At 45.7% G+C, this 106,620-nt stretch overlaps 1 pseudogene; it reads right to left on the bottom strand.

Moving 5' to 3' along the window:
• Nucleotides 1–1,018: 1,018 nt before the first annotated feature.
• On the bottom strand, nt 1,019–72,261 carry LOC125367155 (annotated as a pseudogene).
• Nucleotides 72,262–106,620: the final 34,359 nt, after the last annotated feature.

Below are 106,620 nucleotides of genomic sequence, written 5' to 3'. Positions count from 1 at the left end.
GATTCAAATTGACTCCCAATTATCTCAAGCTATTGAAAGACCCAAGTTTTCCATGGATTGTTTGTCCCCTTGGGCCCTCTACAAGAGGCTGCTTGTTGAGCTAATGTCAGAAGAGAACAGAAATCATCCCCCAACATGCAAGAGAACTGCCAGGCAGGGGCTTTTTCTGAAATGCTTGTTGCAAGATCTTGCTAATTACTGGCAATTTCTTTGAATCAATGCAAAACCCAGGCGCTAATAGATATCGTGTTTTATTTTAACCTCTCCATTGTAATCTGAGAAGATGGAGTAAAGAATAAACAAAGAACAAAAAATGTTTGATACTAAAATAAGAAATCAGGGCTGGGGATATGGCCTAGTGGCAAGAGTGCTTGTCTCGTATACATGAGGCCCTGGGTTCGATTCCCCAGCATCAAATATACAGAAAATGGCCAGAAGTGGCGCTGTGGTTCAAGTGGCAGAGTGCTAGCCTTGAGCAAGAAGAAGCCAGGGACAGTGCTCAGGCCCTGAGTCCAAGCCCCAGGACTGGCCAAAAATAAAAAAAAAAAATAAAAAATAAAATAAAATAAATAAAATAAGAAATCAGCCTCTTCTTGGCACAGTTCTCATGCAAAATATTGCACCCAGTGTCAACTAATGCTAGAAGCTTCAAACTGTATAAATTTAAATGTATTTGCATATTATAAAAATAAAGATAAACATATACATATTTTACACTAGTGATGGAACAGCAATGAACGTCAGTCGATTGATCCATCTTTCACACTGAACAGAACTGAAACCCGAGTGCTCAAAATACTGCCACCTGTACTGTCACTATGGCTTAAATGTGCACAGAAAACAAAATCCCTGAGAAGCCATTAGACTTTTTTTTCTTTTCTTTAAGTAGCGCTCTGCTTGGAGGATTCCGGTTCTGAGGTTCAGGTTGTGTGTGTGCTCCGTGTTCCTGTCATCCTTCCCCACCCTCTGCACCTTTGCAGTGACCTTCCCCCTTTCCCCCCGCCCCCCCGCCAGCACCTGGAACGCAGCTTCACCCCGGCCACGGAATGCGCCTGGGAGAGAGGGCTCACAGGTGCACTAGAGGGTCCCCATGAGTTGCACGCTCCCTCCTCTCCATGGAAATTCCACAGCCACGAAAAGTCACTGGTGTCTGTGCTTTTCACCAATGTTCTTCCTGCATGGGGGTAAGACAGGGCAGAGAGGACCATCAGTAAAGGAGAACGGCGCTCTCAAGATTAAGAAAAGAAAGTCATACCGTAAGTTGTGTTTCTGCACAGCATGTCTACTTCTTGAATAAACATGTCGATATAAGGCCAATGATGCCTCCATCCCCCCAAAAAAAACCCGTTCTAGTAGTATACTAGTCAACCATTACTACTTATGAGGCTAATCTCAGATCAACCCTAAAGTGGAAACGATGCTAATTGGCTTTAACTAGTTATTCTATTGTAATTTTATAGCCTGACAAGATTTCTAAATAACAAGCCCAAGCTCTAAACACAGATGTGCTTCCTTCCCATCAACCCATGTGGACACACACTACATAAGCCAGTAGGAACAGAAATAGATGCTAGAAAGTAAGCACAGACATTGGGACAAAAGTGTTCCTAGCCAGGCTGTCAACCCAGGTCTTGAGTTTGGTGTTACACAGAGAAGCCCTTATCTGCATTCTCAGCTAATCAAAGTGACAGACAACAGAAACACAGTAGAGGGGAAAAATGTTTCTATAGCAACCCAAGTGTATTTTAACATCTAATAAAACCTCTGACACAATGGAATAACAGGAAGGGGGGGTTAAGTCTTCCTGCCCCTGCCCTGTCTCTCAGTGCCGCCTGATTTCAAGGACACTGAGAATCCAGCATCCACCTAAGATGCGTCCAGCCCATCCAGGAATACCTGGGGCTCCTGCAAGTTAGGTAATAACAACATCACCACAAGGCTCTTTCCCAGCGATTCTATGACAGCAATTGCACATTCCATGTAGCAAACACTTTATTAATTTTTCAATGGCTACCAGAGCTTCCAGGTCCCAGAGGGAAGGTATTGCCTTCCTTCTGGCAAGGCCTGGTGGTTAGCTAGGCAAGCCTGCTCTGAAATAGGCTTCACGAGTGAGAGAGAAGTTGGCTTTTTATGGTCCTGGCAAACTTCACATTTCTGAGGCACTCGGACATATAGAAACTCTTCTTTTAAATGTTCTAAGACCAGGATTTGAATTCGGCACCTGCCACTGTAACTCACTGGCTACCACTCTACCAATGGAGCCACACCTCCAACCCCATCCTATGAGTATAGGGACTCGGTGGGAGAAAAGGGTAAGCCCGTTAGTAACTGTAAGGAGGATGCCAGGCACATCTTAAGCAGCCCTGCGCTGGGGGTGAGCATGGTGATAAACTTCTCATGGAATCTGAGGACCCTTCAGAGGCAAAGACCGTTATGCCACGTGGACTGCTCCCCCGAGAAATGAAAGACTCTCTGTTCTGGAACCGAGAGCCCAGCAGACCCACCAGAAACAGCCCACCCCTCACTGCTTCCAGAATGTTCCACATTCATAATGTCTCATGTTTGGATTCCTGAAGAATCAAGAGCCATCAAGTCTCCAGCCTTTTCAATTTCAGCCAACTCATTCTCATCCTTCAGGCCCCGCCGCAATGCTGCTGCCTACATCCTTTCCTGACTTTTCTGGGAGACTCTTTTCTGTCACTGCTCACAAAACTGTTTATACACTGATGAGCAGAGGTGGCAGGTATCGCTCTAATTCTTTATGCACCTCCATCACAGGAATGATCTCATATTTCCTCAGCTACTTGGTCAAGACATATCATGTATGTCATTGTCGGTAGATCTCTGTTGAGTAGCGGCCTCTGACAGGCACTGACTAGGCCCTGAGACTTCAGAAATGACCAAGTCAGACACTCCCTCAGGAATCTAAAAGAACAGGAACCAAAGGAACAGTCAGACAAACTTGGGTCAGGTTGCAATTAAAATGAATTAATTAATAATGATGCCTGCCACTTTGAGAGTGAAGTCTTGTGCAAAGTAGCATCTACAGAAAGACCAAAGACAACACCTCTCCTCCTCTGTACTAGTAGGGTATATGCAGTGTTAATCAACCTGGGTGTTTCCTGATGTTATATGCTGTGTAATATTAACAGCAAATTATGTGGGTGCTGGTGGCACACACTTGCTAATGCTATTTATTTGGGAGGCTGAAGTATGAGAATTGCAGTTAGAAGCCAATCTGGGCAGGAAAGTCAGTGAGACTGTTTATCTCCAGTTAAGCAGCAAAAAGCCAGAAGTGGAACTGTAACTCAAGTGGTAGGGCGCTACTCTTGAGAGAAAAGGCCAGGCAAGAGTTGAAGGCTCTGAGTTGAAGCTCCAGTACCAACACCACACACACACACACACACACACACACACACACACACACACACATCACATACATTTCTAAATGACCCCCCCCCAAAAAAAAAGGATCTAAGGTTATGGATCTTTTATATAGTACATTGAACAAGAGGATCAAGTAGTTTGCAACTGTGATTGGATTCTAGACAAAGAAAAGACCAGTTATCCTATGATGCCCTGTTGCCCTGTTGCTAGGAATCTCTTCACTCCCAACTCCCCCTCCCCCTTCCCCCTAAATTCTTCAGGCCCTCGGGATCCTTGTCTGTTCAAAAAACTATCTGTGTTCCCCCAGAGACTTACCCTTAAAAACTGGTGCTCCTAAAGTCACAGAGTGAGTACAGTAAAAATGTTGGCATTAGGGAAAGATGCACTATCATTTCCACTTAATTTTCCAAGAGAGGATGAAGATACCTAAGCAGAGAGGGGAGAATTCCAGGATCAATGTTGCTGGTGGGAGTTCAGGAGGATAGAGACAACTTCTCCCAGCCTGTGGAAGCCACCACACGAGCCTGTCACTCCCAGCACAGGACAGAGCAAACCGATGCAAACCAACAGGCTTTACCATGAGGCAACCTGGAACTCTAGCTTTATCCTCTCAGATACTAGCCCATCCACACCAGGCTTCAAAACAGTGCAGCCAGCGGGAAAGCACTCCAGTATGATAAAAATCAAGTTCCTCTTCTTCCTATTGCTTTGTGAAATCACTCTCCAAGCCCATACTGACTAAACAGAGCATCTATAGACTAACATTGCCTGATTATTCGGTGTGATAAGGGCTACTATCTGAATCCTACTTTTTATACAGAGGTTGTTTCTGTTATTCTTAAATACCTTTCTGTCATCACAAAGTCATGAGTAAAGGTATTTTGAAAAGTCATCAGTGAATTTTTTAAAGTACTTACAAATAGCAACTTACTTGACTTTAGTGGGGTTCCTGCTTGAATGAGAACTCCACTACATGGAGGCAATAATCCAAGTTTCTGGTGTGTTTTTTTTTTAAGGAGTTTTGAAATGCAGCATCTCAGCTTTGCTCACTATTGTTCTCATTAAAACCTTTTTGGCAAAGGAGAAGGCTTAGCTCAACAATTTTCAAACCAGTCCACTGTTGTTAATTCTGTAAACACATGACCTGATCAAACCAGAATGACCTCCCCCTTTATTCCCCCCTCATCAATTCCCTCCCCCTCACTGCTTGCATGAGAGAGCATGCTGACATTCCACCAAAAGACAGAGGTCTGCTCCTAGAATCAAGAACGACACATTCTCCTGCCTACTCTAGCAGTGACTGGGCATGGCGCTGCTGCGATTCGAGCTTCGCAGAAGGCTGAGACACCAGGATCACAGCTTGAAGCTAGCCCGGGCAGGAAAGACCGGAAGGCTCTTAGTTCCAATTAACTGCCCCAAAGTTAGAAGTGGAGCTGTGGCCCAAGTGGTAGAGTTCCAGCCTTGTGCTAAAAAGCTAAGGGACAGTGCCTAGGCCTCCAGTATTGGCAGAAGAAAGGGAGGGAAGGAGGGAGGGAAGGAGGGAGGGAGGGAGGGAAGGAGGGAGGGAGGGAGGACAAGAAGGAAACTACATGGCAGAGCATAGGTTGAAGTTCAATATCTCACAAGGTTAAATTATTTCATTGGCTGATATGTTCAATATTTTTTGTCTTTTATAAGAAAGTCATAAATTGTATTGGGTTTTCAGCCAGTATATTACGGACTATATACTTCAGAATTTCTTTAGAATGAAAGAGAAACATTTTGCACTGAACCTAAACATGAACACAGAGACCTGCATTCAATCCCTGGTACCACCATCATGCACACACATACACACACACACACACACACACACACACACACACACACACACGATATCTCCAACTGGCAAAGCTAGTGTTTATGCAAAGAAACTCCTACAGCCTCGGGGCTAGAAGCAGAAAGCATCTCCATTCAAACAGCCACTGGATGGTCAGAATTTGGCAGCTCAGAATGCAAAGATTATTCTTTTGCTTTTTCCACCGTGTTCAGCCCCATCCCTACCTCACTCTCTGCAACCCTGAACTCTGCATCCTCAGATTCAACGTACTGCAGATGGGGACATTTTTCGCTGTACCGAGCCTGTGCAGAGTTGATTCCCTAAGAGCATGGTATGACAAGTCTTTACATAACTACCGGTTACACATCACACAGCGTTCTACTGGGTACGATGCCCTTTGAGTGTGTGCTGCACAGGTTCTATGCAGATACCATGCACTGTCTACAAACATCCGGAGCACCGGCTGATTCTGTACTCCTGGAAACAGTCTCCAAGTGGAACCAGTCCCCAAGGACAACTGTGTCATTCGGCGGCTTCCAAAGCCCCACGCCCAGGTCCAGCATGCTGGGGATGGCTAGGGCATGGAGGCCCCATGTAGTCCTTAAGCCAGAGGCTCCTGTCTTCCTCCAGTCGGCTTCCTCTCGCTTCCATCCCTCCACCGTCCTGGGAGGGGGGTTGCTCATGGGGAGGGGCGTATCGACTCACTGCCTTTATACTGGGGATAACATATTTTTTATGAAGCTGCTTCACAGGAGGTCACTGGCCACCAACCCTGTGGATGACACACAAAATCCTCACTGAATACACGAAAGCAGGACGGCAGTTGGAAGCCAGCCTGCTGGGAAGGCTTCTGAGGCTCTTAATCCACAACATGCTCAGTCTAGAGGTTGGTTCAAGTGGCAGAGCATCCGCAGTAAGCAAGCAAGCCAAGTGAGAGCAAGAGAAGCTAAACTTAAACCCTGGTGCCAGCGCACATGCATGCACGCATGCGCGCGCACACACACACACACACACACACACACACACACACACACACACATAAAGGAATAAGGTATGTACAAATCTTAAAAACAAAATTTTTGGCATTCCTAAGGAAGGACCAAAATAAAAATAAATCATTGGTGGATTCATTTCTTTTGACAGCGAGGTTTAAGCTTGGGGCCTCACACTTGCTGTAGGTTATTTTTCAGATCAGGTCTTCCTTCCGCCTTCTACCCGTGCCTCCCACAGAGCTGGGATCGGCTTGGGGGTGCCCTCATAAACTACATTGCAGCATTCTGTACATGGGGTCAGGGCAGGCAATTACATGCCAACTCTGATCCGACCCACACAGAAGGAAACTGGCAACGAAGGGCATGTAGCACCTTGGAAACGACCGTGAGTTCTCTGGTGTCTGGGACTGCTCGGAGGATATGCCTGTAGTCTAGAGTAACGGCAGCCATGTCATCCTTGAACACCGAGTGCTAGGCTCATACCAGGAGAAGGGAGTGAGGGCTAACGGCAAAGCAACGTGTGAAGGCTCTGCACCCGACGCTGGCCACAAGACGGCCCAGAAGGCGGAGGGAGGCCTGCCTTGCAAGGAGCCCGCTTTCCCAGGGATGGAGATGGAGGATCACAAAGCTGAGTGCACGCATATTCGCATCAGTTGGGCGGCTTCTTCGTTCGGTTTTTGGTGGCACAAGGGTTTGAACTTTGGGCCTTGTGCTTGTTAAGCAAGGGTTCTACCATAGGGGTCATGCCTCTATCCCTGAGAGGGTTTTACATCTTTTGTTGTTGTTGTTGTTTGCCTGGGATGGCCTGGAATCATGACTTTTCTTTAGATGCCTTCTGTGTAGTAGATTACAGGGGTGAGCTGCCACTCCCAGATTGCTGGTAGAATCTTGCTAACTTTTTCCTTTCCTTTTTTTCTTTTTTGTTTGGTGTGGGATGGCCCTGAATGCCAATTTTCTTATCTCTACCTCTTAAGTAGTGTGTGTGTGTGTGTGTGTGTGTGTGTGTGTGTGTGTGTTTCTGTGTTGGACCTTGAAGTCAGGGTTCCATCTCTTGAGCTATGCCTCCAGCCCAGTTTTCTATTGGTTGCTTGGAGATGAAGTCTCTAGACTTTTGAGCTGGAGCTGACTTTCAGCCATATTCCTTCCGATCTCAGCGATGAGAGGTGTGAGCTACCAGCACCTGGCTGACTTCTGTGCTTTGTAAAGATTCGTGGCTAATCGCTTCCTCTGGAAACTCACACACATGCAACCCCCACATCGATGACTGGTCATTAAACTCACACGCATGGGATCCCTACATAGATGACTGGTCATTAAAAAACTGTCTTGTCCATCCACCTACACTATGTGGATGACAGGGAGGTAGAAGATCATGGTAGTGAGCTGCTTAAGTTAACTTGGCTTTAGCAGCAAAACAGGGCAGCAACCTCAGTCTCCCAATGCCTAGGGCCTTGTAGGACCCCATGGCTAGGCTCAGGGCAAGCCACGGGAATTAATGACCTTCTCTTTTGACAGCTACACATCAGCCTCCTAAGTCTCCCTTGCTATGCTGTCTGTCATGGTTCTTTACATCTTCCACTGGGCCTGGCTTCGCTTCTGCATCTTCAATTTTAGTTTATGCTCAGGGCTCAAGTCAACGCTCAAGGAAAATAGGGTATAAACTAGACTACATAATCCTCGGTTTCAAATGAAAGCATATTTTCATATAAGTGGTCACAAGAGATAATTTTCTCCTTGCTTCTATACTAAAAAAAAAAAAGTCTTGCTAGAAATGTGAAATTTTCCTACTTCAAGAATATTCCTTAATTCAATGTTAAAAATTCTACTGCAAAGCTGTCATCCATTTTTACGAGACATTGTTACACTAAAAAAAAAAAAAAAAAAACCAATTTCAATTTCTAGGTGAAAAGTAGTTCAGGTCCCAAAGGTGTTCCTTCCCTCCCTCAGGTAGAAGGTAAGCCTGGGCCTCTTATTACCTAGAATGTCAGAGCTGGTGGTTCATTTAGGTTCAATACATTTTCAAAGGAGAGGTAGATAGTGCTCTTTTCAGGTGGTATAAATGGGGATTCTCTGTTCAGAACAGCAAGAGGCCCATGGGAAACCCTGGTAATGCAGGCCTGGAACCCTGTGGCTTCCTACAGAGCGGATTGGATCACTCTCACCTCATCCCACTCTCAAACGGCCTATGTCTCTAACACAACAGACAGATGGGTATCACTGCCAGCCATATTGGTAACTCTTTCCCTCGGATCCGTGCCCTGCTGGCTCTGTAATATCCCCTCACCTTCAGGAAGAGGGGAGGCCAATATGCGCCCATCCAAAGGAATCCCAAAGGCGGTTGCACTTCTGGGTTTTGAGATCCTGAGGACAGGCATCTGCTGACCAAGCATATTTTCCTATGTAATATCTAATATTTACAGGGCACTTTAAGATATCAATGATGAATGACCTCGGGCCCATGCAGGATGAAAGAGCATTGTAAATGCAACATTAATCAGCATTCCCCGGGGCTGCTCCCGGATAGTTTCCAGCCAAGATGGATGGCGGCCACTCAAGCGAACGAGCTGCTCCATTCACAGCAGAGGAGGTATCACAGCCCCCTCGGCCTCCCGCAGCTGGAGACCCCACGCAGGAAGTGGAGCTGCATCCTCGGGGACAGGAAGCCATGCGCAGCCGGCCACAGGGAGCCCTGGAATGTGGCCCAATGGTCACTTTTCCAAGATGAGAAGAGAAGCCACAACTCCCAAATGTGAACTTGCCAGTCCTCTAAACAGCTTATGGATTAAAAAAAAAAAAAACTAAATGGTTAACAAAGAAGAAAAGTTAAAGCTGGCTGAATGAGCATGGCTGCTTGGCTGGATAAGTCATATTGCTGATACTAAAATAGCAGAACTGGATCCAAACATAGTTGTGGTTGCTACTTCTTAATATCCAAGATACACCGGAATTTCAGTACAGGCGGAAAAGTGGCATCCTGGAAAGCCAGCTGCTGGTGGGTCACGTCTGTTATGCCAGGTACTCAGGAGGCTGTGATCTGAAAAGCACAGTTCAAAGCCAGCCCAAGTAGAGAAAAGTCTGTAAGACTCTTATCTTCAAGTAGCCACCCAAATGTCGGAAGTAGAAGTGTGGCTCAAGTGGCAGAACCCCAGCCTTGAGCAGAAAAGCCAAGTCAAAATGCAAGGCCCTGAGTACAGGCCCGTACACACAAAAAAGTTGCCTCTTGAGTTCCTGATATTACAAAAGTATTCTAGTAAGAAATGAAAACAGGGTGCTTTCTAGGATGCTCTAGAATGCGAGTATTCTGTTCGAGCAAGTGGACAAGTGTGTGTTCTCTACAGTTCCTCTGTCTATCTGAGGAGGAGGCGGAAGCAAGCTACGCAGTCCTTGATTTCTGGGACTGGCCAGAGCGTCAGAGCCCCACAGCAAAAGCCAATCTATAGTGGGTTTCTGCAGTCATTTCCTAGTAAACGGACTTTACTGCTCTATGAAAAGAGGCCCACGCCATTCAGCTATACTAGGGTTAACTCGTGTAGCACAATGGTGGGGTTCTAGAAGAGCCCGGCAGCCTTCAACAAAGCTGCGTGAATGAACCGGAGGAAAAATGCTCTGTCTTCAATGCATATACCTGCAAACATATGAAAAAGCAACCGGCTTTGCATTTGAAACAAGGAACCTAAAGCTGTTAGAAAAGTGGTCTAAAAGTAAAGTACACACACACACACACACACACACACACACACACACACACACACACACACACACAGAAACAGCAGCTCCTACGTTGCTGCCTAAGCCAAAGTCACCCAGCAGAGCTGGGCCTGTCCCGGGGGCCTCCCCATGGTTTAGGTTGGATGCAGTGGAAGGTGGCCTCGTCAGGGCCAGGGGACAAAAGCCAGGGCGGCCTTGTGGACTCACTTGGAACAGGGGCTGATCACAGTCGGTGTGGGTGGGTAGACCAGGGCCACATCCACTCTCTCACTGCCATTCTTGGGGCAGATGATTTTGGCCACTCCTTCCAGCCTGGGCTGACTCAGCAGCTCCTCTGCAGGAGGAAAGAGGAAGGTCGTTAGGAGAGCTCACCAGAGGGGAGACTGCTCCCTCTAGAGATCCAGTATCCCGCCTGGGGAAGGGAGGGAAAAGCTGGGACTGGGCGGGCTTCAGCCTAAGATCTCATCCATTGCCAGGGTCAGGAAGGAGACTGGTACGGCGTGAAGGCCTGATCCCGAGACAAAGCAACTATGACAACCCTGCTCACCTTCCTTGGAGCTGAGATCTTTATCCCTAGAGCCCAGCCAGTGAGGCAGAACTCCCAAAGCAGGAGGTGTTCAGAATTGGGATTTCAGCAGATAGGTTTTGGGCAGTTTCTCCATAAAGCCCTATACAAATGATCAGGACAACGAGCAGAGTAAATCAACACTGCAAACCGCTCCCGAGGAGCCCAGCCTCCACTTAGCAAGACAACTCCTGGACCAGGGCTGTGTGCCGACCTAAAGACACCCACAAAGACACGACCTTAATGACTAATCACAGAATGGACTGCCACAGTACTAGAGGAAATCAGATACCTGGCCTGCCCAGAATGTCATCTCCCCAGTGCTCATTAATTCCCTAAGCACAGTGATGGCTTCCAGCCCTCTCACTCCCCATTGGGGGTACACTTCTCAGGGAGCCCTGCTCTCCCCGTGTTGTTAGAGCCAGAACAGGGCCCCCTGTACTCAGACAGACTCAATCAATGAGATCTGGCTGAGAACATCACCAGCTTCTGCCTGGATTGCCTCAGTGAAGCTGAAAAGGTTGCTCAGCGGCAAAGTGCTTGCCTAGCAAGTGCAATGTCCTGGGTTCGACCTTCAGTTTTTGTTTTTTTAAAATAAAAAGCTTAAAACATCAAAACCAAGGACATACAGGGTTTTCCTGTGGGGGAAAGACCCTACCTAAATTCAACCTGCAGCTTGAGGGCAGCCGTCCCTTCCACGCTCACAGAATCTGCAAGGCACATACCAGGGATTGATGCCAGTCCCAGAACTTACACGCCAGAGCAGCTTTGAGCAAGCTCGAAGTGGCAGAACACTGCAGGGTGCCGGGGAACTCAGAGCTCGTTATCTCTATAACCAGAGTGTCCAGGGAGGACAGGACTATAGCAGGACAAGAAGTGGGGAGCCCATCCATCAGGGGGGCTGCTACCCTGCATACCAACCTCCAGCACAGCCCTTAGCGGAGGGGGGTTTCTTTGTACTAGAATGCGTCTTACCCGGAGAGATACTCTACAACCTTTTTAAAGAAAATTAACTTAAGTCCTGGCATATTTATAATTCGAAGCCAGGTGCCAGTGGCTCATGTCTGTAATCCTAGCTACTCAGAAGGCTGAGATCTGAGGATCGTGGTTCAAAGCCAGCATGTGCAGGGAAGTCCATGAGATTCTTATCTCCAATGAACCACCAGAAGACTGGACGTGGCCCTGTGGCTCAAGTGGTAGAGTGCTAGCCTTGAGCTGAAGAGCTCAGGGACAGTGCCTAGACCCCATCCCCACCCCCAAAAGGAACATTAATTCACACACAGGCTGGCTTTTAACTGTGGTCCTCTGGATGTCAGCATCCTGAGTATGTAGGATTATAGGTGTAGGCCTCTGGTGCCTCATTAAGCACTATGTATCTTTACACCAAGTTCTCTCCCTACCACACATTTATCACAGCACTACCATGGCAACAAGAGGGGCTGAGACACCCTGGTCTTGGCCTGCACAGGCTGAGCTCCTTGTGTGATGCTTTCATTTCCTACATTAGGTCCTCAGGAGACCCCCAAGGCCTGAACACAGTCCAGGCATCTCTGGTCTGCCCTGAACACTCGCTGTGGATGGAAACCGCAGACAGACCTTGGTTCTATCAGCTTTGGGCTGCCTGGGCACCCAGGGAAACAACCACAGATAACAAGCCCTGTCTCTGGCATTTGTTGCTGGCACTAGCCAGAGACAGCTGGCTTGTTTGCTGAAGACGCTGAAGCTCTTACTGGGAGAGAACTGGAAGACTGTCAAAGCTTGGTTACTCACCTCTATTAAATCAACAGCTTTATAGCCCCCTGGCACAGCTAGAGCAGCCGTTTGGGCCGGGCTCTACCCCTAGAAGTGTCCAGTCATGGCGCTGGGCTTAGGGGTGGGTTTTACACCTAGAGTTCAGGTGTTGGTGGCTGTGTCCTTCCTTGTTTGGATGCAGGAGTGAGGGGTGAGGTGCGGGAAGGGGCAGGAAGAAAAATGGGAAGTCCTTAGGTCAACCGCAGAAACATGTCAGAAGAGGCTCTGGGACGCCTCGCTCTCTCCAGCTTCCAGTTTCTCAGCTTTCTCTCTTCCCACAAATGCTCCCATCAGAGCCAGCAGGACTTTAGACTTCAGTAAAAGGGAGGAGCCCTGGCATCCTGGTCTTTGGACTTTCATTTGCCAAATCTGTGACCTAAAGAAACCTCCTTTCTCTATAAAGTTAGCCTGAATTGGGTATTTTGTGACAGAAAAGTGATTACACATGGAAGCAATACACAAAAAGTAGAAGACACGGGGAACTTTGATAAATAAGGCAAATGTACTTGATGTTAATGAATACTAAACAGTAAACAGAACAGTTCACCATCTCATGTACAACCATGTCCTCCCACAACTTACTGTATGATAGCGGTATTTTTAGGATTCAACAAACACCCATGGTTCACAGAGTAACTTGATCAAAGCGGCTTTCCACCGGCAGTCCTAGCTACTTAGGAGGCTGAGATCTGAGCACTGCAGTTTGAAGACAGCTCAGGCAGAAGAGTCCACGAGGCCCTGGTCACTGTCCCTGAGCTTCTATGCTCAAGGCTAGCACTCTACCACAAAAGCCACAGCTCCCCTTCCAACTTTTTTGGTGCTTAATTGGAAGTGAGGGTCTCATGACATTTCCAGCGTTTGGCTGGCTTCGAACTATAAATCCTCCTATCTCCTGTGAGCCACTGGTACCCGACCAGAGCCATTTGTAAAGTATTTGGTTGGCACCTACGCCATGTCAGCTGTCATTGTGTGTGTGTGTGTGCATGCGCGTGCACGTGTATATGCCAGTCCTGGTGCTTATGAAACTCAGGGTTGAGTGCTGCCACTCAGTGCTTTTGCTTGAGCCAGGCATTTCCCCCTTTGACCTACACGTCTACTTCCAGCTTTTTGCTGGCTAATTCGGATAAGAGTCTCATGGCCAAAAGAGAAATGTATTCATTACCTCACCTGTGAAATTGTAAGCCCTCTGTATAACATCATAATAACAATAAAATAATATTTAAAAAAGAAAAGCCCATGAGACTCTTACCACCAATGAACTCCCCCAAAAAAAGCCAGAAGTAGAGCTGTGGTTTACGTGATAGAGCACTAGTCTTTTTTTTTTTTTTTTTTTTTTGGCCAGTCCTGGGGCTTGGACTCAGGGCCTGAGCACTGTACCTGGCTTCTTTTTGCTCAAGGCTAACACTCTGCCACTTGAGCCACAGTGCCACTTCTAGCCTTTTCTATATATGTGTTGCTGAGGAATCAAACCCAGGGCTTCATGCATGCTGGGCAAGCACTCTACCGCTAAGCCATATTCCCAGCCCCTAGAGCATGAGTCCTGAGTGAAAAAGCTCAAGGACAGTCCAGGTCCTGCATTCAAGCCCCAGAACAAGCAGTGGGTGGGGGGAGGAGGGGTAAGGAAGCAACTTTTTTCATTGTAAACCTGTCACCTGTCTTAACACGAATGTGAGGCATGGTTTAGAAGATGTGCATGATGTTATCCAGTAAACTAATTCAGTTAGTCATCCTGAAGTTTTTTGTTTTTTGTTTTTTTTTGTTTTTTTTTTCAAATTTTTATCAAACTGATGTACAGAGAGGTTACAGTTTCATACGTTAGGCATTAGATACATTTCTTGTACTGTTTGTTACCTTGTTCCTCATGCCCCCTCTCTCCTCCCCTTTCCCTCGCCCCCCCCGAGGTGTTCAGTTCACTTACACCAAACAGTTTTGCAAGTATTGCTTTTGTAGTTATTTCTCCTTTTTTACCCTGTGTCTCTCAAATTTGGTATTCCCTTTGAATTTCCTACTTCCAATACCAGTAAACACGGTTTCCAATATACTCAGATAAGATTACAGAGATAGTGTAGGTACAACCATAGGAAGGTGATACAAGAACATCATCAATAATAGAAACTACACATACACATAGGACGTTGAAAGTAGTTACAACTGTGATATAACAATTGTTTCCATAACATGGAGTTCATTTCACTTAGCATCATCTTATGTGTTCCTAAGGGTATAGCTATTGGGCCTTGTGATGCTCTGCTAAGTCATCCTGAAGTTTAACACTGACTTGATCTTCCAAAAAGAAGAAGTAATCGTATGTTCTTCATTAAGAAGCAAGACAGCCAACGGAGAGTTCAGTATGACTGGCCTGGGAATGAGGCTGCAATCCAGGCAGGAGCGCAGGCCTGGACCAGAGCATCTCAGTGTGTGCGGGGAGATGCATGCACAGAGTGCTCAGAGTCATGTCTGGTGGGCACTTCCACTCTTTAGCACTTGCTAAAAGGAAGTGGACTTTTCTTCAGGACAAAAACTACCCAGTGATTGCTCATAGAGGCACTATTTATAATATGGTAGAACTTGGTAACTCCCTAAAATGCCCTGCCCACAAGGAAGTGGCTGAAAACTACAATGCACGAACTAGATGCAATATGCTGTAATCTTTATCATGTAAGGGGAGACAGAGAAACGAAGGGACCAAGGGCGAACAAATGCAGAAATGGTCGTCACCGGATACTTTGTTGGAAATCAACTAGACAGCTTGTGGGTGGTGACAGGAGGGGAAAACTGGGAAAGAGGGAGGAAAGAGATGACCTTGTCCAAAGAGAAATGGACCCTTTACTTGACGCATGTAACTAACCATTCTGCACATCACTTTTGTAATACAGTAACAACAACAACAACAACAACAACAACAACAATACCCTCTGTGAGGTTCCCTGGGCACCTGCTGATACACTCACTAAGTGATACACAGACTGGACCACCCTCAGCTTCAACAGTGACCTTCCTGCTGGACAACGGATGAAGGAGCTGGTGTAGCTACGGTGCTCTCTTTCCAGTGCTCAACCGCCTATGTTTCTAGTGTCCTAAGGTTCAAAGGGTGGTTCCTAAGAACCAAAGAGCCTCAGACAGTTCTTCTAGAAGTGACTCCAATAAGACAGGGCCACTTCATCACTGGACATAGCCCATGCAGTATACATTCCAAAGGCCACTGCATACTGTGAGCCTCTTTTAGAATTATGGTTTCATAATTTCATGAAAGCACATGGTTTCATCTCATATTCTTGTAATTCTCCAAAACATAGGATTTTACTGAGTTCTATGCAAATTAACCTATGAAGAAATTGTCATTTCTAGTCGTTTGTTGAATTTTCAAGTCTACTTTCTCTGTCTCTCTCTCTCTCTGTGTCTTCCCTTTCATGTCTTTTCTGTGCTCTTTGTTCTCTCTCTGTCTTCCCTTTCCTGTCTTCTCCCTGTGCTCTGTGTTCTCTCTCTCTCTCTCTCCTTCCCTTCTCTCTCTTCCCTCCCTCTCTCCCCCCCCTCAAGCACTGGGGATGAGTTGACAGTCTCACCAGTCTTACCTGAGCTGGTGCTGTGGTGATAGCTCGGTCTACAGTGCAGTCAGCAGGCAGCACTGGGTAAAACTCTGTTCCTCCTCGGTTTCTCCCCACGCCCCTCACGATGATGGCAGTGGTGGCAGTTACAGGCAGGAGGGAAAACCGAGCCCCCAGCTGAGATTCCTGTGACCGTGACTCACACGACGGTCCACCCTGCACACTCCCCAGATTCTCGAGATGAGTTCAGCCCCAGAAGCCATGGGGGCCTGGACACGGAGGGCCAGGGCCGCCATGCCCAACCCAGCTCCAGTGCCACCCGGGCTCTGTCTTGACTGTGGCACACATGCTCAGCTGCACACACTGTCCAGACCATGCTGTTCGCTTAGGACCACGCGAACTTCCTTTTTGTGTGGGGGACTGAGAGAGGGGATGACTAAACACCTGATGCACTACAGAAAGAACAGCACCTGGTTACCGGTGCCTGTCGGTAATCACCCAGGGCTCTTCTGGAAGGCCCGAGTGGGAGCTCGGAAAGGGTCCATCGATCCGCAGAGGCTTTGACGTCAAGCAGGCTGCTTTGGGAGGGCGGAGGCAGAAGGAACCCAAGACTGGTGGGCACACGCCATGTAGAGAACATGGAGAATGACCCGCGACTCAGAATGGGGATGTGCAGATAAATGATTTACATATATAAATTAAACATAAAACACACAACTATACAACTAAATAATAACAAAATAAAATATACAGTATGCTAAGGCAAGTGCTGTCCTACTGAGCCCCCTCGAGGGCTCTTGGTTTGGAGTCATGTTCCCACGCTGTCCTTGAATCCAGCCCCCTTACCCAGCGCACCTGACTTGTTGCTAGTTAACTGGAGATAAGCATCTCTTGGATTTGTCTGCCCCCCAGTCTTCTTATCCCAATCCTCAGATCTCAACCTCCTGAGCAGCTAAGATTATAAGTGTGCACCATCTGCGCCTTGGTACAAAATTTCTTTTCCCATCTCACCCGAGTGTAGCTCCTTTCCTCACATTACAGGCTTCTGCTTCCCGTTCATGAACCTTTCTGTGTCTGCTCTTTCCTTCACGCACAGCCAAGCCTTGGTAGTGGAGACCTTCTCACCCTTGGCCACGTGTGGGAGTCGTTGTGACATTCCCTTCTGCCAAAGCTGGCTCCCAGTGCTGCAGCAGGGTGAGGAAAGCTCCTGCTCCCCTCTCCTGCCTTCTCTCTCCCTCTTCTCCATCCTCTTCCCCTCCTCCTCCTCCCCTCCCTTCCATTTCACCTCTTCTAGAAGCTCATCTTCTAGCAAGCTTCACATCCCAGCAGCCCCAAAGTCCCTGTGGGTGAGAGGCAAGTAGGATCTTCAGGAACATTCCACTTTGAAGCATTCATCTCTAACATAAACATTCCTGAGGGCCAGAGTCAACATCTGGTGACAGCAGGCGGAGCCATTTCTTCCCATTCAGGAGAACCAATCCCCGGGGAGGATGCGGGAGCTGAGTCACCTACGAGGGAAGGGTTGGGCTTCGGGTTCAAAAAGAGCGAACAATAGCACAAAGATTGTTTTATATCAAAGTTCTTTAAATTTGCCGTTCTCAGCATCTTCCTCAGTCCCAGATTAATCGAGACAATGCACAAATTGAAAGCATGGAGACTCTACAAAACCAAGCGGTGTCTCTCACTCTCTCCTTCTCTTTTCGGCAGTTATTTACTGATTCATTGATGGATGAATCAGGACTGAGTTCCATACCAAGGTTTGAACTCGGGGCCTCTTAAGCTACATCCCTAGTCCTTTTGCTTTGAGGTTTTTTTAGAAAGGGTCTCACAGTTTTGCCCATAGGACTTCGAACCACGTGACTCCTACTTCACTCTTGAGTAGCTGGAAATACAGGAATGTGTCACTGTGTCCAGCCATTGCTGAGGCCTCTGTATGAGACTTCTCTGGATGGCCCAAGAGAGCCACTCCATGCTCCAGAAAGACAGAACCCCAGGACATCACTTAAGCTTAAAGGAAGAGCTTTTGAAAAGAAAATATTCATACTGGGGGTAAATGTAAATAAACACACTCCGGAGAGGAAGTGGCAATAGAAAGCCCAGAAGATTTCAACGAATTCACCCAAGTCACTGAACAGTAAACACTGCAAAACTGAAGCTTCAGAGGATACAATTTCACAGGCAGTGGACAGGTATGGCTTCTAGAACAAAATTCTCTTTGTAACAGCAGCGCACAGTGACCTTCTCGTCGGCATTATCATTGTCTACAGCAATGCACTAACACATGGGAACGGGCCCGAGGACTTCCACGATGCTGTCCTCCTCGCTGACCTGCAACAGAAGTGATGCAGTCTGACCCATGTTCCCGTGCACGGAGATGGAGAAGCAGCGCAACCTGCTCTGCCCTCCCCCCCCCCCGCCACTCACCGCTCCCATGAGCCTCCCCACAGATGCATGCTCCAGACACTTGGCTCCATTTTCATGGCTAAGGGTTTATATAAATACAAATCCACCCAAGAAAGGAAAAGTATTTCCCTTTTTCCTGCTCTGGATAAGGTTCCAGCCCACTTGGCTGAGGATTAGACAAGGCTTCCAGATCAAAGTAGCCTGCTGGGCTGCAGAGGGGAAAAGCACAGCCCAAACCCCACTTGGCCGTCCTCGCTCAACAGCACATCAGGCTCATAAACCCTGCTCTTGTGCACTGAAGTGCTTTCCAGAGGGGACTCTTTTGTTTGGATAGCCTGTCACCTACTTCTTACTGGGAACTGGTCCCAGCTCTGAGACCTTTACAGACGGTATAGAAGCGTTCAGACTAAAACATCTCCCTCTGATGTGGGTTTGCAATGGAAAACTTGGAGGACGTTTTATGATCTGAAACCTGGAACTCTTATTGATGTCAGCCTGGTTTTGCAGTACGGGGAGGACGTGGGAGGGTTGGGTCAGATCCTCGGGGGTGAGCAGAATCCATCTCTTAACAAGGGACAAGAGGACGGGGATTTCTGCAAGCTCACTTTTCCCCAGGAAGGGAGAAAAGAGAGGGGAAGCTGGGGCTGGGGTGGCACAGGGAGTTCCCTGAGGAGGTCTGGGAGGTGGAAACACAAGTCTTGGGACCTGCTGCATGGAGCCTGGAGGCCTAGAGGATGTGACACAGCTATTCAGCTTCCTCACTTTGCACAGGAACAGTAGCTCCTGCCTTATACACGCATTCATGCACATGGAAGCTCCAGCCAGACTTGAGACTGTTATAACACAGCCCCCACCAGGACCACAAAGGCACCAAATCCCAGAGCAACTGCAGTCCAGCAAAGTTGTTCCCTGGAATAGCAGCGATTCTTTCTGTGTGTGTGCTTTACAGAGAGCCTTGGGTCGACCTCACACACACTGTGTCACCGTGCTGGCCTTGAATGTGCGCCTGTCCAGCTGCAGCCTCCCAAGGGCTAGCTAGCATCATGGCATGCACCACCACACTGGGGTCAAGGTAAATTCGGGTCTTTCATTGCCAAACGAAACTCCTATGGACACACAAAACACACAGTCATGGAAGCACTCAAGCCAGGAAGGAAGTGCAGGGTGGCCAGGGGGAGCTGGCTTTATTAAGAAGAGGGGGGAAGGTGCATGGAGAAGTCCCTGGGGGGTTGGGCAGCTCCGTCTGATGAGGCTTTTTAGGGGTTCTGAGTAGAAGCCGGGGCTGGGTCTGCACTAGGTAGGGCAGGCAAGGAAGCTTCTCAGTGCTTCTCTCCCAAGGACACTGATCCTATCTGAGGTGGTGGAGCTCTCCTCGTGACTTCGTCATTTCTCAATGGACCACGTCACCACATTGCCCCAGGAGGTATGAGACAATAACACACAAACTGGGGAGGAAACCAACATTCGGACTGCAGCAACACCGTTCCCAAGAAAACAGAACGCTTCGCAGAGGGCAAGAATGACAGGTGCCACTCATCTTCCCCCACATTAGGGAAGTAGGGAGCCTCAGAGACTATTACCGACCTCATCTGTGTGGAAAAGCAGAAATGCCATATGAGTTTATAGCTAGCTTTACCCCACCATCTCTTTCTTAGCTTCTATTTATGGTCATTTCACTTGAGCCCCATTGTGATATTTCTTTTTTTTTTTTTTTTTTTTGGCCAGTCCTGGGCCTTGGACTCAGGGCCTGAGCACTGTCCCTGGCTTCTTCCCGCTCAAGGCTAGCACTCCGCCACTTGAGCCACAGCGCCGCTTCTGGCCGTTTTCTGTATATGTGGTGCTGGGGAATCGAACCTAGGGCCTCGTGTATCCGAGGCAGGCACTCTTGCCACTAGGCTATATCCCCAGCCCCCATTGTGATATTTCTAAGAGGAAGAAACACAAACAGTTGGGTGACAAAAATGCCAGTTGAAGATACACTCAATCACCACTAAACAACGTTCAAATACTTAATAATCAGTAGAAGGTGATGCAATCTACAAATGGATGTAAAGACTGAAAGAGGAGCTGGTTATAACTGAAGTATAAACTTGAAGGAAGTGGCAAACTCCTTAGAATAGCCCCAATGACTGCTTTCAACACAAACAGGGAAAGCTGGCACGTGCAGTCAGGTACAAGAAGGTAAACACATTCACCTCTAAGCAACCAGAAGGACAAATCTGGCTTTTTTCTCCTCTCGGGACTGGGGCAATGATGCCTGCCTGTTAAGAGGTGGAGAGTTTTGTAACTTCAATGTGACCCCTACCTGTTAGTTCATTCAACATGGAACTCCAGAACCTAAGGCTGATGGCGACTGGAGTAGAGGACTCTGCCTCCTTCCACTGTCCAAGCACAAAGTGCTTTAGTGACACAGCTACCAAATTAACTCAAAAGGGCATCATCCATCTGCTCCATTTGGGCAGGAAATCCCACCTTTTATTTTTGAGAACACAAATAGATAAATGAATATCTAACATAAAAGTCTCTATCCTCTATGTGGAAAATTTCTCTGGCTTTTTTGAAGAAAAAAAACCATGTTATTTCTAGAACGGAGAAATTATAGCAAATTCCATACACATGCTTTAAGCAGAGCGCATTTTCATCAGAGATGATGAGTCTAATCAAGTGATTTGAAATAAAAAGTGCAGATGAAACAAGTCACCAGCCACACACACTTGCTTTGTCACAACCAGAAAGTGACTACTCCTTTTGGCAGTGCTCAGGAACAGTTCCTCCTTAGTAGAAGAGCTCATCATGTAGTGGCCTGAGTTCCAATCCTATCTCGGCAATCTTCAGTGGTGACCCCAGGTCCCTGAGAGCTGCTCCTGTCACGCACATGGGCGTTCCGGCTTCTGTGGGCCTCCTTGCGGTGGCCCTAGCTCTTTCCTGTTCATTCTCATCTACATACTCTGTTGGGACCAAGAGTTGAGGCCAAAGGCTTTGAACGGACAGCTTCTGTCCAGGAAGCTACTGGGCTTATGGGTCTAGCAATTGGCAGCATACCCCACCCAGCTGCTCCAGGGCTGTTGCATTTCCTTCGGAGGTGCTAGAGTAAAGAGAATTGCTGGAACATGGCTCCCGGTGGTTACAGGCAACCCCTAGATGCCAGCAGCACATGGTGTTGAAATCACACACGTATCCAAATGAAGGGGGGGCGAACTGACCAGATACCCAATTCATTGCTCAAGGCATATTCAGATTTTTCAAAATGCAAAGCCTACAGCATTTTCGAGTTTCCTACACTATTTTAAAAGTACCGGTATTCTGACAAAGTCGAAGGCTGGGCTTTGTCACTTCCTGGCTGTGTGACCTTGGGGCTGTTAACTAGCCCTTCTAAGCCTCATTATTCTCATTTAGGAACTGTGATCCCAAGGCCAAATATATACCTTGTCAGTTGCTAGGGAAATTTCAACTGACTGAATCCTATGCCTCGCATATAGCAACAGCAGCTCATTAAATGTTTATATCTTTCCTTAGGCTCTTGTGAATCTGAAATGAAAGTCTGAACAAAACTAACTTCTGGAAAAACAGCTACTGTAAGAGGAGAGATTGCAAAGTAGGTTCCCAACTTCTTTTTCCAAAATCCACCCCACTGATCTTGCAGCCATGGCTCCAAAACAGCACTTGATTTATGAAGAAGGTTTGCTCTTCTTATATGTGTTTCTGAAGGAAGGAGAAAGCTGACCATCCAACATTAGGATATTTATTCTCTAGGCACCTGCCGGGCCAGCCGGCAGGGGGACAAGAATCCTGACTGAGGGGCGGCAGGGATACGGAAAAGGAAAAATAAGGCAAGAGAAAAAAGACAAGAGACAAAGATGGGGTATGGGAGGTCTGCAGCCATAAGGTTGAACCTCAAGACTGCAGCAACAGTTTATTCTTAACTTCCAGCTTATATGCAGTTTTGGAACCAGGGAATAGCATAGGGTTGTTAAAATTCCAGAACATAAAGAGTCTTTGAAGTTTGCAACATTTGATTACAGTAAACACAGGACAAGATTGATTAACATAGGAATCTACTCCAGCGGACATAGCAAGGTGGGGACATAGCAAAGCAATTCCGGACAGTGGCTGAGGACTTTGCCTTTAGCATATCCTGGCGGTAACAGCACAGCCAGATGTGAAAATGAACCTAGGTACAAGTTTGGCTCGAGACATCTTGGCGACATCGGCACAGCCAGAGGTCAGGATGAGCTTAGCTGCTAGCTCGGCTCCCGACAGTTCCCCCGTCTTTTTATTAAAAGAAGCGAACCCGCCTGTCTTAGGTGGGGTGACTACCTCAGCCTGCCTTACCCGTCTTAGGGAACAACTTCAGAGCAGTGCTGAAGGCCCTGTCTTAGGTCGGTCTAGGCTGGCACTGCCTCATACCCGTCTCTGGCTGCGGCTCCTCTCGGGGGAAATTCGTTTACTTGGAGCTTGACCTTATGGAGCTGGCTGGCTAAACTCATGAAAGAGTTTTGCAATATGCGTACAATGCAAGGAAGACATAGGCAAGCCATCAGCAAAAGTATCCCTGGGCCGAGCAATGTCATTAGTGGCCCCTTAACGTTAGATAAGGAAGGGACATACTGTTGAAGTTGTTCAAACAGTTCTTTTGCTGTTTCTGCCACTTAAAGTCCAAAGGTGGAGCTTGTTCTAGTCCGGCTAATGGTCTATGGAGTTGAAAGAGATCTAAGGACAAGTTATTATGGTGCCAAATACCATTTAGATGTGCTACAACTTGTTCCCAAGGATAGCTCGACCCATTATACTTATGGAGGGTCACACAAATAAAGTCAAACCCAGCATGACAGTGTACCCATTGCAAAGTTTGTAAGGCACGAATTTGTTCTCCCAGAGACAACAAAGATTCATACAAGGCTTCTAATTTTTGTTCTACCTTATCATCAATCCTGCCTTGAAAGTGCAGGGCTTGCGTGGTATTATGAGCAAGCTGATTAACATGGTGAGCTGTCTGCACATTTTGTGTTAAAGCCACAGTAGCCGCTGCAGCAGAGGCAGCTAAGGAAATAAAGGCTAAAATTCCTGCTATTAATAGCCCTACAAATCGTCTAGGGCGCATAAGTTCTTTTAAATGTTTTAACACTTGAATACCTGTTTCTTCATACCAAGCTTCAGATAAGTTTACAGGAAGCATAACAAATGGTGGTTGCTTAATAATAATTACAGAATCAGTAAGACCACTATACAAGCAATTTGTAAAAGAACAGTTAGTGCAGGTAACATTGAAATACATGGCTCCTATAGAAATATTAAAAGGTCCATACATAATAGCATAAGGGGGTGTTACACAACTCATAATATTTTTTTAAAAAAGTAGAAGTGGGACAGAAGATATTATTCAGAGCAGCCACTAACATCCAGACATGGCGTTGAGGGCGTCCATTCATCCACCACAGACCTGGGTTGAACTTATTGGTGATATTAGCTCCAGACCAGTCCATCAGCTGAGAATTAGTTCCTGAAATATTGGTTATAAAAGGGTGATCATGCCTACACTTTACGGGGTACAGTTCTCCCGTGGATTCTACAATTTGAGAGGAGTTGATGCAGCGAGGTATCACGAAGGATGGGGTAGAATTGGCATGTACAGGAAACCCAGTAGGCAATGAAGTCATTTGTATACTATATACTTGACTTTTATCAGGAATCCAAATTCTATATTTTATGGATTGCATTACAGTACAGCCTGGAATATAACTGTTGGAGTCAGTTGTAAAGCATAAAGGGGTTCCAATGCCAGAAGCTGCAAAATCTCCCATCTTAATGTGCTGGACAAAAGGGTCTGGAGCTGTACCGTACGCTGATCTGTTGACATGGACAAACACCTCAGCTCCCTCCCAGGTCGCGGGGTGCACAATCGGTGGATCTGGCACGTAAGCCCAGTGGGTCAGCGCTTGTACCATTCTGATGAGTTTCCACAATGCGAACACAACGCTCAGGTAGCCAGCGGGCATGATTTTCATCCTGTGAAGAAACACAGACATGTCCTCGACCCCATGTCAGTACCGGATCGGGCCTGTGCCAAGCACTTGTTAAAGGATCTTTCCACTTAACTTGGGCAAAAGCTCTTTGCTCTCTCTTTTCCCAGAACCGCTGTGCTGCGGAGTGGCCATTGCAATCCAAATTTAAAAAATTTAGTATGAATAAAGTATGAGAAAGTATATTAACAGGAGAGAAGGGGTATAGTTTCCCCCCCCTTTTAATTTAGAAATTAGGTGTTTTAACAAACCGTTGGCCCGTTCGACAATTCCTTGACCATGAGGGTTAATGCCATTGGAGGGCACAGGCAGGAAGGTAGCACAGTTGGGACAAGTTTTTACAATTTGACGAGCTGCCTCATAAGTAATATGAAATTGCTGACGTAAGGCACGACTGTTTTGATGGTGGGCAGCATGTGATTGCTTTGCCAAGTCAATTTGAGAAAGAAAAATTTGGGTAGCCTCATTTGTAATAGCATTGTCCTCACTTAATGGTAAGAAGAGGCAAAGTGAAGTAATTTGTTGGAGGGACAATGATGTGAAATTGTGCCCACAAAATTGGCCCAAGCAATGGCTCAGGAATCACAATGAGTATAAAGCCATTTTTGCTGTTGTAAAGTATAGGGGATATAAATAACCTGTGGATCTCATGCAAGATACTTACAAGATTCCACACGGCACATATGGACTAAGGTGGCTACCAATTCATAATAAGGAATTAATACTTTTGAAGGAGTAGCAGGCAAGGAAAGCCACAAAAGGAGTCCCTTCTGCCAGAGGACCACTGTTGAACAATGAGGTGTAGTTAAAATATAAGCTTCCCAAGGGGCTGAGTAATCTATATAATTTACATGTTGGGAAGAAATGGCAGAATTTACTATGCTCAAGGCTTTTGCTGCTTCAGTTGTCATTTCTCTGGGAGATGTAGGGTCAGGGTCCCCCTTCAACAGACCAAACAGAAGGAAAATTTTGGCGAGTAGAAGAGAGAGCCCATGCTACAAAGCTTTGATGCAAGGTGGGGCTGTTCGCCATGCCTTGAGGCAACACTAGCCAATGGCACCTTTTCATGGGTTTTTTAAAATTAGTAGAGGGGACAATAAATGCAAGGCGTTTGCAATCTTGAGGAGCAAGAGGTATGGTATAAAAACAATCTTTTAAGTCAATTATAATTTTGTATGTATTTTGAGGAATTGCCATAGGAGAGGGCAAGCCCGGTTATAATGCCCCCATAAGTTCCATGGTGGCATTCACTCGCTGGAGATCCTGTAGGAGTCTCCATTTGCCAGATTTCTTTTTAACAACAAAAATAGGCGAATTCCATGGGGAAGTAGTAGGAGCAATGTGGCCCAAGTCCAGCTGTTGGGCAACAACAATCTTTTTAATTGATAGGGGCCACTGATCCACCCACACCGGAGTGTCTGATAACCATGTGATAGGATCAGCATGAGGGACAGGACGAGCAGCAACCCCCATTAAAAATATCCCAGCCCTTGTCTAGGAGGTCGGGGCTGAGGTTGAATAGGTTCTCTAATTCCTTGCTGATGACTCCCCAATCCTCCTGAAGGCAGTAGCCCTTGACTTAGGAGTTGACGAGTGACTGCGTCACTAGGGCTAAACAAATAAACTCCCATCTTTTCCATAATATCTCTGCCCCACAAATTTATGGGCAAATGATCTGGAAAGTCCCAAAATGCCCCTCACCATCTCTCCAGTTAAGGATGGCACTGCTTTGTTGGGTGTCTGTGGCATGGCCAATCCCCTACAAGGATGTAAGAGACGCAGTAAGAGGCCAGTTGGAAGGCCAATGTCTCTTGGCTATCACAGACACATCTGCTCCTGTATCTAGCAGACCTCGGAAGGGCTTTTCTTGTATATAAATTGTAAGCTCGGGCCTTTCCCAGTTTATGTTTTGAACCCAAAATATGTCTGAGGACCCAAAACTCCTTTCTCACCTTTTAATAGATCAAATAAGGGTTTTAATTCAGCTGTGGACAATTTAAGATAAGGGTGAAGCCAATTAATATCTCCCAGAAATTTTTGAAAATCATGCAAAATATGCAAATGAGAAGTCTTAACCTGTAATTTCTGACTAGTAAAATAATAAGGACCCAAAATATGACCAAGAGGGATTTTTATTTTTCTCTGCCTGGGCTGGCTTTGAACTATCCAAAGAGTCTTAGCCATAAAAGCCCTTTTTATTTCCAATTAAACCAATAGGAGAACAAAAGGAGTAGAGTTTACCTGTAAGTTGCTAAAAATTGACCACCAAGTAGTTGCCAGAGTTTTGCTGTAACACTTAAAGAACGGCAGACTGAATGGGGTCCAAGTGTCATTAAATCTAGTCATATTATTTAACCTTACCTTACTGGCACGTGAAAGAGAAAACAAATGAATAACAATAAAAGTCTCAGCTTCAGTGGATCTGAAGTGGCTGTGTCTTCCATCCCAAATTAGCAGGCCAGCAGGAGAGATGGTTTGCATCTGGATAATTCTTTAGTAGAGTTCCCTGGATAGGCTGTCACATTTCCTGCTTGTTGCCTGTAAATTTCTACACAGACTGGTTAAGGGCATTCTTAAACAGATTTTAGAAGGCTTGGGCCTTTAACCATCTTTCTAGTCACAAAATCCACACAGATTGAAGGCTAACCAAGTCTGCTCTCTGTAGCAGTTTCTGAATCACAAACAACTCCCAGTTTGGGAGCCGACTGTGGAGGCAGCTTTTTGTAGCCATAGACTGCCACGGTCCACTCAGCTAGCACACATGTCAACCTGTATCCTATAAAGCAAAATGTTAATTTGGGGTCCGGAAAATTTAGGTTAATAGTCACACCTGTGCAGTTATTTCAAAATGACTCTGGTCCCTTGATCTTAAAGAGTTTATGAGAGCACAGCGAAAAAAGAGAAAAAAAAATATGGAGAAGCAAAATCTTAATCTATACCAAAGAATTGTCAGGATTAGATGTACACTTGACTCTTAGCATAGATAGACATAAAGAATACACACTGGTTGTACATTATTATACTTATATTACGTGCTGAATATTAGAACCTTTTGGAGTTTTTCTTAGACACATTTGTTTGCTCCCAAACATGATCAGTTTGGGTTTAAAACCTGTTTTTTTATTTTTATTTTAAGTTTTACCAACAGACAGACATAGACATACATACATACAGACAGACAATGTGCACACGTTTTGGGGCGCGCTTAGAATTGTTCTTTAATTGGCCATGTAAGTTTTTCTGGAATTCCAGTGGCAAATGATATTATTTTGCCTATATTTTAGAACCACGTGGTTAGATAGTAAACAAAAAAATCTTTTCAGCAAACCAAAATTTTCAGATCATCTGAGAAGCCAAATTTTGAGAAACCAGTTTAGCTCACAAAGGGAGTATATGGGAGACAGGATATGAACACAGACAGTGAGCTCACAGTAAGACACCTTCATCTTGCAGCATTTGAATTGTAAGGCACCTTTGAAATGCAAGGCCACAGGACTCCAAGTCCCAGCCTCCAGGAATTTGGCATGCTTGTTACCTGGGGGATGGGCAGGCTTTCACTCCATCCAATCCTATTGTCTACCATGTGCTCAATTCTAGAGAAACTTATGATTTAGCCAAACAAGCAGAATTTAACTGAGTCTCCAAAACTTAAACATCAATAACAAGAATAGAAAACCTTTCTTTGAGTCTTTTAAAGCAGATGTTAAACAAATATCAATACCCATCCTATGTCACAGGCAGGCAGGCAGAGTTAAGAGGGAGACAGAAAAAGAGACAGAGAGAACTTCATCTGCCTGAGCGCTCATAGAAGTTAGGTAAGTCCTGCAAAATATTCCAAATATATATGATTGGGCTCAAACTTGAGCAGCTTTCCTGAAACAATTTAGACTTGAGGAGCAACCAGCTGAGCTGAACTAGAGATCAGTTGTCTCCAAACACCCACAATTGCTGATCTCCTTGACCTAGCCCAGTGGATTTATGGAAAATGTAAGCTCCAGTCTAATGGTCACTCACCCTGGTTGGGGTTTTAAATCTGTCCTGGTGGATGGAAATAGAGCGCTGGGTCAGGAGAAGTTACCTCGGTGGTGGTAGCATTTCTCTAGCCTCAGGTTCCTCCCCCCTGCTAGCAGCCTGCACCTAGGAGAGCTGTAAGTCTGCCAGGACTCCCTTTAAAGGAGTTTGTTGTTCTGGATGAAGCTGTGACAATAGAGCTATAACTGATTTTAACATAGTCTCAACATAGGTCAATCTATCTTTAATAGGCTTATTGAATAATTTCTCCTCAGAGTCTGAGCCATCTGAGTCTTCCTTAATGTCTAGCTCAGTGGGTTCAGGTCTTGTTAATTTTCTCAGCTCTTCCCAGGCAGCAGCATACGCTCCCAGAGCTGGGCAACACTCATCAGGTCCCTGTTCAGTTTCTCCAATCGACTGATCGAATTTAATCTATTCATGGCTAAGATCTAAGCAATCTCGGACCAGATACCAAAGAATAATAGCATCCACTGAGGTTTTCTCAGGGCCAGTTGCATCATAATGTTCCCTTTTTTATTTATTTATTTTTATTTTTATTTATTTTTATTTTTTATTTTTTTTTTCAATTTTCTAGCAAGTTTCTAAGTTATTGGTTCCTTCCTCCAGGAACTGGGGGCATGCTTTCTCAATAAAATAAAAGAAATGTTCTAAGTTACTTTGGCCAACTTTCACTGCCCGGGCATTAAGCATGCCTTTGGGGGCCTGCATGTATAGCATGCGGCTATTACCTTGTCCCATAATTTATTACTCCCGACAATACACTCTCCTCCCGCTCTCCTTCCCAAGCATTCGGACGTCCTTACCTGAGCGGGGGTCACCTGCCGTCGATCCCAGGTCTTCAAGTCCCTGTTCCAGGCGCCAAACCTGCCGGGCCAGCCGGCAGGGGGACAAGAATCCTGACTGAGGGGCGGCAGGGATACGGAAAAGGAAAAATAAGGCAAGAGAAAAAAGACAAGAGACAAAGATGGGGTACGGGAGGTCTGCAGCCATAAGGTTGAACCTCAAGACTGCAGCAACAGTTTATTCTTAACTTCCAGCTTATATGCAGTTTTGGAACCAGGGAATAGCATAGGGTTGTTAAAATTCCAGAACATAAAGAGTCTTTGAAGTTTGCAACATTTGATTACAGTAAACACAGGACAAGATTGATTAACATAGGAATCTACTCCAGCGGACATAGCAAGGTGGGGACATAGCAAAGCAATTCCGGACAGTGGCTGAGGACTTTGCCTTTAGCATATCCTGGCGGTAACAGCACAGCCAGAGGTGAAAATGAACCTAGGTGCAAGTTTGGCTCGAGACATCTTGGCGACATCGGCACAGCCAGAGGTCAGGATGAGCTTAGCTGCTAGCTCGGCTCCCGACATAGGCACACATACATGGGTTGCAGATATTGTCTGCAGCAGTCATTGTAGTCTTGGGTCTAAAGCAAAAAACTAAAAGCTTAGGTGCTCAACAGTGGAGTGGATAAATAAACCCGGCTCATAAAGGAGTACTGGGCAGCCACTCATAAGGAACAGCTCTCTGTATACCACTAAGTCCGACATATTCTTTTAACTTTCAAGTAGGACACAAAAGAGTATAGATGTTACCATTTTGAAGTGGGGGTCCTGTATGTGTTTGTATGTGTAAACATGTTTGCCAAGAACCTAGAAAATTCCAGAGGAAAAATCAATGGCCATGGACAGAGGCTCTGCCCTTTCCCAACTGAGTCTTTTGTACTTGGTGCAGTTTGGACCATTCACACAGATGACCTAGGACCAACAAAATTTCCTGGGTGCCGGTAGCTCACACCTATAATCCCCACTGAGCCGTGGACGGAGGGCCTCCCACCCAGGCCTCCTGCAGTGGGTGTGCGCTACGACGCTACCACTCGGCTGAAGCAGAGTCGTGACTTTCCACCTGTGCTGGCCTCGAACCATCATCTTCCCAATCTGTACCTCCCGAATAGCTAGGATGATAGACTTAAGCCACCTTGCTCAGACGATGGTAATTCTTCACTCCCCTTAGTTCTATGTCTTCCTCTCCCTTCTTTTCCGATCACCCTGCTTACAGAAACAATCGTACATAGATGGACTCTGGTCACACATTCATTGTTCGAATGGAGTCCCCTGTTCCCTAGATGCTCAAGGCTTCCTCTCTGAGGATAGCTCCTGTGTGGAGGACACCACGGGGCCATGGGCAAGACCACACCATGCCTGGGGCACAGGGCTAATATTTCCCTCATGGAATTGGCTGATCTCCTGAGAGGAGGCTCTGGGGGCGCTGAACAAGCCTGAACCTCCCAGCAGAGTAGGCCAACATAGAAGGGAGAGCAGACGAAAGCTGCCAAGCTAGGGAAGGCCTCCCTTCTCTTGAAGCCAACTGAGATGAGAGGCCAGGCCAGGCAGCCAGGGAAGGGGGCTGGACCACAATGCGGGCACATGGGTGCGCACTACTATTGACAAAAAAAGTAATGAAAAGGGAAATAACCCAAATGATCGTTATCAAATGAATATACCTTGGAATATCTTAACATAGAGTACCCCAAAATAAAAAAGGAACAAAGTACTAATACACGTAACAACATGAAATAAGCCGGTTGGCTTTTTTGTTGTTGTTGTTTTCTTTTTTTCGTTTGTTTTGTTTTGTTTCATTTTGTTTCTGACCCAAGTCTTGAACTCTGGGCCTTCGTGCTATCCCTGAGTTTTTGTGCTCAAGGCTAGCACTCTACCACTTCAGCCACAGCTCCATTTCCAGCTTGTTGGTGGCTAATTAGATATAAGTCTTACAGAAGTTCTTGTCTGGGCTGGCTTCAAACTCTGATCCTCAGGTCTCAGCCTCTTAATTACAGGCATGAACCATCAGTGCTTGGCTTCTTTATCAGATTTAATTAACTTAAATAATATGTTTTCCAAGTTAATTGGTATAAAAGTCTGAAACAGTTCCATTAAAAAAAACACACACAACAATTTAGGAGCTGCTGGGTACCTGCGTCTCATGCCTGTAATCCTAGCTACTCAGGAGGCTGAGATCTGAGAATCGCAGTTCAAAGCCAGCCCAGGCAGGAAAGTCCATCAGATTCTGATCTCCTACTAACCACCAGAAAACCAGAAGCAGTGCTGTGGCTCAAAGTGGTAGAGCCCTAGCCTTTAGCTTAAGAGCTCAGGGACAGTGCCGAGGCCCAGAGTTCAAGCCCCATGACCGACAAACAACAACAACAACAACAACTTGGGGGCTAGGGTGTGTATTTAGTATGTGGAAAGCCCTAGGCTTAACCTCTAGAATTAAAAAAAAAGAAAAGAAGACCTTTTAAAAATAGCTACTTTTACAATGAGTAACCAATACCAGGAAGAAGACAACTGATCTACCTATGAAGTGGGGGGAGGAGGGGAGAGAAAATCCAAAACTATTGTTCAAAAATGCTTCTTAGTAAAATCGGCATCTCTCTCTCTCTCTCTCTCTCTCATTCTGGTTGCTCAGGCCCCAAAGCTGTATGGTTCTTTAGGGTTTTTTCCCTCTCCTAATGCAGAACAAACCCACGCAGGATGCTGAGGCAGAGGACAACCCACTCTAGCCGGGGCTACCTACAAGACTCGTGTCAAACAACGACAAAACGTGGAAAACCTCAGCCCCCAAACTACAACGGCTTCCCAACGCTCACCGAAGCCCTTCAGTGCATCTGTCACTCTGCAGTGCTCTCCTGGAGTGAGGCAAACACAAAGATTCCCAATGACTGACAGCGGGAGTCTAAAGTAATAGTCATCATATTTAATATACACATTAGACATAAATGATAAAAACAGAGCACACCAATGTCTCTCCCTTTCTGTGGTCATGGCTCTCCGTTCTAGAAGGTCAGGAAAGGCAGGGCACCACCACAGGATAATGGGGCTGCTGGGGAAATACAGGGGGTGGGGGTTGCTTCCCTTCCTGCTGGCCAGGCGGGTTCTGACCCGACTGTCCCTTGTGTCCTTTGAGCTTACCCAGGAGATGCCCCACCCACACCAAAGGGTTTGAATCTCAGCATGTGCCCCTCAGCATCTCATCTTGAATCATTTCTCCTGCATTCACTGTAACAGCGGTCCTCCTGGTCTTCAGATTTACATCAGAATTCAAATCACTGTGGAACTTATTTTACTAGTCAGTGAACCATGAACCTCACATCATAGGCAACGCAGAGCTGAAAGAACAGCATTCGGCGGGAATTAACCTTGAAAGTTCACAGATCACTAGCTCCATTCCTTCCCTCGTCCAGACAGGTAGACTCCTGTGTGACTGTGTACAAGAATGTGGAGCTATCCTAAAGACATTTGCATTTCACCAGCCTCTCTCATTCATGCACTGAACACAGTACCCCTGCTACTCAGCCCAAGGGAGACCCCAAGCAGCTCCCCAGGGGCTAAGAACGCATTCGGGGTTCCTGGCCCCCAGAAGAGCCCTTTCTGTGGCTGCTTCACAGTGCCTCTATCTAAATAAACTATTTTTTCTCTAAGTTGCAGAACAAAAGCAGAGATAAGCCGGACTTTCTAGCAAGGGCAAAAGTTATCTCCTTGCCCTTTTGTTCGAAGGGAACCAGATCCTGGGAGAGAGTTTGTGGCTCAAAACCCTCAATGCTTGTTGTGAGCCGGGGAAAATTCCATTTTGAGAAAATGTACTTTCCTTTATATACTCAAAAGCAGAACGCATCGGGGCTCCATAGATGTTTCTAGACATGTTCAAGACAGGAGAAAACTTCCAGGAAAGCAAAAAAAATTACTTAAGTCTCTCAGAGTTTGACATTTTTACCTTGAGTAAAATGCCATACTTTTTCTAAAGAAGGTATTTTTATATCTTGACTAGGTTTGAAGCTACCAAAGCACAAAATCAGAGTGTAGACCTCCAACTCTGGTGGCAGCTACTGGCTATTAGTTTAGATAGCATTTATGAACTATGACCACTCCCAGTGACAATCTTTGGAAAATGTTCCCAGTTACTTAAAGTTCCCTTTCATCAAACTGCACATAGGTCTACAGGCAGGAGTGTGACAAGTTATGTTAATTCTTTTCTGATTTTTATAAAAAGCTTAAGCAGTAATAACTTGCACTCATTTCATCCTGAAGACCCTTTCTACATGAAAGGGTGATATCGTTTGTTGAAATGTTGATCCCCAGCTGACGTTGCTATTGAGGGGACAGAACCTTCAGGCAATGACGCCTTACTGGAGGAAGGGAATGATGGTAAAGCCTCACTGAAGAAAGCAGGCAACAGGGGCGTGATCTTGAAGGAACTACTGGGACACTGACTCCCTCCTCTCATTGTCTCCGCTTCTGGTCACCATGAGGTGACCATGAGATTCTGCCCCCAAAGCAACAGGCCAACTGGCCATGGACTGAACCCCTTAAAACCGTGAGCCCAAAATAAGCCTTTCTTCTTTTTTAAGTTGTTTTTCTCAGACATTTGTCACAGTGACACAAAACTAGAACAAATAGGCAGACTATAGTGCTAACAGCTTCCTAAAAATGAATTCCTACATTAGACCAAGTTTTAAAAAAAATTGGAAGAAGTTTGACAGATCGTTTAATACGGTTTTTCACTTTAAAGACTGGGAGATGGGAACAGAAATTTTTTTTTTTTTTGGCCAGTCCTGGGCCTTGGACTCAGGTCCTGAGCACTGTCCCTGGCTTCTTCCCGCTCAAGGCTAGCACTCTGCCACTTGAGCCACAGCGCCGCTTCTGGCAGTTTTCTGTATATGTGGTGCTGGGGAATCGAACCTAGGGCCTCGTGTATCCGAGGCAGGCACTCTTGCCACTAGGCTATATCCTCAGCCCATGGGAACAGAAATTTTAAAACTCCAAATCCACAGAGGTTATTAGCCCGAATAGATTCAGAACACACAGACTTCCCAAGCCAGGATCAGCGCCATCAACCTGCCTAGCCCTCAGTACTCAGGGCATCTCCACGGCGCTCTTCTTCCCCGTTTCCAACTGGCCACGGGCCAGGAGCTCCACGCTTAGCCTGCTTAGTCTATGAACTGTTCCACCCTCTCATGGATACCATGACTTCTTCTACCTAAGAGTATATACGCACTTTCCTTAGGGCATGAGAATAAACTCCAGGGCTACCTGAATTATGGGAAGCCAGAAATACCAAGTTTGCCAAGCACCAGTGCCTCATGTCTAAGATCTTAGCCACTCAGGAGGCTGAGTTCCAAAGGATCAACGGGCAGCCAGCTGGGCAGAAAAATCTATGAGACTCCATCTCCAAATGAGTAAACAGAAAGCTGGGCTGGGGATGTCGTTTAAAAGGTAGAGCTCCAGCAGTGAGCAAAACAGCTCAGCAAGCACTAGGAGCCTTGAGCCATGTGTGTGTGTGTGTGTGTGTGTGTGTGTGCGCGCATGCGCACACATGAGCACGTGCATGCACACACAGACACAGACAGAGATTCCACAAAGTTGGCCCCTCTTTATTACATTGTGATTGTTTTTTAGAATATTCAAGTATACCAAGAGAATATGAAATTCTCATTTGTGCTAGGGCTTAGTTTATGATTTTAATTAGACACTAAACAGTTTAGTGTCTTATGAACAGAAAGTAGATTTTGTGGTCCAATCCCAAATACTGATATTTAACATCCCTCTGGCACTGGCCATGTGTGGAGCTGTCGTTTAAGTGAGTAAATGAGCAGGACACAGAGCCACACACAGACACATAGCAACAGATAATAATCATCCAGGGGTACACGCCCCAAAGTGAAGTGTGGAAACAAGCAAACAGCCTCCTCTAATTATCTATTCCCACATGAGCACAATTTGTCTGGCACTTTAACCAAATTCATCAGATCAAGATGAATTTGCATGTGCTAAGGATAGAGAGATTATGGCTCTGAGCAACATAAACCAAAACTCTTTTCTCAGATGGTTTACTTTTTCCTCTTTCTTGCCTTCTTGGTCCTTCTATTCACTAATACTTCAACCACAGAACACAGAGGGGCTTGAACTCAGGACCAGGGTGTTGATCTTAGCTTTTCCACTCAGAGCTGGTATTCTACCACTTTAACCACGATTCTATGTTGGGCCTTTTTGCTGGTTAACTGGCGTTAAGAGTCTCTCTAAGTTTTCTTCCAAGGCTGACTTCAAATCAGAATCCTTAGATCTGAGCCCAACTAGGATTACAGGCATGAGCCACCAGCACACGGCTAGAGAACAAACTTTTAAAATAAACCCAAATACAGGAAATGAATTCAACTGCAACACTTACAGCAATATTAAGCTAAAGTAATCAAGCAAACAACGACCAAAAAAAAGATCCAAGGCTTCCAAAAACATGAAATGTGAGGCTTCAAGGGCGACCAACAAATATTTTCTCTGGACAAAGCTAAAGCGTATGTGTGAAACTCCAGGTCACTAAACAGATTCCTGAGAAGGGCTGAGGGCTCTCTTAGCAGCAGGGACACCTCGCCGGGTTTGGGAAAGGCAGGCGTGGCACGCCAGAGTCTACAGTCTACTGGGAAAGGTGGCCTCAACCAAGTCTCAGCATCCTAGGTCCTCCCGCTCTGGGGAGTCAGTGCTTCAGGAGCATCTGGTACGGTGCAAACAGCCAGGACTGACCACACAGGAAGGAGCCTCCGTCCCCAGAGTCAGCTGCTCCGAGCAGCCCCCTAACCAATCAACAGCAGTCTTTTCCTGAGTACATAATGGGTCCTTTGGCCACCATAGCCCTCATTAAGGCTGAAATTCCAACTTCCAACGGCCATCTGCCACTGATGCTTTTCATGACCAGGCACGGATTAGGTTCCAAAGTCCAGAGAACCAGCCTTCTATTTTTGTTTTCCATAATAGGGAACAGGCTGCAAAGCGCTGATGTGGCTCACATCAGAGATAAGTCTGAAATGCGTTTCTTCGGTTAGGCTCTCCTTGTTCTGAGCCCTCCTGAGTCGAATTTACAGGCTGGGTGCAGTGTCTAGTCCTCCAAATAATGAGAGTCACAACTGTTTATATTTGCACAACCTATTTTTATGCTCAGATACATTTCGGAGTCTACTTTTGTGGGTATTCAGTTGGCCTGAAAGAAAGAAAGAAAGAAAGGAGGAAGAGAGAGAGAGAGAGAGAGAGAGAGAGAGAGAGAGAGAGAGAGAGAGAGAGAGAGAGAGAGAGAGAGAGAGAGAGACAGGAGCCCTGACTCGTCTTAGCTGCAGCCCCTGCCTGGCTCCGCTGTCCTTATTCTCAAGTTCCTGCCTCCCGCCACCTGTACCACTTTCCGCTGTCTAACATGGAGGCCAGCACTGCCTATCGAGGCTCCCCTGACTTCCCTTCACCCCACGTTCTGCGAGCAGGCCCTCGGGCGGTGGCCCTCTAGCTCCACAGGTGACAAGCTCCTGCCCCGCTGGCCATGCCCCTCCCTCTCAGGAAGAAAGGGTAAAAAACTACAGCACAGTGCAGAGAACCTCAGCGATAAGTGGAGAAGAACCAGAGCAAACCCCAGCTGTAGAGTTCTAGACAACAGGTCTACTCAGTCATATATATGATTGCCCAAGATGCCAGACGCCAGACGCCAGCTCGTTATTCACAACAAACACCTTGCATTAGAAGTGCCTGGCATGCAGAAAGCAAGCAACCCGAGCAAACCCATTAACCGGGCTCCTAGCTGCACATACTCTTACAAAGATAGTCTAGTTGTGGGAGGTGACTTAGTCCCACTCCTGCTCTGTTGGTGAAAGACAATGACAACTCCTTTACAATTCCCCCCTGCCCTGCATTGCACAAAAGGAACTAAGTCTATAGACACCTTCAGTGATTGGTCTTAGCTGTAGACTCATACATAATTATACCTATTTTGTATTTAAAAGCATAGTTTTAAGTAATAGACACAGTAGAATCTGGTACAGCAAATGTTTAAAAAATGATGACCAATTATGTCTGAATATTTTGTGAGACACATTAATACTAAAAAAAATTTGTTATCTGAAATTCAAATTTAACAACCTATGCATGCAAGGGATGTACCTAAAATGAACACCCTACTGCTAACCTGAAGTTCAGGTTTAACTGTGCATTCTATATTTGCTCTGGCAAATTCAAACACTGTATTAGGAGCTGGGAAAACAAAGATGAATTAATGCTATACCTGACACTCAAGAGTTCAAGGGTGACAGAACCAAGCCTGCCCACAAATAATGGATGTTATTCTTGGACAGGTTACGATGCAGGTTTAGAAATGCTTATAATGTGTGTTTTGTTTTTGGTTGGTTTGTACCTCTTGGTAGTTAGTTTGTGTTGAGGGAGGAGGAAATGCAATCCTTATGTCAGTGCACATTAACATCCACAGCCTTCACAACAAAAATAAACATGGTATAAATATATATGTATGTATAGACGTATATGTACACACACACACATATATATATATATATATATTCCATAGATCCTTTAATCCCAATTCATAAACTTGCTAAGTGTTTCGAAAGTTCTTCACTGACTGAACATCACTCACCATCAGCCACCAAGAATAAAATTCACAGGGTAAGAAGCATCCCTGAGCTACAGGTTTCAAAAAATTCCATGTAATCCCCTGAGAACTGTCATAAAAACAGACATCAGATGGATTGCCCACAGCAGGTAGACATGGAGTCATTTGAGCACGAAAACCAAAGCTTACTAACTTAATGTATAAGTTTGAAGGTTGGGCCACTGAGAACTATGTATGGATAAGAATTAGGCCTTCTGCTAGTATTTGTATTAGAATAGAGTCATAGAATACTCACTACCAAATATATTCAAAAAGATAGGTGAAGGAACCAGGTGCTGGTGGCTTAGACCCACAATACTAGCCACTCAGAAGGCGGAGATCTGAGGATCATGGTTCAAAACCAGCCCAAACAGGAGAGCATGTGAGACTCTTATCTTCAATTAACAACTGAAAACATTAGAAATGAAGCATTGCTCAATGGGTAGAGCGCTACTCTTGGGGAAAAAAATGATCAGGGACAGTGCCTAGACCTTGAGTTCAGACCCCCAAACTGCCCTTACCCCCCCCTAAAAAACGAAGGGGGCTGGACATGGTACTTCAGGCCTGTCTAGAGGTAGGAAGATTACAGGCATCTAGCAAGCACAAGGCCCTGAGTTCTAATTCCTGGTACTATCAAAAGGGGAAAAATAGATGAAAAGCAAGCCAGCTTGCTTATAATGAAAAATATTTCTCCTCACTTTGCTGATTTTGTAGCAGGTGCCTAAAAGCTGCTTCTGCTCAGCAGTCCTTAGTTGGGCCCACGAATTAAACTGAATGCAGTTGAGATGTGGGCATCCTAGCTTACACCTTGCACGTCTGGCTTTTCTCCCTCCGCCGTTCTCCCTGACAACCACAGTGAACTACTTTGGAATCTAGGAAAAACTGTACCACATGTCAGCATCAGTGTAACAGGGCCTCACCTGCTCAATCCTGAGACCTGCTTGATCAGCTGTGACTGCAGCTGCAGTAGGACCGCACGGTGCCTGGGACTCCTGTATAATGCCTATCCTTCCCCTGCCCCTAATCAATTGTCCGTTCAGGAAAGTGGATAAAGATGGATTGTAATGCAACATTTCCTCTTCCTACCACTGCTGTGCACGTAATAAATAGGCTGGCTTTCTCTGCCTTCACCAGCCTCTCATGTTGGGGGGCAAGTGGACAGACCTGAACTATAGAAGCCAGGAGACCTAGGATCTTTGCTCATAGATACAGCCAGAAGGCTCCCTGACTCAGAATCAGAATTAAGAAGCTCATCAATACCATTTCTGTCCAGGCAAGAGCTCTCCACAAGCTCCTTGCATGCAGAGCTTGGAAAGGAAGGTCCGGAGTCCATATATACAAATGTCTCCAGCTCTTGCCCCAGCAGCCACACCAGCCGGACAAGCCACAGGAGAAGACTGGCCAAGTGAGGTCAAGCCAAGGGAGCGCTTCAACCAAGTTCCTTCTCCCTTAGTCCCTTGTCATGGTGCCAAGACCGGTGTGACAGGACCAGCCTGGCACAGAAACACTCCCTTTTAGCCTGGAAGGTAACCTAAGCCTCCTCCTGAAGAGCTACTTCACCCACCTGCCCTCCCTGGAGTTTGAGGTCAAGTTTTCCTCAAACAAAGGAGATGAAAGGAAGGTAAGAAGTAGTGCAATTACCTGCTGCAATTCTTCGAGAGCAAAGGAAACAGGCAGGACAATCCCCACATGTGTCAGGTCACGAAAGGCTGTGGGATCCATGGGTAGAAACACAGACTCTGTCTTATAGCAAAGACAATAGTTAGAACTCTCTCTCTCTCTCTCTCTCTGTTTTTCTTGTCAGTCATAGGGCTTGAACTCAGGGCCTGGGCACTCTCCCTGAACTCTTTTGCCCAAAGCTAGTGCTCTACCACTCTGAGCCGCAGCTCCGCTTCTGGTTTTTGAGTGGATAATTGGGGATAACATTCTCACGGGGACTTTTCTGCCTGGGCTAGCGTTCAGTCATCATCCTCAGATCTCAGCCTCCTGAGTAGACAGGGTGGCAGGCGTGAGCCACTGACACCGGCCAATAGAAGGAACTCTGTAAATTATGTCATTATGTTATTTTACTTCCAAGACCTCACATTTGAATATTAAGATACTAACACTTTAAAAAAATTAACCTAGAACCTGGTCCCACTGGCTCACACCTGTCATCTCAACTACTCAGGTGGCTGAGACATAGAAGATCAAGGTTTGAAACCAGCTTCAGCAGGCAAGCCCACAAGACTCCCTCTCCAATTAATCGGCAAAAACGAGGTTAGAAGTATGGCTTCCACAGTAGAGTACCAGAAGAGCGAGGAAGGAAAGCTAGAGTGAGACCTTTGGTTCAACAACAACAAAAGCCTTGGTCTTGTGTTCCTAGCCTATTTCCAGCAGAGACGGCATCACTGTGACACTTAGCAGAGCCCCCCTCCCCCCTGTGATATCTGAATAAATGAACAAGTTAATGCATGGTGTCTGCCCAAGTTTCAACCCCATGAGCCAGACTCCTTATCACCAGCTCTCCTGGTTTATGATTGCATTCTGGAAGCTTAGCATCCACGGGGTTGTTTATGCACTGCCCTGACAGGCAACACCCCTCTCTAGGAGATAAAGAGTCTACTTGAGTTCTCATCTTTCAAGCCCTAACATCCTATTTCCCCTGCAACACTTTTTTTTTTTTTTGGTGTTGAGGAAGGTTTTTTGTTTTTGTTTTTACTTTATTGTCAAAGTGAAGTTATGTAAGGCAGTGAGTACATTTCTTGTTCAACTTGTTATTTCCTCCCTCATTTCCCCCCTTCCCCATCTCCCTCTCCCCACTATGAATTGTACAGTTGGTTTACACCATATAGTTTTGTGAATATTGCTTTTGGAATGCTTTGCCTTTTTATCCTTTGTCTTTCGATTTTGGTATTCCCTTTCCCTTCCCTAGTTCTAATACACATATATACAGTATCCAGGGTTCTAAGATCAGATACAGTGATAGCTGGGGTAAAACCACAGGAAGGATGAGAGAAAAAAAAGGGTACTATTTCACATGGCATATTGAAAATAATTACAACAATGATAGAGCACTTGTTTCCATAACGTGGAATTCATTTCGCTTAGCATCATCTTATGTGTTCATATGGGCATAACTACTGGGCTATTGCGATCTTCTGCTATGACTAGGCTAAACCTGTGCTAATTATTCCCTATGAGGGAGACCATAGAGTCCACGTTTCCTTGGGTCTGGCTCACTTCACTTAGTATGATTTTTTCCCAAGTCCTTCCATTTCCTTACGAATGAGACAATGCCATTCTTTCTGATAGAGGCATGGAATTCCATTGTGTATATGTACCACATTTTCTTGATCCACTCATCTACTGAGGGCCCACATCACTTTTATATGAGAAAAGTTTAAAATTTTTATACACACCAGCCTGTTATAATTTTGTTTTGGAGGCAGTACAAAAGCCAACATCTTGCAAAGCACTGACAAAATCTAAAAAGAATCTGTAAATGTCAAACACAAATTCAGCTCATGAAACAAAGGGGAGAACTATATTAGTTCAAGGCAAAAGTTTAAATAGAAATTCATAAAAGATCAACAAATAAATTCCACATGTGGCTCTATTGTTTAACTACTAAAAGAGTTCATCCCACTTTCATTGGCTAAGCAACACAGAACAAATTTGCTTTGAATTTAATAATGCTTTCAGATCTAAGACTCCAAAAAGAGATATCTTCCAGACCAAGTTTTTCCTGCTTTGGAACAGTCTGTGAATTTTCTGGGCTTGGGAACTTCTATTTTCCTCTAAGTGAAATGCTTTTGGTTTAGGGGGTTGCTGTTTTTATTTTTCCCTTAATAATTTTAAGTGCTCTCTGCTTTGATTTGGATTGGCACTGGGATCCAGGATGTCACACCGACTAGACAAATGGTCTATATCTGAGCTACAACTCCAGGCCTGGAACTATTTTGGTTTGTTTTGTGGCACAAGGGATCAAACCCAGGGTTTTGCATATGCCAAGAAGGTACCTACCACTGAGTTACATTCTAAGCCTAACATCTGTTAATCCTATTAAATTAAACCTATTTTTCAACTAAGGAGTGGTGTCTCAAAAGATTAAATAATTTGCCATAGGTGAAAGGTTAGGATCTGAAACCATGTTTCACTGCTTCACAACCTCTATTTCTCCTGCCCTGTCTCACAAGACTCTTCAAACTCCCCAAGTAGTCAACCCAGGTACAGCTGCTCTGGCTCAGGGCTGCAAACCCTCCATGAAGTTCAAGGTCTTGTCTGAAGGACCTTCGGGAAAGCCTGGGATTCCACAGAGAGAAGACAAAGCATGGAAGCCCATCCACTCATGTGACATCATTTCTTGAGGACACTTTCTGTGGCAGTGGTCCAAGGACAACAGCTCTGTGACATTGTGAGGGTAGGCCACTTCCTACTGAAGCAATAATCACTAGATCTGCCTTCTCAGTCCCCCTCACTTACTTATTGGAAGCGCAGGAAAAAATGAGTCACGGATAGGAAGTGTAAGGCATGCACTTAGCCCTGTTCCACGCTGCTGGCTGCATCTCCACTGGAGATCTAAGAAAACATGGTGTCAAGCTGAGTCACCAAGACACGCTGTTGGACAGAATTCTCGGGAGGGTATCCTTTAGGTTTTCCCTTTCCCAGCGTTCTTCACTAGAGCTCAGTGCGGCCTGTGTCACGTAGGACGAAATCACACCAGCCATCTGTGAGGACCATGTTCAAGGCACCCAACCAATAAGAAAAAGCAACATCAGCAAGAGGTCACGGGGCAAGGTGCTCGTAAACTACCCAGATTCTTAGGAAATGGTTGGAAGCAAAGCTTGCTGGCAGTATGCTCTCTCCTTTCTGTTTTCTTCAGGCTCATATGCATACATGTTTCTGTATAAGTATGTATGCAAGTCCGCAAGTATGAAGACCCAAACACCGATCTTTTTTAATAACTACAACAAACACATCTGGTGGGCGCCGGTGACTTGTGCCTGCAATCTTCGCTACTCAGGAAGCGAAGCTCGGAGGATCTTGATTGAAGCCTTCCCAGGAACGGAAGCCTATGGACTCCAATTAATTCCAATTAATACTTCCAATTAACTAGCAAAAAGGCTGGAAGTTGAGTGGTGGCTAAAGGATTAGAGCCCCAGTCCTGAGTGAAAAAAGCAAGTGAGAGCGGGAGGCTGAGTTCAAGTCCCAGTACCCACACAAAAAACAAAGCAAACAAACAAATACTAAGACGTGTACTCTAAACTATCTTATTAACAATCACGACCCCTAAAATGGACCTGCTTTTCAATTTCATCCCCCCGAATGGCTTCGGGCTGGGGGCAACAGCAAATTTGTCTTCACGAAAATCCACTGTGAGCTGGGCCCCAGTGGCTCACCCCTGTAAATCCTAGCTCTTCAGGAGGCTGAGATCTCAGGGTTGTGGTTCAAAGCCAGCCCCAGGAAGGAAAGTCTCTGAGACTCTCATCTCCAATTAACTACTAGAAAACCAGAAGTGCTGCTGTGGTTCAAAGTAGTAGAGTGCTATCCTTGAGCAAAAAAGTTCAGAGACAGTGGCCAGGCCCCGAGTTTAAGCCTCACCACTGACAAAATATAATAAAAAAAAATCCATTGTAATTCCAAAGAAAGTGCTCTGAAAGTGGTGGAGGTTTGTATTCCATTTCTTCAGCTAAATTAAAGCAAAATGAAAAGTATAATTCCAAACAATTCAGGCTTTGTGCCTTATAAAACCCTTGAAATCTAGTAATCATCACAGTCCTTTGATAACATCCCTGTCAAGTCATGTTCCAATGAATTAAAAAGCAAACGAAAACGCAAGTTCCTCTTGTAGTTAGGTCATATGACTTTGCAGCTTTTGTGGGTCTGAAATGTTTGGATATCTGCAAATACATGTGGTTTGGCCTAACAGGACTGGTCACATAAGCTGTTAGGAGGAAGATTTAAACCAAGCCAACATGAAAGATGTAATGAAGCGATTATAACCAAAATTTCTTCTACAAAATAATTTTAGTGAGAGATAATTCACACAGAATAATATTCAGTCATTTTAAGTATAGAACTTGACTTCTTTTTTTTTTTTAATGGAAGTAGTAGGGTTTAAACTCGGGACCTTGCACTTGCCAGGCAGGTAACGCTACAACTTGAGGCCCATCCCCAGCCATGTTTGCTTTTGTTATCTCATCTTGTTGTTGTTTTTTTGCCTATGTCTACCTGGACAGTGATCCTATTTACACCTTCTGTGTAGCTGGGATGAAGAGCATGAACCACCCTCACTTGGCTTTGTATCACTTGAAGTAGGACCTGGCAAATATTTTGCTGAGGCTGGATTCAAAAGTGACCCTTCAGGTCTCCAACTACCCAGCTGGCTGCACTGTCACAGGTGGGAGCCGCCATGCCAGCTCTTCTGTCCATTTTTAACTGTGCTGTCTTGAGTTGGATGGCTGTTTTTCATCAGGTATGTGGCGCACAAATATTTCCTCCCGAACTACAGATCGCCTCTTCATTTTTTCAACATATCTTTTGAAGCCCAAAGTTTTTAATTTGGATTAGGTACAATTTCTTACACAGTTTCTATGCTACAAAATTTTTTTTTGCTTTGTAAGGGATGAGAGATACATAGATAGCACAGAGAACTTGCCGTGAAACTATTCTATGTGATATTCCAATGGCAGATACATGTCACTGTACATTATCCAATCCCACAGATGCAGAACACCAAGAGTGGGTCCCAGGCTAAACCACAGGCTAGTGACGGTCATTGGTTTAGGTGAATCAGTGGTCACAAGTACCATTTTGGTGAGGGGTGGTAACAGTGGGGGGACTAGGAAGGGGTCATGACAGCTTCTACTCAACTTTGCTGTGAACCCCAAACAATTCGGAACACTAAAGTCTACTAAAGATAAAAAAAATAATAAGCGTTTTCCTACTCAAAGGTCAAAAACAGTTTATCCTGTGCTTCCTTAGTAAGGTGTTTTAGTTGGGGATCTTACATTTAGATCTACAGTCACTTGAAGTCGAGGCATACGATCTGAAATAGGGGACAACGGCCACTTTTGAGGGCACAATTAGCTGCCATTGCCACATTGGTTGAAAATATTATCCTTTCCTCATAAAACTGCATTTGTATGTGCTGTCAAGTATCAGTAAAAGACTATATGTGTGGGTTTTTGTCTAACTTTGGCCAATAAAGATGCACACACATATGAGCACACACCTGGTTCTCACACTTCAAAGTAATAGAATCAGCTAGTGAGAGTCCTCAACTTAGAACCCCTATTTTTAAATAATTTAATGACAATAGACTGATTCTCCTGGAACAATACCATCTTAGAGAGTGCATGCAAGGTAAGCCCTTCCAATGATGCCCTTGTTTTCAGCCTTTTTCTTTCCTTTTTATATGAACACAAGCTCTTTCCACACATGCCAGTGGGACTTCAAAGGCCTTCATCTATTTTTTGCTTAGATCAGACATACAGAATTCCTACAGAATTGGCTTAAAAATACTGTTATCACAAATTTTTTTTTCTCATTTTTCCAACCCTGACCCACTACATGATTGGTCTCCAGCCTGAAGACTCTTGCAGACCACAGACATCTTCAAAAGTTTTCTAATTCCCATGTTGTCTTTTGATGGCTCTATCACTGGCCTACTTCAGAGAATCGCTACCCTGGCACACTGGTCCTTAAGCCAGACTATGGACTGTTTCACTCAGAGTCCTAGTCTTACCCTAGCCAGTCAAAACCATAGAAGAACTGAACAAACAAAAGTACTTTCCACCCAACTCCTAGAAAACTGCTAATGGGGCAGGGAAGTTCTCCAAGCAAAGAGATGGCCCTGTCCCTTCACTTTTGTTTCCTCCTCCTCCTTCTCCTCCTCTTCACCCCACCCCCAATCACACATCAGTACATTCAATGTCTTCAAATATAAGCTTAGAGAGTAAGCCTGTTCTTAATTCTTTTTAGCCAAATTCATAAAGCTTCTTCTGTTGATTCTAATGTTTCAGGTAAGTCAAAGTATAAGAGAGCATAAAAGTATCTGTCTTCTGAAATACTTAAACATGTTTTCAGGATTACAATGGGCATAAAACTACCTATTCTACTCCCGTTACCAACTGCCTACAAGATAGTTTTGATTTTTATTATGTAACAATTATATCCCAGGATTGAAGACCCTAGATTTCAGAGTCACATGACAGTCACATTACTCTAAGATCACTTTTTGGGGGGGATGAAACAGACAGAGATGAGATGGCAGCCTATCATTATATAACCAGTGCTAAAATGTTCTTATTCAAGATTGCGTTCTTTTTGGTTTTATATGTGAATAATATATTAGCTATTAAAAAGGTTACCCACTTTCTAAACATATCAATTAGGAATCCATTAATAAGGAAAAAAAAGGTTTCATCTTCAAGATGAGAGACTGAGAAACTTTCCCCATAAAGTCCCAGTTCTACTGTTTAACAAATAAAAGCTAGACACTTTGGTATGGTCATTTTAAACGGGCAGAAGAGCGCAAGTGCACACGGTAGAGAAGAAGAAGGCCAGAGGACACACTCTCACCAGGGACACTGGAAGGGAAGCCCAGCCACCGGCACTGCCAGGAAAGGAAAGCCCTGGACAGCCACGCTGAAAACGCAGATGATCAGGGACATCAACGTCTTCCTTGAAAACTGCTCTTGGTTTTGGAGAGCGATTGTGGGATTTTTGCCTTTATTGTCAAAGTGAAGTACAGAGGGGTTACAGTTTCATATGTAAGGCCGTGATTGTTAAGAACCATTTTAATCACTCAACTCTCAAATCCCCTACTATTCAAGGTGAACTGCCATTCACACCTCTGAAATTTCTAACAATGATTAACACAGAGTTACCACTGTTAAGCCATTCAACCATTTAATCCAACTATTTTTAATTAAGATTTATAAAGGTGATGTACAGAGGGGTTGCAGGAATGATTTGATGTGTCTATTTTTAGCACACAGTTAAGCTACACATAATATATTTAAAATACTTCCCATATTATTACTATAATATACTAGTATAATCCAGTAGGAGAAACAAATTGGGTCTTCGGATGGAAGAAAACAAGATATTAAAGTTCATGGACTGAGTAGTCCACATCTAGGTTAGCAAAGAATGCAATTAAACAAAACTATAGTTGTACTAAATCACAATAGTTATTAGTCATTAGAGACCCATGCAATATTTTTCCATCTAAACTTCCCAGTATATTTTAGAGCACACGTTCAACGTACAATCTCACACTCTTGAAAGCATACTTTTAACTGTTCCTAAGATAGCAACAATAAACATTCCTAGGTAACCTAAAAACGAGACACGCATGTACTTCTTTATAGATTTCAGAAAGCAAAACATTTTAGTAATCAATGTTTACACTTTTATTAACTGCCAGATTTCAAAACTAATGTAAAGTAGTGCTATGTGAGAAAGTTAATCTTAACTCATTAGTATGGTTCACTCTAACTTACTAATGACTGCACACTTTTAATACCAGGCTAAAAATCCAAGGATGTAATAATGATTTCTCTAGAAGAAAGAAGCATCCTTTGTTTAAGCCTATCTTTTATTCCCAACATGCCTCCCAAACACACACACTGTATCAACGGGGCCCTGGTTTCTTGGAACTCCTTCCCTTGGAAGGGTTCTTTGTCCTCTGAACTTGGCCCCTGCCCTAGGTTGACTTCTGACGGCGTGTTGGAGCTGGGGGCAGCCTGCTCTTGCCCCTCGACCCACATCCTTGAGGATGGGCTCTGAGGACAGACATGCTCATATCCTATGGCCTGCACCTAGCAAAATGGTGTCCATATCTTCTTGTTCAGTAACTATAGGACTAAGTAAATGAATGCCCTGACAACTATCACCTACCTGTGTGTAAACTCTACACACTACTGATTCTTACTGTTATTATAAGGGTGATGTACAGAGAGGTTACAGTTACGTAAGTCGGACAATAAGTGCATTGCTTTTTGGACCATGTCACCCCTCCCTTACTCTCTCTGTTTTTCCTTCCTGTTCCTTCCCTATGTGCTACACTTAATTTCCACTATTGTGTGAGCATTATGTTTTACTTTTTCATTAAGAACTAATTTAAGTTGTATTTAAGATTTTATTCTTAATCTCACATATGAGCTAAAAAATTATAGTTATTCCCTGAGAAGGATAGCTCCACTATTTTTTAACTGAGTGTAGCTAGACGAGGTAGCACATACCTGTAGTCCTAGCACTCCAGAGGTGAAAGGATTCAGCCTGGGAGACCTTGTCTAAAAACACAAAACTAAAACAGGAAGTGGCACTGTGGCTCAACATGGCAAAGCACTAGCCTTAAGCTGAAGAACTCAGGGACAGTGCCCAGGCCAGAGTTCAAGCCCCACGACCAACCAGCAACACGAACTAAACAAATAAGGCTGGAAGTGTGGCTGAGTGGTACAGCACTTACCTAGCAAACGCTAGGCCAAGTTCAATCTCCAACACTACCCAGAAAGAAAGAAGTACCACAAACTGGGAATTGATTCCTTTGGGTCACTCAGACAAACACATTAAAAAGCAGTCCTTGGTATCTCTGCTCCCAGTAATTTTATGGAAGTTCAGGTACCAACATGGTACAGGTAGAATCCTTTCTAATCAATTCTGGAGATGTCTGGCAGGACACCATGTGAGAATTAAAGTCCTAGTAGCGTTCACTGCAGAAGGAAGTTACAGATGACTAAAGGAACAGATGAATCAAAGGAGCAGAGTTACAACCGCCTTCTATTTACAGCCTTCCTGGGTGTGTGATTTCAACAGTACCTGTGACATCTCTCTCAGATGACTCCGTAAGGGGAGAAAGGAAAGGAGCGTGGGGCGGGGGAGGAGATCAAGTGTGTCAATGTTGCATTTTACACTACTCACCCAGCTCCTTTAATCTAGGGAAATCATACTGGAAAAGGGATGATGGGCGTGCTCCTAGCCATTTGTTCTATTGTACTGTGACTAGGTCAGTAAAGACCTAGCCTGATTCACTGTCTTGAAGAACGTGGAGAGAAGAGGAGGCTGCTGCTTCAGTCCTCCTGCCTGGAACAACTCCCCTGAATGCACTCACTCTGACCCCCCTCTTTTACAAGCCCTACTGGGGAATGGCTGAAGCTAGAACAAAAGGTAATTGGCTCTGAACAGCCATAGAGAACTCCAGGGCTGCCTGCGTCCATAATTCATGACACGAGGCTGCCAGCAGCAGCGCACTCCTCTCACTATCATGACAAAGTGGAGAAAGGGCACCCCTAAAATCTGTGAGTCTCTTCCTTCCAAGCCAGCCTTTCTACCGTAGCCAATGGGGAGCCTTTCTCCTCCACCAATGCCACTGTTTACCCACAGAAGGCTACAAAGCTCCTGGAATTCTCCTGGTATCCATTTGAGGGCGGGGGACACTAAATAACCTCAATAAACCACGGCAGCAGGCGACAGAGATTAGTCCTGTTGAGATACATCTTACCCAATCACTTCTGGTGTTTTAAAATGTATGCCCATTACCTCTCTCCCTAGTGGTTAAAATTTCTCCTGAACAAGACACTCCAACCAGAGGCCCCATTTCTGCATGCTGGACAGGGAAGCAGAAGACCATGAAAGGTCCCAACGCTGCCAATATCATGGAGCCGGGGAGAGACAGGGTCTCTACCTCATTAGTGTCTGGTACTGTTTCCTCGGTCTCCAAGGACCTCACCAGGGCCTTTATCACTTATTAAAATGACCTCAAGTAGCCCCTCAACTCCATTCCAATCCATCTTTCACATTGCTGCCCTAAGATAGCCAATAAAATAGCGCCCACCCCCATTTAACTCTGATATTTCCTTCTCATCCTTGACAAAAAAAATAAAGCATCAGGTTCTACCTTAGCTTATGTAGAGCTGTCAAGAATTCTCATTGGTTAAGAGAAAAGCATTTAGTATTTAGACAGGCTAGATCCTTATCACACACGAGATGCACTGGTTTCTGAAGAGCTGGGCTCCCAGTCATTTAGGCCATCCCCATGCCCTGCCAAGCACCCATTCCAGGGGCCCTGGTGCCTTCCGGAACGTCCCCAAGCTTTCCTCTGGACTGCTCCCTTCCGTCCACCCCCTCCCACCCCCCCTCGACCTGGCTCCAGCTGGACGGCCTCCTCAGCCTGGTCCACCAAGCCCAACGCCCCCTGCTTCCTTGTACCTGTTACGCTATGTTTAATTCAAATCACCACCCACTTCTGACAGGAGTCAGCTCTGATTTTTCTGAGGAGCAGGATGAGGTGGCAGCGGAAGACCATCAGTTCCTGAGGACAGTCTGGGCTCTGACTCACGGGCATGCCCACATTAACTGGCTCTCGGCCTCAGTGTTCCTCATCTATGAACTGGGATTGTGATCATTTGAACTGCCATCTATTGAGCACTTACTACTTGGGAAAGACAATGCTGGTGTCTTGATGTTCTTTATTTGATTTGATCCTTATCACCTTTAAGGAGAGAGAAACAGAAGGGGCAGGATGCTTAGGGACGGCTAGGATTATGTATCTGCATTTACAGATGAAGAAACTGAGGCTAGGGAAGATGACTGGCTGTCCACGCATGCTCCCTAACCCACAGCCTTTGACCTCACCCAAAGACAAAGGGCTTAGGCTGTCAGTCTCTGGTGCAGGTTTTCCACAGAGCAAGAAGAGTAAATGACAGGGCTGGGGATATAGCCTAGTGGCAAGAGTGCCTGCCTCGGATACACGAGGCCCTAGGTTCGATTCCCCAGCACCACATATACAGAAAACGGCCAGAAGCGGCGCTGTGGCTCAAGTGGCAGAGTGCTAGCCTTGAGCGGGAAGAAGCCAGGGACAGTGCTCAGGCCCTGAGTCCAAGGCCCAGGACTGGCCAAAAAAAAAAAAAAGAAGAGTAAATGACAATTCTCATCTCTGGCTGCAGCTAGCCGGATACATGCTTCCACCTTTAAAGAAATGAGCTACATGAGAGGAGGGAGGGAGTAGGAAGCGGAAGGGGAAACTTTAAATCATCTCTCATCGGAGGAACACACACCTGGACTGAAAGCATTATAAAACGATCTGAAAACTGCTCACTTCTGTAGTCCGCAGAGGCCAGGGAGCATGTGCAGGTACATGGACTTGAACAAAGACACTGAGATGCCACCGGAGCCTCAAAAGCAAACATCCATCTACAGCCAAAGAATGGAGACTCTTTCCTCACAAACAACAATGGACCCCATTCTAATTCCCGATTCTGCCTCCTCATTTCCAGTGGGTTATGAGCTCGGCAGAGATCCCCCTGGGGATAAACATGTCTTGAATCACAAATGGCACCATCTATCCGAGGGTTTATGGACCATGGAAGAAAAGGGGGGCAGCCCGGCCTGAGTGCGCCCCCCCCATTGCTCCTTGCAGGCTGAACACCTGGAGACCAGTAACCTGGCTTTTTGTGGCTGAGCGAGAAGATTCTCAGCAGCCCTGGTGCGCATCAAGCCGCAACTGGCTGCCCTGCTGTGTGCATGAGCGATGAAGTGGTTCAAAAAGCAGGTCCTGGGGAGACTGACGGTAAGCCGCCTGGCTGCTGTAACGCCAGGCCCCGCGGCCCCAGACCACATAACTGCAATATCCTACCAGAGAAGCCAACGGACTTGAGCTGCCCCTACACCAAGGAAGGAAACGGAAACAATGTCAGAACCAGGGAGAAGCAGAGAGCACGCACGTTGTGTCTTTCTGCAGAGAAGGAAGATGCGTGCATCACTGCACAGGCTTTGTAACAGCAATACATTCAAAGGAACACCTTCTCTGGCCAGGAGAGGCAGCAAGACATCTCAGGAGGAGGAAGGAGAACAAGCAGGCAGAGCTGCTACTGAAAAGCCACCTGGGGCCAGCTTTGGGGAAGGGAACAGGTCGTGCTACAGGGCTCTGCATCTCATCACCGTCGTTGTCGTTGCTGTTGCTGTTGTTGCTGATGCTGTTGTTTCTGGGCATAAAAAGCCAGGGTCTCGAGATGCATGAGCTGTTTTTGGCATCACAATGTTCTTTTGGAAAATTCACATATCTATTCTTAGTGTTTCCCATGCAACTCACGAGCCAACAACCCTCCTGAGTCAAAGGCACCACGGCACAACGTGAGTTAGGAGAATCCCCGTGAATACAGTTTTAAATTCCATGCTCAGGGATCTGCCCTTCTGCCACACAGTCCTGACTGACCTGCAGCGACACTAGACACACGTTGAAAATGAACTACACAACTTGGGGGGGGTGGTGATCAGGGGGGAAAAACTAGGAAAAAACAAAGGAAGAGGCGGCACTGTTAAAAAAACGTACTCATGACATGAGCTATATGACTGTAAGCCCTCTGTACGTCAGTCACCTTCACAATAATAATTAACAAACAATAATAAAATATGCACAAATACACATTCCTGTTACCACTCTCTATCTAGAAAAATAAGAGTAATGGATTGGTTTCAGCTCAAGAAGAATCACAAAGGGCCCTGTTCAGCATCTGGAATGGGCGGCTTGTGCCACGAACCACCCTTCAAGTGCCACCTCGTGGGTGGCATGGGGACTTAATGGCATACTTTGCTTACAACTCAACAATTCACTTTGGAGAGGACGAGCTAATTAAGAGAGAGCTTTTATGAAGAAATTACAGTCATCACAGAATTTCAACAAAAACAAAAAAACAACAACAACTGGAATGTCCAGATAGTTAAATCAAGCTAATATAAGGTTAAACAAAGATAAAAAATCACCGAGAAGTACTATTAGGCAAGCATTTATACTTATTGTGTAGGCACCCATGCCCTTAAACTATATTTAAAATAGCCTAGATTTTTCTTTAAAAAATCAATATTTAAATTATCAATACAATGAGTATATATTTTAAAAACTGAAGCTGAGGGATGAGGGACTTGAAAGAAATAGAGCAAAACATGTTTAATGGTTACATTACAACTAGCTATGATTAATTTTTCCCTATACCCCTCAAACATTTATATGTTTTGCTAAAGGGGGGTGTGCAGAAGGTGTTCACACTGTACCTTATCTATGCTATGAAAAAAAGGAGAGTTTTCCCACAAGTATATCAAATTTCCTGGTGCAAGTTCCAGATTTGGGGGCCTGCTGAAGAAATGGTCATAAAAGAGCAGCTAAGCTGAGTAGCTTTGTCTGTGTCGAGCATCACTGTAAAAGTATTTTGCCTGTACCAACCCCATTTCCAAACCCACACCACAGGAAACATTAGGACACCCCAACACCCACAGACAAGTGTCCACTGCTGGAATTTCCAACAGCCCACCTCCTGGCCCCACATGATGAATAGCCACATGACAATGCTTCACACTTCAAAATGCAGGGCCAGGCCAAGCCAACCAGGAGGCTGAGCCATGAGGATCGCAGTTCAAAGCCAACAGGGGTGGGAACACCCATGAGACTCTTATCTCTGGATAAAGCAAAAGCCAGAAGGGAAGCTGTGGCTCAAGTGGTAAATACTAGCTTTAAGCAAAAAAAAACGAAGTGACAGCACCAGGCCCTGAGTTCAAGCCCCAATACCGGATGCCTGCACCAGAGTGTGTGCACATGCACATGCAAACAAAAACCCCTTTTAAGTCAGAATACACAAAGAACAGACAGTATCCAATGTTAATTTACAGTCATCCTGTACTTCTTAACATTTCAGTTTAAATGCAATTGAGTGTATTTCAGAAGCTGAGGCAAGGAAAGACAAACTTTAATGCTCAAACGATGAAAGATCCCAGAAACCAGCACCTTAGAGTAGTAAGTTGTGTCCAAACAAATAAAATTCAGAAAATAAAGTGTACAAGTAGTATAACATGAGTAAAAATTGGATTTTCAGTTAGTCTTCCAACATCATGAAAGAAAGATGAAAGGTAGCAGAATAAACCACCCGCAGGAAAATGCTAATTGTGTTAGATCCAAATCCACCTGGTAAGACCTAGGGCAAGAAAAACCCCATGCAGGTCCTAAAGCTTACGGAGCCATCTGGCTGATACAATAACCATCATTTGTCAGGCACCAGTGCTTCATGCCTGTAATCCCAGCTACTCAGGAGGCCGAGATCTGAAGATCACAGCTCAAAGCCAGCCCAGGCAGAAAAGTTCATGAGACTTAGCTCCAATGAACCACCAGAAATCGGACGTGGCTCCATGACTCAAAGTGATACAGTGCAAAGGGTTCCAGGACAGCACCCAGGCTGAGCTCAAGCCCCATGATCGACAGGAAAAAAAAAAAGAAAATAGAATAACCATTGTTCCACTTTACTCCCAGTGCCCATACATGGAGGACGTGGCCACTGGCACACTTAAGTGCAAAGCTACAGAGCAGCTGTCCCTCCTGCCTGCCCACCATCACTTGATTTTGATCCTGGAAACACCTTCTTCTAGCTCCATCTCTTCCAAGTGCTCTGCAGAGCCTTGCCCACCAGCAAAGCCCCTATGGAGTCAGTGCCCCCAAGACTCCAGTTTAGGACAAGCAGGGGCACAGCCAAAGTACAGCAGTCCATGAACGATGTAAATAGAGAGTCTCTCCTTATTTGGGGAACATCCATCCCGAGGCCCACTCAGTGTCCCCCATTCTAAGGCTGGCTCCTGTGCGTGGTCACCTGGAAATGTCCTCTGGCATTCAGCTTCGGGAAGGCCTTTCCCATTCTCTCCAAGCCCTCTGGCCACACACGCCTCACCTGGGGCCCCAGCCAGCCCTGATCTCCACAGAGCTCTACCGCCCTGTGGGCCTCACCTCCAACAGTGCAACGGGGAAGGGAACAAGACTGAAGAGTGTTGGCATGTCACAAAGCTGCGTCCAATCTAACTTGAGATGGGGCCACTTGGAAGTGGCCAGGAAAAAGAAAAAGCCAAGAAAAAAATCCCAGCGTGATCTCACTTATCTTCCAAAGCTCAGCTTCACCTGAAAATGAAAACGAAGGTAGCCACACCTATTTCACACCTATTCATTCCACGGAGTTGCTGCAGGGACCCAGTGCGCTCACCCACATAAAGCACTTCACACTCTCCTGGCCAGGGTGAAAACCAAACACTATCAAGCAGCCTCATGGTTTCCACAACCTACAGAAACCCTTAGAAAGACTGGCAGGGTGGCAACTGCAACCAACAACTTCTATGGAATGAAAACTAAGAATCTGATTGAAGCAATAGTAAAGTTGGCAAGTCCACCAACAGCACCAAGAGATACGTTTTCCTGATTTACATTTTCCTTTTCTATTACCTTTTTTAAAATGCCCTCTTTTCCTAAAGAAGAGAGGGAGAAGAAGAGGGAGGAAGGAAGGAGGAAGGAAAGAAAGAGAAAGGGAGGGAGAGAGAAAAAGAAGGAAAGATGAGGCCAAGTATCTTGGTACACACTTGTAATCCCAGTTACACAGAAGGTAGAGGTAGGAGAATTGGGGTCCCAGGTCTATCTGGGCTAAAGTATGAGACTTCATCTAAAAAGCAAACCAACAGTGAAAGGACTGGGGATGTAATTCAAGCAGGAGAGTGCTTGCCTAGTACGCTCAGGTCTCTGAGTTCAATTCTCAGTACTGGAAAGAGAGAAGGGGGCAAGAAAGTGAGAAGGGGAACGAAGACTATTGCTAGCACCTCCAACTCTACGACTACTCTAGTATGGAACCAATAGAAGGTTAATGGCATACTCTTCATTCTGGGAGTAGGTAGGATCTAAGAAATGTAACTCTTTAATTCTCTCAACATTTAATAGTCTAATAACAAGAAAGCATCTCTCAACAAAGAAACCTATAAGTACCAGACATATATTTATACTATGATGGCATCCAATTTGATCTGTGATGCCTGTACAGTCAGTGTTTACATACCTTTTGGTATTTGGAAATGACGGATGACTTCAACACTTCCAGAATGGGAGCAAAGCCATAAATGCCTAAGCAAGGTCAAGATTCTGAAACAAGAGGTTTTTAATTCCTTCAAGAAGGATGATTCAGGGCTGGGAATATGGCCTAGTGCTTTTCTCATATACATGAAGCCCTGGGTTCAATTCCTCAGCACCACATATATAAAAAAAACAGAAAGGGTGCTGTGGCTCAAGTGGCAGAGTGCTAGTCTTGAGCAAAAAGAAGCCAGAGATAGTGCTCAGGCCCCGAGTTCAAGATTCAAGACGCAAAAAAAAAAAAAAGGATGATTCATGAGCTGGGCTCCTATCTAAAGTCGTAGCTACTCAGGGAAGCTAAGACACAAAAGATGGAGTTTTGAAGCCAGCCTGGGTAGAAAAGTCTAAGAGACCCCGTCTCCAAAAAAACATCAAAGTGCTGACTGAAGGAGTGGCTCAAGTAGAGAACCAGCCATGAGCAAGAAGGTCCAAGTGAGAGCAGAAGGCCCTGAATGTAAACTATAGCACCACCACCACCTCCAAAAGAAAAGGAAGCAGCCAGGTGCCAGTCACTCACGTCTATAAGCCTAACTGATCAGGAGGCTGCGATCTGAACACTGAGGTTCAAGGCCAGCCTGGGTAGGAAAGTCCGTAAGACTCTTTTCTCCGGTTAACCAGCAAAAAAGCCAGAAGTGGAGGTATGGCTCAAGTGGTAGAGTGCCAGCCGTGAATGAAAAAACTAACAGGCAGCCCTACGTTAAAAACAAACAAAACCTAAAAAAACCCAGGGAGAGTGAGTGCCCAGTCTGAGTCCCAGCCCCAGTACAAAACCAGAGCAAGACGCCTCCATGGGACGCATTCAGCAGAACCCCCAAAAGCAGAATGGCATTCACCAAACTGCCCCCTCTCCTGCCACATGCCCTCCATGCTTCTCTCATGTGCCCTTCTGCACAGACCTGTGAACAGGAAGCAAAGAGCCGGAACCACCTGAGTCCCCAGAGTGTGGGTCAAGAGGAAGGACGCTTTCCCAGGGGCACCAGGACGCAGCCTCCAGGCTTACAAGGTCCAATCCATCACCCACAGATGCGGGGTACTTCCCCCAGTCCCCCCTATCCATCCGGTCTCCCCCAAACCCCCACCCCATCGCCCGCACCTTATGCGCTCTTTGCATTCTGCAAAGGCACCGCGAAGGCAAGGGGAAACGCAGACCATGCTTTCTGCTAATTCACTCTTTAAGAAGCCACACCCCAGGATTTTCAGCTGGGAGGTGACACCGAGAAAGGAAAAATGAGAAAACGTTTTCAAACACTTTGTGCCAAAAATACAAATAATTCCAAAACAATGTATTTTTTTCATCTCCACAAATAAGTCAGCCCTGCTGGCAGTAATGTCTGGGAATTGTTAGCCATGTTGAGTGAGCGTGGAACTGTGACTATGTCTGCAGCCAGCAAACCTTTCTCCATGAAATCCCTTGGCGTGACACTTTGTGGTGTTCCACGAGCGCATCCCAGGATCTAGCTTCTGGAAAGCTCCACCATCACTGGTATAATCCAGCAATAACATTTTCCTTCTTGACCACTTCTCCGTGCTCCAACTCATCCATCCTCTTCCTTTCAGACAGGTCGGTGTTATGGGACTTGGCCAGAAAGAATGAACCATTCAACAGTTGGCTTTGGGAGGACGAGTAATCAATTCCTTAGGGAGTAAACATTATGTTGGGGGGCAACCAGCTCCAACACTCAATTCCCCTTGATGTCTTACGAAGCCTGCCCTTTCTCTACCCTCTCATGTCAGGAGATAAAGAAAAAAAGAATCGCACTGAAAGAACTAAAGGACAGCAGCTTGCAGTGGTAGTCCTATCTACTCAGGAAAAGAAAGTATAAAGGTCCAACTCTGCCAACTCTGCCAACTCACAGAGCATCAGAACACACAGCAGAGCAGATGGCTGGCAGGTAAACCACTCAGCCTTACACAGGCGGATGTGCATATTCCCTGGCTGTCTGAGGTGCCTGTCAATCGCAGGGGGGCCCGAGGGGCAGCACCTTCATTAGTGCTAGAGCAGCCCCCAAGCAACAGACCGAAGGAAAGTCAAGTCACACCACCCGGAAACCAGTTTTGCAATCACAAAGCTGAGCCAAGGAGACCTGGGACCTGGTATGGCTTGCTCCAGGCAGACCCTACCTAGTGTACTTCCGGAGACTGCACACATAAAACATCTCTCCCCCCGGGGCACAGGAATGCCAGACTGTAGGAGACGAAGAAGGCAAAGGCAAGGCTATCACTTGCATAGCAGTTTGCAAAAAGCAAAAGTAAAAGCATGCTTAATACATGGATGGTCAGTCCCAGGAAGCTAAGAAAAGATCGAGAAAGCAGTCTGAAATCTCCACTTTCCTAACAGCCTTTCTAAAAGTAAAAGGCCAAAGCCCCTTCCTTCTTCCCAGATACAGTGGGAGACATTTATTTCCCAAACACTTCTCTTACCTGTGCACAAAACAACCAAGCCAAGTGCACCCTATACATGTTTTCTGTGTAAAGATGAAGTAAATGGGTAAGAATTAAAATAGGCAAGAGTTTCCACTTGGATGTGAAGGGAACAGACAAACTATGACCAAAAAGAAAAAAAGTGTTAACAAATTTAAAAAAAACAACAACAACTTTCTTAGGAAACTCTAAATCACGCAGGGATGAACTTGAGTCTATATTCCAGAACAGTCAGGGTCAAAAGAGAAGTAACCTAGGGCTGGGGATATGGCCTAGTGGCAAGAGTGCTTGCCTCCCATACATGAAGCCCTGGGTTCGATTCCCCAGCACCACATATACAGAAAATGGCCAGAGGGGGCGCTGTGGCTCAAGTGGCAGAGTGCTAGCCTTGAGCAAAAAGAAGCCAGGGACAGTGCTCAGGCCCTGAGTTCAAGGCCCAGGACTGGCAAAAAAAAAAAAAAAAGAGAAGTAACCTAGTACTTAAGATAATATGGATATTCACAGGGCCTTCCCAGTCTTTAAATTCTATTCCAGTCAGGATTTGTTTCTTCCACTGCATGACGAAGCTTTTTACTTTTATATAAAACAAACTCCAAAGGAGTTCAAAGAGGTCTGTTTATAGAAATTAAAGCCAATGGGCATCAATATTAATAAAGCTAAACTAAAAAGATATTGAATAATCTTTTGGAAATTAAAAACAATGACTGATTCAATCTAAACAAGTAGTTCATGTTCAACTTCCAGTAATTCTAAAACGTGGCTATAATAAGGCAAGGATTATGCTCTGCTCCAATGGTCAGAATGAAGGTCCCATTGAAGGACAAGACCAGCAACTCTGACACAAAGGGCAAGCAGAGAAAGCCAGCGAGAGGAGAAGACAAACAACACCCGCTCACAGGGCTACCAGAACCTCTGACGCAGTGTAACAAAGTGGAAGAGATATTCCTCATGAAGGCCAGTCATGCTGAAGGCATCTCAGGACTCCCAGACACTGCAAAGCCTCAGGCATGTTTGTCTGTCTGCTTAGAGGATGTGGTGAATCTGTTCAGAGAGAGACTGTGACCTACTAACAAAATACCTCGACTGTTCTCAGACAATTCTGCACCAGGCGCAAGACTCCAAGGGAGCAAAAGGCACTTGGGGGAAGATATGGAAGGGCATTTCTAGTACGGAGTAAGGGAGAGAAATAACCTTACAACTCATGTGGTCAGCTGAATTGAGCTGCTTTCTCATTATGCTTCCAAATGCCCTTTGCAAGTTGGACTCACCAAGGCAGGCTCCTCCAACATAAAAATGCACAGCCGTCCTGTGGTTACTGAAACGGAATCTCAAAGCACTAGCCACCAAGTCCTCCCCCCACCTCAGGAATTGGACATGACTGGTTTTGGTTTAGATGTCATATTGGGAAGATAGAGTAGGAACCCAAAATGATATTGCACAGGAAGAATGTGCTGCTGGGGTAAGAACACCCCACCAAGGAAAAAGCAGAAAGCAAGCAGGAAGGGCTGGGCACCACAGACTCATCCCTATAATCCTAGGAAAGACGGTCCACGCCAGCATTGATAGAAAAGCTAGGGAGACTCTATTTCCATAATAACCAGCAGAAAGCAGAGTTGGAGGTATGGCTCAAGTGGTAGGGCACTTGTAATCTCAGTGCTACTTTAAAACAAACAAACAAACAAAAATGCCGGGAGACTGAGATCTGAGGATCATAGTTCAAAGCCAGCCCGGGCAAGAAAGTCTGTGAGTGTCTTATCTCCAATTAACTACTCAAAAAAGCCAGGAGTGGCACTGTGGCTCAAGTGACAGAATGTCATCTGCAGCAAAAGAAGCTCAAAGATAACACCCAGAGGTCAAGCCCCAGGATTGCACAAAAAAGAAGACAAGAAGGAAAGAACATCCTGGACTAACCAGAAGAACTCAGTACAAAAAGCAAGTAGCCACTTTCATAGTAACATACAATGTTCTTCTTCAAGATTTCCTTTCCGTTTCCTAATCACCTGTCAATCAACCCAACTGTCTTAATTAAGTAAGATAAACAGGTCTTCTCTTGGCCAATATTTTCTAATGGCTTCTGGATAAGGATTTCCCAGTAAATTATATTTCCAAAATTATAATAGGAGAAAGCCAGCATTACACACCCCTCATGCACCACATAAATACAGATCAGAGCCAAAACAGGGTTTCCTCATCACAAAAGTTTCAAAAATACTAATTTACTTCAGGTTTAAGTCAGATAGTGATTGTGATGTACTCTTTCATGTTTCAAGGCTGACAACACTGCAAGTCCATTTTTTTTAACATTCCACGTAAAACTGTGACAGCTTACATACAGAATATGACATTTTAAGTGGGAAAAGCTGAGTAAATAGCTTTCTAAAAGGCAAAAATACTTCATAAAATTACCAAAGGTAAACCGGGCACTGGTGGCTCACGCCTGTAATCCTAGCTACTCAGGAGGCTGAGATCCGAGGATTATGGTTGTAAGCCAGCTATCCACCAGAAAACTGGAAGTGTCCCTGTGGCTCAGGTTACATTAGAGTGGTAGCCTTGAGCTAAAGAACTCAGGGACAGCGCCCAGGCCCAGAGTTCAAGCCCCACAACCAACAACAACAACAACAAAAGATACCAAAGGTATCCATGGATTTAAAGGTTTCTGTTGAATTCAAGTATGTTTTTAATTATCTTGGGATTTAGTAAGTGCACTGTAATGGATGGCTAAGGAATTGAATATTCAGTGATCATTGTTTCTATATGATCTTCAAGCTTTAATCATTTTAGCTCTTACCAAATCTCTCAGAACTCTAATAGTTACAAGCAAATGAGGATATCATACACTAGATTCTCCCTTGTCTTCATAATGTTTGGAAGCATGAACAATTCTGAGTCCTTTGTGAGTCCAGGGGGGGGAAACACCACAATCTTAAACAAATAAAAACGGTAATATATTCACAGCTTGTCTTATTTTTTAACTGACGATTCATTTCTGTTCCACATAGAAGTTTTCACAATTGTTCCCCATCTTTTTTTTGTTTCTCACAATGCACATTTAAAAAGCAAATAGGAGCGGGATGCTTGCTGGTGATTCACATCTGTGATCTCAGCTACTCAGGAAGCTGAGATCTGAAGATCACTGCTGAAAGCCAGTCTACAAAGGACACTCTATGAGACTTTTACTTTAAATTAACCACCAATAGGCCAGAAGTGAAGCTGGGTGCCAAGTAGTAGAACACCAGCTTTGAGTGAAAAGCGAAGGGACAAAGTCCAGGGCCTGAGTTCAAGGCCCAGTCAATGGCACTGAAATTAATTAATAATAAAAGGCAAATAGGCAAGACAATAACTAGAGGAGAGGATTGTTTCTATATCTCATATCAAGTTTATTTGTGGAATTGATGACTGTTAAAAAATAAAAATGAGGTTAGGAAAAAAAATTCCAGCCACATTATTTACTTCTCAAAATTTTTGTAGTTCCTATACACAAATCTTCACTTGTTCAACAACCTATGCACGTTCCTTTGTTAATAACAATACTTTATTATTGCACCCTCTCTCGTTTAACAGCTAGTTTTAGGGAACTCCCTCAAGAAACTGCCCTTTATGAAAACACTTTATACATGCAAGCACTTTACCTAACTTAGTAACACAAAAAAACATTTTACTTTCTTCCATGAAGAAAGTACAATGGCCAATATAAGATAAACTAGAGCTTACTAAGTGACAGACAGTGACGAGATACCAGGCGATCACACAGAAAGGATGGCTCAGTTGACTGGTAACTGAATATGGTGTCTTCTTTTTGAGCTGAAGATCTAGGGCAGTGGAAAGAGGCTACCTTCGGAAATATTGATATCTGGACCTTTCTGACACTACAAGGAGGTGCATTCTTGTTGGCACTCCGGCCAGGACAAAGATCAGAATGGCATTCTTCAGTCTTCCATTTCATCACCCTTACTACTCTGGGGATGGGAGACTGATGTGAAACTATTGCTGTAGGGTTTGTACATAGGATTTTTATAATAACTGTAATATTACTACAATATTACAACTGTCCATGGAAATAGGCAGTTCCCAGATGTTTGAGACCTCTGTTTGAGACTCATGAACCAATCCCCTCAAAACCCCAGAAAAAAACAAACTATGGAGACACTAAAAAGATCAGCAGTTGCTAGGGCTGGGGAAAGAGGAATAAATTGGTGGAGTATGGAGAATTAGGATGGTAAAGTAGTGTCATACCACATATGACACTACAGTGATACTGATCATTACTCACTTTTTCAAACATACAGAATACACAACACAGAGTGAACTCTAATATAAATGACAAACTCTGGGCAATAACAACATGGTTATGCATCAGAACAAATGGTGCAAGGTGCCAAGAATGTGACAGATCAGGCATGAATAGAGAGCAGGTGAGCACACGAAAAACCTCCAGAGTGTGTTCTGTTTCGCTGCTGCAAACTTAATATTGCTCTAAAAAGAAAAAAAAGTCTTTAAGTCTTTAAAATGTCTTAGACAACTAGTCCTGGAATTCTCCCACCTGCCGAAAGAGGAAGGAAAAAAAATCTGTCAGAAAACATTTACTAGGAGGCTCTTGCCAGTGTCGGACAAGAGTCAGACTCTTATAAACCACTGCCAGAAAGCCTCCTCTCTTAACATTTCCCAAGAAATAAATCTTAAGCTAAAGCTTAAAATTGCCAGGAAATACCCCCCCCCCCAGACTCCCCTCTGAGACTTCAATCATCTCTCTCTCTTTCTGGTGCCCCGGAGTGTGCGGGCTCAAACAAAACTCTCAGGATTTAGCATGCCTTCATCTGAAATGTCTGTCTTTATGCATCCATCATACCCTCAATTCCACCACATTTCCTTTTCTGGAATTTCTTAGGAAAACAAAGCCCCAGCCCACTTGATGATTACAATTGAAGTTTAAACAAAAGAAGATGGCCAAAGACACTTACAAGTCAGACTTCTTTCCACAAGCAAAATAAAACAAACATGAACAACAAACCAAGGCTCAGCGAGTGACTAATGTCACACTAGTGTCCCAGATCCGGTTCAACCACCTGAAATTGCCTCGCACAAATGTGTGGCAAAATCTGGAAAAGGGAAAAGAACTGAACATGTTCTGTTTTGGGCTTCCTATGAGGAGAAGATGACACATGTGCGGCGTGTATTTATGTTTTGATTTCATATTGCTTAGGTACTGTTTGCCATTGGCTTGTCTGCAGACCTCTCTATTTACCTTGAAGAGCTATGGGGGGGGGGGCAGGGGGACAAGTTGTGTGTGTGGGGGGAGAAGTTATGAAGTAAACTTTTTTTTTCTTCTTTTGCCCAGTGAGGAATAAACTTCTCAGAAAAGCAACCTGAAGTGTTGGGGTTCTTTCTCTGCCCCGGCTCAGATGCTTATTTCTTTTTCTCTTATTACCCTCCGTATCGTCCTCTCCCCTAACCCTCGGCCTGCAGGTATGTTAGGGTGAGACGTAGGGGTGACTCTGGCCTGGCGTGCATGCGACCTACGTGGTAATGTGGCCGCTATCCTTCCCTGGGAGCTAGCATACATAGACCACGGAGTAGGCTTCTGAGAGCGAACTAACTTTATTGAGGGAAGGTCAAGGGGAGATGATTCCGAAGGGAGGGGGTTGGCCAGGATTCCGATAGGCTAAGCGGCTGTCACCTGAGTCCCAAGGGGCTGGTCACTTGACCTCCAAGGGGCTACGTCACTCTGAGCGCGCCGAACCAGGGCGGGGCTGGTAGGCGCCAGGCTGGCTGCCAGCTAAGTCGGGGGTCTATTTGCCCAAACGGTTTCTCTGGATTCCAATGTAGAGAGGATGGAAGGGCCGCATTCCCCAGCTGGGGGAGGTGCCTCAAGCCCCTTCCATCCAGGGGAGAAAGATGGACCCCAACATCTGCCTTTTTTATATTTATATTTTTTTTTCGAACAGCAGGAGGCGCCCTACTCGAGAGCGCGCCATGTCTTAGGTTGCCTCCCCCCCCCCCCCCCCCGCCAAGGGGAGTCTTACCTGTCTTGGGCTAACGCCCTAGCTCTTCAGGCTGACCTTCCTGCCGGGCTGGCGGGCCCGATGAGAGGCCTTGGGGAGAGTGGGATTGGCACTCGAAAGAGAGCCTGATAATTTTTTCTGGTGCCGGCGGACCTTACTGAGCAGCGGGTCCTGGGGTTCGAGTGACGAGCCTCTTGGGGTTCTTATATGGCTAAAAGGCCAAAGGCCACTTGGTACCTAGACAGCTCTGGCCCATCAATTACAACAAGAGACCCAATGTAAACATAAGGTAAATGGGAGCATAAAGCAGACATGAGCATAAGCAATCGTAATACAAGGTAAATGCAAACATGAGCAACTGTAACACATGAGCAATTGTAACACATGAGTAATTACAACAAGGCACAAGGCAATGGAGGGTCTCTTATCGGGGTCAGTCCACGGAAAACAGGAATTCAGGTCCAGTCTGGTGTCGCTCAAGGTAGCACAGATGGCTCTTCCTTCCCTCGATAGTGAGGTAGAGGGGCAGGTTCAGGTCCTGGCGATGTGGCAGCCAGGATGCTGGTAACTTAACAACTGAGGTTAGTAAACACTTCATAGTAAACATTGCAGCAAGGTGTCAATACCTTGCTTATTATAAACATTTATCATAAAACATTAAAGTGTACAAGTCCTTTAGCTCCTATTTCCCTCCAATGGGGACCCCCGAGATAAGCAGCAAAGGGGGGAGCGAAAGGGAGGGACAATCGTGCAAAATTTCCCTTTGGTCCTTGTGCAAGGCTGTGGGCCACGCTGCCACAGCAAACGTTACTCCAAAGGGCATCAGGCAGGGTCCAGGGAAGAAACAGGGCCGACACTGGGTCCAGGTCCATCGCTGGTGCAGGCAGGCTTTCCCGTTTCTCCTTAGAAAATTCCACCTCGGTCTTTGCTTTCCTGAGAGGAAACAAGGGGAGACATCCCTCAAGGGCAGGTGCCCTTGGGTGGTCATTCTGTTGGACAATATTTTACATCTCTAGCCGGTATCCAGATTGGATTCGGTTCCCCAGTAGGGAAGACGCAGGCGAATCCCCTTCCTGCACTGATAATTGGGTCGGGTCCACGCCACGCCCCTGTCAGAGAATCCTTCCACCGGGCCTCCACTTTTAAGTAGGGTGTTTGGCTTGACCAGTGTCTCTGGAAAGCCGACAGAGGTTGGTCCTTAGAGAAACTTAAAATGTTCAATGTAAACATCGCTGTCCTCAGCTGGTCCTGGGGGCTTCCCCCCACTTTTTGTTTTAATAATTGATCCTTCAGGGTCTTATTATGCCTCTCAATTATGGCTTGACCCTTTGGGTTATAAGGTATTCCAGTGGTATGTTTAATATTCCACATTTGGAAAAATGCCTATAAAGGCTTACTGGTGAAACAAGGTCCATTATCTGTTTTAACCTGTAAAGGCAGCCCTACGATAGCAAAACACTATAAGAAGTGGCTTTCAGCATGCCGTGCTCTTTCACCGGTATGCAGGGAGGCTCAACACGCACCGGAGCATGTGTCAATGGACATAAATATATATTTTAGCCTTCCAAAGGAGGCGTAATGGGTCACATCAGTCTGCCAAATTAAGTTGGGTCTTAAACCTCTGGGATTCACCCCCGGGGATTGCAGGGGAGGGACTTGCACGAAAGGCATACATGATTCGCAAGTCCTTATAATCTTTTTTAAGTCTTTTATAGGAATTGATGGAAATCTCTGATGTAACCCTCTCCAATTTAAGTGAGTACGCTCATGAAGCCCTTTGGCCATTTGGAGGTTTTGAGGTTGTACAATGGCCAGAGCTATGATGGTTCCATTAGTGGCCAGCTGGTCAGCCATACGATTACCTTGTGCCAGGTCCCCGGGCAGTCCTTGGTGTCCACGAAGGTGCTGTAAAAAAATAGGCTCACTCCGCTCTTTTAACAGAGACCTGACTTGGATCATCAGGGGAGTGATTGGGTTTCCATCCAACTTGATATGTGAACATACCAGGTTGGGTAGCAAATTAACCACATACAGACTATCAGAGAACAAGTTCATTGGCTGTTTAACATGGGTCAGTGCCAAGGCGACTGCATACAACTCTTTAAACTGTGCAGAGCCAGTGACGGCTTCAAAGTAATGGGTGTTATCTTTCCCACCGGCAGGGGGCGAGGCGGAGTGCACCACTACGGTAGAGCCGGCTCGCCCACCATCTGTAAAGACATTGGCAGCCTTGACAAGAGGCTTGGTAGAGAAAAGCACAGGGGGTGTCCATTGTAGCCTGGAAAATGAGGTCACCCATCTTGAAGTGCTATAGTGGCAATCTATCTTGCCCATAAAGCCCTCCAGGGCACTAGACACACGTGATTATTTCTCCTGACCCATTCAAAATCTGACAAGCGGTAGGGAATAGTTAGCACGTCAGTATCTCTTCCATAATGTCTCAGGGAAGTGTCCCTGCCCTTAATTACCAAGTCAGCTAGCTGGTCTAACTGGGAATAAACCCTGGGAGCTCCTCCCACTGATGCGTGCACCCATTGAAGGGGCTCACCTGATTGTGTAATTGCAGCTGAAGAAAGTTCGGACCCGGGGAGGATCCAAAGGCAAAGTGGGCATTTAGGCTTGTAGCGTGCCAGCTGTGCCTTATTTAAGGCCAATTGGATTTTGTGGAAGGCTGTTTGGAGTGATGGAGTTATTGTAATAACATCAGTGGGTGCTTTGCCCTTCAAAGAGTCATGGAGCGGTAACAGCTCCTCTGTAGGCAGTTGAAGCCAGGATCTTAGCCAATTAATTTCACCTAACAGTCTTTGCATCTCCACCAGAGTATAAGTTGTCTGGAAGGATAACTGGGGCTTGAGTGGGCATACAGAGTCTAGTTTAAGCTCTGCCCCCAAGATCTTGAAGGGGTATACTCTCTGAACCTTGTCACTGGCTATACGCAGCCCTCCTCTTTGAAGGAGTGTTTGGGCCTTGCTATAGGCCAAGTCTAGTACATGGGCGTCTGCTGATCCAATAATAATATCGTCCATGTAAATAAAAAGGACAATATCTGACTGGTTCTGAAAGGGTTGGAGAACTTGTGACACATACTGTTGGCAGAAGGCAGGACTATTAACCATGCCCTGAGGTAATACTACCCACTCATATCTCTGATCAGGTCCCTGGTAGTTAACCGAGGGCACTGAGAAAGCAAACTTCTCACAATCCTGGGGATCGAGGGGAATGGAAAAGAAACAGTCCTTGATGTCAAGTATAATAAGATTGAGATCCCGAGGAATAGAGGGGATCCATGGCAACCCTCTTAAGGGGGTGCCTGCGGGGACTATCTGCTCATTGATTTTCCTTAGGTCCTGTACCATCCTCCATTTACCTGAGGCTTTTCGTACAACAAATACCGGGCTATTCCAAGGGCTCAGCGAAGGTCTAATATGCCCAAGGGACAGTTGTTCTGAAACTATTTCCTTTAACTTTTCTAATTTGTTTGAGGGAATAGGCCACTGTTCCACCCAAATGGGGGCGCCCGGGTGCCATCGAATGGCAGGAACAGAGGGAACAGTGGCCCTTAGAATTGGGGGTGAGGCCCTGTAGAATTGGGGGCCTCCAACTTTGGGGCCTCAGAGGGAGGCGCCTTTTGGCAGTCACTAAGGCTGGTTGGCAGGTCCTGGCCTGTAACGACCGCAGCCTTGATCTTTCCCAAGATATCTCGTCCCAGTAGGTTATCTGGTGAGTTGGTCATTATTAAGGGACGTACTACTCCCTTGCCACCATTCATATCTTCCCAAGGGAGCCAGTCTCTTGTTGTTTTACTTTCAGTTGTGCCTCCCACCCCCGACGTCTGTGGGCCGGGGATTAGGTCCCACCACGGGGGCACTAACTCCTCCTTTAATATGGTCTGGTCCGCTCCGGTATCTATTAAGACTCGGAACTTTTTCCCAGCTATGATGATTTCAGTCTTTGGTCTCTTCTCCGGGACGATGGGAACTGCCCAGAGGGCCTTAACCTCGGGCTGTTTATTGGGCCTGTCTCGGGATTGATCACCTCCTTTGGGTGACGGGGCTGGAGGCCGCCCCATTAGTCGTTTAAAGGCCTTCCCTTGGCATCAAATTTGGACCGACAGTCTCTCTGCCAGTGGAATCCCTTTTGGCAGCGGGGGCAAAGTCTTCTGGGTGCCTCCCTAGCTCTCCGGCTTGGGGACTGTGCCCTCAAGGCACCAGATCTTACCGGGCTAGGTCTTGTGGGGTTAGAGGGACAGACCCACTTAGTGTGACCCCAGCCGGTGCATGTGTAACAGCGCTCCCCGCTTACCTCACCGGTGGGGGCCGGGGCGGGCTTCTCAGTGGACAGAGTGGTCGGCGGCTGCATCTGGCAGGCTCGCGCGCCGGTGCCCCGACAAGCGTAAATCCAGCTGTCCACTGATCTCTCCTTTACTCCTGCACAAACCAATCTGCATTCTGTTGTCATCCCTTCCCACACCAGGGTCCTTAAAAAATGATTTACCTGGGACCCAGGAAACTGTCTGTGGAGATTGTCCCTCACTCGGCCAACGAAGGCAGCAAGGCTCTCATTGGTTTCTTGGATGGCTTTTATTGACGAGGACTCTAGGGGCCTTCCTCTCAGACCGCGCCATGCTGCCAATCCCACGGCCTTTATCTGCTCCCGGTAGGGGGCAGGGAAGGGATCCCGTTGGGAGCGGGTGGATCCAAACAGCATGTCAAAGGTTATGGGGATTGGCGGATTGGTGGCCTGATTTCTCTCTTCCTGAGCATAGCACTCATGTCTGAAGAGGGCACACCACTCCTCATACATTGTTCTATCAAGCAGTGACCGGGCCAGGCTTCTCCACTCCTGAGCGGTAGGGAACCGGTGGGCCAGGTTCTCGAGTAGACTCTCCCCCCAGGGGGTGTTCGGTCCCCCTCCCTCAAGAACTATTTTCCTAAATTCTCTAAAGTCTTGCATCTCCTGTAGTCGCCAAGAGGCTGAAATGGCCACCAAGTTAAGGCTTACTGAATCGTCTGAGTTAGGAGAAAGCATATAGCTCTTGGGCCGCTGGTGCCTCATGGTCAGGCTCCTTGCATCTGCATATGTATGGAGCCGAGCCGGGCCTCCAGTGGGGGAGAGGTAACGAGCCGGCGGCGCCTGAGCGGCGCCTGAATTGAAATCCTGGGCACCTTCGTCCCTGGGCTTCTCGGAGTGGGGCGTCACCCCCACCCCCAGCAGAAGCAAAGCCACTGGGCCTGCTCTTACCAGGGAAAGCGTGTGGATTGGGCTACCCTCTCTTAAGACACTTAGAACAGAGGTGCATGGTGTAGTGCAGTCCTGGCCACTCCTGCAGCAGGACGTTCAGTTCCTCCACCAAGGGGGTGATGGCCTGCCTGGCGGTCCATATGTTGGGTAGGGATGCGTGGCTGGCGGTGGAGAGGGTGTCAGGTGTCGGGTTGCAGGACCCCCTTGGCGGGTCTGTAACTCACCACCATGGAGACCGTCCCCCGGTAGGCAAAGATCTGGAACTTCCCATCAGACCTGTGCACCACGTGGCTGTTGATCTGGACACTGTAGCAACCGAACAGCCCGGGTGGGAAGGTGAAGAGGAAGCTGTATTCGATCTGCAATTGCTCAGCCCCAAAGGACAGGCCGGCCAGGTTGGTCCCATGGATCCAGGCCTCGGCGTGGGGCACCTCGTTCTGCACGTAGCACGGGAACTTGTACGAGGCTGTTGCTGGCGCCGGCGCGGGGCGTTGCGGGGCTTGCCCTTGGGCTTCTTGAGGCAGTAGCACAGCCCATCTTCTCCAGCAGCCCCAGCAGCAGCTGCAGGTCCTGCTGGGCCTCGACGTGGGGCTTGAGCAGCAGCCAGGTGACGAGGGCGGGCAGGAGCCCTTGACGCAGGAAGCCCTTGACATAGTGGTGCAGCTGGGCGGCGGGGTGGGGGGGGGGCGCGGTCGTCGTGGTCATCTGCCCCCGGGCCCTCCCCTCAGGCCCCCTGGAGAGCTTCCGCAGCAGCAGGGCGGCGTCCCTCTGGAAGAAGACATTGAGGATGTCGATGAGGTGGGCAGGTTGTGGAAGACATGCTCCTTGAGGGCCGGGCTGTCCTCGAAGTGGAGCAGCTTGCCGCTCTCGTGCAGGTAGGAGAGGGCGCTCTGGAGCCGGTCCTTGGTGAGGCCAGCCTGCAGCCCCAGGCGCGCCAAGTCCCACCAGCTCAGCCACAGGCACTGCGCCTGCAGCGGCTGGAAGTGCAGCTCCTCCAGCACCTGCCAGGAGCGCGGCAGGACGCGGTGCAGGTTCGGGAAGATCTCCCGGTGCTCAGCCATGGCCAGCAGCTTGCGGCGCAGGTGCTGCAGCTGGCAGGGGTTGAGGCAGCTGATGGGCAGCACCGGGGAGAGGATCCGCAGCCGGTGGTTGAGCAGATACTGGAAGTGGGCGCGGCGGCAGCACAGGTTCTTGTCAGAGACGCCGCAGTAGGCCGGGTGCGGGCTGGCAGCGTGCAGCTCGGGGTCGTGGGCCAGGGCCTCGTCCAGGCGACACACCTGGCGGCCCAGGCCCTGCCGTCCCACTGCTCCTGCAGCGCGATCTGCCAGTGGATGTCCAGGTACTTCTCCAGCTCTCACCCCCTCACCCCCCAGCACAGGTCGGCGTGTGTGCCCACTATGCACACCACGGTGCGCCGCAGGAAGAAGCCCACAGCCGCCGGGAAGCAGCGCGGTTCGTAGGCCACCAGTTTCACCACCAGCAAGTTCATCACGCTGGAGGACAGGAAGAAGGGCTAGATCACCTCATAGCTCTCGTCCCCTGCCAGATCGTACACCACGAAGCGCAGCCCGTGGGGCGCGTCTGCCATCCAGCTGGTCACCTTGGTGCCCTTGCTCCTGGCGCCGGGGGGAGCGGTGGGGGCGGCGGGGGGCGGGGAGGGGGTGCCCCCCGTCCCCCCCCTGCCCCCCACTCCGGCTCCATCAGACAGCGGCCCAGCGCTGTCTTCCCCACCGCGTTCTGGCCCATGAGCAGCAGCTTGAGGCGGGGCCGGACGGCGGGCAGGCCGCGAGTGCGCCAGCTCCTGCTGGTAGGCGGAAATGGAGGGGATGCCCTCCATGCAGACCTCGTAGGGTGGCTGGATCAGGGGATTGTCCTTGATCTTCCACCGCCCCACCCGCGAGAGCTGGCTGAAGTGGTCGGGCAGCACGGTGATCTAGTTGCCCTGCAGCGCCAGCTCCTCCAGGCCGGTCAGCTCCACGATGGAGTCCGGCAGGTAGCGCAGGCAGTTGTTGTCCAGCAACAGGGTGAGCAGCCAGCCGAGGCCGGAGATGAGCGGTGGCACAGAGGTGAGGCGGTTGTGGCTCAGGTAGAGCTCCTCCAGCCCGGCCAGGGGCAGCATCGCTGCCAGGAACTCGGCCAGGCGGTTGGAGGAGAGGTTGAGCACCTTGAGCCTCTGCAGGCGGCTGAAGCAGGTAGGCAGGGCCTGCAGCCCATTGTTGTCCAGCATGAGGCTCTCCAGGCTGGCCAGCTCGCAGAAGCCGTCCGGCAGGGTGCCCAGCTCAGCTGTGCTCAGCCACAGGATCTTGAGGCCATGCAGGCAGCCAATAGCGTCGGGCAGGACCCGCAGGCGGTTGCTGGACACGTCCAGCTCCTCCAGGGCTGCCAGCTGCAGCAGCTGCGGGGAGAAGGCGCTGAGCTGGTTGTGGTCCACGTCGAGGCCGCGCAGGCGGCCCAGACCCGCCAGGGACTCAGGCAGGTGCGCCAGGCGGTTGAAGCTCATGTCCAGCTCCTCCAGGTGGGGCATGGCGCCCAGCTGGGCGGGCAGCGCGGGAAGCTGGTTGTGGCTCAGGTTGAGCTTGCGCAGCTCACTCAGGGTGCCCACCACCTCGGTGCCCAGGGCAGCCAGCCGGTTGTGGGTCACGTCCAGCTCGGTGAGGTGACGGCCCAGCTCGGCCACCACCGGGGGCAGCCGGACCAAGCGGTTGCAGCGCAGGACCAGCACTCGCAGGCTGCCCAGAGCTGAGCCCAGCCCATCAGGCACCTCCTCCATTCCGTTGTTGCCCAGGTTCAGCACCTCGATGTCCCGGACGTCGGCGGGCAGCACTAGCCGCTGAGGGGCGCCCGCCGGCTCCTGCTGCTCAGTCCTGGCCATGCTCAGCGTGAGCTGCCGCAGGTTGCTCCGCAGCTTCTGGGTGTGCCACAGCCTCGCCGTCTTCAGGTTGCCGCTGTCCTGGCCGGCCATGGCGGGGGCCCATGGCGGGGGCCCCTGGCGGGGGCCCCGGGCGCGACCCCCTCACGTGGGCGCGCAGGCCCCCGGGTGTATGCCCGGCCCAGCCCCGGTCCCGTGCCTGGCTTCCGGCTCCCGGCTTCCGCGCCCTCTGCACCCTCCGTGTCCTCCGCTCCGCTCCTCCTCCCCATACCACCAGCCCCTCAGTTCACTTTCTGGTTCAACAGTCAATCACCACCACCAATGAGCCCAACAGGGACTTTTCCAGTTTTGGAGTCTAGCCCAGAGATTAACATCTCATTATAGTTCAGGTCTTATGCACCCACCACAACCTCTAATACCATCTTGGAGGCTCTGCAGTGACTTTATTAAGGAAACTATACCTCATTTCCCAAATACTTAGAAACCTGCACAATGATGCTCTTATCCTTAGTCTAATCAGTCATTAAACCCTATCCACAAAAGTGCCTAAGACTGAGGGCTCTGAGCATTGACAATTTGGTCAAATTACCTGGCTTTTTATTCTGTGTGTGTGTGTGTTATTGCTTTATAATCATTTCTTCTTTACAAAAGAAGTCACTATGCTTAAATGAATCTGCTTGGTGAAAGATCCCACTGTGTGTCTATGAATTCTTTCTTTGGTGAGACAAAGGACTTGGTATCTATCTCCTCAAGACTACACACTTGGCAGCTTGAAATGGCTCTCAGAGTTTCTGTGGGTCAGGCATCTGGGCATGGATTCACTGGGTCTTCTCTGAGGCTGCCATCGAGATGTCAGCCAGGAATGAAGTCTCATCTGAAGATTTAACTGAGGAAAGATCTACAGCCATATGTCACTTAGCGATGGATGTGTGTTCTATTGGGCCATTCCTTGTTCTCAGAGCAGCATGAAGTGATTAACACAAACCTAGATTGTACAGCTAGACCATGTGGAATATGTACATATGTGTATATATATACATATATTTAAATATATTCATATATAAAAGAACATATTTCTCATATATTTATATATTATATAGGTAAACATATTTATATACACCATATACATATGTGTGTATATGTAATCTATGTATAATATAACACACATGTGCACATACACACACACATATATTGTGTTAACCTGCCGCTGCGAGGATCTTGATGAATTAAATAACATGAGATTAAATCAAGCATAACAGTACACGAGGCAATTAAGAGACATGGTAAATGTGAGATACATGGGCTGTTGTTGGTGTTTCTTGGCAGGCTGCTGTTTTTCAATTAGCATCAATTCGCTATGCAAGGGTGTTTTATTTTAACTGTCCACTTCCTCGTACAATGGCTCTTGATCAGTGTCAGCCACTCCGTCACACACCTGCTCCTCTCCCCCTTCCTAACGTGTCTCAGCACCCTCAGAAATCTCTCTGCATGCACATAAAGTCGTTTGGCCACCTTCACCTTCTTCCGTCCTCTCTGTGAGCTGCTTACCTCCTACTAGCACGTAGACCCAGACAGGACGTGTTTCAACTTTCTAATATTCATGTGTGTTAAAGTACGTGTTAAATATTCAAAGAGGTTTGCCACGGTATCTCATACAGGCATATACCACGCGTTAATCAGATTGTTTAGTTATAGATACACACACATACCTACACACATTTGTATGTGTACATAACTATGTATACACACATATATATATATGATTTTAAATGTGAGTATGTCTATGTTTATATTTCAGGTCTAGTATTCGCATATGAGAGGAAAAATGACTTTGTCCTTCTGAATTCAGCTTACTTCAGTTAATAGGATAGCTTGCAGACCCATCCATTTCCTTACAAACAAGATAATTCCCTTCACCTTTATGGCTTAATACTACCACTAATATAACAATATACAATTATATACCATACAGCAATATAGTATATAATATTATAATAATTTTCAGTATAATAATTTATAACTGTACACTATATTAATATATTAACATATATGAATTCTATAAATACAAATATATAAATATATAATTATATACAATTATAAGAAATTATATAATTATAAATGATCTATCATATAGTTATTGTATGTAAATAGTTCTAGAATTATGCATATTATACATGTTACTAAATGTAATATACATAATATCTGATAATATAATAGCAGCATTATGTATTGCATATATTATTATACATGCTATTATATATGTAATATAGATATTCCACATTTTTAATGCATTCATCTGTTGTAGGGCATCTGGGCTATTTCCCTAGCTTGGCTATTATGAACAAACAGTGCTACAATGAACATGGACGTGTGGGCACCTCTCCTATGTCCTGACTTACATCCCTTCATATATATACCCATGAGTGATATTGCTGGGTCGGATAGTCATTCAATTTTCAGTATCTTTGAGGAACCTCCATACTTATTTCCACAGTGAGTGTATTAGTTTCTATTTCCACGGTGTCTATAGCTTCCCTCCTCCCCTCCTGGAAAACCTTTGCTACTGCTTGCATTCATGATTCTAGCCATCCTGACTGGAGTGAGAGGACATCTTAATCCTATTTTGATTTGCATTTCCTTTATGACCAGGGATTGGAGAATTTCTTTATGTATTTATTGGCCATTTGCACTTCTCTTCTCTTGACATGTCTCTGTTCCGTTTGTTTGCCCATTTATTAATTGGGCTGCTGATTCTTTGAGACTTCAGTTCCTTGACCTCCCTGTAGATTCTGGTTATTAATCTCTTGTCAGATGTCTAACAGGCAAAGATTTTTCTCCTATTTTGCAGGCTATCTTTTCAGCCTCATGAGTATTTTCTTGACTATGCAGAGTTTTAGCTCGATGTCAGTTAGCTTGGTGTCATATTTATGAAGCTACTGGAGTTGTATTCAGGAAGTTACCACCAATGCAGTTATGTTCTAGTGTTTTCCCTGTTCTTTCCTGTAGTAATCGCAAAGTTTCAGACCTCACATAAGATCCTCAATCTCCTTGAATTGCAACAAGTTCAAGTGTGGTTTTCCTGGCATGAAGATGTTTTTTCTCCATCACACACTTCGGGTTCCTTGATCCAAAGTCAAACGACTGTATGTGCATGGTTTCATTTCTGGATCTTCTAATCTGTTCCACAGGTCTTCGGGTCTGGCTCCTGGTTACATTTCACTTTAATAAATAAAAGGAAGACATTATAAAGTAATAAAAACCATGGTACAGCAAGTAATAAGTTATGATAGCATAGCAACTTATTATCTACTTGCTATGACTGAAACACCATACTGGAGTCTGTGCAATTTTTAATACAATGATTTTCTTGGCTCCTGATTCCAGAAGTCTATAGATTTAGACAACATGTACTGGCACCCTATGAGCTCGCCAACCTCCTCAGCAGCATTACAACCTAGCAGAGAAATAGAAAAGGAAATTGTCAAGTGCAGAAGGGGCAAAACACAGGCATTGATCTACCTTGCTGGCAACCTGCTCTCTCAAGAAGGTGATTCTCTCACAGGTGATTCCTGTGAGACTCAGTCCAACCAATGTGAAGCCATTCATGAAGGTGGAGTCTATGATCTTAATTACCTTACTCAGAACCAAACTTCTGTTTTGTTTTGCTGTGCTAGTCCCAGGGCTTGAACTCAGGGCCTAGGCGCTGTCCCTGAGCTTTTTGTGATCAAGGCTAGCACTCTACCACTTGAAACAGCTCCACTTCTGGCTTTTTAGATCATTCATTGCCGATAAGAGTCTCATGGACTTTCCTGCCTAGACAGTCTTCAAACCACCATCCGCAGATCTCAGCCTCCTGAGTAGCTAAGATGATAGGTGTGAGCCACCAGCACCCAGCTCCAAGGTGATTTTTGAGGTGAGGTCAAGGCTGAGAACTATTGCTGTCCCCTAACTCCTCCAATGTAATAGAGCAGGAATTTGGAGCTTGGAAAGATTTCCAAGACATGATGGTGATTGCTCAGTAAAGCCAGGCTGATGGGGTGGGAGGCAGGAAGCAGAGAGATGCTGGAGGTGGGGATTCCTCCCACGAATAGTTCTCTGCCCCCACCCTGGGACTGGATTTCTCCATCGGTCCAATGGCAACTCTCCCATCCCACCTGGGTAAGTACCCACTCCATGTGTCACGCTTGCTGCCTGCATTTTGGGTTGTGTCTGCCTGATTGACAATCTTGAACTTGGCCTTCTCTGGAGCAGGTCACAAGTTCACCCCGCAGGAAGCTGCTCAGATGCCTTTCCTCTCGAATGTGCTTATTAGAATTAAGACTTTCATTGAAATGGATGGAGATTACCCTCACTGCCTTCCCTACCAGGAAGGCCCCAGTTGCCATGGGTGCCCCTCTACAGCAGGAACAATGGAGGAATGTACAGCCCTGTTCTTGCTCTGCGGGGGTCCTGAGCACACCCATCCTGTCATTGGAAGAACACAGGGCTGTGGGAGATAGTTCTGCTCTGGGCTTCTGAAGACAAAGAACCCCCTCCCTCTTCACTCAGGGCTTCTGCACAAATGTATTCCCCCTCCTCCCTCTGGGACTCAGTTTCTTCAAATATAAAACGGACTTTTTTGTTATCTGCTCTTGTTTTTGTTTTTTCCAATCCTGGGGCTTGAACTCAGGGCTTGGGTACTGTCGCTGAGCTTCTTTTGCTCAAGGCTAGCACTCTGCCACTTGAGCCACGGTGCCCTTCCAGTTTTTCCTGTGTATGTTGAGCTGGGGAATCAAACTCAGGGCTCATGCATGCTAGGCAAGTACTCTACCACTCAGCCACCTTCCCAGCCCCTCACCTGCATTTTAAAGAAGCATTTTCCCCCCATGATTTAACTTCCTCTCCTCAAGGGATTCAGAATTAGTGGAGGGGAGCCAGGGCCCAGTGGAAGCCGAAGGCTGTGGGCTCAGTTCCCGGCACTTAGGAATAGCTGCCAATAACCAATGTGTGAGATGTGGCAAAGCCCAGAGGAGCAGCTAGCGATCACACAAGAAGAAAAAGCCACGCATCAGGAAGTCTGATGTGTGATTTTCCAAATATTTGCTGAAACAAAAGCAGAAGGACAGCAGGAGCCACTGGCCCTTGCTTGACATCCTAGCTATTCAGGAGGCTGAGTTCCTAGGATAGAGGTTCAAAGCCAGCCCAGGAAGAGAAGTCTGTGAGATATCCATCTCCACTTAACCATCAAAATGTTGAAAGTGTGCCAAGGTTTTTGACAGGCTCATGCCTGTCATCCTAGCTGTTCAAGAGGCTGAGATTTGAGGATCATGGCTCAAAGCCAGCTTAGGCAGGAAGGTCTGTGAGACTCTTATCTCTGATGCACCACCAAAAAGACAGAAGTGTAGCTGTGGCTCAAGTGGTAGAGCACCAGCATTGAGAGAATAAAGCTAAAGGAGAGGGCCCAGAAGCTGAATTTAAGCCCCAATACCAACACACACATGTGCACTCACACACACACACACACACACACACACACACACACACACAGGCATGCAGGAACAAGGTAAAGAATAAAAACAAGTATTTACTGAGCACTGGTTGTATGCTAGGCACTGCATTAGGTGATGGGCAGAGTGGCGTAAAGGTGGCAACCTCATCTTTAAGGGCTGATACCACACTAGGACAGTAATAGTGATGACTCCTCAGCAAAGGCCTTAGGGTGGAGATTACATCTGATTCCCCTTTCATAGCATTACATCACCATTGAGGTGCAGGATTGAGGCTAGCACAACAGGTGGCAAAGTACCCTACTGTAGGGATGAATGTGTTAAGTGTATATGTGAGTGTATGGGGTGTGGGTGAGAGGGAGAGATAAAGACAGGCAGATAGGCAGAAAGATGGACAGACAGACAGACAGAGATGGCTGGATGGACTGACTGAGAAAGCGCACTTCCCTCTTGCACCTGTTGGTGATGCAAACAGACTTTTCTCTAAGACATCAAGGGAAAGCTGCTGCCTTCTTCTAGTTCAAGGATTATAAAAATTAATGTAGGGCCTGGGAATGTGACTTAGCAATGTTGATCTTTGGGAAACAGCCTGAGCCATTGCAGCTACCTTTATCAGTACTGCCCTTCTTACTTCATTCATTCAACACATAGTTACCGAGTTCTCTCCATGGGCCAGGTATCATGCGAGGGGCTGGATGGAATTCATTAGAGAGAAAATAACAGAGTGGAATGGAGTGCTCATATTCCAGTGCTCACTTATGGCAACTTCAGAAGCCTGAGGCAAGGTCCTTGTTTTATAATGACTCCCCCCTGAAAGCCAAACAACTTGCCAAAAAACTAGTGAGCCACAGAGGCAGGGTTTGAACCCAAGTGTGAGTGATGGTTCACCTCCTATGCCTCCTGTGCTCTCCCACCCCTCGTCTACCAGGCAACAAACACACTGTGGCGGCCTGCATGACACATGTGACGCGTGCTCAGTGTGGATGTTCTGGGATTCTCTTCGCTTTGGATGATGTCAGGCCACCCAGGGGGGTGGAGGTGGGGGTGGGGATATGTGATTGCTTTGTTTAAAGACAGGAAAAGAGGCAGCTGTGTAGCTAGACTGGCAGGGAGGTTTCTGGAGGAATTTGGAGCCTCAGGAACAGGGAAAGAAAAGGCGAGGTGAAGAATTGGGAGTGGGTTAAACAGGAGTGTGGTGTAGATCAAATGAGTGTGTAGGAATGATCTGTGTGTGTGAGTGTGTGTGTGTGTGTATAAGGTGAAAGCTATTTATCCCAACACGACCCATTTTCTCTCAATTTGCTTCCCTGCTTTGCCTTCTATTTTCTTTACTTTTGTTTTTTTGGTTTTTTTTTTGTTTAGGTCTGAGACTGGAACTCCTTACCTAACGCTTTCTCTCATTGGCTAGCAAGCTACCAACTGAGCCACGCCTCCAACCCCAGCCTTCTAATTGCATTCACTTGATTTGGGCTCCTTCCTGCCCACCAGAGGGGAAGGCACAGATTCCTGGCAGCAATGCTGGATGCTCCATGCTTGGCTGGGGAAGGAGCAGTGCCTAGCATGGAAGAGGAGCTGAGACTATGTGTGTGGCCTCAGCTCTCAGCCCCATGTTTGCATTGGATGCAGCTTGTGGCACTTTTATCTCTGAACTCAGAGCTAACCAGCAATGCTAATGCAATCTTCTAGGGCCACACCAATCAGCCTGCACTTCAAGGGCTCGGGCTCTTTTCTGATGACCAAGCTACTTACATAATCTCTGTCACCCCAGCCTGCTTGGAGAGGATAGGCACTGGCATTAACAAGGCCCAAGTGAGGCCTTCCCTGCTGTGAGCTGGCTGAGATGGCTTTGGGTCTTGCCAAATGGAAAGGAGTTTGGGCCAGGAAGACCTGCCAAGAATTCCAGGTGCCTGCTTTGTCCTGATCTAAATTAAATTAGCTCCTTATAGAATTTATGGATGTCTATTCAACCACCAGTCTCCCCAACTTTTCCTCAGTTTCTCCATTTGGAACACAGGCAAGCTGAAGCAGACCATCTCAAAATTCTCTCTCTCTTTCTCTCTGCCCCATGATTCTGGTTGATCTAGGAATGCCAGCAAATTCAACTCATTATCTCAGAATGCAACAGTCATGATTCACATGGTGGAGAATGCATGGGCATTGGATGTGCATTTGAATATTCCCAAGACATAGAGAATGGACACAGATGGTTTCTATTACACACACATGCATTAGGATGTCCATAAGCACTTACACATGCATGTACACACCTGCATAGGGCAGCTTTATATCTCAGAAGGTTACCAGAGAAGCTGGTAATCATGGATAAAGAGAATTGAATGTCCAGGAAGGAGGTTTAAACTTTGTTGCACCTTTTATGTTTTCTATTGATATTTTTGTAATCATGCATATTGCTACTTGGGATATTCACAAGCAATCTTTAGAAAAAGAGTGTGTGGATATTGTTATCAATTTATTTATACATTTAACAAATATTGGTGTGTGGGTGTGTGTGTGTATAATTGATAGGGCTTGAACTCAAGGCCTCTACATCACAATTGGCTCATTTGCTCAAGGCTGGTGCTCTACTACTTGAGCCACACCTCCATTTCTTTTTTTTGTAATTTGTTTATTAATTAAACAATTCTTTTTGACAAGGTGTTGTGCAAAAATGGTACAGTTACATAGTAGGGCAGTGTGTACATTTCTTGTGATATCTTACACCCTGTTTTTCTTTCCTTTCCCTAGGTCAGGTAGACATATATACAATACACAATGTACCAAGAACATATACAGTAGCCACGTGGCCTACGCCAAAGAAAATTCACCTAGGGCTTTAAATGTGATGTCAACATTAGACAATATGTCGACAGTAGTCCTATATGAACGTACATACATAGCTTTTGAGCTATTGTATTCCACTGAGAGGTCAATTTTTGACCTTTATATGTTGAGTAGTTGTTTGGTTTTAGTTACATAATGTTGGGTCACTGACCCAATACCATTTGACAAGCAGTTTTTGGTTTCACAGACCTGGTCACTACGGTCTCTCCGTCACCCCATCTTAACAGTCATATCAGGGAGATCATGCCCCTTTGTTTTCTGTGTTCTAAGCTTGTCTCGCTCAACATTATTTGTTCAAGTTCTGACCATTTCCCTGCGGATAACAATATTAAACCATTCCTAATCACTATGAGTATTCCATTGTGTATAGGTACCATATTTTTTGGATCCATTCATCTGTGGAGGGGCATCTGGGTTGATTCCATATTTTGGCTATTGTGAATTGTGCAGCGATAAACATGGAAGTGAAAATGTCTTTTTGATATCTTCGGACCTGCAGTTCGGGATAGATGCCTAGGAGTGGTATGGCTTGGTCATAGGGTAGGTATATATTGAGTTTTTTGAGAAACCTCCATACTGTTCTCCAAAGTGGTTGTACTAATTTGCACTCCCACCAACAATGGAGAAGGGTTCCTCTTTCCCTGCACCCCCTCCAGCATTTGTTGTTGCCTGAGTCACACCTCCATTTCTGGCTTTTAGCTGGTTCATTGGAGATAAGAATTTCATGGACTTTCCTGTCCAGGATGGCTTTGAACTGTGATCCTCAGATCTCTGCCTCCTGACTAGATAGGATTACAAAGCCGCCAGCACTGGGGTCCTTACTTAAGTACTTAGTTTAGCACATACTGGGCTATAGGAGGTGTTGAAGAAGACAATCCTGGCCATTAGGAAGTGTAGTGGATAATAACTAAATGAATCAATAGATCATAATGCTGGGTAAGTATAAAGGGACATGGGTGTGAATTCTGACTTTGTGCCACTTGCAAATTGTTGAATCCTGAGTTGGTGGCTTTACTTTTTGGATGCCTGGTTTGCCCATTTTACAAGTCCTACTTCCTGGGTGATTGTTAAAACTGAAGCAAAGAGCCATCATCACTGGGGCATAGTAGGTGCTTAGTGAAGTATTGGGTCTTTCTTGTGTGGTTGACATTGCTGGGGGAGGAGGGATCATGACCTTGAGCTGCTTGAGGAGGAGAGGAAGGGGGCTGAGCAGGCAGACACTGGGTAGACAGGGCAGATGGTGGATCTGGGGAGGGAGAAACAGCCTGGGCTGGAGGGAGGGAAGGCTGACCACAGAAAGGAGCCCTCCTGCTTCCCCTCACCTGCCTGCTCCAGCAAGATGAACAGGATGGGTTAATGAGACTAGAAGCCCCTCCCCATCCTTTGTGCACGAAGACAGAGCCAGCCAGGTGTCTTTGCAGAAAGGAAGCCTCTGATTCAAATGACCAGAGTCAAAGTTGTTGTTGTTTTAAAGATCCTAACATTTGCTCAGTGTGGACAGAACCCATCGATGGTGGCTCAAATCTGGAATCCCAGATATTCAGAAGGCTGAGATAGGAGGATCTTTCTTTGAAACCAGCCAGGACAGCAAAGCCTTGAGCAAAAAAACAAAAGAGCTAAAGGATAGCTCCCAGGCCCTGAGTTCAAGTCCTACTACTGGCACAAAAACAAATGAACAAACAAGACATGGGCAGAAAGATCTGCCCAGAGAGGTTTCTACCAGGGGCATGTGTGTGTGCACGTGGGGTGCTGATTTGGGGGCTTAAACTCGAGGTGTGCGTGCTGTCCCTGAGTTTCTTTTACTCAGGTAGCACTCACTCTACCACTTGAACCACAGTTCCACTTCCAGCTTTTTTGTTTGTTTGTTTTTGGTGGTTCATTGGAAATAATCTCACTGGACTTTCCTGCCTGGGCTGGATTCAAATCAGATCGCAGCCTCTTGAGTAGCTAGGATGACAGGTGCGAGCCACCAGTGCTTTTGATGTGGGTAGTGATCTCACTGTTTATTGGTGGCACCCAACAAGCCGGGCAGTGACAGTATCCGGATGATGTTGTGTTGGGTGCTACCACGCCCCGCTGGAAAATCAACTCTTAATGGAAAAGCATTCATGTTACAGACCTTGGAAAGGAATTCCATTTTGAAGCAGGGTATTTGGCTGGAAGCCGGGTATCAAACAGTGGCTCCTGGTAGAGGCTCTGAGTACCAAGGCCTCCCTACCCCCTGCAACACCCCCAGCTCCCACCTGCCCAGCTCTCCTGCATCCTACATGAAGATAGCATCTCCTCTCTTCAGAGATCTTTGCCAGCATCCTTGCTGAGCCTGTCCCCAGATTGTGCAGGGAGGGCCTGCTTCACCCATGATGCTTTGCGTCCCCTGATACTTGTCAGGGGGGTGTCAGGGTGGAAGGACTGACAGCCCATCTGCAGGTGCAGGAAGCCTGTGTGAGGAGGGAGGGGAGCTCACAGCTCCAAGGCGCCCTCTCCATCTGTGACAGGAAAGTGCAAGGCCAGCCTCTCCACAATGGAGGATCCTTGTTCTGGGCCCTGAGCTGTGGGGCCTCTCCAGGGTGGTCTCCAGGGTGCTGAATGCTTAGCTGCTGCATATTGGAGTGGGTCCTGCTGCCTGCTTCCTCCTGCTGGGGTGGGAGGAGGATGGGATGGGAGGCAAGGGAGGGGGAGGGGCACAAATGGACCCTGCCTCCTTCCCTCATTCTGTCCCTCTCTTGTCTCTGCCCTCTTTCCCTTCTTCCCTTCTCTCCTCCCTCCTTTCCCTCCTTCCCCTCCTCCCTCCCTCCCTCCTTCCCTTCCTCCCCTCTCCTTACCCCTCCTCTACTCAGCCTTCCCTTTTTCCTCTCCCATCCCCCTTTCCTCTCTCCTCTCCCCTCCTCTCCCCTTTTCCTTTCCCCTCCACTCCTCTTTTTCTTCTTCCTCCTTTCCCTCTCTTTCTCACCTTCTCCCTCCCTCTTCCTCCTCCCCTCCTCTTTCTGCTCTCTCTCTTTCTGTGTCTCCATGTCTGTCCATCTATCAGGGCTTTTTCAATTCACAGCTGGTCCTCCACCCCTTGGGCTAAGCCTCCACTTCTAGCTTTTTGCTGCTTCGTTGGAACTACAAATCCTATGATTCTGACTGCCTAGGCTGGTTCCAAACCAAGCACCTCCAACCTCAGCCTTCTGAAGTAGCCTTTGCATTCTCTCTGCAATGTTTTTGATGAACACACGTCTGTTTTAAATTTTCATTTGAGGAAGATACAATTATTAATGTCTATTTTATAGCCAGTGCATTCTGTGTTGTATCCAGGAAATCCTCACCGGTTCTAGACTTTTGAAGCTTGTCATTGGTATAGTGTGTACTTTCACATCTGTTTGCTTTTGGTCTTATCAGTGATTTTATATTTACAGAGCATTTCTTGATGACTGCATGTCTGAACGTGGATTTTGTCATAGATTTTTTGTAATGTAAGGTTATGGAATTATTGACATGCTTAGATTTGAGTCTACATCTTACTGTTCTCTATTTGTTCATTGGTTGTTCTTTTTTTAAATATCCCTTGACATTCTGCATTCATTTGCATTATTTTTAATATTCTACTTAATCTGCTCTGTGGGGCTTCTTGCCCTCATTTCTCCTTGTTTCATTTTTAATGGTTGATTTGTGGTTGATTTATCTATCACAGTAGACGTAGAATGAATATTGTACCAACTAATGAAATACAAGAAATTTACAATAACATTTTCCTATTTATACCTACTCATCATTTCTCATTGTATATTTTACTTTGACAGCTGCACTAAACTCTGTATGACATTGCTTTTAGCTTTAAGCCACAAATTATATATATATATATATATATATATATATATGTGTGTGTGTGTGTGTGTGTGTGTGTATATATTTTTTTTTTGCCAGTCCTGGGCCTTGGACTCAGGGCCTGAGCACTGTCCCTGGCTTCTCTTTGTTCAAGGCTAGCACTCTGCCACTTGAGCCACAGTGCCACTTCTGGCTGTTTTCTGTATAAGTGGTGCTGGGGAATCAAACCCAGGGCTTCATGTATATCAGGCAAGCACTCTTGCCACTAGGCCGTATTCCCAGCCCAAATTATATTGTTTAAGTTAAAGAAAAACAAAGATGGATGCTAGTGGTTCATGCATGTAATTTTAGATACTCAGAAGGCTGAAATCAAAGAATCAAGGTTCAAAGCCAGCCCAAGCAGGAAAGCATGAGACTCCAGCATAATGCTGGAAGTAGAGCTATGGCTCACAATCTTTCCCAGTAATTATCAGCTTGCTTGTACCAACCCAAACCCACCCCAAATTTACTTGGTCAGCCACAGAAACGTAAGCACTCTTAAATGAGTTGTTAGCATTTAAAAATGAAAAGATTTACCCTCACAATAGAGATTTTTTCCAGATTATTTAAAAGTACTCTTAGCTGGGTGCCAGTGGCTCACATGTGTCATCCTAGCTTTTCAGGAGCCTGAGATCTGAGTATTGAGGTATAAAAAGCCAGTCTGGGCAAAGTGAGACTCTTACCTCTAATTAAGCAGCAAAAAAAAAAAAAAAAAAAAAAAAAAAAAAGCTGGAAGTGTAAGCGTGGCTCCACTGGCAGAGGGCTAGAATTGAGCAAAAAAAGCCAAGCAAGAGCACAAGGCCCTGGGTTCAAGCCCCACTACTGGCACAAGAACATTAAACAAACAAACAAACAAAAAGAGCAGTAGCCAGGTGCTGGTGGCTCACACCTGTAATCCTAGCTACTCAGGCTGAGATCTGAGGATCATGGTTCAAAACCAGCCTGGGCAGGAAAGTCTAAGAGACTCTTACATCCAATGAACAACCAGAAAACCAGAAGTGGTGCTGTGGCTCAAAGTATTGCTGAAGAGCTCAGGGAGAGTGCCCAGGCCTGGAGTTCAAGCCCCACAACTGACAAGGAAAGGAGGAGGAAGGGAGAGAGGGGGACAGAAGGAATGGAGGGAAGAAGGAGGGAAGGGAGGGAGGGAGGGAGGGAAGAAGGGATAAAGAAGGGAAGAAGGGAGAAAAAAGAAGGAAAGAAGGGTGGGAGGGAGGAAAAAGGAAAAAAATCCAATATATTGTCTATTCCTCCATCTTGTCACTGAAGACAAAACAATCATGCAAGGCAAGTGTGACTATTATCCTAGTTTTAGAGATGAGGAGATCAAGGACCCAGAAGATTAAGCAACTCAATCAAAATCTCACAGCCAGACGAGCTGAGCTAAAACTTCAACACCCACGATTGGGCTTTAAAACGAAATCAGGGAACCATGAGGCCTCCCGAGAGGGAAGCTTAAGCTCCACTCCTCTGGGCATGCAAACACCTCCGGTCTCCTTGGTGACTGTCTTAATGAATGTAGTAAGGAGCCTCTTGTCACCTGCCCAAGTTTCCTAACCCATGCTGGGATGGCTGCTGAATTACTACCCAGTTACCTTTTATCGGTGGGTTGTGGTTAACACAGCACTCATTCCGTGAGTATGTACGGGGTACCCCCTCTGTGTGTGCAGGGTCAGACTTCCCACTCTGAAAAGTGGGGCTCAGCAGGCACGTGTGACCTGCTTCCTACACACCAGGTAAAAGACAAAGACACTTGTGACCTTGTCCAGGGCACTGGTGGCTCAACACTGGTCATCCAGCTACTCAGGAGGCTGAAATCTAAGGATCACAGTTCAAAGCCAGCCTGGGAAGGAAAGTCCATGGGACTCTTATCTCTGATGAACCCCCCAAAAGCTGGAAGTGGGGCTGTGGCTCAATTGGCTTGAGTGCCAGCCTTGCTGAGCAAAAAGGCTAAGGGACAACCACAGGAAGGTGATACAAGAACATCATCAATAATAGAAGCTACAGATACACATGGGATGTTGAAAGTAGTTACAACTGTGATATAACAATTGTTTCCATAACATGGAGTTCATTTCACTTAGCATCATCTTATGTGTTCATACTATCTCTGTAATCTTATCTGAGTATATTGGAAACCGTGTATACTGGTATTGGAAGTAGGAAATTGAAAGGGAATACCAAATTTGAGAGACACGGGGTAAAAAAAAAAGACAAACAACTACAAAAGCAATACTTGCAAAACTGTTTGGTGTAAGTGAACTGAACACCTCCGGGGGGGGGGGGAGGGAAAGGGGGAGGAGGGAGGGGGAATGAGGGACAAGGTAACAAACAGCACAAGAAATGTATCCAATGCCTAACGTATGAAACTGTAACCTCTCTGTACATCAGTTTTATAATAAAAAAAAAGATTGATTTAGCACATGTAATATTGTGACAATGCGTTAAGGCTCATTAGAACATACTTCACATTGATCTGCCTTTTAGTAATGAATTAAGCTCAAGTTTCTAAGAACAAATATTATTTCTTTTACTGTAAATTTTGTTCATAAATTTATACTTCTGTAAAATGAAAAAAAGAAAAAGCTAAGGGACAGTGTTCAGGTTTGAGTTCAAGCTCCAGTACTGGCACACTAAATGAATGAATGAATAGATGGATGGGTGAATAAATACAAAAAAGAACAAATAAATGAATGAATGGATAAATAAAAGATTGAGACAATTTGCCTAAGGTTTCAGAAAGCCAAGTTCTCCACCACCACCATTGCCAACAGCGAGCATCTCTTTACGTGTGCCATACACTATGGTTTGAACTCTCCTTAATGTTTGGGTTCTAAGTTCCTGTATTGCCTCTTTGCCCTCCAATGGCCTTCCCCTACTCTCTCTCCTGAACCCTGATTTCCTACGTGGAGCCTTACGCTCCCAAAATAGATTCTGTGCTCTTTTTTTTTGGGGGGGGGGGCAGGTCCTACAGCGGGGAGGCTTGTCATGACATGAGTCTTAGAGAAAGCAAAAGAATTGTACTGCTTTTCCCCCTTAGCCTTGGCCTCCTCATGCTGCTGCTATTGGAGAAGGAACTGACAGTTCAAAGACTGGGCCCTTGATTAATAGCTCATCCTCCATAAATAAGTGAATAAAAGCATGCTTTGCATGCCCCGTGTCTCTGCTTCCTCTGTGTTCTTTATTCCATCACACTGGCCTGGGGATTTACAGCTTCAGACTTCAGCAAGACTGTCAAACTCCAGCACTTGGCAGGAGTTCTCCCAGCCCTTGGCTCAGTGGAACAGTCTGCTCTCTGGAATTAATGGTTATCTACACACAACTGGACATCCTTCTGTCATAACCAGTCAAAGCTTCAGCCTGTGTGAGTTCAAGTCCCAGCTCTGTACTTCTGGTTTGGGGACCCTCAATCTGACCAATGGAAGGGGTGAAAATAGTGTGATTTCAAACATTATTATTATATTAGGATTGTTACTGTCTTTAGTTGTACAAAGGAGGGGGGGTTCCATTTGACAGAACAACTTATGAGTATAATGCACTTTTTGTTGGTTGTGGGTCTTGAACTCAGGGCCTGAGCTCTGTCCCTGAGCTTTTTCATTCAAGACTAGCCCTTTACCACTTTAAGCCCCAGCACCACTTCCATTTTTCTGGTGGTTCATTGGAGATAAAAGTCTCATGGACTTTCTTACGCGGGCTGGCTTTGAACTGTGATCCTCAAATCTCAGCCTCCTGAGTAGCTAGGATGACAGGTGGGAACACAACGCATTTTGACTAATATCACCACTTCCATCCTCCTCTCTCATCTCTTCCAACTCCATTCATTCCCTCAGTTGGTTTTGTTCCCTTTATATATGTACATTGACTACTATAACCATATTTGCCCACCCTTCTCTCCTTTTAGCTGTCCTACCCTAGCAACTTCCCCTTCCAACAAGGTACCTTTCAGTTTCCTGGTGTTCATTTTGTTAAACTGTAAGTCAGCTGTGAAAAAGAGTTATACCATTGCAATCCTCCACTGTGAAAATGGTAGACAGTGTGCATATTACTGTATATGCACTCATACATGTCTGAGGGAATTATTACTGACGTATGTTAAACAATAACATACTGATCATGCTGTTTAGTGCAAATAATAAACATTAATAAAAGTACTTTTCCTCATAAAAGAAAAAGAAAATAATGTGAATCCTGAAATGTATGTTGTGATTGAGAAGAGAGACTCTCCAGGAGGAAGCAGTCACCTGGGTGTTGCTGGCGTGCCTGTAATTCTATATACTCAGGAGGCTGAAATCTGAGGATCAAAGTCCAAAGTCAGCCTGGACAGAAAAATTCATGAGACTCTTATCTCCAATTAACCACCAAAAAATGTCAGAAGTGGAGCTGTAACTCAAGTGGTAGAGCATTAGCCTTGAGGAGAAAACAAAACAAAACAGTTCTTAGGATAGTGGCCAGGCCCTGAGTTCAGAGCTTGAGGAGGAGGAGGAGGAGGTAGCAGAGGAGGCGGAAGAGGAGAAGGGGAAGAAGAAATCACGTACACAAGATGTCAATCATCGGTGATAATATAATGGGGGAGGCCCAAGAGGGGTCCAGGAAGCTTCGGGGAAGAAGGACTTAGATGTTAATGATGAGAAACAGCTGGTCCAAAGAGCACCCAAGAGGAAGCCAGCTCCAAGCAGAGAAAGAAGAGGGAACATGTAGGACTGTGGGCAGGTTCTCTGGGGAGCAGCTGGCATAGGAAGGGATTGATTCAAGACAGGGTTTCCTGGTGTGATAGAATAGAATCGGAAGGCTGGTCAGGTCTCCCACAAGAAGTCTGTTGGGGGATATGAGGTCTGAGAAGCTGATCTGACATTAGTAGGTGGTTAAAGCCCAGGGAGGAAAGAGAAAATAGACTGGTGGGAAGTCCCATGGGCATGAGGACCTTCACACTCCTAGGGACCACTAAGAACAGAAAAAGGCGGGGGGGGGGGGAGGAGGGGCAGGCCCTGTTCTTTACCCCAAGTCTCCCAGTTTTTCTTCTTCAAGTCTGAGGATGGAACTCCAGGCTGTGTGTACTCAGGTCAAATGCTCTGCCATTGAGCTTCATTCTCTGACCATGAGCAGCCTGTGAAATCACAGAGGCACTTGTTTGTCCCTTCTGGCCATTGCCGAGGTATAAACACTCCCAGCCAATGTAAAGTGTCTGATGGTGGCTCCGTCCACCCTTGTCTGTACACATGGATTTACACAACACCTCTTGTCTTCAGGTGCAGGTGTAAGCAAGCCATATGCTTGAACACACAGCAGCTGAGGGTGGAGCTTGTTGTCACATCCCTGGGGACACAATGTCAACTCAAAATACTGCCTCGCATGGGTTTGGACACCTGCCACCATCACGGTTCAGTGAAGCTGGGATTTAATGGGTTCCAGAGCTTGTGTTGTTTGAACACTGTGTGTGTGTGTGTGTGTGTGTGTGTGTGTGTGTGTGTGTGTGTGCACCAGTCCAGGGAATTGAACTCTGGGCCTGCGTGCCATCCCTGTGCTCTTCTGCTCAAGTCTAGTGCTCTACCACTTTGAGGCAGAGCTCTACTTCCAGTTTTCTGGTGGTTCATTGGAGATAAGAGTCTCATAGACTTTCCTGCCTGGCCTGGCGTTTGACCTGTGATCCGCAGAGCTCAACTACTTGAATGGCTAGGATTCCAGGTGTGAGCCACTCATGCCAGGCTAGCAAATATTTATTTTACTTTCTTTGTTGGTTGAGGGTTTTGAACTCAGGGCCTGGCAATGTACTTGAGTTTTTCTGCTCAAGGCTAGTGCTCTATCACTTTGAGGCCATTGATATATTGCTGGTAAAGTTCTCTTCCAAAACATATAAGGAGCTCAAGAAACTAACCCCTTCCAATTACTATGTGAGCAAACCAGCTAAAGAGAGACTTCTCAAAAGAGCTTAAGAACAGCATGTGGAAACGAGGAAATGCTCATCATTCCTGGACATAAAGGAAATGCAAATCAAAACAATTCTGAGATTCCATCTCACATCAAAACAGCCAACATTGTGAATTTGAACAAGTGTTGGCAGGATGTGGGGGAAAAGGAAGCCTATTGCACTGTTGGTGGAATGTAAACTAGCACAAGCACTCTGGACAGCAGTCTGGAAGTTCCTCAATAAACAAAACATACATCTTATGACCGAGTTGCGCCACTCCTGGGCATCTACCCAGATCATCACAATCCAGGATACCATAAAGACACTTGCTCATCCATGTTCATTACTGCTCTATTCACAATAGCCAAGTTGTAGGGCATCTGATCTGTTTCCACAATAGATGAGTGGATCCAAAAAATCTTGTATCCATACACAGTGAAATTTTATGCAACCATTAGAAATAATAAAATGCCATTTTCAGGGAAATGGATGGACCTAGAACAAGTCATGCTAAGTGAAGTAAGCAAAGCTCAGACTGATGTTGCATGTTCTCGCATATGAAGAAGCTAAACCTAAAATACATGGGGACATACTTATGTAGGTCTCTAGGAATTCACACAGTGAGACCAAAGGAGGATACTTTTAGAGGAACAGAAAGGCCACAATGCCTATGTGTGGCTGGCCATACCAAATACTTATTGAAATGAACTCCAAAATTAGGGAAAGATGTATGCCATTGCAACTAGAACATTTACACGTGCTGACTTCTGTAGTTGTAAGGGCTCTTGGTGCTGCCTCCCAAAGCTGAATTACTCAGCTTTCCCATAGGTAGCTAAAGCCCACCAAGTTGTGCATCTTGCTACTATAAAACCATGAGAATTCAGAAATCCACTATGTGGCTGCTAATTATGGGATCCTCTTTTCAATAGGTCTTCATGACTAGCAGCTCCCTGGTGTTTCACACCCATGTCAACCCACAGTATCACACTATCTTGTGATAAAAACCTTATATGTTCATGGGCAATCCATTTTCAGGAATGGAGCAGAAAAGAAGGCGAGGGCATACCCTCTAACAGTGGGGATACCCATGAGGCTGTGATCCTCACTTATATGAAGATTGTCCTTGTGGTCTCTTGCACTCTGAGGGGGGAACATTTCAGGGAGGGGAAGGCAGGTTTGTTGCCTTAAGTAAAGGTACAGATTCTTAGTTATCTCTCCCTATCTAGAGTTGGAATTCTCACAACTGGAAATGGGCAGTCACTCAGGATACCTATTTCCATATGCATGTTTTTAGTCCTCAACAAAGCTTCCTCACTCATTTAAAAAATGGATTTAATAAAATGGGGCTCAGAGTTAGCTCAGTGGTAGAGTAGCTTGCCTAGTATGTATGAGGCTCTGGTTTCCATCCCTAGGAATAAAAAAATGAAAAGAATTTTATTTCAGTGAGCTCCTGCATGGAAGCAATGACTTATGAGTTTGGGCACTGCGACTCCTAGTGGTACATGAATTAATTTCAGGCAAATTTCCAGCCCTTCCTGCCCATCTAGGCAAGTTAACCTAACATCTACTTTCCAGAAAACGTAATGTAGAAAGATCAATTCTACTATTCTGATCAGATTTCAATTCATGCACCTGCACCATGAGGAAATTTGGTTTACTCGCATCTTTGAAAAAACAGGCTAGTAACTTAAATGCTACCCTCAGTATAACTTTTTTGGTGGTTTGTTCTCGTGAACATTAGCATAGTAGCAGCACCCCTCTTGGAGAAAATCATACAGTTTCAGTGTTCAACTTATTCATAAAGTTCTTTTATTTTTTAAGTGAGAAAACAAGAACTCTACATACTATTGTGGCGATGACATTTTATGACCTGGTATAGATCATCTTCTCAAACATTTATCATTTTGTGGTGATACTGCCAAAGTCTTTCCTTCTTTTTGGAGTATCAATTGTTAAATAGCTTAATGATTACAACTGTTGTTCTTCTGCTACAGAATATCAGTGAAATATCCAGAACAATACTAAGGGAAACCAATGATATGATTTTGTTCAATTAAATCATTTCATCAAATAAGTTGAGACTTGCCAGGATTTTCATTCAGAAGAAAATGGATCACAAAGTAAAGAATGACTAGTGGTAGAAGTCTAAATATGGGACTTTGCAGGCCTCAGTGAAACTCAGATCAAGTATCCTGGGGCTCAAGGCCATTGGTCCCACATTACCATCAGTAGACAAATCTTATGAAATGATTCAAGTCCCACTGGTGCCTAACAAATGGGAGCCTTAACCACATAGGGACAAGAGACTACATGCTTGGAAATTTCCATCACATGCTAGAGGGTGAGACCCAGGATATCTAGTTGGGCCAAACCTGGCATGTATCATTCAGAGGTAAAAAGTAAAATCAGAACAGAAGCCAAGCAATACCAGAGGGCCCAAGACACAAATGCTGGGTTCTCCATTTCACCTACATTGCTTCCTTCAGGGTCATTCCTTGAATGGACAATTAGGGACCCATTATGGCCAGCTAAAAGAGAATATACAAGATGTATTGCTAGATAGAGAGTGTCTATTCATAGTACTTCACAGGTCTAGTCTAACAGATACACTGAGGAGGGCGTTGCAATATAGCAACAAGGGAAATTTCCCCCAATAGGAGACTCATCCACACACCATGGAAAGAAGCACCCTTTAGAAAAAAAGACTTCCAGGCATCTGTATGGTCTTCCTTGATTTGTCAAGCATTAGAAATGTGAGGACTGAAATATCATAGGCAAAAACGTTCTGACAGATGCCTGACAGGGCTAAGGAGATATGGGGCCTGTGGATTGTTTCTAGCCCACTCAATCATTTCGTATGCAATGGGACAGATATGTATGTCTCTTATAAGCTGTGGGTGGGCATCTGCCTCACTGGCAATTTTGTATGTCCTGTTCATACTCAGATTGTCCTTGGCATAAAATGGTTCCCCATCAATACAGTATTGGATAAGGCTTCCTGGAATACATGTAATCCATCAGATCAAAGTCACTTGACCATTTGGTATTGGCTTCATTATTGATCATCCAAGAACTACCCTGAGAGTTAAACCTGGGGTAACTATCACAGTAGCAGAGATAATGGCTATGCAAAGCCATGAAAGCATGGTCCCCATGTCCTAGGAAACTGACAGTGTGCAGCTGACATAACAGTGATTGGGACCAGTTAGGACAACAATGAGTTCTTACCGAAAGATAATCGCAGAACCTCAGCTAGCACTTGTCTCTGTGCGTCTGGAGAGACTGCCTTTTCTACAGCAATAACATGGAAAAACCTTACACCCTGATGAAGAGTCCTGGAGTGACATTACATCAGATTATAGAGGCATTACCCTGAAGATATGCAGAGTTTTATCTCTGAAAATTACACTGCACACATCAAATTAGAAATTCCTATATAGCCTTCTGCATCAAGAGGAAGAGTACACAGGTCTGGGACCTAAATGTGGTCCTATATAATATTCTCACCAACTCACTGAGGGGAGTGTCTACATAGATTTTAAGTAGTGACTCGCCACCCTTGTTAAGTTCTCTCTGGAACCTTAACACTTGCCTAGTCATCTTTCATGTGCCAATGAGAAAAAGTATTTTAGCTTTATGATACTTGATAACCCCACATCCCACATAAGATAACCACATAAGATAACCACATAAGAACTCAGTAAAAGCCAAGATATTTTATAGGATTTAATTCTTGCTAATAAGGCCTCTTTTCAGCAGAGGAACAACAAGCTCATTTCTGTGTAGATAGCACGTCTTGGCAATCATTTTTGCTAGTTACTCACACCACAGTTGAACTCCAGAACCAAACCAACAGTTCACTCATCAGCATTCACCATTGTCACCTACCCAGAGTCATCATCAAACCGAACAAACTTGGGTGCAGAGGGTTCCTACCACTTGAAATTCATCAGTAGTATATCCTAATTAGAATTAATTTCCATGGTTTCTATTCCATAATCATAGTTTTCTTAAAGATTATGAGCCAGTGTGAAAACGAGTGTATGGAATGGGGAATATGGCTTGTGTAAATGTGATTGCTCATATAGAAGAATGCTGTATATACCCAGATAGACATATTCCAGAAAACCTACTCAGTAGCTACATGTTCAGATTCTGGTACCAGAACCTCTCATCCAGGAGTTTGGTAAATTCCTAAGGTTCTACATAGTCCTTAGTTAGGCTTATGGTCTTGTGTAACTGTTCAATGATACATAACCAGGATTAGAGAGGCTATGTCATTACCCATGCCTGACAGGCATCTTTGGTAGTTAAGTCCAGCTTGACTTAAAGCTCAGTCACAGCTGAGGACAAATGTTCACAAGTTCTAAAGAAAGCTTCTGGTATGATCATCCCAGAATCTTGAGTTCCATCATCCCACCCAATGAATTCATTCTTGCCATCAATTCTCGCCACTATTGAAATCTCTAATATGGAGGTCAGACTGGCTCCATCTCAGAGTTAAGAGAGCAGAAGCTGACCCCATCTCCACTAAGACCTCCCCTGCCCCTGAGCTCCAGGGTTGAGGGCCCCACCCCGTCTGCTCAGAATCCCTGGAAGATCCCCTTGGTTATAAATAGTACCCCCGCCCCAATGGGGAAGGACATCCCCCTGCATTGTGTGTGCCCTGCCAAATCAGCTCGCCAATTCTAACTAGAATAGGTTGGGTCACACAGATACTATGAGGCAGATTGTAACTCCATTGGCCACCTGCGTGTGACCTGTCAAGCTCAGTTAAGTGTTGTAACCTCATTGGTCACATGTATGTGGCAAGCTTGACCATGTGGCATTTCTAGCCTCTTGTCTTGATGGGCATGCCTGGATTCCTACAGGAAGTGAAGTCCCATCCCCAGGTAATGGGAGTTCTTGAACCCCAAGAGAGAGGGGCAGGCACATGGCCTATAGTTTACTGAACCTGTCTGTCAAGTGCTTGGAACTGCGAGCTTCCTGTGATCCAGCCCCCTGACCTGACCCTATTGAGGTTCAGCTCAGCTCAGGCACCATTATACCATACCACAAGTGTTTGGTCTCTCTCGCCTCCATACCATGTACCATGTACCATCATGTACCATGATGTACATCATGTACATCATGTACCATGATGACAAAGGTTGAGCCACAAGTACACATTTCCATTTTCTCAGGTGCCCCACACAAGTTTCTTCTCCATTATTGCTAAATTACCAAGAAACCAAAGAAGCAAGTTGTAGCCTAATGACCTTGTACAACACTGCACCTGAAGATAAACCCATCCTTTCCATAAGCAAACACTAGCTGAAGAAATGACTCTGCTTTAAGTCTATCCTGGAGAGGAGAGCTTTCTTCCAGGACATGTAGTAAATGCTGTCCATTGGCCCCATCTTCAAGAGAAGTTCAGGATTGTAAGACTCAGAACCGCCAAAACATATGTTGAACATGGCAAAAGCATTCTCAAGTTGCCTTCCAAAAGTTGGTTAAGTATGAATGCAAATCCATGGGAGAATCTTGTATATGGTTAAGATTTCATATATTTTGACAGATAGTCAGAAGAGGAAGAAATGAGTCAAATCTTTGACTTCACCTTGCATCTGTTATGGGAGTCTACTTATCTTTCAAGGTAGGCCACTGGCCAAGATGATAATTCCTGGTTTGGAGAAGGATTAAAATTAGCTGTGTCCAATATCAGTGGGCAGAGCTGGCTGGAGACCTTGGATATCCTGGTGCCAGAAGTAATACAGGAACATACAGCAGGAAGAAGAGAATAGCTCTTTTCTGATACAGATATACTACAGCCCTGACCAAGAGCCACTCAAGAGGGTTAAAGACGGATTGTAGCATCTGTGGCTGAATTCTTTCTCTAACTATGTCTCTTGATTGCACAGAGCCTGAGCACTTAAGTCTCCATGTACCAGATCCATCACATTGGGTTGAAGAAAGTGACAGTCTATAGTCCATGCTCCTTTGAATCAGGAATGGTAACACATGAGACTTTAAGCCCAAGAACTCCATGTACTTTCTGCTCAAAGGTACCATAGCAGATGGGTGTTCATGTCAGGTTTGACCAGGATGCACAGTCTGGATTACCCATCAATGACAATTTTCCCATGGCAGGCTGGTCAGCACTATCTCCACATTCCCTAGAATCCCACCCTCATCTTGGCCATTCATTTCCTCAATGCATCAGCACAAACACAGCTCTGAACATAGGAGCCCCATACCAGCCTAAAACCCAGAAGACTAGGCATTCATTCCTGAACAGTGCCAGCAACGACAAGCATTTAAAGGACAATGCTGCCTTCATCAGTGCTGTGTCACTTCCAAGGAAACCTGTTCCAGTTCAGTGGGAGCATGTAGCCTGAACAATTACAATAGTGTCATGCAGATTTCCCCTCCAATTCTGAAGATATGTCAGAGACAAGTCTGATATAGGTATTAAGAGTCATCTGTGTCAACTATGAGATCTCAGCCTATATGAAAGCATGGTCTCATGCTGCCGTGTTTTAAAGTCTGTCACTGCTTCATCTTGAGGCCAAACTTCTCGTGGCTACTGAGTAAACACACATGGCATAAATACCAATTCAAGTATGTTCTTTGAACATACTTGCTGACCTCTGGTTTGAGAACATCCTTAAAACTGTATTGCAGGCCTGGCGTCTCCTGCCCATTCACTGTTCAGAACTTCTGTCTCCATTGCTCTAGTAATAGAGCTAGTTGCAGGCTGCTGACAGCTCTCAGATACTAGGATCCTTTCCCTCTTCCTCTCAGCGTTTCCCCTATAACTTTCACTGCATGCTTAGTTTTCCACATCAGGCAGGACCTTGATTATCACATGCCCTAAATTTATAGAATTCCTTATACACCAGACACTTCAGTGATCTTAAGATTTCAGAAAAGTTTTCTAAACCTGTTTTGACGATGCAGTGCCAGGAGCCAAATGGCTGTCATTTTGTTACATGAAAAATCTTTAGGGCTTAACTGAAAAGAATGTTTGGTTCCTGTGATATCTCATCCATGCAGGTTGGTCAGTCTTGATATCCTGCTTGGCAGTACATCCTACCCTTCATTGAAAATCACCAACCCATAACCATCTTGTAATGTACATTTTGTAGTTTAGTAACCTAGCAACCTAACAGCCCTGCTTACATTAGTTACCCTTTTCTAATCACTATAAAATCTGCTGTGAAAAAAATAAAGTTTGAGACCTTGATCAGAATACTGTCTTGGTCTCCTTCCTTGTGTCTGGTTTGTCTCTCATTCAGGTCGATTCCCCCTCGGGCTCCTGTTGACAAAACCCCACTGACCGGGGCAATGCAGTAACTCTGACATTAGCTAAAACTATAAGTGAAACTGTGCCCAAATGCCTCATCCACCTAGGAGCTGCAAGAAAATCCAACAGCTTCCAGCAAATCAAACCCAGCAAGGGCACACATACCATAATGCTCATGTGGAATTTATTCCTGGAATACCTAACAGGTTACGCATCACATTACTAGATTCAAGGACAGCATGGGTTGGGCTTGATATTTATGCAGTAGTTGAGTACAAAGTGGGAATACAAAAAAACCCTTAGCTTGTAGAACCTTGTCACTCAGCTACAAAATATTGGTTGTAATATCTTTCTCCCCCCAGGATTACACAATGAGACAACACTGTATCTCACCATTTCTACCCATCCCATGAGAGGTCAAAGCCATTCCAAGAGGTCACCAAATAAATTATGTAAAATTCATATTTACATGTACAAAATGTCTATATACCTCCCTATTTCCACAGGGAAAAGAGGCTGCAGGGATTACAAGAGAGCTATTTACACCCATACTGAAGTCTGTAAATAGCTCTGTTGTAATAGTTACAGCATTCAAATAGCCAATGTAACCTCTTCCATGAATGAAGAAAGGCCTCTTATACAGGGTTGTCATAAAAAAAGTTCTTGAAACAACAAGGCTTGGAAGTGCATCTCAAAATCCAGGTTATTTTTCATGAACAAGTTATATCAGAATGCTTCAAATGTCTATTGTCATGAGATCTCTGTGACATCCAGACTGTAAAGACCTCCAGCCCCGACACCAGCCCACATACAAAACCCCATTGGGGATGGAGGAAATGCCAGAAATAGACTTAAAAGTAAATTAGCGAGTTATCCGGATGAAAGACACCCTGGGTAGGAGCCAGGGAGGCTTGGTCACCAAACAAAGTCACCTTGAAAAGTCTCCCCTTGGGGCTCAATTGCCAAAATGAATTAAACTCGTTAGTAAAATGAATCCCCAACATCTACTCAGCCTCGTGGTTCCTGCTTCTAAGGTGCAAGTGAAAGACTAGGACAACTCCATCTTGAAACTGCAACCATCTTGTTGTTTGTGTTAAGCTAAGAATAACCCAGCACATACGTAAAACCCAGGAAATGACTTGTTTATGGTGAAACTAGCCAGAAATTGTACAGATTCCAGGAATGAAGTAGTTTGTGCGGATGTTTGTGCCAAAACCAGCCGGCCATAAAGCCCATTTCCCAGATGGCCAAACCGGTTTGGGAACGTTGACTGCTCTGGAATGTCCTCTGACCAATTTTAGAGAACCCCTATCCCCGAGCCAATCAGATTTGTCCTCGTACCCCAACACTGCTTCCACTTCTGGTTTTTTGTAACTTTGTGGTTTTTTTCCTTTAAATACCCATGTAAAACTCTGCTCGTGGCCTTCCTCCTAACCTCTGCTGTGTCGGAGTGTAGGACGAGGTCCGGGCTGCAGCTCGCCTGAATAAAGCCTTGCTTTTGCGTTTCGGAATGTCTGGCTGTTGGTGGTCTTCTTGGAGGTCTTCTAGGACTTGGGCACAACAGTTGGGGGCTCGTCCGGGATCCCCAAAGACCCCCGAGACCCCAGACCCCGAAGGTGAGAAACAGCGCTGTTAATTTCTCTTGTCCTGTCCTTTGTCTAAGTGTGTGGGTTTTTTTACTTTCATTTTCTCTTGAATATGGCCGTTCTGGTTTGTTTTATTTTTGTTAGGGATTGTCAGAGCAGACGTGCTCATATGACAGCTCTGGAGGAATTGGGAGACGTCTCAGACCCTCCACCCTTGATGGGGGACCCCTGGAACCCCGCCTTGATACTTGTAGGGCACAAATCAGTCCAGTTTCTAGCCGGACTGGGAGATCTGACTGGGAGAGTCTCCTCACTGAGGCTCAACCCGCCCACCTTGAACTTGGGTCCATTCCTTCTGCACCACCGCAGGAGGTTGGGGGCCGACTTGGGAGATCTCCAACTCGTACTAGTAACTTGTAACTTGTCTTTCTCAGGCCTGTGTGTTTGGTACCTTTTCTGTTGTTGTAATTGTTGTGTTTTTCGTAGCTATCTGGATTGAACACCTGACGAGAGCTATAGGTAATGTACCATCTAGCCCCCTAGACTTGACCCTAGCCCACTGGACGGACCCCCCCAAGTACTCCAAAGTCAGCCCAAGCCACCCGCAGGTGGCGGGGAGTGACCCCACTGTGCAGCGCTGTCTCTGCATTATTTGTGAATCTGACAGTCTCTTTTGTGTCAAACCTGCATAACCTGTTTTGTTACCTTGTCCTGTGTTTGTTGGCGCCGTCAGTTTATAAATTAGTAGATTGTTTATGGCATATTAATTCCTTTATGTGTTTTTTATGTGGTCTGTGTGTAACTGTGTCTAACCTCTCTCCACACTGGCGGGAGAAATTCCTCCTAGGCATGGGGACTAAGCTGAGAATGTGGCAAACAGAAGACTTCCAGGGGTGACTCCTTCTCTTTCTCTTTATGTCCCCAGAAGAATTTTCCTCCCTACCTTTTCTTAGCAGCGTTGCTTCTCCAGATTTGTCAAACTGCTTTTACTCTCGCCACTTTTGTATGTTTGTCTGGTTTATATAAAATGCTCTGAGAAGTCTAAATGATGTGGTTAATTGGACTTTGATGTAAGAGAAAGTGAAATCGAAAGCAGAAGGGCCTAGGATGAGAGTGAGTACTGAGGAGACTAGGTCTGGTGGTAAATTAGAAAAGAAAGTAATAGTAAATCCAATTACATACTAAAAAAGATTATGTTGCAGAAAAAAAAAAAACTGTCTGGTCTAGACTGTTCTTCCCTGTTTTTTGTATCTCCTGACTGTGACGGACGTAATAGGACATATTCCCTCTACCCCCTTGGATTTATGTTTAGCTCATTTGAAAGATGTACAGGTGACAGCTCACAATCAGAGTGTGAGTGTCCGCAAAAAGAACTCTGGGTGACCCCCACCCAGCCTTCTTCAGCAGAAAATTATTTGGTGTGCTAAAATGTTTTGCTAAAATTATCAAGCCCTGGAAAATGAGGCTGGAGAATGCTGAAATCATTTGTTAAAAGCTTTGTCTTAAAATTTGGGTGTTGCAGGGGTAAGATTGGCAAAAATACCTCCTGCCACTTGAAAATGTACAGCTGATGTTTATTTTGCGCACTTTAAGATCTTTTGAATATGTGTGTGTGTGTGTGTATGTGTGAGTGTGAACATGTACAAGACTGTTAGCATGATGTATAATTGAGTGAGTTTAAGTTTAAATTCAAATGGTCATTAAGTTTGGGCGTTACCAAATGCTTTAAAGGATTATTGCATTGTTTTAAAGAGAAACTATAGTTAAAGAAAATGTTTCATTAATTTAAAAAAAAAGAAATCAAGGTTAAGTGTCAGAAATTTTGATGTAAAGGTTTATCACTGTTAAAAAAAAGAAAAAATTGCTTGGGTTTCTCAGTCAGAGACAAATAGGAAAAAAAAAAAAAAAAAAAAAAACCAAAAAACCTAGGATGGGCCTGTATGCCTATCCACAGGAGTGAGGGGTGGTCTGGCAACAGTGCAGCTTAGCCAGCCCACGTGGTGGCACAGGCCCTGGAGGGAATCCACGTAGTGGGACAGCCAAAAGGGGGTGTCCTTTCATGGTGGAAGAGGACAAGCCGGCACCAAGACAGTTCATCAAGGTCTGAGGAGTAGGATGACGATAGGCTGTTTGGTAGGACTGCCCCTTGAGGTACTAAGAATTAGAAAAGTTTTTAAATGGTTAAAAAGTATATTTATCTGATGTAATTTGATTCCTGTGCTATTTTTGTAATTCGGATGTATTGAAAAAGCAAAGATGCTGAGACTGGATTTCATGTGTTTGTAATTTTGGTGACTGTTTTAACGCTGTTAAAAGTACTTTTGTTACAATTGTTTTGGATATCAGTTTAATGATTCAGGTACTGAATTTTATGTGATGTAATAATAAGACTCGTAACTATCTTAAGTTACATATAATGAGGCAAGTATAGAAGTAAACTCTCATTAACTCTCTGTATGTAGGAAGAAATGGCAAAATGGGCTAACATTCCTCACTACTTTATTGGAAAGCTGAATGGATAACTATTTCTAATTTTGTAATTGTAATTCTTGCATTAAGGAAAAATTGTCATTTTAGCCCAAAGGTCTTCATGCCATGTGGTAACTGGGACTAAAGAAAGAAAAAAAAGGAAAAAAGGCTCTTTTAAAACGGGCAGCCCAAAGGCAAAGGGCAGTACCGGTTTCAGAATGCCTCTAAGCTTCAGAGTTTTTCCAATGCAGATAAGCGCTAAAGTGTTGGTGTTAAACAGAGGTTAGTAAAAGGCCTTGAAAATCAAGAATGCATTTCTAGATAAGAAACCTGGAAGTAAAATTGTCCTAAATGATTATTGCAAAGTGAGAAAAGGAGAATTATAGCTACCAAAATGTTTAATTGCCATTCCAGTTTCTCTGTAGTCTTCTTGTAACCATTTCCAGCAGGCCCACAGAGAAGGACAGATCATCCCTACAAGTTTGTCAAGATCTAACACTGGCCCTTAATAAGCTCCAGGTAGGAGTATGCTTAAAAACTATTTCTGTGTGGACCACCTTGTTGCTTTAATTGGAGTAAAGTGGCCTCTTGTAAGACTCACTGATCTGAAATCTGCTGTTCGAAGCCAGCCCAGGCATGAAAAGGTCCCTGTGGGAGTCTTCGTGTCCAGCTGACCAGCAAAAGTGCTGGAAATAGTCATGAGTTGCTTTGAGGCGCAAAGTGGTAAGGTGCTAGCCTTGAGCTGGAGAGCTGAGGGACAGCACTCAGGCCCTGAGTCGAAGTCCAGTGATGGACCAAGAGAAATGACAAAGGTGCATTTATACCAGCATGGAAAAGTTACTCCTGGGAAAGAGTGATTGCGCATCCAGAGGCAGTAAGCCACTGCTTGGATGGCAGAAAGAGTGTCAGATCCTAGAGTCACTCCTGTTTGGCCTTTCAAAAGTTAATCAGAGCCGGGAGGTCCTAGAAGAATAGTTCGTAAGCATGCCTTTTATTGTCCATGTCTATCTACTTTGTAACTGGACAGGGACTTGCCAGTCATCTGTGGTAGCGGGTAGTAAAGCTAAGATTGTCAAATGGGGGAATAGTTTAAAATCCCAACCCCCTGCATCTGCTCAAAGCCCTAACTGGCAGTGAAAATTCTGAGTTGGCATATCTGTTCAAGAAAGGAAACTTGTGGGCTGGGGATATAGCCTAGTGGCAAGAGTGCCTGCCTCGGATACACGAGGCCCTAGGTTCGATTCCCCAGCACCACATATACAGAAAACAGCCAGAAGCGGCGCTGTGGCTCAAGTGGCAGCGTGCTAGCCTTGAGCAGGAAGAAGCCAGGGACAGTGCTCAGGCCCTGAGTCCAAGGCCCAGGACTGGCCAAAAAAAAAAAAAAAAGAAAGGAAACTTGTGGACCTGAAATTAATTTAGGCATTGTTAGGTTATCAGAGATCCGTTTCCCCAGCCAGTCAGAAAAAAAAAGCTTTTACAAACTAGAATGTTAAAAGGCTACACTGCGGTAGCCCCAAAAGTCTGTATATTTAAGTTGAAGTTAAATGTTGAATGTAATTTCCAGTTTGGAGTAAAGCTCCTACTGGACATCTGACCCTGCAGCCCCTTGGTAAAGTAGACTAAGGCTATAGGTCCCTGGCTAGGTAAGGCCAACGCCCCTGAGTCAGCCTGAAGAAGTTACAGAAGATGGATGATCTTCGCCCATCAGCCCCCCTTTTAGGACCAAGGGACCAGAGTTGTTTTTGGGAAGATGAGACAGGATAAACTAGGGGCATGGAAAACAGAGGTAACAGTGTACAGAAACTGCACTTGTGAAAAATGGTTACAGGCCAAACCTTCTATGTTGGTTAAAAAACAAAAAACAAAACCCTAGCCTTGTTGGAAATATTTGATTTAAACTTATTGCCCTGGCAAAATGACCCAAGGGCCATTGATTGCCTAAAGCTGTCTTGACATTCAGTGATGTGCCAGCCTACAAAAGCTAGTGTGCTTAAGAAGGAATCAGGAAAATACAAGGAAATTTGACTGAAGTTATGCCTTAGGTTAACTTAGGTTAAGCTATCAAGGACAGTCTTACAGTCATCCAAAAGAATCTACATCTTCATCCAGTGTAGCCCTATCTTGGTAAACAAATGGGACTCTTATCACAAGCAGCTGATTTCTGTTGTAAAGTACTTTGGATCTGCTGAAACTAAAATTTCAGGGGACATTCTTGAGTTGAGAGGAGTTAACTAACTCTATTAAGAAAATTGGATATTGTAAGAAATTTTCAAGCAGACTGGCCTGCTGCTAAATTCAAAGCATGTATGACAGGCTGGAGAGTCACTTCCAGGAAATGCCTGGGGTGGGAGGTGTGTCCAAGAGTATTAAAATGTGTCCAGATGGATTAGGGTGTGACCTCAGAAGAAAGGGAGGTAACTGCCATCAGGTTTGCCAGGTACCAAGGTAACTGGACAGAGATTTAAACTGCTGGGGCATCTTCATGGAGCCCTCCTGGGGGTGGATCTTGCAGATGCCACCGGCCAACCTTAGACACTTAGAGGCACTGGAAACTGGAGAAATCCACTCTAAAATAGTAACTCATGATAGTTGGCTCTGGTCTGGCTTTTTAGGAGCAGCAGTCCCCATCAGGCTGACCCTTGCCCCACCTTTGTTTTCCCCAACAGCCTGTGGGTAGAGTCACAGTAAATTGCCTTGATGTAGTTGAGATAAACCGGATTCTACAAACTAGGGGAAAATAAAATGTAGACAGTTTAAAACTCTAGAAGCAAAGAAGCCCCAGAAACTGTAAAGAGGAAAGTTAGTATAGCAAACCTTGGAGAATAAGAAAGGGATTTAAAAAGTCAAGTGTCACAGAATGTTCCAGTAAGTTGCTGCTGGCATGAGGAAGTAAAAGATGGTGTGAGTGGGGATATGTTACATTTTAAACTGTATAAGGAAAGACTTTAGAAAGAGAATTAGGGAAGCAAAAACGTTTCCTTTAGATGAAACAGTTTTGGTATGTTAAAAGTAAGAATGACAATCCCTGGAAAGTTTGAGTATGTAGCAAATGATATCAATATGTCTTAAAATTAGAGTTTATGAGTAAAGTTGGTATACAATCAAATTGGCAATAATATAAATAGGGAAATAGGGTCAGAATTGGGGCTTCGGCGTGAAACTATCTGTAGCTGCATCTGCAGGGCTAAGGGACTTGTGTGATGTCATCTAAATGTTAACCAGAAAAATCTCATGTATCTTTAACTGCTTGATTCCCTCACTGAGATGGTTTTGTATGTAAAGCCTGGATTTGCTCATGTGTAGCCTTAGAATCAGATTTGGGATCCCCTCCCATAATTCCTAACTTGCAATTGCATTTGTTATGAGCCTTTATCCCTCCTCAGAGCCCTATAACAGGCCCACCAAGCGATCTGGCCCAAGCTAAAAGGCCCTTTATGAGACTGGACCTCCTTCTGAGCCATACCCGCTACCAACTGAGTAAAGTACCACTGACAAGGGAACCTGGAACCACGTTGGAAGGGACCTTACATCCTGCTGCTGACAACTCCCACCACACTCAGGGCGGACAGAACTACAACCTGGATTCTCTTTACCCACGCCATAAAAATGACTGGAGCCAGTGGACCCATTCACAGTGAGAGAAAACATTCTACCCCGGTGGCGGATTAGCCACAACAGAGGCCGTGTACCAAAAGATGGACTTGGCTAACTTTACCTTGCTAGGCCTGCTATGTATGGTTGGTGCTTTGGTAGCTAGGGAGAGAGGCTAGACTCCCATAAACCCTACCTATGGGTGGTCCGGCAGCTTGGGATGATAGAATAGTGGGCACCAGAATTTAGATATCTTCCCCGGCCTCCAGCCCGTGCTACTGTAACTCCCCTGGCCACTATTATTGCTCTTACTGGAGTCGTGAGATCATGGCCCCATTGTAAAAAAGGAAGAGGAAATTATTCCCCATGGCTTACTACCTTAATATCTACTTTATTGGGACAACAAAGCAGGTATATACCTCTTCCAGAGAGAGAGCAAATGGAATTTAGTTTATGGCCTGAAACACAGGATTGTGCTTCATGTCCATAAGTCCAGGGGGGAATGAAAGACTAGGACAACTCCATCTTGAAACTGCAACCATCTTGTTGTTTGTGTTAAGCTAAGAATAACCCAGCACATACGTAAAACCCAGGAAATGACTTGTTTATGGTGAAACTAGCCAGAAATTGTACAGATTCCAGGAATGAAGTAGTTTGTGCGGATGTTTGTGCCGAAACCAACCGGCCATAAAGCCCATTTCCCAGATGGCCAAACCGGTTTGGGAACGTTGACTGCTCTGGAATGTCCTCTGACCAATTTTAGAGAACCCCTAGCCCTGAGCCAATCAGATTTGCCCTCGTACCCCAACACTGCTTCCACTTCTGGTTTTTTGTAACTTTGTGGTTTTTTCCTTTAAATACCCATGTAAAACTCTGCTCGTGGCCTTCCTCCTAACCTCTGCTGTGTCGGAGTGTAGGACGAGTCCGGGCTGCAGCTCGCCTGAATAAAGCCTTGCTTTTGCATTTCGGAATGTCTGGCTCTTGGTGGTCTTCTTGGTGGTCTTCTAGGACTTGGGCACAACACAAGCTCCCAGTTGGTGGCAGACCTGGAGGTCTTTCAGGAACTGGGAGGAGGGAAGAGGGCCTCTCCTAATGGCCTGAGAGGAGTGCCTGGCACTCCGAGGGCACAGGGTGCATGATTGCTGAGTGAGTCCATGACAGTCTGCCCGGACCATGCACCTTTCCTGAGGCTCACAGTCCCAGGCCAGCCCCACGGGCTATTGCACTCACTGGGTGCCAAAGTTTCCTTATGCACACCACAAGCCTCCCCTTCCTACTGCCACCGCCTCGGTAGCTCCAGGGGCTCCAGCAAGTATAACTTGCCATAGTACTACTAGCCTTTTTAGCTGCCACTGGCCGCATGCCACAAGCACTGAAGCTCCCAGGCTCCAAACCCGCAGGAAAGGCAGTAAAGGAAATTTCGCGCCAAAGGGCGTAACCCCGCCC

Source organism: Perognathus longimembris, chromosome 18 (genome assembly GCF_023159225.1).
Source record: "Perognathus longimembris pacificus isolate PPM17 chromosome 18, ASM2315922v1, whole genome shotgun sequence".
Lineage (NCBI taxonomy): Eukaryota > Metazoa > Chordata > Mammalia > Rodentia > Heteromyidae > Perognathus > Perognathus longimembris.
This window is presented reverse-complemented; position numbering and strand designations above follow the sequence as displayed.